General features: G+C 43.0%; 1 protein-coding gene across 3 annotated transcripts; it reads left to right on the top strand.

The window, feature by feature from the left end:
* Positions 1 to 27,663: 27,663 nt before the first annotated feature.
* Positions 27,664 to 92,414, top strand: GRAMD2B (GRAM domain containing 2B). 3 transcript variants are annotated; one of them, XM_033164132.1, is made up of 14 exons: positions 27,664 to 27,806; positions 66,806 to 66,928; positions 69,714 to 69,801; positions 70,596 to 70,662; positions 71,061 to 71,164; positions 71,717 to 71,812; positions 72,855 to 72,926; positions 73,015 to 73,095; positions 74,540 to 74,651; positions 75,923 to 76,045; positions 77,636 to 77,726; positions 78,590 to 78,694; positions 79,120 to 79,213; positions 91,774 to 92,414. In XM_033164132.1, exons 1-14 carry the CDS (start codon positions 27,679 to 27,681, stop codon positions 91,813 to 91,815), a joined length of 1,326 nt encoding a protein of 441 aa, XP_033020023.1. In that variant the 5' UTR covers positions 27,664 to 27,678; the 3' UTR covers positions 91,816 to 92,414. The 3 variants fall into 3 exon arrangements, with proteins under 3 accessions (XP_033020023.1, XP_033020025.1, XP_033020024.1); XM_033164133.1 differs by lacking the exon at positions 27,664 to 27,806 and adding an exon at positions 50,346 to 50,490; XM_033164134.1 differs by lacking the exon at positions 75,923 to 76,045.
* Positions 92,415 to 110,681: the final 18,267 nt, after the last annotated feature.

A 110,681-nucleotide genomic window follows, 5' to 3' on the forward strand; every position in this document is an offset into this window, starting at 1 on the left:
CAGCACCTGCGTAGAAGGGAAAGTAAAGGGGGGAGGGGGGAACCCAAAACTGTATACTTTACAAAATTGTTATTGTACTTCACCAGACCTTAACCTATTACAGTATTTGTAAGAATGGATTCCAAATATCATTGAATTTGTTCATGGCAAGTCTGCATTTATAAAAGAGGTTTAAAGACTCTCTCAAGGCAAATCTTTAAAAAATGTAGTATAAATACCGACAACTGGGAAACACTGGCCTGCGAGCGCTCCAGTTGGAGAACAGCCTTTACCAAAGGTGCCATGGGCTTTGAAGACACTCGAATTCAGGGCAAAAGGAAGAAATGTGCTAAGAGGAAGGCACACTTGGCAAACCCTCACCATGATCAGCTCCCACCCGGAAACCTGTGTCCCCACTGTGGAAAGGATGTGTGGATCCAGAACTGGCCTCCATAGTCACTTACGGACTCATTGTTAAGACCGTGTTCATGGAAGACAATCTTACTCGGCTACGAGTGATCGCCAAAGAAGAAGATATGCAATTTGTTCATTCACTATGTTGTGAGTTTGTATAAGTCTTCAATGTAATCATAAAAAATGTGGCTCCCCTTCTACGACTGGACTGCATACATCAAACATGGGAAGGTGGCTCTTGAGTTATCCCTGCCACTTTCTGTAATCACTGCATGAGCCAAGCATGAGATATTTCTAATTCAGTCAAGACCAAGCAGCATATGTTGCAGTGTTCCCATAATATGCAAGAAAGCAACCCTGCTTGGTCTAGGTGTGTATCTCTTCCCTGTGCATACCTATAAGGAAAGCAGTATACTTCAAATATTCAGCACACGTTATTGTTTTCCCTTTGGGGTCATCTGAAATGTCTGTGCAACTGTTGGCTAACTTAGGTCCAAGAAGAGAAATCCACCTCAATGGCCGAATACCCACCTAATCTTGTTCAGATGAGGCTAACACTGAAAATGCAGGCACTGTACAAGGGTTCCAAGCAAAACACACACACACACACACACACACACACACACACACACAGAACGCCAAAGATATGAGAACATAGCAAGAGTCTTGCTGGATCTGACTAACGCCCCATTTAATCCAACATCCTGTTCTCACTCTGGCCAACCAGATGCCTATGCAAAGCTTACCTCAAGGAAGACCTGAGTGCAACAGTACAACTCCCCACTTGTAATTCCCAGCAACTTGCATTCAGAGCAGGTGTGCCAACTCTAGGGGGCCGAGGGGTCTTTGGTCCCATTGATATTTGCTGAAAGGGACCAGCATGTATTGTGCACATTGTGACATCATGCGTGTCACATGTCACGGCTTCAATGGCTGGCTCCTTCAGGTGACACAACATTGTGCATGGCTTCACACACACACACACACACCGCAGGTCAGGCCCCCTCAATCGTGGGGGCAAGTTGGCGTCTCTACTCCAGAGGCACGCCGCCTCCAGCAGTGGAGGAGAAACAAAGCCATCAGGCTTTGGGGAATCAGATCCCTCCCCTGGTGGCAGTAATTAATCAATGAAAGGAGCATTCTTACCAGATAGTTTCTTTAATAATTCACAGCAAGAGACAAAGGGATGCATATCTCTCTAAAAATGGTGTTGCTCCCAGTAAAGGTTCACCCTCTCCATCCCTGTTAATCCACGTCACTCCTTTGTTGGGTAATCTGAGCTTGTTGCCTCTGCGCTTTCTGTTCTATCACTTTCCATGCCCATCTAGTCTTTGGTGAAGTAGGGTCAGGAATGCTGTCGAAGGACACTGAATCTGCCAGCTGTCTTCCTCACTCAGTATTTCCCAGCTTTTCCGCTCTGGACTATGCCCCTCTACAAACCACTGTTCTAAATCGCTCTTGCCCTTGGAAAAGTTCAGGAGAAGAGAGGGCAGCTCCCACCATTCCTCAGTCCAGCACCTGACACCTGACTAGTCGACATTGGTAGCATTGGCATCTATGAATTTATTTAAACAGAGATCGGGGATTTGGAAGGTTGCCAGGGTAACTGGGTGTGAGGCGACAGGAAAAGAGATTTTTTAGCAAGTTGCGCTGGGAAGGCGGAGGGCAGAGGAAAAAGACTGGGATCCATCTTGGGCAGGCCGGCTGAAGGCTGTCTGGGAGAGATGTCTTGGACTCCGTGGCTACACTGCTGTGGGGGTCAAGCACGTATTGAAAAGACCATGCTGTAAGATCTGGACTCCCTCCATGCAGACTGAAAGTGTAAAGAGGTGGATAAAGCATATTTCTTAAAGTTACGACAGTCTCCACCGTGTTTCAATTCCCCAAAGGAACACAGATGCTGGGCGAGTGCCTGGAACCCCCTGGAATCTTGCAGAGAATTGGGGTGGCACCCAACTTTTGTAACAATATATTCATGCTAAGTACTGGCAAGTAGAGTGCTGTATATTAATGGTTGGGGAGGGGGAAAAAACATTTCAGTACCAATTTGGAAACATTGTCCATTCAAGCATTGGGCTATCATAGGTGGCTCAGATTATTTTAGAGCTATCTTTGGCCCCCTGCTGAAATAAGCAGATGGAAGGGCAAAGGTAAGCAACTGCTGTTTCATTTGAGGACTATTGATCTTATTGACTGGGTCACCAAAGTCCTGCAGTGCATTAAGTAAGGAGGGAAAACTGAAAATTACATTAATTCAAATGGCTAAATCAATATTTAAACAGTGTAGTTAGTGGTAGTTTATTTCATGCACACCTTTAATGAAGCTGAAGTGAACTCAAACGGCTTGAAGGACATCTACTGTATATTAAAGCTGAGTAATTTCTGAAAACATCCATTTCAAGGCCTTCTTATAATAGGGGTTATATTCTGGTTTCTGGCTGACATTTTGAGGTTCCCCTAAATGGAATGTGTTTATTGGGGGGGGGGGGACTCATAATGTCATCATCTTTTTGTTCCAGAGGTTACAGAGATGGTCCAAGAAGGGGCTGCAGCTCAGTGGGAGAGAATCTTCTCTGCATGTAAGATAAAAGGTGAAGGCCCCCCAGACGGTTAAGTCCAGTCAAAGGCAACTATGGGCTTGCGGCGCTCATCTCACTTTCAGGTCTCAGGAAAGAAGGCATGGGCGAAGCAGCCCTGAATATCCATTATAGCTGGCAATAGTTGAAGGAAACTGGTGCAGAACTGATAAACATTTAAAAGGGGCAGGGAACAGTCTGTTATGTACCATTATGGTGCATAGTTTAGTTGTTTTGTTAACAGTGTTACAAAGGTGGTAATTGTTTGTGATTGTTTGTTAAGTATTCTATAAGATTTATGCTGTATTCGTGATGTTCCATTATGCCATTTTTGTCTTTTGTTTGCAAGCTGCTTTGGGATTTATTTGAACAAAAAGCAGCAAAGGAATAGAATCAATAAAACAATGTAACATTGCACACTAGAAGAAGAGTTTGGATTTGATATCCCGCTTTATCACTACCCGAAGGAGTCTCAAAGCGACTAACATTCTCCTTTTCCTTCTTCCCCCACAACAAACACTCTGTGAGGTGAGTGGGGCTGGGAGACTTCAAAGAAGTGTGACCAGCCCAAGGTCACCCAACAGCTGCAAGTGGAGGAGCGGAGATGTGTACCCAGTTCACCAGATTACAAGTCTACTGCTCTTAACCACTACACCACACTGGCTCTCCAGTAGAGACATCGTACTGCGGACAGATTGCTCCAGAATCACCAGGTCCACTTGCTTGTTCGTGTTTCAAAAATGGATCATATAAGGGGGAGAGGGCCCAATGCAATCTTTCTAGATCTAATATTTTGGTGCCGGAATGAATACAATGTTTCTGCCCGACTTCCATGGCTCCTTGGCACATTAGTTCCTGGTGGTGGTGAGGAGGGGGGTAGTTTCTTTCATACTCTTCCATCTTTGAAAGCATCCACTGTGGCCTAATTATTTTCACTTAAAATGCTCTTATCATCCTCTTTTTTAAAAAATTCATGATTCTTATCAGCATGCTTCAGAAAGGTTTTACAGCTCCTTTGAAGATTTGTTAGGAATCGCGCGAGTAAAGGAAGCGTCATGTTTTCATAACGCCTGGGTCCTGGAGGCTCTTGAAAGACACAGTAATTGTGAATCAAGGAATAATACGCTCCTATGAAATGAGTTTTTAATTACTGCAGTGCACTGAGATGGTTCACTGGGGCCATAAATGTCATAGCAGAATATATCGGCTAACGCTTCTCACATCTTCTCCCAAATGCAGACTGAATTCCTTTCTTTTGTAGATTTGAAAAGTGGCAATGGGTGAATTCATGGGAATTGCTCCTGATTTATCCTGGGAGAGCCGGAGCTTTCATTAGGTTCCACATGCTTTTGTTGTCATGTTAGAAATTGTCTTGTGCTGCCTTTTCATGGTTATCTTACAGGGTGTCATGCAAATGTTTTCTGACCATTAAGCATGACTTTCTATAACCTCTAATTGTGATGGGTGATAAGATCTCTCTTGTCAAGGAAAAAGGGCGTGGTGCTATCAATGTCCATGTGGATAACTGATCTATGCCTCTAAAACTGGAATAGGCCATGGTTCTAAAAAGCTTTGAAAGTGGTTTGATAAAACCTTGGTTTCTCATGTGGGACATGGGTGGCAGAGGGACGCAGGTGTGGTCTAAACCACTGAGCCTTGGGCTTGCCGATCAAAAGGTGAGCAGTTCGAATCCCCGCGATGGGGTGAGGTCCCGTTGCTCGGTCCCTGCTCCTGCCAACCTAGCAGTTCGAAAGCACCCCAAAAAGTGCAAGTAGATAAATAGGTACCACTCTGGCGGGAAGGTAAACAGCATTTCTGTGCACTGCTCTGGTGTCGGTGTTCCATTGCGCCAGAAGCGGCTTAGTCATGCTGGCCACATGACCTGGAAAAACTGTCTGCGGACAAACGCCAGCTCCCTCAGCCTGTAAAGCGAGATGAGCACTGCAACCCCAGAGTCGTTCGCGACTGAACTTTACTATCAGGGGTCCCTTTACATATATATATATATATATATATATATATATATATATATATATATATATATATATATATATATATATGGAGAGAGAGAGAGAGAGGAGAGTTTTTTCTTTAAAAATGTTTAGGGGTACTCTCATTTTGACTCATAAAATCACAATTTTATAGTTCAAATCAGGAAAAATAACTACAGTAAATGGAGAAAAGTACAAAGATTCACAAAACGTTTAGGGGTATGCATCCCTGGCACCCCCCAGAAAAAGCAGTGTGTGTGTGTGTGTGTGTAAAATTTTTTATATATTATTACATTGTAGCCTGATCTGGGATTGATTTTAATGCAAAATAAACTAAAACATAACTAAATTATCTGAATAGCCAGTGTGGTACAGGTGTTAAGAGAGTTAGCCTAAGACCTGGGAGACCATGACTCAACCATGAAAGTAGCTGGATGACCTTGGGCCAGTCACTATCTCTCAGGCTAGCCTACCTCACAGGGTTCTTATGAAGATAATAGGGGGAAGGAGAGGACTTTGTATGCCACTTTGAGCTCCTTAAAAGAAACCTTCTCAACACGCTGCAAGATTTGCCATGTTATGAAATGGTGTGAAGTGGCCATGGTTTCACCTAGTTACACTATTTAAAGGACATTATCTTAATATCTGTGGAATGTGGGATTATACATACCCTCTAAGTGTGGGTATGACTATATTTGCCGAGGTGGAATTTGGACCTCTGGAGAAGCTGCGAATGTGGCTGTGAAAATTTATGCAGTTTGATATTTGACAGCCTTAATACTGTTATAGCGGGGGTTGGGGGGTGGGGAGAGCAGTCTCGATGGTGATCTGTGTGACATTAGAATCTGTGAAATGAAACCTGCTGAACTACTCAGACTAGTCCCTTTGTCAGGTAATGGCCTTAGCTGGAGAGTTAAGTGCTCCCATCAGCATCTCAAAAACTCCGCTAGTTGCCATAGCGACGGCTAAGTGTTGGTGCTCTAGGAGCATTGTAGACATTTCCTCCATTCTCCTCACCAGGTTGGAGGCCACATCACCCTAGGATGGGAAACAACAGGCCAAGGGGGTGGGTGGGTGGGAGTGTGCGAGTTTGGGCTGATCCTGGAAAGTGGAGGCACAGAGACTTCTCTTGCTCTGTGCAGGACCCCAAAGCTGCGGCTTGGGGGTCTCCCTGGGAACTTAATTGGGGGTGGAATCTGCTGGAGTGTTGATGCTGTGAGACCCACCCCCAAATCCTATGCTCAGGTTGTATATGTGTGTAAATAAAACCAAAAATCCTAATGACACCACAGACCCCGTTGGCCTTCATTCCAAGGACCTGGAACCATAGCAAAGGCATTAGCTTTTCATTGCTTACGCCAGGGCTCAGTAAACTTTTTCAGCAGGGGGCTGGTCCACTGTCCCTCACACCTTGTGGGGAGGCGGACTATATTTTGAAGGGGCGGGGGGGAGAGAACGAAAAACAATAAAAACACATACAGTAGACCATTGCTTTACTAGCAAAATCTGATATTAATTGGTTGCAAGTATAGACTCTTTCACTGCAATAATGCACAGACTATGAAGAAGAAGAGTTTGGATTTGATATCCCGCTTTTCACTACCCGAAGGAATCTCAAAGCGGCTAACATTCTCCTTTCCCTTCCTCCCCCACAACAAACACTCTGTGAGGTGAGTGGGGCTGAGAGACTTCAGAGAAGTGTGACTGGCCCAAGGTCACCCAGCAGCTGCATGTGGAGGAGCGGAGACACGAACCCGGTTCCCCAGACTACGAGTCTACCACTCTTAACCACTACACCACACTGGCTCTCAAGTGTACAAGCTGTCTATAGTACTAGACCAGGGGTCAGCAAACCTTTTCAGCAGGGGGCCTGTCTACTGTCCCTCAGACCTTGTGGGGGGCCGGACTATATTTTGAAAAAAAATAATGAATGAATTCCTATGCCCCACAAATAACCCAGAGATGCATTTTAAATAAAAGGGCACATTCTACTCATGTAAGAACACGCTGATTCCAGGGCTGTCCGCGGGCTGGATTGAGAAGGCGATTGGGCCGGATCCGGCCCCCAGGCCTTAGTTTGCCTACCCATGGCTTACACCAATGACTTAAAAGATATGTATGTAGTTTGTTTGGGGGTTTTTGCCATCCTGCCCTGCAGTTGTTTGTGGGTTTGCCACCCACCACCCCAACAGCTTTCCTTTCGGCAGAAAATACTGTATTCATTAAAATGGAAAGTCACAGTGTCTGCCACTTAACTGAATGTAGTGGGAGAGAGAAGTGATGTCTTAGTAGGCAGCACGATTCAGTGATCTCCCTGACAGTTTCCCTTTTGTCTGGTGCAAAACCGAGGCTCTCTTGACGAGGGAGTGTTGCACATGGAAATGAGTGTTGCTTGAGGAGAGTGAGTTATTTTCAGTTATCATTAAAATGGTACACCGGGGGTTTGATTTACATAAAACCTGATTAAATTTAGTATCTGCTCATGTATCGCCGCTAAATCAATGTCACTTCATCAGCTCATAAAGATTACCTTTCTTGTTCCTCCCGTTAGAGCACTGAGTTCCTTGCCTTTTCTTTCTTTATTTTTTAAAAAAAGAGCAGTGCTGCGTGTGCAAAGCCACAAGTTACAATAGCAGGAATCGCTTTTTATTATTATTAACTCCTAGCATTTATTTATGATTACAGCCAAAAACTAGAAACGAAAAACATCACTCCCTTCAAAGGCTCAGATAATGGAGAGTAAAGGGGCCCTTAAATAAACGGAGCTATCATTTTTTAAACATGTGTTGGGATGGTTTTCCTGTTGAATCTTGGGGGGGGGGGCGTGGAATAGACATTTACTTTATCCGTGGCTGGTGTCAGGGAGCTGACAAGGAGAACAGGTTGTTCACAGATCAGAGAAAGACAGGGAAGCACCAGCTAACTTGCAGTTAGTTTCTTTATTAAGGAAGCAGAACAGAGAACATACGGAGACTTCTGAGTTGCTCACACTGGCTTGTAGCTTCCCCCCCCCCCAACTCTCTATCCCTCTGTGTCTGGCCCCTCCCTCTGTCTACAGCCAGCCGCAAAGGACCCTCTCTGTTTCTGCCTGGCTCTCTGCTTGGTGACATGCAATACAGTGGTAAAGGTAAAGGGGCCCCTGACCATCAGGTCCAGTCGTGTCCGACTCTGGGGTTGCGGCGCTCATCTCACTCTATAGGCGGAGGGAGCTAGTGTTTGTCCGCAGGCAGCCTCCGGGTCATGTGGCCAGCATGAGAAAGCCACTTCTGGTGAACCAGAGCAGCACACGGAAACGCCGTTTACCTTCCCGCTGGAGTGGTCCCTATTTATCTACTTGCACTTTGACGTGCTTTCAAACTGCTAGGTGGGCGGGAATACAGTGGTACGTTGGGTTAAGAACTTAATTCATTCTGGAGGTCCGTTCTTAACCTGAAACTGTTCTTAAGCTGAAGTACCACTTTAGCTAATGGGACCATTTCTGTTCTTATACTGAAGCAAAGTTCTTAACCTGAAGCGTTATTACTGGGTTTAGCGGAGTATGTAACCTGAAGCGTATGCAACCTGAGGCACCACTGTGGTTTGTTCTGGGAGTGTGGGGGGCTTGCGGGCTCTAAGCCAGTGATGGCCAAACTTGGCCTTCCAGCTCTTTTGGGACTACAACTCCCATGATCCCTAGCCAACAGGACCAGTGGTCAGGGATGATGGGAATTGCAGTCCCAAAACAGCTGGAGGGCCAAGTTTGGCCATCACTGCTCTAAGCAGAAAAGCTGTCAGCGTGGCTCTGTGGTGGAGTTGCCAAGCCTGATTCCTGTGCCACTGTTCATTTCCTCCTCTTCATCATCCTTCATGTTCCCAGCTTCCAGTACCTCCCAGTGCATCCCCTCCTCTGGGGTGTGGCTGGTTTCCCACCACCAGGAGCCAGGGTCCAGATCTTCTCCCTCTGTGCTATCCCTGGGGGCTCTTGGTCAGGTGGTTTCCACCACTCCTCCTCATCCAGCCATCTGACATCTGGTAAGTTCAGTGTTGTATGTTACTCCTGATCCAGAGGTCATGAGGTCCACAAACCTTTCCATAGAAGAAATTTGCTTTGACAGCAATAATTATCCCCAACACCCTGGCAAATAAAAATTATGGATATTGCTGCTGAGAAAACATATCCACTGGGTCATAGCTAAATGGTAGAGCCTTTGTTTTGTACACAGAAAGTCCATTCTATCCCATGCATCTCCAGATTCCTGAAGAAATAATAATAATAATAATAATAATAATAATAATAATAATAATAATAATAATAATTAATCAAACATTAAAAACTTCCTGAAACAGGGCTGCCTTCAGATGTCTTCTAAAAGTCAGGTAGCTGTTTATTTCCTTGACATCTGCTGGGAGGGCGTACCTCAGGGCGGGCGCCACTACTGAGAAGGCCCTCTGCCTGGTTCCCTGCATCCTCACTTCTCGCAGTGAGGGAACCGCCAGAAGGTCCTCGGAGCTGGACCTCAGTGTCCGGGATGAACAATGGGGGTGGAGATGCTCTTTCAGGTCTACTGGGCCGAGGCCGTTTAGTGTGAGAGCCAACCCCAGTCATTGTACAGTACGAAACTTGGCAGACCAAGGACTTGGCTGTGAGCAACCTTCCTCTCACAGACAAGCGCCATATGAGCTTGTTGACCCTAGCATAATAATTCACATCTAACAGAGGTGGTTTCTTGTGCAACCTTATATTTCATCTTACAAATTAATAACTTGTGGACTACGGACCGTAGGTATTCATCATCTTCCCCCAGCCCGCAACGAGTGAGTTTCTGATTTAATTTGCATATCTGCTATTCTTTCACAAGAAATAAGGCTGGGCTGGCTACCGGTACATTGTTCTCAAAAGATGTAATCAGCTAGAAGAGCAACAGCAAAATCGAAGGCAGGAGCTGCTCTTTCAATTTGCAACCAAGGTGCAGCGAGTGCACCTGAGAGGAAGCCGAGATCTTTTTACCAGTAACAACACAGGGAACCCAATGTAATGTCGTTGGCAAGACTCCCCTCATAACATGCTCTTCGTTTGCCATTAATCTGTGGCCTTGCCCCGAACGGCGCTAGGCATCCAGGAGAAAAAACTATAATGGAAACATGTTGGTTTAATGAACCGGAAGCATCGCCATGCATTGCAGAACAGCTACAAGCTAGAGCAGGGATGGGGAAACTTTATGAGGCCACGGGGCAGATTCCCATCTGGGAAAGCTTCTGAGGGCCACATAGCAGTGGTGGGCAAGGCTGGGGGCCAAAGCAGGAGAAGCAGCAAATGTAAATTTACCTTTGTTGCAGTACCTCAGTAGCTCTCCATACTGCATCCTAGCAAGTAGGAGATATCATCATATTATAGTTCAAGGGGAAGGTGGTGGGTTTACTTATTTATTTATTTATTTATTTATTTATTTATTTATTATTATTATTATTACTACTACTACTACTACTATTATTATTATTATTTTATGCATTTTGCGCTTCTATGTTGTAAATCACCCTGTGATTTTTGGATGAAGGGTGTAGAATGAGCAAACCTAACAAGTAAAATTAGATATCAAGAAAAGACAGTGTTTAAAGAGGGTTTGAAACTATTGTTACGTAGACTATTTGAAAAATCGTTGTAAAAATGTTTTTTTTAAAAATGAGTCGGTTTGGAGTAAGCTCAGCAGTTAATCATTGTATGGAGGAAAATATAGGTGTACGACTGAGTAGGGGAAAATGCAGAGCACAACTGTTAATTTAAGGAAACCATGGAAGGATGAAATGGAAGTCAACCGTAATCTTTCTCTCTCTTTTTCTTGTCTTTTTTCTTTTTTCTGTTTGTATTTTGGAAATTTTATTTGAAAATGAAAATAAAAAGGGTACTATATAAATGTAATAGATATATGAGGACACATTCCACCCAGGCAAAAATACTCCAGAAATTTAGGAAGTAGGGTTGGTGTGGCCTGCAAAGAGTGCAGGTAGTTAAGGAAAGGGTGGCCTGAGGAGAAGAAGAGGAGGAGGAGGAGGAGGAGGAGGAGGAGGAGGAGGAGGAGGAGGAGGAGGAGGAGCTTGGATTTGATATCCCGCTTTATCACCTCCCTAAGGAGTCTCAAAGCGGCTAACATTCTCCTTTCCCTTCCTCCCCCACAACAAACACCCTGTGAGGTGAGTGGGGCTGAGAGACTTCAATGAAGTGTGACTAGCCCAAGGTCACCCAGCAGCTGCATGTGGAGGAGCGGAGACGCGAACCCGGTTCACCAGATTACAAGTCTACCGCTCTTAACCACTACACCACACTGGAGTCCCAAGGGCCAGACAGAAATGGTTGAAAGGGTCCTGGGACAGCGGTTCCCAGTTTCTGCATCAGAGCAACCTTATTGTAAGGAGGGCTAACACTGGGTGCCACTGGGGACACCGCAACTACAGTACGATGCAGAATGCAGTGAGAGTGACGGAGGCGCAGAATTTTTTGGGGGGGTTGCACAGGGTGGCCCTGACATTTAAGACCCCAGGGTCCACCACTGCTCTGGTCTCATCTACGGTAATTCTCTCCAGTTCCATTTCACTCACATCCCTTCCTACAACTCCGCAGCCTGCAGCACAGATTCATGTCTGGCGTGTCACGTTTTAACCACAGCACCTCTTAAAAACATTTATTTTAGCGGAGAGTCAGCTTAAGCATTTCTTTGCCCGCAGCAGCAAATTACACGCTCCTGTTTGTTGACAGCTATGGCAACATGGTTAAGAAATGTAAAGAAGCACTTATCTTGCCACATTCTTACGTCCAACTGCTTAACATCAGGCATAACGATTTTCCGAGAATTTGATCAAAGGCGTGGAGTTTTTCACTCTCTGTGACATCCTTTCAGTCTTGGAGGTGGTGGGGGGGAAAGAGAGAGAGGGGAACCAGCCCAGAATGCATACCGTATAAAATTAAGCCTCGTTTTAATTATCTTGCTGCCTGTTTCCCGGGCCTAATTAACTTTTCTGAGTGCTTTTCTCCACCGTGTTGCAGGCTGGATCCATTTCGCCTTATTCAGCATTTCCTCCTTTCCTGCTTTCGTTCCTAGGACAACGGAAAGCTTTTTACGGCCCTAATTGCTATGCCAAAGACAGAGATATGAGATGTGAACGACAAGCTGCAACAAAAATTGGGGGAGCGCAGCCGTGCATACTAATGGAAGGACAGGAAATCTACGTGTGCTGAGGGGTAATCCCTTCCAGCCTGTAAATGAACTGACTTTAAATATTTAATTATCTTGTTAAGTAAATTCAGATTACGGGACTCAAATCCTAGTCATTACAGGTCATCAGGCTGTTTTAGGCGGAGTACAAATTGACTGGTAATAATCTGCGGTGATCAAATAAGTTTAGAATAAAATAACACCAGGTTTACATACTCAAGCTTTTTATTCCTAATATCCATGCAGATCCGCCTGCGATTTCCAAAGGCAGGAGTTGTTAACATCTAGGAATAAAGCTTTGCATATCGGGTTGGGGAATACAGGTCAGAAACTCGTAAGAACTGTTAGAAAACAGACGCGCAGTTCTGCCCCCTGAATTTCACCTTCTGCTTCGGGTACATAAGCGGTTCTTCCACTTTAGCTACCTGATAAGTACGTATATCAGCTAGTCAAGCTCAGGGCCGTCTTAAGCATATCCGGCGCCGTGGTGCAAAGCTCCCTCCGGTGCCCCCCTCTCCCGTTTTCCCAGAGTTTTTTAGGGAGGACGGGGTTGCCGGCGGTGCTGGAGGAGGTGGGCAGTGGCTGGAGGGCAGCTCCTCCAACGGGGAAGAGGCGGAGGCTGGACACTGCGCCTCCCAGCTCAGCTGGCTGCTTTGTGGTGCGGTGGCCATGGCAGACGGAGGCTCCAGGTGCAGTGCTGCTTTGGTGCGGCATGGTGGAGGCGGGCGAGGGCGGCGAGCTGATGCCAGGAGGTGTCACGTCCAGCCTCCGCCTCTTCCCTGGTGGTGCCCTCCAGAACTTGGTGCCCTGGCACCCTGCGCCACTAGCCTCTATGGGTCAAGCCATTTTTTTCCCATTTTAATATTGAACTGGTGCTGTATTATGGCCGGATCTCTTCCAATGAAGCAAAGCACTGTTCTGAAGTCCACTTCCAATGTCACACAGAGCCACTTTTTGCTCACACAGACGTTCCCAGCATCTCCATTTGCACCAGGAATGTGACATATGAAAAAAAAGCTTATGAATCTCAGTTCACGCCGTTTCAAGAGCCTGGTCTGAGGACTGCCAACGACACAGGGCCCATGAGCACATTTGCAAAGTGGAGAAATTATGGTGTGCACCGCACAGATTAACACGCAGCAGCCAAGCCAAGCACTGCATCCTAGCAACATTTAAACCAATGAACGCCACAGATGTTTACAGTTGGTGTTTTTTAATTGTGTTTTGTGGGTATTTAGGGGTTGATTTTATTAAACGTTGAATATTGTAAGCCGCCTTGACCTACCTTACGAAACTGCGAAGTATACATATTTAAATAAATCAAATAAATAAATGTACATGATAATAAATTGGATACAAGATAATACTTCCCCCGAGTCTAATTTCAGCAGAGTAATGGGTGGTGGAGAAGATTTCGTGGGCATCAGGGAAGGGTGAATGTACACCTGTGGGCATCACATCAGTGACCCACAACCTTGACCATGAAACAGCAAGAAAGATGTGTTTTTTTCCTGCTATGTACCATATTCCAACCAACCCGTTCTTTTTACATCCAATGTTACAGGCAAAGTGAGAGAGAGAAGGACATTCCACCCTTACTCCCAACCCTCCATCCAAACTTGATCCCAGGAAACTGAAAGCCTACTTTGTAAACACAAATTTCATGTACATTAAATTGTGAGCCAACCTGAACAGTGAAATCATCCTGGAAACAAAACGCCGCTTGGCTGAGATCCTATACACCCTTATTTAGGAATATGCCTCACTGAACTCAATGAGGCTTTCATTATTTTATTTTATTTTATTTTATTTTATTATTTTTTTATAAATTCATTCACACCAATAATATTCTTGCAAATATTAGAATTTTACACAAGACTTCCCTCCTCCCCTCCGTGGGTTCTTTAAGTAACTTTTTCCACTGCATATTTTAAGTCCATCCCATTTACAGTTCTCCATTACCTAAGGGACCGCCTCTCATGGTATGTCCCGGGTAGGACATTAAGGTCCTCAAATAATAACTTTCTGGAGGTCCCGAGCCACAAGGATGCTAGGTTGGCTTCAACTAGGGCAGTGTTTTTCAACCTTTTTCGGGCAAAGGCACACTTGTTTCATGAAAAAAATCACAAGGCACACCACCATTAGAAAATGTTAAAAAAATTAACTCTGTGCCTATATTGACTATATATAAAGTAATTCTCTTTAATTTTTTCAATTTTTCCCACGGCACACCAGGCAACATCTCGCGGCACACTAGTGTGCCGCGGAACAGTGGTTGAAAAACACTGAACTAGGGCCAGGGCCTTCTCAGTACTGGCCCCGACTTGGTGGAACAATCTGTCACAAGAGACCAGGGCCCTGCGGGATTTGGCATCTTTCCGCAGTGCCTGCAAGACGGAGCTGTTCCACCTAGCCTTTGGGTTGGTTTCAGTTTAACCTTGATGTTTCATTCTTTTGGTGTGATTGGTGGGCTACTTAAAAATGAGGCTGCAGTCTAGATTTAATTTTAAATTGTATTTTAATCTGTATCTTAATGAATTATTTTATGTTTTTGTTGTGATTTTATTGGTGTTAGCCGCCCTGAGCCCAGTTTGGCGGGGAAGGGCGGGGTATAAATAAAAAAATTATTATTATTATTATTATTATTATTATTATTATTATTATTATTATTATTATATCCAAAGTCTTTGTATCATTGCAAGAGTTACAATGGTACCTCTGGTTACGAACTTAATTTGTTCCGGAGGTCCGTTTGTAACCCGAAACCATTCTGAACATGAGGCGCACATTTGCTAATGCCGCCTCCCACTGCTGCCACGCTGCTGGCGCACAACTTCCGCTCACATTCTGGGGCAAAGTTCGCAACCGGGAGCAACTACTTCCGGGTTAGCAGAGCTCGTAACCTGAAGCGAGCATAACCAGAGGTACACTGTATTTAAAGCCTGACAAAGAGTATTTAAAGCCTGACAATCTATATTTGTCCTATTCTCTGCTGAAGTTTTGATCCTCCTGATTTCTGATTTCCCCGGTCAGTCTTGCCATCTCTGCATAATCCAGAAATTTCATCTGCCAGTCTGCCCTCGTAGGTCTCTTGTCATCCTTCCAGCTCTGGGCTGGCAGCATCCTTGCAGCCTTTGTAACATACATAAACAGTCTTTTCAGATCCTTCGGTTTCTCTGCACCTACAATTCCTAACAAAAACGCTTCTGGCTTTGTTTTTTTAAAAAAATAATAATATTTATTAAAATTTTCCAATCAAACCAAATTATATATTCCAAATTATACAAATTATCCAATAATCAAAGAAATCCCAATGTTATGCCTAATTATAAATTATTGTTGTTTTTTAGCTGACTTCCCATGCTTCGAGATCGGAGGGAATCCTAATCATCTCATATTTCTACTGCATTTCAAAATATTACAATAATTCCCTTAATACATTCTGATGTTAATCCTTCATTATTTTGAACAGCCTCTGCGTTCATTCTGAAAGTGAGTTTAAGTCCAAATAAAATGTTTCTGTGTGGATTTTACGTCTTTACTCTTCTTCTTTATAGTCCAAATCTGTAGTCCAAGATTCCCCTCTGTAAATTCACATCCTCTCTTCACAAACTGGTGTTTCTGCCAAATCGGTCCAGGAACCTTCCACTGCAGGTAGCTGCCATATCAACACACAGTCCAGATAAAATCAAATCATGGCGTCTGCCCAATGTTGTTCCTTAACCAGCTGCTACCCAAACATTAGCTCTTCCCAGGGAAGGGGGTTACCAAGTAAAGTATCGGCTTCTGGTTTTTTTATCAAAGGTTATTTTAAACATTTTTTTCAATTCATTATATATCATTTCCCAGAATTCCTTTATCACTTTACAATTCCACTACATATGGTAAAAGGTTCCCCTCCTTTTCCTTACATTTCCAACAGACATTTGAACTTGTCCTATACATTTTCGCTAATTTACTAGGGGTTAAATACCAGCAATACATTGTTTTCATATCATTTTCTTTCAATGTGTAACACGCTGTAAATTTCATATCCTCTCTCCATAGTTTTTCCCATGCTGCAAACTGTATATTGTACCCAAAATCTCTTGCCCATTGAATCATAGCCAATTTAACATCTTCATCTTTGGTAAACCGCTCCAACAATCATTTATACATTTTAGAAAGTCATTTCGCATTATTTTGTAACTGCCAGCAGGTTTTGCAAAAGAGCCCTTTCAGCTTGCCCACCTCTTCAGTGGGGAGGGGAGGCACCAAAACTACAACCCACAACATGCAGCTCAGGAGAAGGCGCATTTCCCAGCAGACTGTGTGGCCGAAAGTGAAGTAGGAACCCTCTTCGGCTACCTTCTACAGCCAGAATGTGTAGGGACGCTTCTTGACAAAAGCCTTCCAAATTTCAGCTTGAAAGTTCAGTCCATTTAACTGAAGGCAGCTCCAGCATTAGCCAAGGCTTGGAGATGGAGAGGCATCCCTCGTCCAACTTGCGCCCTTAAATTTGTTGCACCTGGGACAAGTATCCTGGTGGGCCCCTATATGCTACACCACTGGGAAAGTGATAAGGCCAAAAAAAAAAAAAAAAGTGTAGACCATGCCTGGAAATCACGGAGGAATTCTTTTGTATGGACAAGCCCTTGCAGTAACATCCACTTGTTGAATAATATTCATTGTTTGCCAGTAGTCTTCTAGGCACTGCATGCACAATAGTAGTTGAGCTATATTTTGCTCAAGGGGCCCACTGTCTGTGTTGGACGGGCAATGGAGGAATGGAAAAATGAGGTCAGGAACCCAATCTGAAACAATTAAAAGGGATCTCTTGAAGCCAGGTGACAAAGATTCAGCCAAGGAAACAGCCTCTGCAGTCCAAAAGCATTCAAATTTCATCACATTTTGAAGTTTCAACGTTGCGGCTGCTTTTGCTTTTCGGTGCCTGTTGGCTTTTGACAATGTCCAGATCAAATTTCATTTGAGCTCTAAATCACACCATCTAGCGCTACGTTTCCTTGTAAATTGTGGATAGCCTGCCTCTGTGATTCAGATATAAAGGAAAAGCTCCCACAGAGAGGGGATCCATTTGTCTCGCACAAATCCACAAAGCCCCCCTCCTCCCTTTGCTTGATTGCAAGACAACACTAAATTAGCGTCTTGGTCTTTGCACATCAATTAGACAAGGCATCGACATCACACAGCCAAGTGTGTTGCAGTGGAGTTAAAAGGCAGCGGCTTTTGTGTTTTCCTACAGTGACCTCTGTCTGAAATCCCACTAACATCTGGTTATTTACAATTCAATCTGCTTGGAATCGTCCTGTTGGCTGCCAAAGCACTCTCTCAGCATCACAGAACCAATTAAGGGCACCATAAATAAGAGCATCCCAGAGCAGAGGGGAGGGATGTTGCCTTATTCGTCGGACTTGTCCAGCAGTATTTGATTTGCTCAAAGTGAACATTAACAGCGCTAGTGTCTAATTGTGTTCAGCTGCCTGGAAACAATTCCCTCCCATTGCCAAATCTTTGAGCTGGTCTTTCAATTAAAAAAAAGAAGAAACATGGGGTAGAGAAATATGGCGGTTGGGTGGTTGGGTAGCATCCTGCGGGTTTGGGAAGGGTATTCCCTGAGTGAGGAAATATTACAACACGGTGCCCTCCTAATAACCAAGAAGAAGCAGGAGTCAGGTCAACTTCAGTGATTCTATGTATCTTAACAAACAAATGAGCAGCTCAGCAAAGCGTCTAGGACTTGCTAGACAGGCAAGGCTAAGTGTCCAACTCATTTCCACTCAACTACAGAGGGAATCGTACCCAACGAGATGTGGAGCTTTCCCAGACCCTCCGAGTGTCCCTGTTTTCCAGGGACAGTCTCGGATTCACAGAAGCCACCCAGGTTTCTGATTTGATCATGGAACGGTGTGCTTTTCCTCAGGACATCTCTATTTTCATCGGAGAAATTTTGGAGGGTATGGAGTTATCCGACCCATGAGCCATCTAAAGGCAGCCCTGTGTATGGAAGTTTTTTTTAATGTTTAATGTTTTATTGTGTTTTTATTTTTGTAGCTAGGGCAGCCCAGTAAGATGGGCAGGGAAGAAGAAGAAGAAGAAGAAGAAGAAGAAGAAGAAGAAGAAGAAGAAGAAGAAGAAGAAGAAGAAGAAGACATTTTCATTGGAGAAATGTTGGACGGTATGAGTTGCTCTCATAAACCAGACATGGGTTTGTTTGTTTTTTAAGCAACAGGCCATACACACTAAAGGTCACTTTCTATAGCTTCCCCCGTTCCCTCGGGTGGTATATGGCCACTAATGGGCAATCGTTGCTACGTCTTCCATCAACACAGGGCTGTGAAGAGTCACCATACACCACATCAACACATCTGAACCCCAATCCAACCCAAACCCAACAAGGCTACTGATTCATAGAGTCATTGTTTTGACTCCTAACATATCGGCAGCAAGTCTTGCCCAGATCAGAGTGTCCCTTGATTAAAACGATGGTGGAAATCACCTTGTTCAGGAATGAATGCTGTTAGATCTCATTTGGATTAAAAGAATAACAATAACCGTCTCCTGTAGCTCATGAATTTTGTGCGCCGGATGCTCAGAAGCTGCCCGGCATCTTTTTCAGGCTGCCTGTAGCTCTTAATAGAAAAAACCCATTGTGTTCCATTTGTCTAAATGCAAACGCATCATCTGCTGAAGCCAGTAAGAGCTTATTGGATATGTTCGGTTGAGTCGAGTCCGCTTCGTTTCGCTTCTGCCCTCATTAGCAGGTTTTCTGGCAGTCAATGGAAATACAATAAAACCTCTGAGTTTCAGTAGGCAAGAAAAGGCAGTGCAGAGCTAAAGAGAGCGAGAAAAGTAAATCAACCCGAAAAACATGCCCTTTACATGCTCAACAATTTGCCTCTTTTCTGTTGCTATTACATAGTTATATCCTATTCACTGGAAGTCTTTATTGCAGCCTATCATTTTACAGTCGCATGGAGGTGCCATCCGGTTCATAAAAGCTATCGGCAGTTGTAGCCGCTTTCTGTTTTCTGCATTCGTTTCCTGCCGTGTGAGGTATGAGGACATTTGAAGCTATAACCAAAGCTAAACGTAAACAGTGAGAATTGCATGCTATCCTGCCAGCACTTATTATAACTCCTCCAAAATACAATGGAAAGATCTCTGTGCTTTCCAAAGCTGGTTTTTATCAGCAAGAGCCCTATAGTATACGATTAGAATAAATCACATAGATTTACACCATCCTCCTTGTACAGTACTTTTTAAAAAAATGCATTGTTTGTTGCAGGTACACAATCGGAATCTTTTAAATATACTGGATTTTTAACAATTGTGCAGTGAATGTTACATAAAGTAGAAAAGGAGAGGGGACTATAACTCTGTTGAGACAAGGAGGCCTAGTAAGATTGTCTTCAATAAACACAATATAAAATTCTTTCCAGTAGCACCTTAGAGACCAACTGAGTTTGTTCTTGGTATGAGCTTTCGCGTGCATGCACACTTCTCCAGATACACTGAAACAGAAGTCACCAGATCCTTAAATATGGTGAGGGAGTGGGGAGGGGTATTACTCAGAGGGTGGTGGGAATGGGTGATCAGCTGATAGGTGTGGAAAACCTGTTGAGGACATTCTATAAAAGATCTCAAAGTAGCTGTCTTAATACAAAGAAATTTCAGAAATAGACTGGAAAGAGAAGTGGCTGAATTGCAACTAATCACCAAACTTAAAACCATGGAGAAACCTGGTCTGAACAAAGACATTGGATTCTTATCTCATTATACATGACAAAGCTATCTTTAGCCATCTCACCCCTTGCTTTTCCCTGCAAAACTAATTGCAGCCGTTAAGAGTCGTCAACAGGTTTTCCACACCTATCAGCTGATCACCCATTCCGACCACCCTCTGAGTAATACCCCTCCCCACTCCCTCACTATATTTAAGGATCTGGTGACTTCTGTTTCAGTGTATCTGAAGAAGTGTGCATGCACACGAAAGCTCATACCAAGAACAAACTTAGTTGGTCTCTAAGGTGCTACTGGAAAGAATTTTATATTTTGTTTTGACTATGGCAGACCAACACGGCTACCCACCTGTAACTTCATTAAACACAGTTTTAACTGTGGGTCTGTAAGTGACGGTGGAGGCCAATTCTGGATCCACACGTCCTTCCACAGTGGGGACATGAGTTTCTGGGTGGGAGTTGGTCACAGTGAGGGTTTGCCAAGCATGCCTTCCTCTTAGCACATTACTCCCTTTTGTCCTGAGTTCAAGCGTCCTCAAAGCCCATGACACCTTTGGTAAAGACTGTTCTCCAATTGTAGCACTCACAAGCCAGTGTTTCCCAGTTATTGGTGTTTATCCTACATTTTTTTTAGATTTGCCTTGAGAGAGTCTTTAAACCTCTTTAAACGCTTTCCGTTTTTAAGTTCGGAATAGAGTAGATGCTTTGGAAGACGATAATCAGGCATCCGCACAACATGACCAGTCCAACGAAGTTGATGTTGAAGAATCATTGCTTTGACACTGGTGATCTTTGCTTCTTCTAGTACACTGGCATTAGTTTGCCTGTCTTCCCAAGTGATGTGTAAAATTTCGGAGACTCCATTGAGGGAACCTCTCAAGGAGTTGGAGATAACTTTGTTGAGACAAGGAGGTAGACTGAGCATCACTCAGAGCACAGGCACCGGTTGGCCCCCAAGATTGGCGTCTTCCAGCCTCTATGGTGTTGGGAGATGGCACTCAGGCTGCTGCAGTCTTCTGCTAGACCGTGCCAATCGCGCTGAGCCCCCTGATAAGGAATATTGAGGGGGCTGGTGACACCTCTGCCTCCTAGAATTGGCGTGCCTGATTCAGAGGAAGGTCCACTGGATGATCAGCACTCCAACATGCCTTACAATAGTAACACATACAGTAGACCACTGTTTTACTAGCAAAATCTGAGATTGACTGGTTGCAAGTACAGACTATTTCACTGCAATAATGTACAGACTGAAGCGGTCTATAGTACTAGACCAGGGGTCAGCAAACATTTTCAGCAGGGGGCCTGTCCACTGTCCCTCAGACCTTGTGGGGGGCTGGACTATATTTTGAAAAAAATAATAATGAATGAATTCCTATGCCCCACAAATAACCCAGAGATGCATTTTAAATAAAAGGACACATTCTACTCATGTAAAAACACACTGATTCCCGGACTGTCCATGGATTTAGAAGGCGATTGGGCTGGATCCGGCCCCCAGGCCGTAGTTTGCCTACCCATGTACTAGACTCGATTTGACTTTAACAATTGAAGCATTGACGCTTCAGTTACAAATTGGCCTTTTGTTACCATCAATTGGTGCATTTCGATACAGATTTATGCTAATTTTCAACACATCAGCCAGAACTGTTTTTGTTTCTCCGGGTTGGACTTCTTTGGTATTACTGTGCCGTTGTCCCACCTTTCGCATCTTTGTTTCGGGATGTGAAATTTGCCTCTCAAATCCAAATTCGTCACCATTCAAATAAACGGGCTCACCACACAACTGTGCCAAGCCAAATTAAATGTGATACTTGAAGAGAACAGTAGATGGCATAACTACACTGTGATGTTGAGGGAAGCTTTTGCACTGCTTCTTGTTCTTAATAGGAAGAAGAAGAATCGAGTCACAGATAACCACTTTCAAGTCCGGTTGATTCTCATAGGAGAGAACTGAGCATGGACTCAACTCTCTCATTGAAATCAATAGGAGTTTAAACAGTTTTTCTTAACTGTTTGCAATACTATTTTCCTTTTCATTGAACCATACTGACCCTGGGCAAGTCACTGAGAAAAAAACCAGGCATAAAGGTAAAGGTAAAGGGACCCCTGACCATTAGGTCCAGTTGCGGACGACTCTGGGGTTGCGGCGCTCATCTCACATTACTGGCCGAGGGAGCTGGTGTACAGCTTCCGGATCATGTGGCCATCATGACTAAGCCGCTTCTGGCGAACCAGAGCAGCGCACGGAAACGCTGTTTACCTTCCCACCCGAGCGGTAGCTATTTATCTACTTACACTTTGACGTGCTTTCGAACTGCTAGGTGGGCAGGAGCTGGGACTCAGCCTATCCAAACCTGATGCTATCCCTAAAAAAATATGTGCTACATGTTTGGATTAATGGCCATTTAAATGCCTAATGGTTTATTACGATAAATTGCCTAAAGGTATTTGAAGAAGTGTGCATGCACACAAAAGCTCATAACAAGAACAAACTTAGTTGGTCTCTAAGATGCTACTGGAAGGAATTTTTTTATTTTTTATTTTGCCTAAAGACTGGTATTGTTTTAAACGGCTACAGTGGTACCTCGAGTTACAAACGCCTCAGGTTACAAACACTTCAGGTTACAAACTCCGCTATCCTGGAAGAGCTACCTCGAGTTGAGAACTTTGCCCCAGGATGAGAACGGAAATAGTGTGCCGGCGGCGCAGCGGCAGCAAGAGGCCCCATTAGCGAAAGCACACCTCTATTTAAGAACAGTTTCAGGTTAAGAAAGGACCTCCGGAACCAATTAAGTTCGTAACTAAAGGTACAACTGTATTGTTCTTTTCATAAGCACTGTATTCTACTCCCAACAAAACAGCATATGTACACAATATAGAGCACGAAACTATTTTCATTTTTTTAAAAAGAAAGAAAGAAAGATCTCAGGGTTTTACATAAACAAAAGCTGTCCATATATTTAAGGCAATTTGTCTTTGAAAGTTGAAACAAAATGTTAGCATTTGAGTGCTAAGTTATTATGAATCCATTATATCATCATTATATTGACAGCACATCCTTCTATCCTTAATTTAAAGCTTATCTTAATACATGTTAATGTGGATTCCAGCTATTTAAGCATCCTTTGTGCATGAGTACAGGTGAAACTCGAAAAATTAGAATATCGCGGAAAGGTTCATTTCTTTCAGTAATTCAACTTAAAAGGTGAAACTAATATATGAGATAGATTCATGACATACAAAGCGAGATATGTCAAGCCTTTGCTTGTTATAATTGTGATGATTATGGCGTACAGCTGATGAGAACCCCAAATTAACAATTTCAGCTTTGGGGTTTTCATCAGCTGTACGCCATAATCATCACAATTATAACAAGCAAACATATCTCGCTTTGCAGGTCATGAGTCTATCTCATAGATTAAACTCCAGTAGCTAATGAAAACAATTGCTTACATAAATGGACTTTTCCATGATATTCTAATTTTTCAAGTTTCACCTGTATGTATCTATTGCTTTCTTGGCATTATTGCTCATTTATTTACCCCAAATTTCAATAGTTCATCCTGTGCCAGCATCAGTGGAAACTCTGGAGCTCCAGGTGTAACTGTGCTCCCTGTGGCATAATGAAAGACTGACAATTCACATGGAAAGGAGATTGACATGGTGAGCCCAACGGCTTTGAGAAGTTTCTACTGCAGCTAGCTACTCGGCAGAAGAGACAAGCCACTTTAAAACCTGGCTTGCCTCTTCAGCCAAGTTCTCAAGTGCATAAAACACGTTGAAAGCACCTATTTGTTCCTCCTCTTCTTGTTCCTTGGTGGTCTAGGCTTGCATCTCTTTACAAAATTAGAATTATTTTTGAAAATGCACATTGTGGACAAAGTACAATCAAGTGTGTTAGATAACTCCATTATATTGTGCACAATTCTTAATGAATTGGATTCCTTCCTAACTAGAAGCAAATCCATCATTTGTACATTGTCACCTACAGGAAACTGTGATCGAGCATAAGCTTTCCATCAGCTAAGACTTGGAGATTGTTATCACAATTCATTATGAATAACTCCATTCACTATCATCAGATGTGTTGATGAATCAGTCATACTATGCAATGCTTTGAGTCTTCTGTATGAGTTGCTGCTTACAGAGGTAGTGAGCACACAAACACACCCCCAAAACATGAAAGATTTGTTTCAGAAGGCATATAACTCAGCTGACAACTAGGACTCACCTTTCCTACAGAAGAAACGGGATTATTATTATTTTTATTATTATTTTTTGAAAAAGAAATCTTCCCACCACTCTTCCAAATAAATAGAAGACTAAGTTTTGTGTAAGTCATTGGGTATTATTTTTGTCCAATCCTTTGAAAATCCCCTTTATTATTTTCCCTAGGACATATCCATCTCCAAACAGTGCTTGATAAACCACAGGATGTCATAACCATCAGATTTGATGGATAAATACTCCGCTATATGTCAGCTTCTTTTCAACAGTGTGCAGCTTGTCTAGATAGATTGATACCGGCAGGCTTTTCAAATCACTCCTTCACAGTTTTGACGCAAGACCTTGCCCTCTTGTTGGGTGTTTCTTTGATCCTGCAACTGTTTGGTACGTTTTCTCTTTAAGTATCTCAGTTCCAGTAGAGAAATGGATTCTACCATTTGGTGGAACTTGCGGTTTGCCCTCCAAAGCAAACATAAGTCTTTGTCTCTGTGCAACATATGATTGTCAAGCTATGCTTATGCATTGAAAGTATCTTTATTCCACCTTCCTATATATATAAAAAAAAAATCAAGGCAGCCAACAGCACCAGAACGATCAAAACAATGAATGAATGAATGAATGAATGAATGATTGAATGGACAACAGCAATACATGTAAAATATTTGTGCCACCTTTGTTGTGCAAATAACACAACCTTTGTTGTTTACCGCCTCATATGGGTAAGGTCTCAAGGCATATGAAACCAAGCCTTATGAAGAACGGTTGAGGGAGTTGGCCATGTTTTGCCTGGAAAAGAAGAGACTTAGAGGAGATAGGATAGGCATCTTCAAATATCCCAAGGGCTGTCACATGGAAGAGGAAGCAAGCTTGTTTTCTCCTGCTCTGGAGGGTAGGACTCAAATCAATGGCTTCATGTTACAAGAAAGCGTTAGGATTCTTTTCCTGTGTTGCAGTCATGGGATTGTTTTTAATCACATGACGGTGTATGTTTTCATTCCAATGCAACTAGCTGGACTTATTTTGTCAAAACATTGCGAATACTAATAAGCATTTTTAATGCCGTTTGGTTTATGATACTCTGTGTGCATGGTGTTTTGTTTCATTTAATCTTCATTTGAATCACGTTTGAGACAAAACTGATGAAGGGCTTTAAGTATTGGAACGAAACAAGCAAATAGCAAGGGATGTTTTGTGTGGAAAAGCATCGTGGAAACTTCCTAGCCAGCTGAAATGCTCAGAAATGCTACCGGCCTTACGGAATAAATGCAACCGAACCTCTGGCTCTTTCAAACTGTGTTGATATTGATCGCTAAAGATGATGCAGCTTTCCAATTCCTCAAGGCGTGTGTGTGTGTGAGAGGGAGGGAGGGAGGGAGGGAGGGAGGGAAAGAGAGAGAACAACCAAGAACACAGACACAGACACACACATGATTCATCTTAATGGATAGACATTGTTTTATTGCTACTGTCTTGTGCTTCTATATCGGCCCCAGCAAAAACCGTTTCTCTATACTCTGTACCTTCCTTAATGGAAGTTCTCTCTATCTCGACGGGCGAGAAGTCAGGACTTAAAATCATGTCTCTTTACTTCAGGTGTGAGGAACCTATGGTCCTCTGATGCTAGGCGATGGCTCCTCTCCTCCCAGACCATTTTTTTGGGGGGGGGGCACAGCAGGTTCCCCATGCCTGCTTTACTTGAAGATACCTTCATGCAAGCTTTGTTGTGAGATATACCAGCCAAGTCAAAACTCATCTCCGCGTCACATAAAGCTTTGTGCAATTTGACAAAAGGCAATGGCTTGAAGCATAGTTGCCTTGCGTTCTGACTCCAGGGCTAGGCCCCAAAACAGCTTTCTGCCAGAGGTAAAGGACAAGATGGCGTTCCCTCCCTGTTCCACATACGGAAGCCAGTCCTCAAGGTGGGATCCTGTCCGCCCCATCTAGTCTTGAGGCACTAACAGGTAGGTCTAAGAAAGCCCCTGCTCATCTTCTAGACACCTTCTTTGTGTGCCTCCTCCATGAGAGATCCAGAGATTGGCAACGTGAGAGCAGGGCCTTTTCTGCAGTGGCTCCCCATTTGTGAAATGCTCTCCCCAATGAGGTTTGGCTGGCGCCTTCATTAAACACCTTTAGGCACCAGGCGAAAAATTCCTCTTTAACCAGGCCTTGGCTGATCGACATTCAACGCCCTTTGAAAATGTGTTGTGGAGGGGGGAATTACTGGGTTGTTTTTGTTTTTAATTATGTATTTTCTGTTTGTTTGTTTTTAATATGTTGTGAACTGCCCTGAGATCTATGGTTATAGGGTGGTATACAAATTAAATAAATAAAGACTGACTGGCTGACTGACTGACCAGGGGCGGAGGGAGGGGGGTGCAGTGGGGGCGGGCCACCCTGGGTGTCACCACTGAGGGGGGTGACAAAATGCCAGGCAGCACTCACTGCGGGGCCTGCAGTGCACCCAAGCCACACTTCTCTCCTGGGAGTGACACGGTGACTTAGACACCCGCAGGCTGCTCGCTGCCCCAAACAGTTCGCCCGCTATCTCCCCCTCAGCTGTAGGGCGGCTGAGTGGGAGGAGGCAGGCAGACTCCTCGGAGGCCCCATGGAGCGTCCTGCCCCGTCTGGCCCTACCCCTGGGCGCAGGGCACACGTGCCTCCCCAGGCACCCGTTCGGCTTGCTGTGACTGACTGACTTTCTTAAACATGGGTCCCAGGTATTCTTCATTTCCCATCGCCCCTGACCACTGGCCATACTGGCTAGGAATGATGGGAGTTGTAGTCCAACAACATCTAGGGACCCAAGGTTGGGGAATGTTGGAATTTGGGAAATGGCAAGCAAGGAAGGGGTTTTTTAAAAAAAGAAAAAACTTCTCTCCCTGCAGCCCTGCTCCAACTCAGGGCTGCTCTTAAGAAAGAATAGAAAGCAATGAGGAATCCAATTGTGCATCTCCTGTATCTTATTTAGTCTGACCTTGAGTTCTGAAAGCTCCTCAAATTTTTGGGTAGGGGTTTTCCCCAGCCCTGTGCCAACCTTAGATACAACTTTGCTGCTTAGCCTTGATCTCACTGAAATCAGCGGATTTAGCAGGGTTCAATGGGAGGCAGGATTTACCAGTGCTTAGAAACTTAAACCATCTCCTATACCCAGACTCAGTTTATTGCACAGGTTTGGCAAACTGTGTTTAGCAATGCCGCTCGGTATGAAAGCGGGTTAATGAGCCATGTTGCGAGAGTACAGCTTTCAAATGCCGGTTCATTTACCAAAGGAATATATGTTTAAATAGCTCAATTTCTTTGCCGCCTTAGCGCTATATATTAGTATTACTAATACCCAGGTCTTAGTACTAAGTCAATAAGGCTGCCTTCAGACAGGTACACAAGGGGCATGTGACATTGTTCAAATAAGTAACTTATTAACTCATAAAGAAAACTCCTTCCTGAGCTAGGTTCAGCATAAAAATCGACGTCAAATATCAGCAGACACCTGTGCTGCGGAAGGATATGTTTGTGGACAGATGAGAAGCATTTGTTCTTCTTGCAACAGCCATTTAATCTTGTTAAAATGGTTAAGAAAATGCATTATCTCCAAGACTCGGATTTTCATTTTAAGCAACCGTCTCGCTCCCACAAGTCAAGTGATGAACCTCCTCCCCTCAGCCCTACCGAGAGTACTGGTTCGGTGTTCATCAGGTATGTTTAAAAAATTCTTTCCAATCGCTCCATGAGTATTTTGACCTAATGGCTTATAATTATGACCTTACCGATGACACAATGGATTATTATCTACTGCTTCTAAGTGGGTCACTCAGTGTAGCTGATACATTTCTCCTGGGACGTTAATGAAGTTTCAGTTTTGCATCAAGGATCAGGTTTGGCCAAACTCAGATTCTATTAAGGCAGACCCCATAATTAAAACGTTTAGGGTCACTTTTGGGATAACCAAATAGAGGAAAGCATTTTTGGCACACCCCATTTAATCTAATCTGCAGTTTTAGAGAGTTCGGTCTCAGTTATGAGACACAAAGTGGATTCACACAAGCTTCATTTTCACTCCCATAGTAGATATGACAGAAATAGGGGTGCATGGAGAATTTGATCTTTATTCATTCCTACATGAAATGAGCCGATCCACACCTCTCAGACTAATGTGCAGATGGGAATTGTGCTTTCAACTAGATTTTGTCATTTTCTGGATGTTCTAACACAGTTCTTGGCACTTTAAATATATAAATAGTATGCATTTATATGTGCATTCTGGTTTCTTTTTTTAAAAAAATGTAGAATGTACATTTGTGTTGCCATATATCAAAAAGTGAAAATCCGGACACAAAGGTTGTTGAACTTTTTGAGCTTTTTTATTATTAAATTCACCAGAATCGACATTCCCAACGTGGGTGGCCATATGTCTGGATTTCCCGGACATTTAACCATTTTTCTCCCAGACGCTGTTTGTGAATGCCGAATACCAGCTACTGTATGTCCGAGACGTATGGCAACCCTAAGTAATGCAACCATGGAACAGAACTGGGTAAAATACATGAAAATGACAGTAGTGGATTTGAAATAGGTAAATTATCCCATCTCTAGAGCTAATGTGGTCTAGCTCCCCAACCCACAGTACTGCCATAGGACCCAAAAGGTAAGATGTGGACTGAAATATTTTTTTATTTGGATATCCCAGGTTACGAGACACACTGGGGGTGCCTTGACCAAACCCCTCTCCTCACCCCCTAAAAATGCTGGAGCTGGCCCTTTCTAGTGCACTTTAAATCAACTTTGTGATGAGATCTAAGCCTACTTCACAGGTAGCAGGAATCAGTTTCACGTTTGCACTGTGAAGCTTCCATAAGCAAGAACTTTGGCACCCTTACATAATGCCATCAAACTGTTGATGAGACACTTTGATATTGCTGATGTAGCAAATGTGAGAAATTGTACAGAAGCAAATATTCCGTCTCCCCTCCCCAATTAGATGTCTCGTTTGAATCAGCTACTGAATATCAGCAACTGCCAATAACGCTGAGAAATGCAGTCATTTCTGTGTGCTTTGTGTTGAATCAGCAGCAGGCGATTAAGTTGAGCTAAATAAAATGGGCACCAGCTATCTTGATAGAGGCTGCAGCCACACAACATTTTATTCTAGAATCAATAGAAACTGAGTGCTTGTTTTATTTATCATAGTCCTCACAAAATCTAGATCTATTGCGTATTTTTTTTGCTCCTGAAAAGTGTTTCTTAAAAAACTAGTTTCGCTGTGAAAATAAAAGCTCATTGCTTTACCCCATGGTGTGTCCCTTTGAAATGGGCACACCTGCCCATTGATGCTGTAGGTGGGAATATACCAGGATCACATTCACCACTTCCTTTCCTCACTTGCGTCATGTGTAAGGAGGAAAAGGCATGGATGACCTAATCATGGGAAGGGTTTCCCAATCCATATCAAGTAACCACACTTTGTCGACAGCAGAATCTAGAACGTCCTGATTCCTACCCTCGAACAAAAGACTTGGACTCACTGTTCAGGAAATCCTGAAAGTTGCATCAAGGAAGTTAGCACATGACCTTTGCATCAGCTCAGGTTACAAGTTGAAGGCTCAAAAGATACCTTGGCAGAGACTAGGATACGTAGCTAAGCTTAAGCTTGAGCAAAAGAACCCCAATATATTACACACTCAGTGCTTTTTTCTGGGGGTACGCAGGGGTATGCATAGACCTAAACATTTTGTGAATCTTTGTGCTTTTGTCCATTTACTGTATTTATTTTTCCCAGTTTCAACTATATAATGGTGGTTTTCTTGAGTCAAAATCAGAGTACCCCTAAACATTTGGGGGGGGGGAAGTGTCGGAATACGCTGCGTGGATCCGTCAAAAGATCCGCGGTTGTTTCATTTGCTTTAATGGGTTTTTGAGAACTACTTTTAGTATCTTTACGCGTGAAAGCAAAAGTGAAAGTAAGAATGAATAGTTGGTTTACCAATAAGATTAATCCACCTTTTCTTTGTAGTTCCGGCAATATTTGAAGTTATCAATGAACGTTAAACCTGCTTCCCGCCTTTTTGGAGGGCAGCAACAGTGGTTTTATTGGTTGGAGTGTCAATCGTGATGTCACATTTGTTCCCAAATAAAAGGCTGAGGCTCCCTGCTTGGGCACGTTCTTCTTTAGTTCTTTCAGTTCAGGTCAAGTTTAGTTTAAGGGATTTTGGGAGCGGGCTGGTTGGGTTGGATGGGTTTTTGCTTTTAGTTAGGTTTAGTTCGCGGAAGATATTCGGTTTAGCTTTAGTTAGTCTTTTAGGTTTAGTCTAGGGTTAGGATTGCGGAAGATATTCGGTTTAGATTTAGATTAATTTAGTATCGCGGAAGAATTGGCGCGCAGGGACTTAGAGCTCAGGGAAACTTAGCTTAGGGCCAGAAGACGAGCCTACGTGGGTTTTGCCAAAGCCAAAAAAGAAAGATCCAGTGTCTGTCGTCATTTGGGGAAAAAGGGGGTAAAGGTTTTAAGAATTTTAATTTCAACGCAATGTCCTTGGTTTGCTTTACATGGTTCAGATTCAGGGCGTCCTTTGGTTTTCGAGGCATCCATTAGTTTTCGAGGCATTATTTTGGTTAGAAGGCATTCAAGAACTCATACACCTTCGGAGTCATTTTCCGTCTTACTCAGCTTCCTTCAGATTGTGAGACTTGGCCGGCGCCCGTGCTCGTAAGCACATGGAACGCTGGCCGCTTTTCCCCGCTACTGGTACCTCGTGCATGGGCAGCTTAAGTTTGTGCACGAGGAGCTCCAGCACCCGAACCCCGACAGGGAAGCACTGGACACACCCCTCCCACTTGTTTTAAAATGCTTCTCCCAGTCACCACTTGAGCTATCTCCACCCTCACCTAAGAATCCTCCTTGTCTTTGGGCGGATCCTGCCATTCCTGTCTCATTTCGCTTAGCATCACCTAGGGCAGGGGTGGCCAACTTCCAAGAGACTGCGATCTACTCACAGAGTTAAAAACTGGCAGTGATCTACCCCCTTTTGGGGAGGTTCAGGTCAAAGTTGTTGAGGAGGAAAGCGACATTGAGCATGTGTTAGGGAGGAAAGCCCTGTTTTTGGTGAGTCGGGTCATTTTAGGGGTGGAGGGCAAAGATGTTGAGTTTTTTTAGGGGAGCCAAAGTTTTTTAGCTTCTTTGGGGGGGAGCCACTGATCTACCAGTGATCTACCACAGACGTCCAGTGATCTACCAGTAGATCATGATCTACCTGTTGGACATGCCTGAGGATGAGCATGAATAATTCTGGATTGATTAAAAAAAAACCACATTTTGTGCTACAGATGGGTTAGTGTGTACACAGCCTTAGACCCTGATCTGCTTGTGGTTTATTTAAAGTATTGTATGGCGTATTCTCTGTACCTATGGACAGTCAGCGTTCTCGAGGCACTTATGGAAGTGGATTGTGTAAAGTTTGCAACGCAGTGTTGTTTGGGCCTTCTGTCAGTCTTAGAACTATCACATCTCCTCCTGAAAGAAATGAGATATATACCAGTGCACCTCCACCACTTAATGAATTTCCTTCTGTTACCCTTGTACCCTCAAGTATAAAAAGGTAACCTGGCTGTTGCCGTGAAAACTGTTAACCTTGAAAAGGGGAATTGAATTTGTCCAGACCACACTAGATAAGCACGTTCAACCATGTATTTCATTCTCTAGCAGTAACAACTTTAATTCTGCACACAGACAGCCAAGCCTAGGAGGTAATCAAAATAAAATAGAAAAACCCTGTCCTCTGATTCATGGTAGATATCTTTGTTAGGTTGCTTTCCCCCCTAAACTACAAGACACGGACCCTACATATTAGTTAAGGGTGAACTCTTCCATACGGTCACCCTTTCTCTTCCTCCCCCAACTTCCAGCTGCTCAAAGTACTCTCAGAACCCCATTTGCAATCCCACCTTGGGAAAGAAAACCAATCCTATTAGAGTTGCGTAATAGCCAATCAAAACAGTGTGTTTGGCTCCCCTTTCCCCCTGATAATCAATATATAGCATTTTTATCCTATACCTTTTCATCAAAAGACTTGGAATTCTCTGAATGCAGGCATACATGTACACAGAGAGAGAGAGAGAGACGCACACTAATTTGTTGATATTTGCTATATCCCAACAATCCTGTTTCGTTACAGCAAATGCCTGACCTGCTCTGGATCCTATAACCAGTGCTCTTTTTCTAGAAAAAGAGGTGTCGGAACTCACCATTAACACCTCCCTTGTTCTCTTGGAATGGCACCTACTTGAGAGGTGCCAGAATTTTGTTCCGGCAAGTTTTGGCTGGAAAAAAGCCCTCCTATAACAGATGGAGCACGGGTCAGCAACCTAAGGCCCATGGGCCACAAAGCAGCCCATGGGGGTTGTTTAACAGGCCCATGGACCCCCACTGCCCACACGGGGCCCCCCGCCACCTGCTCGGTTGGCTCCCGTGCGCCATGATAAACTGGCGCAGAGCAGAGCGGGGACCGCCTTCTGTGACACTGGCTGGCTTCCCAATGGCTGCAGGAAACTCCTGCAGCCAATGGGAAGCTGCACACGCCTCCTCTGTGCCAGAAGGAATGCCGAAAATAGCATTTGCGCATGCGTGCGTGCACATGCACTCTCCGGCCCATCGCGGCATCTGCAGGACCGTGAACCGGCCCAAGCCACAAAAACTTTGCCAACCCCTGGGATAGACAGATACAACTCTAGAAATTGTTTAACTATACAGATAATATTTGAAAGCTATCCACACGGTGCCACCAGACAGATCGCCTTGGGAATCATAATGATGGTGACCTGAGAAAGATAGAAAGAAAAAGAGGCCATCAGGTTTGGTTCCTGGATTGTATTTTTACCTTCAGCATCTAGCAGAGTTTACGTTGCTGTTTTGGCCAAAAGATGTTTCTAGCAAGGGCGCTATCATTTATACAAGTGCACATCTTGACATGTCTCCACGATGATGAAGTATCTGTGACTCGGGGATGGAGACGGAATCAATCTAAAATGACTGTGGTGTAGCAAGCAATATTTGTCTGGATCGTGCCCAGCTGACCTGTGTCCCAAATAATGAGACTTACTGTGCGGAAATCGATTCTGCTGCACTCTGATCTCATTTCAAGGGGCCTAATCGTGTTGGCTGGCGTTGCAGCAAACAGCCAACCATTCTGATCTATTTGCTTCATATGTTTATTTATATACTGCTCAATACTGAAACAGCCTCTAAGCGATTTGCAAAAATAATGAATTCCTTCTCTCTCTGTGAATATACATATATATATATATATTATACATGTGCATACACACAAACATCAATTAATTGGGGGAAACTACAAAGCAAAACTATAAAATTCCTCAAAAAGCAAAAAAAAAAAACCTGCAGCATATTTTTAAAACCTCTTAAGATTCTCCTGCTGTAAAAGGCATCTGATGTAGTGTCCTCATCGCTCTGTATCAAGTATGTTCTCCCACTTGGTTTTATTTGTTTTTTAACATAGGCAGATTCCTTTAAATTAAAAAAAAAAACTTCTAAAAATACTTTTGAAAAGATGGAGACATCCGCATCCAGTTCGTAATCCTAGTTTAGGTAAAGGTAAAGGGACCCCTGACCATTAGGTCCAGTCGTGTCCGAATCTGGGGTTGCAGCGCTCATCTCGCGTTACTGGCCGAGGGAGCCAGTGTACAGCTTCCAGGTCATGTGGCCAGCATGACTAAGCCGCTTCTGGCGAACCAGAGCAGCGCACGGAAACGCTGTTTACCTTCCCGCTGGAGCGGTACCTATTTATCTACTTGCACTTTGACGTGCTTTCGAACTGCTAGGTTGGCAGGAGCTGGGAATGAGCAACGGGAGCTCACCCCGTCGTGGGGATTCGAACCACCGACCAGCAAGCCCTAGACTCTGTGGTTTAACCCACAGTACCACCCGCGTCGCTATTTTAGAATACTGCAAAAGATGATTTTTGCAGATTTATATGTGCTTCCTGAAACGGTTGGTTTGTCTCCATGGCAGCATACGCTTTAGTTGCTGGAATTTATTCAGTGCATAGATTGGCTGCAGCAAGCAGGGCTTTTCAATGTGACCCCACGACCTCCTTGGGCATCCTTACAACATGTTTGGGGGGGGGGGCTTGATTCTCAGACCTAGGTTCCAACCCCCATTCAGTGACGAAAATCACGGGGTGACCTTGGGCCAGTCATTCTCTCTCAGCCACTCCTACGTCACGGGACTTATTGTGACCATAAAATGGGAGGATGCTGCCTTGAACTCCTTCGAGGAAAGGTGCGCTATAAATGGAGTAAGTGAATGAATAACACGATCTGCCAATAGATAGCATGTGATGCTGTTTCATAAATTCATCTTGCTACATGTATGACAATTACTCATGCTGCAGGAAACCAGAGCCAGCCATGGGTTTTCTCAGGATCTTACAGTACAGGGAAAACAATGCCTATATCCTTCTTTGGCATTAAGTGCTTGAACAGGCACGCCCTAAATGTTCGATGCATTCTGCTCAAACTACAGGGTTTTTTTTAGTTTTCGTTTTAGTTCAGGTGTGATGCTCTTTCCTCTTATTTTCATATCACCTGTGGGCAGTCACATCCATTCTTTGAAGTGTAGCTGATTAAGAGTTTGGGTTTTCTCAGTTACTCAGAAGCACTGCAAAAAAAAAAAAAGAATATTATATCCTTCTTGTTATGCAGGTGGTTACTCCTCACAACTGTATTCGCAGATCTTTGATCTTCTAAGTAATTTAATGAGAGGATTTCAGGCTGGCCAAAATCCATACCATTGTCAGCTATGCGACAGGCAAATGATCCGAGGCAGTAATTAGATAAACAGCTGAAAACTGACAATCAGGAGCCAACGTGGGAAGAGAAAGGTATTCATTTCTCTCATATATATTTGATTAGTGCTGCTGAAGAGATATGAGTGGTGATGGTGAATAAGGTTAAGACTCCTCCTGCTCTCCTCCTGTAGTATTCTTGGTATTCAAATACCGCATATATCTAACTAATATCTCCTCAGTCATACATATCAGTTCCTCTTCTCCAGAATCCATGAGTAATGCCTGTGCATTTTCTAGATCGAAAGCCTAGATGTTGACATCTCAAGCCCTGCTCCTACTTCCAAAGGGAACATTCTTCTCCCTTTGTGCATGCCTTTAAGTAGCTTCCCCCCCCCCAACCTGGTGCATTCATGAAGTTTTGGACTACAACACCCATCAACCTCTGCCAGCATGGCCAATAGTTAGGGTGATGAGCATTGTAGTCAACAACATCTGGAGGGCACCAGGTAGAGAAAGTCTGCTTGAAATAATAGGGTGAGCATTCTTCCACCCGGTTCCATTATCTTTTTTTTTTATAAGAATTTATTGACCTTTTTCTTATAACAACATATACCCACACCCACACCTACAATTAAACAAATACAAAACAAATACATTGATAAAACAAATACAAACAGTGTCAAGTTTTCTTGTTGCATCTTTTCTTTAAAAAGAAAATTTCTATTTCCATATCTTGACCATTGACTTCCCCTGCCCTTTCTCCTTCGAGTTCATATCCTTAATCTATTTTATAACCATTTCTCCTGAAATTCAAATTCAATTATATAGTTACACACAATTATATATTCAACATTTAACTAACAATGCATCATCGTAGTAATATCTCATCATAATTCTTCTTCCATTGAAATCTTCACCAATCATTTATATCATATCTATCTCTTCTATCCTTTAAACTGCTGCTAGTAACATAGTAACTCAAAATATCTCCTTTCATATTCAAACAAAAAATAAAACAGAAAGATTGTTGACAGTATTCACCCTCCGATTTCAAAATTCCATGACAGGCTACTTCAAATTTTACTTAGTGTTTCACCCCACACCCCCTCTGTCCATTATTCTTCTCCTGGTGGCCTCAACACTGAATTTCCCTGTGGCTTCCCTCTCCAAGCGTCCACAGATCCAGGCACAGTCCAGAACTCTCCTTGCCACGAGCTCCAGGATGTCCATCTCGTCGTCTCTCAGCTTCTCCGGTTCTTTGTAGCATTCCTTTTCTTCTTGTAAAAACCATAATTCTCTGTCCCTGGCCCCCGAGCTCACACCTCGGGGACTGGATATAACAAATCTTACCGTCGCCTTGGGACTGCCACCCCCAAAAGGCGAGTTTCTTCTCCGAAGTAGCTCACTCATTTCTCTCCATCTTCCCAGACACCCTCTCAGCTCTTTGGCAAGACTTTCTTCCAAAGTGTTAAAAGTTTTAAAAGCCTCCTCTGTGGGCAATTGGTTCTCTTTCAGACCCCCACACAAGACTTTGACTTTCCTGTACAGCAATTCCACCTTCAAAGCAATGAGCCTCTGTTCGTCCGTTAGTCCAGAGTTCAGTACCAGTTCAAGGACGAAGCCCAGTATACTGGTAGAGGGGGAGGAAGTGGGTATCAAATTTCTACTCCTGCCTCTCTGTTCATCGCCATTTTCCTAAACTGGAGCGCAGATACCGCAACTTTAAATGGAGATATTTTCCACTAATTTACTTCCCAAGAAAAAAATTTGCCAGTCTCATGTATCAATTTTAAGCACATTGTAGCAGTCCTGTAGCAGCAGTTGCTCAAATTGGTTAGCTTCTTTAACTCGAAGGGAAGAAGGCAGGCTGCCTTTCTCCTTCCCCCCGGATCGTTCCAAAAGCTCGATTTCTGGTCAAATTAGTTACTCACGACCACCGGGTTCCTTTGGCTCCATTCTTCAAAGGTAGAACTAAGACGCTCACCGCGGGCTTTGTCGCCGCATTTGCATCCCGGTTGGGGCATATCCCCGTAAGCCCGGCTCCGTTGTCCCTTCACCCCCACTCCCCCTTTACAGGGGGGGCAAGGGAAGGGTTCGGAGCCTCCGTGGGCGCAGCCGGGGAGCCCAGGGTGCGGGACGCTCTTCCCGCACCCCAACCGGAGCCCCGCTTTGCGGTTGCGGGGCTCCTAACCCCCGGGATGGATCGGGCGCCTCGCAGCCGAAGCAGCCCCGACCACCCGCTATGGCGTCGCCAGCCGGAAGTCACCCGGTTCCATTATCATGTGAGTATCCCACATAAGGAAAGGAAGACAGGAAAGGAGGGTGAGGGGACCGCACAGATGACAGCATAAAGAACATAAATTACATGTAAGCAAACTGTCCCCCCCCCCCTTGTTCATGTTTCTGGGCAGGCAAAACTGGGAGATCTGGCATACCTAAGGAGCAGAGCAGTTTATGGATGACAGCTCTATCAAGAAGAGCATTTGTCTATGCGTTTGAGTCCAATGCACGATGTTTTACAGATTTAGATAGATTTGATCAAGCAGCCTTCCTCCAGAGCTCCATGACTAGGACTGTTCTGGAGAAGGGAAAGTAAATGTTTCATGGTTGTTAATGGAATGTCCTCCAACGAGGCAGGGAGAGATTGTTCTGCCAACTCAACAGCATGTGATAGTGGAAACGATCCAGTGGGAGGGAAGTCGCCGAGGAGAAGTCATTCAGGAGAAGCGTGATGAACCTTTTATGGCTCACCATAACAAATCAATAAGGGTTTTCCCCCATCATTGGAACGGTTCCATCCTGCCATAAGGCCCAGAGAAGAAGAAAAAGAAGAAGAAGAAGAAGAAGAAGAAGAAGAAGAAGAAGAAGAAGAAGAAGAAGAAGAAGAAGAAGAGTTTGGATTTGATATCCCGCTTTATCACTACCCAAAGGAGTCTCAAAGCGGCTAACAATCTCCTTTTCCCTTCCTCCCCCACAACAAACACTCTGTGAGGTGAGTGGGGCTGAGAGACTTCAGAGAAGTGTGACTAGCCCAAGGTCACCCAGCAGCTGCATGTGGAGGAGCGGAGACGCGAACCCGGTTCCCCAGATTACGAGTCTACCACTCTTAACCACTACACCGCACTGGCTCCTAGGGTCTGGAGAGCATGTTGATTATGGAAGGAGAAAACTAAATGAAAAATAGAGATGATTTTAGGAACAGTGAACTAGATGTCAAAACGCTTTCCCCTGGTTGATGCAGTGCTATGGTGAGTAAGAGAGTCTGAAGCATAGGTCACATGCCCTCCTGGGAAAGAGGAGCAACACTAACTTGAAAGAAAGGAGACAAAGGTCGCAGGTAGAGGTTCAAAGTGTTTCCATATCAATTCGATAAGGACTAAGGACTAACTCCAAAGCACAAACACTCTGTGTCTTTCCCAAGGAGGCCAAAATGCCAAAAAAAAAAAAAAATCAACACTACTAAAGAGGTCAGGAGAGAAGAATACAAAGACTTCCAGTGTGTACAATGTGAACATACCCTCCAACATATCCAGGCCAAAAACTAGGACTCGCATCTTCTGGGTTGCACCCCCACTCATGTCCCGTGGTCCACACGAGAGTATAGAGCCCCAAAACACATATTTTGGGGGCACAGTGCTGTCACACATGAGCACGAAGCCCCAAAATGGGATGGCCCAATTTAATCAGGGCTCTTGAGGGGTATGATAGTCTAGGACAGAATTCAGTGAGCTCGCGATCAACGTGATGGGACCTGGCAAATAAATGTGAATGGGCTCCATCACAAGACATAGGATTTTCCTGCTGAAGGCTTCCAGGTATGAAGGCTGTCCTTCAGAAGGTTCCACTAGGGCTGGATCAGGGGTGGGTAACCTCAGGCCTGGGGGCCAAATGCAATCTTCCACGCTTCTGTAACTGGCCCTCAGAGCCACATCATCTCTACCCAGACTATTCCCCCCACTGGCCCTCTTTTGCGCCCTCCTTTTGCCTGGTTGGAATGCGCCCTTGAATTTTGATAATGGCTTTTATTTGCCTGGATGAAGGATGGAGTTTGTGTAGAAACTAGCTTGCTGAACAAAGGCAGTGTTTCCATTTGTTGCTCCGCCTGATTTTCCATTTGACCCTTTGAAGGTTGTTCCTCAGAAGCGCTTTGGCCCTATGGAGAGCTCTTCCTATGGAACCAGTTGGCATCCCCCTAAACAGACTTTTGGGTTGCGGTCGGGTATTATGGTTTGCTTCTTAGTTTCTAGAAACAGTTTGTAAAAAAAACTAATAACAACAGTGAAATGTTAAAGTCAGAATTTGTCACCAGCAGCTGTGTTATATCTCCCTCGGGCTCCAGGAATATAAACAGAACAGAAAGGTGATATTCAGAACCTAGTTCTGTGACCAAACATTGTGATGTCCTATTTGTGTGTATCTGTTTGAAAACATGTGCACTTGAAGTTAGAAATACATGGCATAATTTTTATTTAAGATCCATTTGAAAACCATGCCCGAGAACCAAAGTGTTCTGCCTGCCAGAGGTGGCGGCAGCTCGGCTTGTGTTTCTGGAACAGTCTATACCCTATGTGGCACAGAAAATCACTTTCGCAGCTGGAACTTTCAACGGTTGTCTGTGTGATGCAGCACAGGAATCTGGTGTTCAATGAAAAAAGGATGGAGAATCTCACCAGATGTGTCCCGAGCCCTTGATGTGCCTAAAGCAGCTCTTTTGGATCCTGGGGGAAAAAACAGGACCCCAATTAAACTTATCAAGACCTTTCAAGATGATGCCCTTTTTTGTTCATTTATTGTGCAGTGGTTTTTCAAATGCAGCATGGGATAAACGCCATTCCTGAGGGTAGCACTTGCAGTGCAGCAAAATCACATTTCTCCTGCACTGTATGCTGCGGTTTTGACTTCAGAAAGTTTGTTAGAACATATCCACAGCAGGAGAAAGAAGAAACGCACCACAAAATTAGCTACAAATTTACAGAAATGATACATGACATTTTATAGTCTAAACCACAGAGCCTAGGGCTTGCCGATCAGAAGGTCGGAGGTTCGAATCCCCGCGACGGGGTGAGCTCCCGTTGTTCGGTTCCAGCTCCTGCCAACCTAGCAGTTTGAAAGCACATCAAAGTGCAAGTAGATAAATAGGTACCGCTCTGGCGGGAACGTAAACAGCATTTCCGTGCACTGCTCTGGTTCGCCAGAAGCGGCTTTGTCATGCTGGCCACATGACCAGGAAGCTGTATGCCGGCTCCCTCGGCCAGTAAAGCGAGATGAGCGCCGCAACCCCAGAGTCGTCCGCGACTGGACCTAATGGTCAGGGGTCCCTTTACCTTTACCTTTAACTTGCCTTAAGTTATTCCTCATAGATGTCCACAGTGGAGATAGCCCCTCCCTTTATGAACCATAACCCCTAGATTTCACATTTTAAATACAATAGATTTCTAGCATCTGGAAAAACCTGAGATGAGACAAAACGTACTCATTTCTTCTACTCATACTTTTTGAGAAATTATCGTGTTTCCCCTTTTGTTTTGTTTTTAATGTCCCCCTCCCCAAAACATCCTTGCAGAAGCCCTTGTTATTCCTTAAGGCACAAAGACTGACTTGATAATTCTGCTTTGTCTGATTTGAATATAAAATGCCAATTTATCCATGTACATAACACCCTATAAATATTGGCTTTCCGCTGTGTGGCCTCACCACCAGCTCCCTCCCTCTGGTATGCACAAAGCACTTAGGGAAGAAGCAGATTTGAAGGCAGTTTCACGAAGATAAGAAAGAGAGGGAGCCTCTGCTGCTTAGCATTCTCCAAAGTGCTGTGCGAATGATAGAAATTCCTGTTGCTAACTCCCTGCATACGTTGGAAGGCTTCGGGGAGAAGCAGGAGTTTGTGCCAATCTAACATTCTCCGAAGTTCAGAGTAGATGGGTTAAGACCTCAAGATCTGAAATTATGCAGGATTTCAGAACAGCCATGAAAAATTTGAAGAACGGATCTCAGTACAACAAGTAAAAAAATAAAAATAAATGTAACAATGGTAGATTTGTTCAAGCGGGTACTGCACAGCCCTATATGTAGCATTGCTACATTCTAATCTAAATCATGGCTACAATGTCATACTAAGTGGGCGAGATGCAATTTTGTTAATCATCTAGATGGGCCGTTTAGGGCAGGGGTCCCCAAACTAAGGCCCGGGGGCCGGATGCGGCCCAATCGCCTTCTCAATCCGGCCCGTGGACAGTCTGGGAATCAGCGTGTTTTTACATGAGTAGAATGTGTCCTTTTATTTAAAATGCATCTCTGGGTTATTTGTGGAGCCTGTCTGGTGTTTTTACATGAGTAGAATGTGTCCTTTTATTTAAAATGCATCTCTGGGTTATTTGTGGAGCCTGTCTGGTGTTTTTACATGAGTAGAGTGTGTCCTTTTATTTAAATTGCATCTCTGGGTTATTTGTGGAGCATAGGAATTCGTTCATATTTTTTTTCAAAATATAGCCCGGCCCCCCCACAAGGTCTGAGGGACAGTGGACTGGCCCCCTGCTGAAAAAGTTTGCTGACCCCTGGTTTAGGGTGTGGATTGCTCGACTGAATAGTGGCTTCCAATTGTGCTGCATTTGCTTTTCACAGAGATGTTTTCTCCGCATCCATAATACATAGGCTATTAAGACCACATAATAATACAGCTACTATTGAGCTGCGTAGTTGCGTAACAAGATCTTGCCGCAGAATAAAAGCTTACAGTTTAAGAAGATTTTCCATCTGCATTGGGCAACTGCTCAGTTTCCTATTTATCTTTTATAAGACTCTGCGGGTTTGAAACTTAAGGCCCCTTTAAAACATTAATTTTTTAATGGCAGTTGAATGGGGAGTAGTTGATTGACTTGACTCCTCAAAAATCTGGAGCCCCATGTAAGAATCCATCTTGTCCAAATTTGCACAGGTTCCAATCCTTGGATTCTCCAAGTGGTGGCATTGCGTATAAAGTTGCCAGTTTCAGCCTCTAAGAGGACGTCTGTGTCTTTACGAGTTACGCGGAAGGGAGAATGTCACCAAGTCTGGCTTCTCTTTCTGTTGCCGCAGGAGCCAGGAAATCTGCACCTGGCTGAATTGTCTCTTCTGTACATCTCTTAAAGAGTCACCCTCAGGATCTGGGCCTGGGCAGTTTCCAATTCGATTGTGCTTGTCTTGTGCCTGTTTTGCAGTTCCTGCAGAGGAGCAGTACAAATGGAAATGCTTCACATCCAGAGCACGCCAGGCACTCCTGTCTTCCACTGCCTCCCACAGTTTGGTCAGACTCATGTTGGTAGCTTCGAGAACACTGTCCAACCCCTTCTCCTTGTGCCCTCCATCTTTCCCAACATCAGGGTCTTTTCCAGGGAGTCTTCTCTTCTCATGAGGTGGCCAAAATACTGGAGCCTCAGCTTTAGGATCTGTCCTTCCAGTGAGCCCTCAGGCCTGATTTCCATAAGAATGGATAGGTTTGATCTTCTTGCAGTCCATGGAACTCTCAAGAGTCTCCTCCAGTCTTCTTTATGGTCCAGCTCTCACTTCCATACATTACAACTGGGAAAACCATAGCTTTAACTATACAGACCTTTGTCGGCAAGGTGATGTCTCTGCTTTTTAAGATGCTGTCTAGCTTTGTCATTGCTTTTCTCCCAAGAAGCGGGCGTCTTCTAATTTTGTGACTGCTGTCACCATCTGCAGTGATCATGGAACCCAAGAAAGTAAAATCTCTCACTGCCTCCATTTCTTCCCTTTCTATTTGCCAGGAGGTGATGGGACCAGTGGCCATGATCTTAGTTTTTTTCAACTACTCAGTTAATTTAGAGACCTGATTAGCCCTAATCCATTATTAACACCAACAGAGACATCAATGTCCTATCCAGCATTCATAGTGTTACTGGCCACCCCAATTGCTGCTGGGCAGTAGCAGGATTCCAGGGGTCTTGGCACTTAACCAGGGTTCACAACATTTACATCTCCAGAGGAGCTTGTCCTTCCCAGCAGGTCAACATTGGATCGAGAGGCATCCTAAGCGCCATCGCCATATCGCTCTGTAACAGCCTGCTCCAACCAGCTAGCATTTCTGCCGCCCTTCGGTCTCTGCATGGAACTCTTCCTGCTCCTTCTTCCCAGAAAAACCCTGCTCCCCAAACCTCTGTTGCAAAAGGACACCCTCTTTTCCTGGGATGACACCATGCCCCTTTGTGACCCTGGCAACCTGCCCCTCTCAATTCTTCTGTTTCTGTCCACTTCTCAGCTGCGGGAAGAACAGCACCTGCATGATCAATCATTCTTAATGGCCCGGTACATAGGTTTTCCTTGTGTTTTTCATAAGGGCGTCACTATCAGCAATCTCCTGAACAGGAGAACTGGTTCAGCCTGTATTTTTCACTGGCCTGGCATCTTCCCTTTATACTCCAAAAAGCAGCTAAATTCAACCCCAGCTGGATTAGCTCAGTTGGTAGAGCACCAGGCTCTCAATCTCTGGGTTGTGGTTTTGACCCCCATGTTGGGCAAAATATTCCTGCGGTCCTCCCTAAATCAATAAAAAAATACGTAGACTAACTGAGGTTCTGAACCCCTCCAACAAAAGGCCTGCCCCCCCCCCACAAAAATCCTGGCTATGCCCATGCCCCTCCTGTCAAAAAAGGGGGGGCATCAGGCTTATGTTGGGAATGAGCAGGACACAAAGAGGAAGCGTCTCAACATGTTGGATGAATGGGCTCAGACTCTCCCTTCACACCTTTTGTCGTCTGTAGTGGAAGCACATACTTGACACATGCAGGAGTAAGCACATGTCCTAATGCCCTCCAGACATTGTGGGATACAAACCATATCAGCACCAGCAAGCATGCCCACTCCATAGCCCATTCCTGAGCAACGGCCTCTAGTTAATGAACGAGAAGCAGTCCAAAATTGATTGGGCCTGCAGTAATATCCAAATGAGCCAAGAATCCTCCATGCTACACAGAGTATGGATACCCAAAGAGCAATTGAGAAGGGGCTCTCTAAGATAGCCGCTTTTGCAATCTGCATGATCTTTCTGCTTTTGTCATTCATAGGGATTTAGTCTTTGCATATTCCCAACAGCCAAAAGACCAAATTAATTATGCATTTTCACAGATTGAATATTTTCACCAGCTTTCAGTTATTTCTATAGCAGGGGTAGCAAACATAGTGTACTCCAGATGCGGCCATCGTTCCTGACCCTTGGCCAGATGGTACTTGGAATCCAACAACATCTGCATAGCACCATGCCAGACCCTCCAAGTGTACCTGTTTTCCAGGGAGAGTCCCAGATTTACAGAAGCCGTCCCAGTTTCTGATTTGATCCTGGAATGTCCTGCTTTTCCTCAGACCGTTCCTATTTTCATTGGAGCAATGTTGGAGGGTATGGAGTTATGCAACCCCCGATCCTAGGAGATAAATAACTACACAACCTTTAGAAGGCATCTGAAGGCAGCCCTGTATACAAAAGTTTTTTTTTAATGTTTAATATTTTTATATAAGTTGGAGGCCACCCAGAGTGACTGGGACAACCCAGTCAGATGGGTGGGTATAAATAATAAAAGTATTGCCATTATTATTCTGGAATAGGATGTCCCTATATTTATCAGAGAAATGTTGCAGTATGCCATGCCAACTAGCCCTGCTGTATAATATACTACACAATAGCTGCCTGCAGCCTCTGTTTGCCAGAGAGCACTGCAGGGACTGTTAATATATTACTTGCAATGCTTAGCTTCCTAAGGGAAGAGAGGTATTTGGATGGACTTCATGTGAGTTCAGTGAATCCATATACATACACAATGGAGATAAAGCAGGGTTAGCTAATCTGTTTTATTGGACCAATAGTACAATTGTGCAGACTATTAAGTTTCAAAGTTCTTTGCAGGACCAAAGTGGACAAAGCAAATATGCTAAGAATTAAACTATTCTGATATGCCCAGAGCAAAGACTCTTGAATGCATCTGTTTTCTGGTTTATTGACTTGGAATCATAAAGCTCCAGGTCTGAGCCTACATGCAAAGTAAAGGTTATTTCCTGTAACAATGAGGACAATTTTGCTAATGCAATGTGCTGGGGGTAGGGGCATCTTGGCCAGGGCTCCTAGCAGTCAGATACCAGAACGTTGTCTTCTGTCTCACCAGCACTGTCTTCTGACTGCAAGCCTTGCAGGCTCAATGTTGGCTTCAAGAGGCCATCTAGGTTTCAGTAGCTGCCTTCCTGAATATCCAGTCAGCTGACCCCATGGGACAGGAGGAGCTCAGTTGGGTCTGTTTCGTAGATATGGAATGGACCAGCTTCCCAGCTCTCCTATGAAGCTCAGAGGGGTTTCCAAGCAAAACTCTCTAAAGGCAGTCTGAATGTGCCCTCAGTGATGCTATGCACCAGGCACACCCCTGACCAATGCATAATCAACTTTAGAATAAAGGGAGTTGCTTCACCTGCACATTAGGGCTGGCCAATATATCGATATATCATCCCAAACAGGTTCAAAGTCCATATCACGATATCGTTTTCATAATTTCCTCATTGTTGAAGGTTCCCATTTCCATGTTGGAAACTCTATGCATCAGCTGGGAAGAGCATTCAAGAGCAGCAATGAGGGTGAAGGGCTGATGGTTCCCACTTGCTGTTTCACACATGCAGCTGAATGCACAAGGAGTGCTTAAGAGCTAAGTGTAGTAATAATAATAATAATAATAATAATAATAATAATAATAATAATAATAATAATAAACCGCCCCTATACCCGGAGGTCTCAGGGCGGTTCACAGAACAAACTCAAAATATAAAACCACAAAATACATAATCAAAATAAAAACAATAACACCCCCAAGTGTATAGAATTGCAACTATACAGAGAAGCAGAATAAAGCAAAGCAGAATGAAACAGAGTTAAGTCCTTCAATGTAAACCCAGCTGAGAGCAGCAGGACTTGAAGACTCTATTATCACAGAACAAGGAGACCATGTCCTCACCAGAGATGCCTCTCATTTTACCATCATCAAAGAACAATTTTTAAAGGAGGACGGGGAGAATAACAATGTGACGTCACAATCCGAAAGGCTTGATGGTGGAGGAGAATGAACATTTTCCCTGCCCCTTGCAACCATAGTACAAAAGTATTTTAGAGACTTATGCATGCTATGTGAAATACAGTACTGTAGTTGCTGAATGTATATAGGGAAAATAATTTTATTGGAAGACAGGGCCTAAAGATGATAGATATAGATAGATAGATAGATAGATAGATAGATAGATAGATAGATAGATAGATATAGATAGATGTAACAGGGATATGTAAGAGTATGTTCTGACACGTTAAAAGAATAAACCACATACAAGGAGAACAAGAAAAACGAGCCACAGGAAATTGCACATTAGGATATGCGTGACTCTGCAATGGATTCAATGAAGTTACATAAGCGTTTTAAGGAACTTCAAGTGTTTAATAGAGTTATTCACAAGCAACAGTATATTTACCTGCCAGTTGGATTTGGGCGCTGGTTCCTTTAAATGACTGGATTATATTTTTATTTTTACATTGATTCAATACCATTTTAATACTGTATGTTAAGGCACCATGGGAACCTCTTGAGTCAGTCAGCAAGATGACAGTTTTAGAAATAAATAAATAAATAAATAAAATATTGTTGAAAAGTTGGCAATGCTCTTAACCCTTACTGTATTTTTGGATGTGAGAGCGTTCCTAAATTCTTTAATCTGGAATAAAACAGACTAGGGACACAGCTACATTAGTAAAAAAAACAAAAACAAACAGTGCTTTATAGTGCGTTATAAACATACAAAACCAGATGGCATCAGAGAGCAAAGAATATTTATTTGCAATTTTACATAGCGTGTTTTTTCTTTTCTTTTCTCATAACAATTTAATTTCTGATTTATTTATAGTGTCCCCCCCCTCCGTGTGTAGATCCACCCTAGTATGAGATGAGGAGAAATTGCTGAAAAATTCTTTTCAGCATGTCAATGCTTCATTAATTCAGTGAACAAAGTCAATTAACTTGATGCAATAATGCAGACTACTTGGGATTCTGCTTCCTGTTTGTCGCTGCTGGCACAATCTCAAGATTAAAATGATTTGTCAGGTTTTACCCAAGATTAATACAATCACAGTGTCTAAGGCTGCAGTCCTATAGTCACCTTCCTGGGAGCACGTCTCATTCAACAGAAATGTTGCGGAGCATAATTTTGTCATGGTTACTCACACTTTCACATGTGTTCAGCCATAAGTCCATTCCATTCTATGCCCACATTTGTCTGCAGATTTTTTAATTGCTTTAACTTTTAAACAACTGCTGAAAACTTTCCTATTCCACCAAGCTTATCCAGGCAATAAAGAACAAATCTCTCCACAATGGTTAATCAGTCTGTTTTTAACTTTTTAATATGGTTTTACAATGTGGTTTTAAGTATTCTTGTTGTAAGGCACTTTTAATGAAATAGTGGTATATAAATATTTTAATAAAACATTAACATTAATTTGTATTTACATATATATCAAATATGCCTTTCCAAACAAGTTTTTACATATTTCAGAATATATTTTATCCCAAAGTACACATTTTGAAAGTTGTTTTCATAATGTTTTGGGCAAAGAACTATTGCAGTAAAAGTAACCCGCAACTTAAGCGCATTTAACTTGTGCATATTCAGCTTTACAGGCTTGGCAAAAAAAAGGAAGAAAATCAAAAAGGAAAAAAGACTTTAGCAATCCCACCCGCCATTGAACCCAATGTGTTTTGACAATATCTGGTTTTGGCTTTAGACACTATCCCCAGAACATAACCCCAGCATAAGTCGAGAGTCACCTGTATTCAGGCAAAGTCTGATGGATAACTACATTAGCTGAGGAGCTTGGGGATTGGGTCAGTTCAATTTGCAATATATGAATTCCTCAAGCATCCTCAAACTGGTGTTGTGGAAGCTATGCAACCTGATGTAATTGAAGCAACTGAAGGTAATGTAATCCAGGAAACAGTAGCATGCTCAGATATTACATTCATCAAGGAGTGGAGTGGGGCTGGGGACCAGAAAATGCAACCTTGTGGATTCCTTATGAAAAGACACAAGGGCCCCTATTTTGATTTCTGGTAGGGCTCTTAACAGCCTCCTGGTGCACAAGCAGTTAGTGAGTCAAGCTTTTTCTGGCATGCAGATAGTTTTAAAAAGGAAAAATTCACCTGTTTAAAAAGCGTTTGGTTCTCCGGCAGCTGTTAAGAGTGGCAAAATGCACAGGCAGGGGAGAAATGGATTTATAATGAAACCAGGCTAATGACACTTAGCCTGAGAGCAACATCAATACACATGCTTCTGTTGACATTGTGTCATTCAAGTCAAGTTGGAAGTGAGCACTGTCTACCAGTTTAGCTAAGTTCAAGGTGCTGGTGGTGTACAAAGCCCTATACAGCTTTGGACAAGGATATCTAAAAGATCATCTTACGCCTTATATATCCAAGGGGTTACTCCACTCCGCAGGAGACGGTCTCCTGAAGATAGCATCTTATCAAAAGGTCCACTCTGTAGAATGGAGAAACTGAGTCTACATTTTGGAACACCTTCCCATGACATACCATGTTTTTAAATGCCTGTCTGTTTGTGGGTTTTGGTAAAGGGTTTTGTTTTTTGATAAAGGTTTTTTAAATCAACAGATAGAAATTATTATAACAACAAATGAAAATCCAAAGATGAAAAACTATTAAATAGGCATGAGTTGCATGTGAGTTAAAATAACAAACTCCAAGTGAAGACTATCGGTGTTATCAGATCATCAAGTATAGCTTCAGATTTCCCAGAATTGTCATGAGAGTTGGGTTGAAAATGGCGGCTCCTCTTTATATGTCACAAAAGAATGCCCAATTCTATAAAAAGTGTCTTATTGAAATCTCAAATAATGTGTGATTTTCTCTGTTATGGCTACATTCCAGAGTGAGTGCTATCGAGCATCCAGTGCAAGATTTTGGGCTGTTTTCCATTGAGTCGCAATTACTATTTGTGCTGCCAATATCATATATAAGACAAATTCTTTTGACAATGTATCTGCATTGGCATCATCCAAAATATTCAGTAACATTCATTTTGGACAACAAGCATCTTTAGTAATACTTCCCATCTTGTCCAAATTAAAATCCCAAATATCCCAATTTTCTTCTGAGAAATGTTGGAGGGTTTGGAGTTATCCCACCTCCATACCATCTGAAGGCAGCCCTGTACAAGGAGGTTTCTTTAAATGTTTTATTGTGTTACTAATTATGTTGGAAGCTGTCCAGAGCAGCTGGAGCAACTGGAGGGTATGTCCCCATGCTTTTATTGTGGAAGTGCTTCGAGGTGTTTCACCAGAAGCAATCCACAAATGGAACTAGGCTTGCCATGTTAGGTAATTCCTGGTTTTCGTGTGTAAACACTGCATTGGGGGGACGACGACCCAGAAGCTGAAAATCACCATTTTGGGGGGGAGGTTTGGGTTTGTACCCAATTTTGGTGGTGCTTTCCTTAAAAATAAATAAAAAGCTCATCAACTTTGTTGGCACCCTTAAAAAAGGAAACTTTGCAGGTGTCTGGAACTTTACTGTTTGAAATACGGCAACCCTAAACGGAACGAAATAAGCAGCTAGGGTTGCCGTATTTCAAAAAGTAAAAACCAGGACACCCCAAAAAGTTGTTGAGCTTTTTTCTTTTTCTTTTTGGGAAGACCCCCAGCATGGTTGAGGGCTTTTTTCTGGAAACCCCCAAAATGGTTGTGCTTTAGTTTCTTTCTAGGAAACCCCGAAATCTTGAGAGAGAGAGAGAGAGAGAGAGAGATATTTTAGAGCCACCCCCAAGAAGTTGTTGAGCATTTTTCTTTTGTTTTCCCCGCAAAAACGCCATCCACCCTCCTCAAAAAATGGCGGGAAAATCCGGACGAAGGCCCGTTCCCCTCACAAGGCCTTTCCCTAGCCAACGGGGAGGGCTCCCCCCCCCCCAACAACCCGCCGCCTTCTGGAATGTTCTCGCGCGGAGAATTCCCGACATGTCCCGCGCTACCGCGCTCTTCCCGGCCACGTTTTGGGCCACCGGCTCCCTCTCAGAGGAGCTCGTCGGGCCGGTTTCCTTTCCTCCTCCTCCTCCTCCTCCTCCTTCCCTCCAGCCTCGCCGGGACTCGCTCTGCGGGTTGAGAATGGGACGGGCCTTCGCCGGGGCTTTCCCTCCCTTTTTCCTCCTCGGTCGCGAACGGAGACCGGTCGAAACTCGCTCAGGTTAGCGAGACAGAGGCGCGCGCGCGGGGCGGTGGGGGGGCGTGGCGGCGAAACTTCTCCTCCTCCTCCTCCTCTTCCCTCTTTCTCTCATTCTTCCTTTTCTTCCTCGGAGGATGCGAAGCGTCGTGAGGTGACAGGAAGCAGGGAGGAGGGGAAGGGGGGCAAAAGTTTCTAGCCCCGCCAGGAGTGGGGTTGGCCGTGAGGGGAAAAGGGGGGGAAACGGGAGTCGGCTTCCCTTTTCCGAATGGTGCTCCTCCTCATGACTGACCTCCAGCACGACGGGGCCGCCGCTAAAAAGGAAAAAGCTGCCTTGACCCAGTAAGTAGCCTTTCCCCACCACCACCACCACGTAGATGCAGCCACCTGTTCCCGTCGCCAGGCTGGCCATATTTTTTTTCCCCCAGAGGACGCTTCGGACGGCCGCTCAAAATAAGTCTCTCCAAGTTGGACCCGGGGGGGGGGAGGGGGACATGGCAGGGTGGGGACACACATGGGTACCCTGTCATAAGGGAATGTGCGCTTTCTTTTGGGGGGAGAAAGAAACATTTTTGGGGGGGGGACTTTATAGGAAAGTTCTTCTAAAAAAAAACCCCCATATGCAAATACTTTAGCAATAGCATTGATGAATCATGGTCAACCATTAAACCACACACACACACACCAATTGTGGTGTATGTTACATAGCTCTCTTTTTTGCGATTTTGCAACAACTTTGCGCAAAACTTAAGTAAAAAGAGTTCAGCAACTCTGCCCCCCACCCCAAAAAGGAAAAAGGTCAATGACTGGGCAAAACTAAGAAAGCCCCCCCCCCCCAACAATTTGCCAACTTTTCTGTCTGGATTTTCGCTGTTTGAAATATGGCAACCTTGTGTATGTTTATCCTGTAATGCTGTGTATTTTAACATTCCATATATATGTGTGTGTATGTGCATGTGTGCGCGTGCACACTTCTGTGTGTGTATGTACACACACACGTATACATACATACATACACACACTCACACACATCCTGAGTTATTAGCCTTAATGCCTCTCTACTGTTGCTGATATTTCAAATGCTGCTTACGTTTCCGTGCAATTCTAATGGCTCTTCAGATGTTCTGCAAAAGGATTCCAATCCTCAGACAAGTTTTCTGCGGACTAATCTGCCACTTGTTTGACTTGATGTTTGTGTTCTTTGTACAGAAGTAACTTCTCAGAACTACGGTAAACCACAGGACTCTCATGCTGGTTTTGCCAGTGTCTGTGGGAATTGGTTGTCGTGGTAATTTTTGTTAATGTTTATATTTAACTCGTTTGGGGGGCACAGCCCTGTCTGGCTATTTGTGTAGTTCAAAAGGTTACCCAAAAAGGTTAATACGGAGTGGTTTTGATTTGTCAGAGCAATGAAATGGGATGTGGTGTTATCCCCCAAAGAGGCTGCAATAAGATGGTTTAGGTGGTTTGATGACTATAACAGTGGTGCTCCAGGTTTGTAATGGGATGGCGTGTAAAAGTCCATGATGCTAAGTTTGGTTCAGTCTGTTACCACATGTTATGTACATAAATCAGTAACTTTTCACTGGATAGTTCTTCATTGCAAATTGGCTCCATCATAAGCACTGTACATATTTACCAGGTGATAAGTTAAGCATGCTGACTGGGGCTTGATTTATGATCTGTCTCACACGTTTGCCAGTCGCCACTTAACACTTAGTAATAAATAGGCACAAACGTGCAGTTCCTTGGTCTGTCTCACATAGAGAACTGAGGCTTGGATTGGGTTGGGTAGCATTGTAGGGATTTGTTTTATATTCGGACATATACCGGTAGGTGAACACAATGTAAGAAAGCTAAACTATACAAAGCTTTGGGTAGGTAGGTAGTATCGCAGCTTGAATCGATGCAACAGGATGTCTCGTTTATTTGGACACTGATTTAAAACTGTGTGACAGCAAAGGAAATACATGTGTAGACATGTCCTAGACAGGTGACGTTAATGTCAATGGCTAATTCAGCTATACAGTAATTAAGTTATGAATTAAATCTTGCATTCTCTGTAGGATTTGTACCCAGTTGTAATATGTAATTTTCTAAATCATCGACAGAGCTTAATTTGAGATATGGCACTGGCTGGGATTCAGGATTGCCTGGAATCTGTGCCTTCTGCCTTGGTTGCTACTCCTCTACTTGGTATGTTAAGTAGAGGCATTTGATAAATTTGCCGTTTCCTGGCTAAGTTCTGCCATTAAAAGCAGCTTAACAGTTTCTTCATTTAAATTTTTTTTTTAAGACAAACACAGTTTCTATACAGTATGTGTGCTCTTGTTTGCAGGTCTATTTTATTTGCCTCTTCTAGATACAAGCCTCTGCTGCCAGACATGCCAGATAGCCCCAAACACATGTCTGGCAGCAGAGGCTTGTATCTAGAAGAGGCAAATAAAATAGACCTGCAAACAAGAGCACACATACTGTATAGAAACTGCGTGTGTCTTTAAAAAAAAATAAATCCATTCCATTTGCCAGGCAACCCAAGGAAAAGTCTCTTTGGTACAACTCATGGTTGGCACCTTAGTCTGCAATGCTTAGGTCAAATGCTTGGCTGGCAACGTTTAGGATAGGATTTGAGGGACGGTTGGAAACCTGCCTTGAGAGAGCCTTTGAGTATTGCTTGTGATATTGCAGTGGGCATCCTGCAAGAGTGCTGAAAAGTAATTCAAGGGGAGAGACCAGCTACTGATGCAGGGACAATGGGGCAAAACACCCCCACTGCATCCAGTGTTGTTTGCAGCAGGATCTTGGATTGTGTTTTCCATAGAACTAGCATGTGTTATTTCTACTAGAATGTTTTAATGGAGTTAGTTCAGATTAATAGGTCAGTTTTTTATCCTGTACACACACACACACACACACTGAAATGGTGAAATAATTAATGTATTTGATTATTTAGGGGGGTCTCCACCCCTATCATTCAGCCTGGACACTGAGGTCCACCTCCGAAGGTCTTCTGGCAGTTCCCTCACTGCAAGAAGTGAAGTTATAGGGAACCAGGCATAGGGCCTTCTCAGCAGTGGCACCCACCTTGTGGAATGCCCTCCCATCAGATGTCAAGGAGATAAAGAACTACACAACTTTTAGAAGACATCTGAAGGCAGCCCTGTAATGTTTAATGTTTTATTATGTTTTTATATTTTGCTGGAAGCTGCCCAGAGTGGCTGGGGAAACCAAACCAGATGGGTGGGGTATACATAATAAAATTCTGTTGTTGTTGTTTGCACCAGGGTCAGTTGATGGGCTTAGTACTGCCAGTGTATTAAGATTGTAATAAGCACACCACAAATATATCTCATCAAGCACTAGATGGGAGCCACTGAGATAGATTTCGGAGACACGAATTTTAAAGTGCTTGTGTGTAGAAGAAGGTGCACAACTGCATGCATAGATGAAAACAGTGGCTCGCATATGCATTAATGCCCTATGCGAACACAGGCCATAAGCAACATATAAAGGACCAACCACAAAATATAAGAGGGCCTATCCATCTCTAGCTCCCCTGTAATTCAAGCCCTGAACATTAGTGGATCTTGATAGGCAGCCAGAATAAGTGAAGCAGTGTAGATCTGGAGAGCAGATTGCCCTTCTTACAAAGGGAGATGTGGTAGAAAGATCCTCACAGGGCGGGGAAATATGGGGTCCTTGGATGTAGATGGGGCCAAACTGTGCATCCCTATACCTTTCTAGAATCTAGATATCAAGTAGGGCATCAGTACTTCCAGGTTTTCTAAGAAGATAACTTAAAAAGTGTTTGGTCGAGGATCACATCTGTCAATTTCTGTCCCCAGTTTACTCTGTTATTCAAGCATGCACAAGATTAGTGGAGATGGTGAAAGAGCCAGAAGGTTCATAGCTTACTGCTCTGCCTTTTATCTTCTTTTATCTAGCGCTTGTCATTTCTTCCTCTATCCGGATAAAACCTGTCATGTAGAAGACTTCCACTTGTCTGAAAAAAGCTCTTAAAGAGTATGAATGCCTAACATATTTGTCTCAGGAAACTTAACTGTGTAAAAAAACCTGTCACTTGAAGGTCAATTTCTCTCTGTGAATGTGAAGAACTTCAAAGCTTCTTGTAAATTTAGTGGCTTGCCCTGCTGTTGTTGTTGTAACGTATGGTCAATCATGTTAGGATTCCACCTCTGTGTCCAGTACAGATGAGATTACAGCCTCAGGTGAAGAGAGGTAGGTGTTTAAACTCTAAATACAGCAAATCATGCCTCGTGCTAGAGATCACCAGTTTAATTTCAGGTGTCATCTAAAGTGGCAGGTGTTTACTTGCAGGCTGTGTTCTTCCTATATTTTTCCTGGCAGGTTGTACAGACATAACTAAGCTTTTATGTCGCCTTGGAGCAAAATATCAATATTAATAATATTAATAATGATTTTTTTTTAAAAAAAAAAAAAACATGCTGTTGTCAATTTGTATTTGATCAGCACTTGGCAAATTCTGTAGTGATGGCCCACTTAGGCTGCAATCCTAGGCACAGTTAGCTGATAGTAGGAATGGAAGGATCTGTCAATTTCAGTTTATCATTTTTCCAACCTTAAATTCAGTTCTGTACATTTTCTGCAGCAATTTGCAAACTTTCTTCCTTTTAAAAATCCTCATGCAAATTCTTCAGGTTTTTTAGTGTGAATTTACCCTAATAAACACATTTTTGTATGCAGCTTTGACTAATGTACATATTTTTGCCATCAATCTCTCCAAATGTATGTTATTTTCACTAATATATTCATTTCTATGCGCACTTTCTCCTAATATTGGATTGGGGGTGTGGAGAATTGGATTGCAAAATTTAGATAAGTGCAAATTTTGAAAGATGGCTATGTTTTAGTTCTTGTATTGTTTTGGAAAGTGGGATTTTGATAAATTCAGCTTTAAACGTGAACTGATTTGAATTTCTCCCTGATCCCTAACTAGGAGGAAATCCTACTGAATTCGGTGAGGCTTAACTTCTAAGTAGGTGCATACAGGATTGCATTGTTAGACAATGTGTGCATGAGTAGCCAACTTGATGCCATCCATGTGCTATTGGACTCCAGCTCTCATCAGCCCCAGAAAACATGGTGACTGATCAGGGGTGGCAATCCAGCAGCAAATGGAGAGCACCACATTGGCTACACCTGCTCTAAGGCAGTGTTTTTCAACCACTGTTCCGCGGCACACTAGTGTGCCGCGAGATGTTGCCTGGTGTGCCGTGGGAAAAATTGAAAAATCCAAGAAAATTACTTTATATATAGTCAATATAGGCACAGAGTTAAATTTTTTAGCATTTTCTAATGGTGGTGTGCCTCGTGATTTTTTTCATGAAACAAGTGTGCCTTTGCCCAAAAAAGGTTGAAAAACACTGCTCTAAGGAACTGAAAAATACTTGATAAAAATTGAAAGTAAATTTTCCAAACTGAACAGAGGGCAAAATTAGCAGGCAAATTATATCTAATTTGAAATATCCAGTGTAAGTAGTCTACATTGTCTCTTAACACCTTTTAACTTGTCATACTTGCAGTCAGAAATTATTGTGCCCTAGATGTGAAAGTAACTGGATACATCCCCATAATCAGAGGTTTGTGCTCAGGCTGTTTACTTATTTTTATCCTTTAAATTTCTAGGATAACCTTGATCAGAGTTAGGAAACCTGTGGCTCACCAGACATAGTTGGATCACAACTCCCATCATCCCTGGCCATTAAACATGCTGTCTGTGATTGATGCAAACTGTAGTCCTGCAATATCTTAAGGATCACGGGGTTATAGGCGCAACAACAGAATGTTTGGGTGCGCTTTTTTAATAACAAGAATACAAAGCTGAAAATGAATGAACTGCAGCTAAAATGTTATGTTCATTTTTCAAATGGTCTGGTCCTTCCCCTGCCCACTCCCCTAATATTCTTAAGAGGGTCTCTTCTCCGGTCTTCGGAAAGTAGCTGGAAGTGGGGAAGCAGAAAAAGGTCCTCCTTTCCTTCCACTCTGCAGTTTTAATTTGAAATCTTAGGCGCATTACTGCGCCCAAAGCTCAGAAACTGCTCGCACTAATGAAATTCCCTGTTGCAAAACGTGCCTAGAACAATGGGAGTTTCGAATATTGATCTAAATTTAGGGGCACCACCTACAGGGCACATGAAAAAGCCACAGACAGTTCTTGCTGAATATTTGTCACTATAGAAGACACTCTTACTGAAATAAGTTAATAATATGTTTGGTATTTGAGCTAGTCCTCTTTCCAATATAGAAACCAAACCCCCACCACCCAAAAAGACCAGGACAGAAACATCACAATTAATTTGGCATATAAATCAAACAAAACTCCCCATATTCATGTTATTATGTATCAGGTGCCATTAATATACCAGTACATGGAAATTTAACAAGTAACATACGAAGTCACTGTGTCAAGGACTTTAAAAGTTGATAGTGAAAAAGACAGAAGTTGGGGGAAGGGAAAAGGGAAACAACAACAACAGGGAGAGGAAGACATGAGAGTAGCTAGGATACATATTTGCATCTCAAATATTTCCACAAACCTAGTAGCATGTAGATTGGTTTATGGAGTGCAAGTGCTTGCCAACCTCTTCCCCCCGCCCCGTATGTCCAGCAACATTTGAAGCAGGAAAATTCTGCTGTTTGTGCAGTCTGCTACCCTACTAACAGTGTTTTGAATCAGGCTCTGTTCTTGTCATATGAGCAAAAGTAAACAACTGAAAAAACAACCCCACCACAGATACACACAGAAATTCCATTTATAAAGTCAAACAACAGCAAGTGGAAACACAGCTCATGGGATTAATGGTTCCACACATAAGGGTCCTTGTTAGAATTTCTTCAAACCATTCACTCTAATTCTGTTAAATCACTTGACTGCACTGCTATATCAATGGTTACTGTAAATATTCTATAAATATCTATAGTGATACGTTGACTATATTAAATAATTGCTATGTTAAAAAATAATCAGGTCATATGAGCATTGTATTTTATTTGGAGCTCCAACATCTGCTTGAATTATTGGATCTGATGCCTGTGCTCATTTTGGTCTGCCATTCTTGCTAGAACAGTCAACAGGTATGGGGAACTTGGGGTCTTCCCAGTGGTTCTGGACTCCTACTTCCATCAGCCCTAGTCAGCATGGACAATGACCAGCAATTGTGAGAACATCTGAAGGGCCACAGATTCCACATCCCTGGAGTAGGACACCTTAGCATTCAGGTCACAGGAGCAGGTGTGAGAGCATTGCTGTGAATATCAGAGCTTTTTTCTGCTGCATTTGCTGCAGATCATGGGAACACATTAGTCAGCTGAGCAAATGGGATTCCATTGACCCATTACTCACAGACACACTTCTCAGCTTTTGCTAATTATGTGTTAAGAGGCGCACTTCATTATTTCAAGACAGAAAAGTTGTTGTTTTGGTGTATATCACTATCTGTCTAGTATGGTGATTTTACACAGAAACCAGTAGAGTAGTACCTCAGTTTACAAACTTAATCCGTTCCGGAAGTCCGTTCTTAAACCGAGATGCACTTTCCCTAATGAGGCCTCCCGCCGCCAGTGCCCTTCTACCGTTCAGATTCCATTCTTAGACTGAGGTAAAGTTCGCATACCAGGACACTACTTCCAGTTTTCTGGAGTTTGTAAACTGAATCATTCATAAACAGGACTGTTCTTAAACAGAGGTACCACTGTATCTTGTTTGTTGCATTTATATCCCACTTTTTTCTCCAAGGAGGTCAAGGTGGCATACAGAGTTCACCCCTCCTTATTTAATTCCCACAGCAACCCTGCAAGGTAGGTTACGCTGAGAGTTAGTGACTAGTCCAAAGTCACCCAAGTGAGCCTCACAGCCATTTGAACCCTGATCTCCAAGGCCCAGGCCTAGACAGACTGTATAACTGCTATGCCACATTGCCTTTGACATTTTTTGGTGAGTCTCTGGTTTCAAAAATTATGTTGGGGTGTTATTTTTGTTTGTATTTGCATATATCACTCAAGCAGATTGCCTACTGCCTTGATCCATTCAGTCTGGAAAATCCCAGCAAACATGAACTATTAGGTGGCAATCCTAAACACAATGGAACTTACTTCGGAATAAACACACAGGATTGCACTGTTAGTTTGATTTGTGTTCTTTTAAATGAGTGGTTTATATCTGCATTTGGATGCATGTGTAGCTCTAGTCATGCATTTACCTACATGTAGGACTTTTGTGTGCAGCAGAAGGTGATTATAGCCTTGAACAAGCATTGTAAGTCTGTTGCTTCTCCCAATTTTGCATGCCGAGTGCAAAGGTCTGAACAGAATCTTTCATGAAAGCGACTGTTTGCCTAGAGGGCATCCATGGAAGCAACTGGGTATGTCACTCACCTGGAGTCCCTATTCACAAGCAGATGCTTGTGCAAAGGGTTCCCTTTTCAGATCTCCATGTTCAACATGCAAAGGTTGCAAGTGGGGCCAGGAGTGCACATGAGTAAATGCATGAATAGTGCCTTCCCAGGTCAAGAATTAAGAGGTACTCCTGCTGCTTAATTACTATGTGTCTATAATGTAGTTAATGCGCTGAGCATCTAATGAGCAGCTGCCCACTTAATTCCTGAAACCACCTCCACAAAACCAATCTCTTAAATTGTTATGTGTTTCCTTCAGGTTGTTTCATCTTCTCCTTTCCTACAGAGAGAGGGCATGCAAAATTGTTGTGCATGTTTCAAAGGATCAGCTTGTATAATGGATACTGAATTTTGCTCTGACATTATAACACAAATAAAAGGGCCACTTCCTGTATTCCATCTTGCAAACAAAACAAATTCTTGTTAATCTACAGTACCGGATGAGTTACAAAGGAGAAACAAAAATAAATTTCAGTAGAAATTTGAACATGTATACTATCACTATGACAGTTGGGGTTGCAATCCTCATGTTGAAAGCCCTATATATGCAAGTAAGACAGCTCCCTGCAGGCTAACACTGATCATGTAATGGTTGGGGAATGAGCCCAGCTGATACAGCAACATCAAAGAGGTGGGACTCCCCGCATAAATTCCTACTGGCCCCTTTAATAATAATAATAATAATATTTATTATTTGTACCCCACCTATCTGGCTGGATTTCCCCAGCCACTCTGGGCGGCTTCCAACAAAAATCGGTCTGAATGCCTGAAAAGGGATATAGTCAGACCTATTCTGAGCCATGGTATAATACCAGAAATGTGGAAAATATAATTTAAGAATCACAAGAGAAACTTTTTTTCAAGATTTGTAATATTGAATGGGACTGGATCAGCATTAGAAATTAGCCAGGTGCCAGGCTTATTTTGTGACTGTCACAGGTCCAGTTGCACCATGTAGAGATTTCTGAGTGCCAGGTTGGAGACTGGGGAAAGCAAAACATCATTTAGAGAAGGATCTGAAATATTTTCCTTGAGGCTTGAATTTGTTTTATTCTGGATTGTTTTGTTTGATGTTTTAATGTGTTGTAAACCGCTTTGAGATTTGTTCTTTAAAATATAAAGTCATACAAATTATAACGACAACATCCAATAATTTCCAACGGGTGGGTGGAAACAGGCACCTAGACATTCTATTGTGACCGTAACCTAGGTTTAATGTGCCATTTTGGTGTTTAGCTTATATATCTGAGTTTCTAACACTGGATTGAATCATGATGCTTGTGTTGCAAGTCTATACTAGGAATCCAAAATGATACACTGACAGCAGCATGGATTTTACACTGGATCTTCCTTAAGAAAAAGGAGGGAAAGCAACAAGTTTGAGGAGGGCCAATGCAACACAGGCATCTCCTCCTTCCGCCCTGATCTGCTACTCACTAATGCTGGGGCCTCACTCTGAGGATAGGGTCCTTCCTCAGAGTGAGGTATTATTGGTGAAGTGGCCATGGAGATCACATCTGCCACCATTAGTTTCCCATTACAGTGGCAAATGCATCTTGAAATTTAAATATGAACCAAGATTTGCCGCCCTCACAATGTAGAAGTGAATCCAGGAATATTCACAGCCACTATCCCCACAATGCTTTGCTCTGAGAAAGGAAGCTTTCCTCAGAGTGAGGAGTGGTGGTTCAGGAGAGCCCTGTTAGAGTGCTGGTGATGGCACTTCCTTGTGGGTGACAGTGGCTATAGTAGCCAGTGGGGAGGCAGCCAGCTACGGTGATGGTGGTAGTGACAGGCAGCCCCATCTGTGTTGGATGGGGATGCAGCCTGCCTGTCTTCTCATTTGCTACCTGAACCATGAGGCTACTTCATTTTGGACAACTATTTTTAAAAATCCATAAATTTTGGATTGTGGGCAAATTTCACTGAAATCTTAACTTTGAAGAAAGCTTTGCACTTTGTAGTTGTGTCCTGTAAATGTATATGGATGTCCTTTTTTAATAGTCCTCCTTTTATTCATACATCAGATTATTAGTATGCTTTTCAGGTATCTTAATATAAAAGAGATTTTATAGTTTTTGATGCTTTTCTAAAATTAAAGAGTTAGTGAGTTGTTATTTTCATATCCTTAGTTAAAAAAACTGATAACTTTTAGTGAATGCATCTTCATTGTAGGCATGTTTCCACCAACTAGTACAGGGGTTGGCAACCTTAGGCCCACGAGGCTTGTCTAATCTGCCCATGACAACCCCTGCTGCCCCCCCCCCCGCTCTTACCAGTGTGATGCGGGGACCTGGATGTGCACCAGAAATAGCGTGTGCACATGTGTGTGGGACGGAGAAGCGCCCGTGCGCATGCAAACACACTATTTCCAGCACACTTCCGGGTTGGAGGAGCGCCGGAAATAGCCTGTGCACACAGGCGCTTCTCCAACCCGGCCGAGCGCACGTGCACACACGCTCCGGCCCATCCTCCGACAGATGGAGTGTCAACCGGCCCATCCTCCGATTAAGGTTGCCAACCTCTGAACTAGTATATCTGCAACGTACATATTGTATTAGGATGTGAAAGGCTCGTGTTTCATTACAGATTAGCTGTCGACAGTGGCATGTAAGTCTTTGGAAATAGTTGACAGTTATATCCTGGAGCAAGCTTTACCCATGATGAATCAATTTCCTCTTTTTACAAAATACTTCATTATTTTGTATGAGTATAAATTTCACTTCCTGTTTTGATAATTTTGTGGGGGTTTTTTAAAAAAATTGCTCACATAGATTGCTGTTGCAAAAGGTTTTGTAATCCTGGTATTAATGTTACTCTGTAAGTGAAGAAATGTCTTCCCATTCTTGGATGAGCTAATTATTCAGTCATCATTTTAAATTATGATAGCTATCTGTGAGTTAATACGTGCAGCTTCACGCATACAGCTGCTGGACAAATAGGTGCCTACCCTACAATATATGTAATGAAGGTTAAGAGCAAGTTATCTCAGAGCAATAAGATTAATTTATACAGGGGTTATATTTAAAAACAAAATATTAGTGTATTTTGTTTACCCCAATTCTGGATGAAGATTACATTTCATGAAGCAGGGGCATTCTTTGAGCTATCAGGGATTCAGGAATGGATTTCTGAAACACCTAATGTAAGAGCAGTCCAAAGTTTCAGTAGGCACAATTTCCAACTTATTTTTGTATTTTTAAGGACACCCCCTATTTTATTTACCAATTTAAATGCCATGTCAGGCATGGATTTCCAGTTTATAGTACAAAAGGCAGAAAAGAGATTCCAAAGAGCTAAAAAGCCTTCAGTGTACATGTGCATAAATCAGGGGGTGGAGGGGTATGTGTCCTCCTCCTCCTCTTCTGCATGATTAATCCAGCATGTTTTACAAATCCACACATCGGCTAGTTTCCACTGTGAAAAACAGCATGTCTCTTTGTGGAGAAGGTCAACCAGGTCTAAATCAAGCTGTTTTGACTTAATGGAATCAAGGACAGGATGCAAATGCAAATTTTCTTGTCTCTTTTCAATGAGAATTGTTGGGATTTGCACCACAGGTTTGAATAACAAATTAAGGGTTACATGTCTGTATCTTTTCCATTGGATCTTAATTCTTGCACAGGGGTACACCTGGCTGTCCCCATCTGTAAGTTACGATATTTTGCTTCCAGTCCAATTTTAGTAGAAAAAAGAGGTGCCAGGAGCACCATGAATCCCTCCCTTGTTCTCTTATAATGGCAGTGGCGCTCACCTGAGAGGTGTTGGAACTGAGTTCCGGCGAGTTCCTAATGAAAAAAAATCCTTGGCTACTTACAGTATTGTTGACTAGACCATACAAATATGTACTTTAAAAATTTTCTTAATCCTGATATTGACTGATTAGGTGTTAGCTAGCTGCTAGCAGAAGGCCAAGGAAATTTCATGGGGAGAATCCATGGGTGGGAGGAAGGGCCTTGCCCTTCAAGATTCTGCCCTCAACCTTGCTCATCCCTTTTCCTTCATTGCTTGCTCTTTACTGCTACAAAGGAGCAGGGATGGAGAACCTCTCACCCCAAGCCACAGGCCTCACTGGTCTTGCTTCACACCCTCCTGGGCTGGAATGCATCATTGAACTCTTGATAATGACTCTTGCTTCCCTGGACAGAGGATAGAGAGGTGTGTGTAGAAACTAGTCCACTGCACAGGGGTAAAATTTAAATCCATTGCTCCACCCACTTTTATTTCTTACACCACCCTCCATGTGAATGTGGCTCTGAGAAGGGAATAGAGCTCCTTTTAATATGCACTTTAAGCTGCTTGCATTCCCCTTTAAGTAGCGTCATCCACATGACATCACCCTCAAACATCCCCTATCCCATTGGTTTTCCCCTGTAAATTCAAATTTCCCCATTCCAGCGGTAATCCAATACATTTTGAAAAATATATCCAAACTGCTTCACTAACAGTGGATGCATTTGCCTTGATTTCCCCCCCCCCCGGGGGGGGGGTGGATCAAGCATCTGTTTTTGCTAGTTTCATTTCCATGCTCCCTACACACACACACCCTAATGCCAGTTGAGTTCTGGCAGTGGTACCTATTTCTTGCAAGGTCTGCCATGGGAGTACAGGGTTAAAGCAGTTAGATTTGTGCACTAGAGGAAAACTGGAAAACAGTGCTTTCTTGAGATCTCCCTGCTTCATTTTTTAAATTGATTTAATTGTATATTACTATATTGATTTCTCCCACAGACATCTTCCTGTTTTGGAATAGGAAATACCTGTCATTTCAGGATTTCACATAAAGTACTGTACATGTAGAAGCTAGTACATGTATTGGATTGGGAATTCCTGGGTGTGTGCTATTGTACCATTCCTGGGCAGACACAATTTTTCAGTTGATTCTTATATTCATGCCCTGGTTGTGCAAAATTAACACATTCAAAGCAACAGATTGTAAGGTGCAGACAAAGACAAAAGGGAATAGCTACTGGTCTAGACAGGATCAAGCAGGTTTGATCTTCAACTAATGAGGTCAAATTCAAAGGGAGAAAATGTGGATTCCAGCAAGTGTACACAAGCCCTTAAGCAGCAACATCTTAGGCTTTGCACTGACATCCATTAGATTCAATTCAGTGACTTAATTGCTTCTGCATCACTATGTATCAGCAGAAAAAGTAAGAGATAGGTCAAAGGTGGGCGATAGCCCGTAGCACTCTCAAGCCAGTTCAAAGATAGGTGTGGAAGGCAAAGCATTTTCAATGTAATTCTGGTTATTTTACCAGAAGCCATAACTTCCTTTGTCCCTTCTATCTTGTCATCTCTTCCAAATGTGAAGTGGATCAAGCAGATTCTTTATATATAGGAGCCAACACCCTTGCCTTGGTAACTACTTGTCTGCAGACTTTTTAGTTAATAATTCCAACAAGTGGTACATTTGCAGCCTTATATCACCTAATCATCCTGAAGCTGCAAAAATAATTCCTAAATATGAACTTCTATCATATGGGAAACAAACAAAAGCTTCTTAATACACAATTTTTATTTTTTATTTTAAAACCTGTCATTATTGAAGTTGAAGCATTCTCTTAAAGTTGAGGCATTCTTTTTCACGGTACATATCTTAAAATTACAGTACGTTTCCTATGATTTTTCTCGTTCCTTTCTGTTGCATTACAAGCATCAAGCAAAAATCAAAATCTCAGTTCTGCTTTCTCATAATGCTAATGAAAATAGTTGTCACAAAGTTCAGTTGAAGTCCCTGAAGAAAAAGCTACTCTGCAGCCCTTCAAAACAAAATAAACTTATTTTTTTATGACTGCAGTATAACTAAGTCTAGCAACAACCCATTCGGAAGGTCTCTAAAAAGCACAAACAAATTGGATGTGGTTGGGGCCATCATGTTTTTAAATATTTCATTTTGTACATTTATCTCCCATCTTTGGGGCCACATACATGGCATTCCTAGAGGTCTCCCATCAGGATTACTGTACTGTTGTATCATGTCCTCCATTACTGTATTTATTTTTTAAGACATTTATATCCTGTTTTCCAGTTATAAAATCAAATTGAAGGCAGCTTGCAATAAAAATATAAATCTCAAGATTTTTTTTAAAAAAAACCCAACCAAGCCTAACAATACAACAAACATGTCACTGCTATGATTTACTCTCGGTGCAATCCTTTGTGCAGTTACAGATTAACCCCATTAAATTCAATATGGGGCTTGCTTTTCAATGAGTAAGAAGACTAATTTTATTCACCTTAGAAAACATACTCACTGAAGCAATGGCAATCATATTGTCTAGTGAGAATGAAAATATTCAGCTTTGACGTCGTGCCATTTGCAACTTGGGTTACAAATCCCACAGCTGAAAGACGGTCTGCCAGTGGAACTGTTAAAGCTTTTCTATCTCAAGAGATCAGAAAGGGGAAAGAGAAAATGTAAAGAAGCGGCTTTTCAGTGACAGTTCTCATTCTGAACTGTTGGTTGTTTTGTTCCTAGAGAATGAGAAACACTGAATCAATTTCTATTGGTAAAAAAGGATGCGAGCGAGGACAGCACTCTATCATTTTTCATTGTCATTGAGTGCAAGTATGATGAATTCTTGAGCTTCGGCTCTTTTGTTGAAGGGAACTTGACTCAGTGTACCTAAATGAAAATGTTAGGGAGGAAGAGACGAATGGGTTGGTTGGTTTTTTGCCCCTGTTGGTTGAATTGACCACCCTGACTGTGAAAAGAGTGACCATTTGAAAGCTGTAAGTGAGCAGAACCTGCCAAAGTTCATTTAATCATAACTGAGAAAAAATTAACATCCGCCATTTTACCATGTCTCTACCAGTCACTAAAGCAGAATTATTTAAGTTTGGTCCCCAGATATTGTTGAACTACAGTCTCCATCAACCCCAGCCAGTTTAGCCAGTGATCAGAGATGATGGGTGTTATAGCCAGTGATCAGAGATGATGGGAGTTAAAGTTCTAACAACATTTGAGGACCCAAAGTTGAAGAAGGCTGTACTTAAGGATGCATTCCTAAGAATGCTTTTTGGAAGTAGGTTCCACTGAAAGCAGTGAGGCTTGCTTCCGTGTAAATAAATGCATTAGCACTGAGCATAGTGCATATCCCAAGCTTTTTGTTGCCTTAACTGCACTTCAGTCTGGATCTGCTCCTTCCCTCCTTCAAATTAGTAAAGTAATTATATGCTGCAGACAACCTTTATAGGCTGCAGATTTAGTGACGTGGGTATCTCTTCTCTGATCTTTGCTGGGAATTGCAACCGGCAGCTCATGTTGCTTGGGACAGATACAATATTTGTTCACTACACTAGCAAAACAAAGTCGTCTTATTTCAACACACCCAGTACCTTGCTTTATTTGTCTTTCTGCAAGTCATTTATACCTTCCATCCTGCTTGTACTGGCAATATTCACACACAACAAACTCCAGAATGTTTTCTTTGCAGATATACAGACAGTGGTCTTTCTGCTACGATAGCACACTGTGACTTCTAAGGCTATTGTTCTTGCACTTGCCCTGCCAAGGTGGCACCATGGGTGGTGATAGATGAAAGCAGGAATTGGTGTCTGAGTTCTGCAGGAGGAGGGGGCACTATTTAGTTTCTGCTTCAGGCAGCAAGATGTATTGGGCTGGCCTTGTTTATTCCTGTTTTTTGTTTTTTGTCTTACATCCAAGAACAACTGTTGTCTTCAGTGCAGCAGCAGACAAAAAATCCTACTTCATGTTTGCCATGAATAAGCATATTTATATTTCACAATGATTCCCCCATTCCACGTTTCTTTTTGAACATCCCATTGATTTCAACTGGATTATGCCCAACTAAAATATGATTAGGTCTGCAGTATTAGATAACATTGATATTTTAGATTATATAAATATTTAAAAGTGCTTCGGATCATAGAATCAGAGTAGATCAAAGGTGGCAGGAGCAAATCTCCAAAATGATAAGTAGCAGTGCAAAGTTCCAGCTAGCAACAAGAGAACTGAACTAACTGATGTGTACATACTGCAGTTGGTATAAAAATTTTACAGTTGTTATGAAAGCATGGTGCAAAATCCTAACTAGATAAACAGGCAGGCAGGTACACAATTTCAGTACGTATTAGAATTTAGGGTAATGGGTCGGGATTTGCTTTGTTTATTAAAGTTTGCTTTTAAAATGTAGAAGGCTTGGAATTTAAGGAATTATGCAGTGGCACTGATGATAAATGCCATTTTCTTGCAGTTCAGAAAGTGAAAATGGGACAGAAGAAAAAAAGAAGAGCGGGAAAGCATATCCTGGGCTCTCACAGACATCACCAAGCGATCTTGAATGTTTTGAAGACCAGAAGAAGGTCATAACTTCACGGTAATAAAGAATTAAATATACAAACTTTTCAGTAGTGTAACTCTTCCAAAGAAAGCTGTTAAACACACAGTTCCAGAGGATGTTGCTTTTGCAGTCCCATTTGGACCACTGCCAATGCAGTGGGGGGGCTCAGAAGAGGTTGAAAGGCTGGTCCAGATGGCCACCAGATCCAGACTCTGGCCACTGGTTACCTGTCCCTGCTACAAACTGTAGTAAATAGAGATGAGTGGAGGGTCCCTAACTAACCACAGACACCCCCTTCCTCTCAGTTACTAAACATCTGGTTTTAATTCTCTTGAACACATAAACAAACCTGAAATTGATATCATATGAGTAACCAGTGAGTCTCAATCTATAAATAATCTTCAGCTTCTCACTTAATTCTGCAAAGTCGTAGCTTAATACAGTAATTAGAAACAAGGGTAATAATGCCATACAAGTCTAAAAATAGGATTTGGCATTTTGCCAGTTAGTAAGATAGATATTCGTTTTCTGGGTTCTTAACATAAGATCTCAATGGATGATAGCTCTTCAGTTTGTCCTATCATAAGCTGGCCCAAAATTCCATACTGCACCTATGTAATAATATATGTGTTCCATTACCATAATTATCTTTCTGTACATCCATTTTGCAAATACATTTCACAACATCACCATCAGCCTATTTTTTGTAAATGCATTCCTCCCTGCCCAGTTTATATTTCCTTCCTTCTTCACTACATGCAGCTACACTCATCCTCAATCTGCTCCCTGATGGAAGAACCTCCATTATGGATGGAGCAACTAGTTTTCTTCTCTTCCAGATGAGATAAATACCAGAGCAGAACTAAACCTATTCCTATGCATCATTAATGGCAATAAGGGACCATTATCAGTTAATTAGGGCTCTGGGTTTGAATTCATTTGAGCTCATATGATGAATGTTGCCTGTGTAAAGGAGGAGTCTTCAAGTCATAGGCTTGGCATGACCTGGTGTCCAGTCTCCCCAGCACACCATAGGCCACATTGTACTTCAGTGATGGCTTCCTTAAAATGTGTAATTTACATGCATGGTTCTTGTGACTGAGCGGGTGTTTGCAAAGCTTCCAGTAGTAGTAGTACTTTCATCCAGTAGCACTCACACCTGTAATTATGAAGTGCTTTGAAAAGCTAGTACGGAATTATGTTGTTGCATGCCTACCAGAGGGACTGGCCACATTCCAATTCGCCTATAAAACAAAAAGATCGACAGAGGATGCCACAGTGATTTCCCTCCATGCTGTTCTTGCACATTTGGAGCAGCAGGGAGGCTATGCCAGATTGGTTCTCCTAGATTTTAGCTCGGCATTTAACACCATCTTACTGCTACGTCTGGGGTCTAAATTGGGAGGTTTGGGGCTCCCGCCATCACTGCAGGTGGATATTGGACTTTCTGTCAGATCGCCCCCAGAGGGTCCGGTTGGGCCCCTATACCTCCAACATGATCAGTATTAATACAGGAGCAGCACAGGGATGCATGCTTAGCCCACTCCTTTACACTCGTATACATGTGTGATTGTGTCTCTGCCTACCCTAGTAATAGGATTGTTAAATTTGCAGATGATACGACTGTGATTGGGCTCATCTCTGATAAAGAGGGTGAGATGGATTACAGAGATGGGGTGGAACAGTTGGTAAAGTGGTGTAGAACCAACAATTTGCTTAGAAATACAAAGAAAACAAGGAGCTTGTGGTGGTAGGAAGCAGAAAAGCGATGTCCAGCCGCTTTTGATTGATGGAAACTGTGTGGAGAGGGTGACAACATTCAGATTTCTGGGCATTGAGTTACAGGAGGATCTGTCCTGGAGTGTCAACATAGGGGGGATTGCGAAGAAGGGGCAGCACAGACTGTTTTTTGTTTTGTTTTTTGAGAATTCTAAGGAAAAATCATTTTCTGCAAAAGCTGCTGCTTGCCTTCTATCACTGTGCCATTGAGAGCATGCTCACTTATGGTTTGTGTGTGTGGTATGGAAGCTGCACTTCTTGGGACAGGATTGTGTTGCGAAGAATTATCAAAACAGCAGAGAGTATTATTGGCTGTTCACTCTCTACCTTAGAACGTATCTATACCATCAGGTGCCACAGAAAGGCATTAGACATATCAAGAGACCCATCACACCCTGGTCACCGTTTCTTTGAGCTTCTGCCATTGGGATGGAGATACAAAACAATGAAGGCAAGAACGAGCTGTCTCAAGAACAGTTTATTTCCTAGAGCAATTTTGGCCTTAAATGGAAACTCTGGACTCTGAAATAATCTTATTTTATTTGTTATACTGTCCTGTATTGTACTGTGTTTATTAGTATTTTTAAATTATGTGGAGTGCCTTATTTGAGTTGACATAGCAACCAAGGAATTTCGTTGTTTCCTGCAAGGGGACAATGACAGTAAAGATTTATTCTGTTCTATTCTATTCTAGTCATTTGAAAACTTCAAAATAAGCATATTGGCTCCAGATCTACCTACTATTTCTCTGGATTTATTTATTCTTAAAATGTGGTGAACACAGGTATCAAAAGTGAGCTGATTATGTAAAAGAACTCTCCCTGAGACCTTTAAGGCAAGGGTAAGGTGTTGTTGGACTCCAGTTCTCATCAGCTCCAGTCAGCATGGTCATTGGTCAAGAATGATAACTGTTGTCCAACAACATCTAGAGGGCCACAGGCTCCCCATCCTTGCAGCAGAAATGCTGCCTGTGAGCTTTAAAAAAAAGAAAAACCTCATTTCGAAAACAGTGTTAAATGCATGGGGTGTTGCCTTGCTTTAGGTCGAAGACAGTTGTGGATAATACCTTCTTGGCAACAGATGGCAAGAACATCTCAAAGCCCGAAAGGAAGAAGAGTGCCTCAAATCAGGTACTGGGGAGAATCTACTTGTTTGGGATCCAGACCCTGCGGTCATCATCTGAGGCCTTTCTTCATGTGCCTCCACAAGAGGTCCGGAGGGTGACAACACAAGAGTGGGCCTTTTCTGTGGTGGCTCCGTGTGTGGAATGCTCTCCTCAAAGAGGCTCGCCTGGCACCATCATTACATATCTTTAATTGCCAGGTGAAAGTGTTTCCCTATAACCAAACCTTGGGCTGATTAAACATTCTTGTATGGGCTTTTAAATGTGTTTCGGGGCTTGGTTTGTTTTTGTTTTACAATGTATTTTGTATTCCCATTTTATATTTTTATGTTGTGAACTGCCCTGTGATGAAGAGCAGTATTAATTTATTAATAATAATAATAATAATAATAATAATAATAATAATAATAATAAATACCCACTTTAGGTAAAGTGTATTGCATGTTTATGTTGGCTGTATTATTGTGCCAAACTACAAGGATGACCTCGAGTAATTCTGGACCTTGGGCAAAGTATCAAAATAATTCTCCCTCAGACATACCAGTGGCATTTTGGGCCTCTGACCCAAACGGTTTCCACTGCCACTGTTATCCATTGCCTGGGACTTCGTTCCCTTCCAATAATATTAGGCCCCCAGTCTGTACCTCTGTTCCTGAATAGCATAATATAACCCCAGTTCCTACATCTTCTGCAGAAAAGGGACTTACAGTTGCTTAATGCAAAGATAGACATCAGCTGGTGTATATATAGTAATGTTAATGTAGCAATAACCAAAATGTATCCATTTGTTTCCTCAACTAGTTTAAGGCAAATGCTCACTTTCACAAGCTGTTTCTGGATGTCCCAATTGACGAACCCTTGAGGAAAAGTAAGTTGAATGCTATATATTTTCCTGTTTTGTTTGAATTTATTTTCCTGTTTTGTTTGAATTTTTGTTTGTTTTGTTTGAATTTTCTGTAACACTAACCGTTTGGCATGCCTCAAAGTTTTTGAAAGGACTTCTATTACTAGCTAAAATATTAGTTAGAGATTTCTGGCCATTGACACGTGAATTTTGATATTTAGTTTTTGGTAGTCTCTTCTCTAGTTCATAGCCAAGATGTTTGTTTTTCCAAATATAATTCAATGAATTATGAATAACAATGAATGAATAACAATGAATCAATGAATAACAGCATTTACATTTCATAGACAGTATTTAATACGTTGCTTACAGCATTGCACAAGTGCAGCTGTTAGATAACATAGTACTTGTGACCCTTTCAGATTTTACCTGTGCATTACAAAAAGAAATCTTGTACCAAGGGAAGCTATTCATATCGGAGAACTGGATTTGTTTCCATTCTAAGGTCTTTGGCAAAGACACTAAGGTAAATGAAGTCAAGTGTTATGATGCATTGGACTCAATGATTCTTGCTTAATTCTTTTTTTTAATATAGTTGGGGGTGATGATATAAATGTTAATGGAAACATTGGGACACTTGTAGAATTAGAAAATTAAAAAGGATCCGGTGGTTTCAACCCCACAACCCTGGGTAAAATAATGTTGACTTTATTAATAGAAGTGACTATACCAATTGTTAATGTAGCATTAGGTCTACAAAAAACCTCTAATCAGTTGGTGGTAACGTAATTTGACTAGTCTTCCCAGTTCAAGATGTGTCTCTCTGGAGAAGCTGAGTTAATGAATCAGCAAACTGCTTCCCTTCTAAGCAAGGGTTTAATTGGAGATGGAGCAGGGTGTGACTTGCATGTTTAGCTGTATATCTCAAAGTATCTCAGGAAGCAGATGTCAGCTGCTTTGTGACAGCTCTATGCAACAACCAGCTTTCTCACAATGGGTTATTTCTCAGTAACCATGAAAACTACTGGAGCCAAGTTATCATCTTTATACTCTAATAACTGATACAATCTCATTTCAGATTAGTATACCTGTGTTGTCAGTGACACTGATAAAGAAAACTAAGACCGCCCTTCTAGTGCCAAATGCCCTGGTTATAACAACAGTCTCTGATAGGGTAAGTGCACATTTTGGGAGAAGCTTCTTAGCATCTTTTAATTCCCCATTTTGTTTTGTTTTCCCTCCCCTTTTCCTGTCCTTCTCCATTAGCTGTTGGTCTTGTTAATTGGCTGTCCAGGTTTTTATTGAAGGTTAGATTTTTACTTACTTTTTATTATTACTTTGCATTTATACAGAAAAGAAAAGCAAGATCTAAGTTGGACTAAAACGAAATAAAATAAACACACGGCTTGCTCTTCATCCCCCTGGTGTTTTTACCCATCCTTAGCCCCAGTTACTGGAAATGTCAGTGAGCAGTTGCCAAGAGAATATCTGGAACTCTTAACACAAAAGAAGTGCTTTCACCAAGCAAAAATGTTCCTCTTTAACTAGGCCTTCAGCTGATTGACATCTGTTACCCTTTTAAAGTGTGTTGTGGAAGGGGGGTTATTGGGTTGTTTTTATAATGTATTTTCTGTTTTTTATATTGTGACTATGTTGTGAACCGCCCAGAGATCTACAGGTATAGGGCAGTGTACAAATGTAATAAATAATAAAATTAAAAAGACCCTGAAGCAAAGTTGTGGGAAGAGTAACATTTCCCCTGTAATCCAAAGATTTACAACTGGTGGTCCCTCGGCAAAATCCAGCCACTCAAGAGCCGTTCTCTGCTGTTGTCTAACCAAGATACATAGTTTTCGGGCTATGTGGTATGATGGTGGCTGGGGCCATCAGGAATGCAAGCATGTCAACTGAATCAGTGGTAATAGAGATACAGGCCTATTTTGCCCCTCCAAGTATGTCTAGGAAAACTAGCTGTTGGGCAGGCTTATCTGAGTGTGACCATAGGATTGAGATATGCTAGTAGTGGTCAGCTTGTAGGGGGAACTCAATACGGACAGCATCAATCTTGGATACAAATGATCAAGGCAGATGATAAAAAGTAGTTTGCCATGTTGGATGACACACAATGTCTGTTATGTGCCTTTGTTCTTAGCTAAAGCAAGTTATGGCAGTCTCCCCAAATGCTGAATAAATAATTTTGGTGGTTTTCTTTTCAGTACATATTCGTGTCCTTTCTGTCCAGAGACACTGCTTACAAACTATTAAAATCAGTTTGTCAACATCTAGAGGTGAGTGAAAACCTTTTTCAGGTGTGTCTGTGTGTGTTCTTAGTATTAGTAGTTGATCAAATGGTATCATTTTAAAATGTGTTTTCAGGATGTTAGTGTTGGCAACAGTCCCAGTCTTCCTTCTCCAGAAAATAGCTTCCGGGCAAATCGCCCAACAACTTTACCACTGGTAAGTTTTGTTTTTTAATAAAATTAAAAGCAAAGAACTGATGAGGAACAATATGGACTATGAGCCAATATAATTTTCAGTAATAAGATTTTTGTTTTGAGATAGTATTGGAGGCTTTGTAAGAAATTCCTTGCTCCAATTCTGGCATGGACCAGCCTTTGCCAACCTGCTGTTCTTCAGACATTTCAAACTACAACAATCCCAGCCAGAACATGCTGGCTGGGGCTGATGGGAATTGTAGTCAGAAACATCTGGAGGGCAGTGAGTTGACAAAGGCATTAATAGACCATTTCATGCATGATGCACACCCGCATGTACATGCTGAACTTGATGTTATTAAGATTGTTGAAGACTTGATGTCATTATGATTACTGAAAGCTCACTGCAATCAAATGCTTTGCTAATTGCTTACTTGTAAAGCTCCCTGGTCAACCTCTGGCAAGTCACTAGAGCTCTATTCCAACATTCATCATGAGTAACTTGTACATAGATTTGAAAAGAGAAGCTTCCACATGAACAGCTGTTCATGCATAGGCTTCCACATGATTGATACCAGTCCACAGTCTTGATTGCACGGACAAGTAGATGCTCACACAGAGACTTCCCCTTTCAGATGTCCTTGTCAGCATGTGGACATCAAAGATACATCCTTTTTCATGAATTCAATGTGATGTATCAAACGTAGATGCATTTCCCCCTTAAATGAGCTAATCAATGTTTTATATATTTCAGTAAGGTGGATCACACTTTTTTTTTAGAACTAGTTCTGCCCTTTTCTCAGGCAAACCAGTTTTTAAGCTTGAGGTTTACATTAATATCTTCAGACGTAAAAGCAATAATTATTCAGAATATTCAGTCTCCATATAAACTGAGCAGAAAGCTATCATAGATCTCTCACTGTGACCTGGTTCTCAAGACATAGGTTTTCAGGGCCACACAAAAATGTGGGTTCCTGGAGAAAAGCTTGCAGCCTCTTTCCCCTTCCCCAGTCCTTGTTTTACTTCTGTGATGCCCTGAAATAAGCCCAGGTGTGGCTTAATGGGTCATCTGAACCCAGGCTTGTGGTTGGTGAAAAGAGAGCTTAACCAAAAGCCTTAGTTTGGGTAACAAGCTAAGCCAATTGTAAGAGAATTGTAACTTCTTGTACATTTGTACTAAGAGGTTAAATAACATACAGTGAAGCTCTGTAATCCTTTCCAATTGTATTCCAAGATACAATTAAGTTATTTGAAAACTAGATTAGATTGAGAGAGCTTGACTTGATGGATTATGGAACTGCAACCTAAATTTTCTATTTTCTACTGCGCCACATTGCTTTAGATAAGCTTAATATTTGTTACTATTGTGATATCATTGATCCATATTACTGAAAGTGACAGGGGGGGCAGAATATTGAACAGACTGTTAATTCTTAACTAACATTTCTGGTGTATCTTTTCTTCAGGATTTCAATGAAGATTTTTCTGAACTGGATGGCATCATCCAACAGCGCAGACAAGAGATGGAAGAATCCAGCAGCACTGGTTCTCAAACTCCAGAACTGGAACCCTTCCAAGGTTTGAATAATAAACCATTTCTGTACTATCCAGAAGCAGAAACTGCAGCCTTTTATCTAGGAATTTAGAGCACTTTCCCAGAGGCTACATACACTCTGTACATTTAAAGCTCATTACTTCCTCCAAAGAGTCCTGGGAACTGTGCTTTGTTAAGAGTGCTTGAAATTATAGCTCTGTGAGGGGGTAAATGCATTTCCCAGGTTCCTTTGGGAGATGCCATGTGCTTTAAATATGCTTTAAAAGTATGGTGTGCATGCAGCCAAAGAGTGGGAAATGTAGTTGTTGTTTACGTAGTACTTTTTAATGTGCAAAAAGCTTTAAATTCTTTGTAGTGGTTTCAACACATATGTAAGACCTGTCCATATAATGCCTGGTTTTTATTGTATGGAGGGGAGGGGTCAGGCACAGTTTGACACATGTTGGCACGTGTCCAAGAGAATTAATAGGTTAGTCCCAACATGCTCTGTGTAAAATCACACTGTGGATGAAGTATTAGCTATTCAGTAGCACCAAGGGAACATAATTGTGTGAAGCCTCATCTTGAGGTTGCAAATTCATTTTTTGAGCACTTAGGCCAAATCAATGTCTTCTCAACATATTCATGCTGATTGGGAACGCTGGAAGTTTCTTTATACCATGTCAAACCATTGGTCCTTCTGGCTCAGAGTCATCTGCATAATGACTAGCAGTAGATCCCCAGATTTCTGCCAGGTCCTTTACCAACCCTGCTTGGAGACACCAGGGATTGAATCTGGCACCATACAAAACATGTACACTACACTGAGCTACAGGCCACTTCTTGTCAGTGTTTTGATCAAACACCTTCATACTTTTTGAAGCCACCACCATCGGACATGTCCTCTCTTCCCACCTGCCACAAACGTGCAGAATCCAGGCAAGCCATTTTTGCTTCTTGGAATCCTGTGCTGAAGTATTATGCAAACTACACTAAAATATTAATCAATCTGGCTGTTAAGCATCTGCTCCATGGTTCTGACAACCACAAAAATCATGGGTGTAAGACACGTCCTACTGAAATGAGGCTAACTTCGCAATAATGTTTATGCACCTGCATTGCACTTTGTGGTGTTATGCAATGCCTTAAGTTGTTCACAGTGTTGTTGGACTACAACTCCCATTATGCCTGATAATTGGCCATGCTGGCCGGGAATGACGGGAATTGTCATTTGATAACATTTGGAGTACACCACATTGGTTATCCCAATACTGCATACATTTGTTTTTAGCTTGAAATGCTTGTTCTTCAACAGATTACCATGTTGTTGAGACCCAGACTCATCTGAAAACCTCCAGGGTGGAGTCAAAGGCTGTCCATACAGATGTTAAGGCTAAATATTTGTGTGATGATAAAATCAGGAATCTTCCAAGAAATGGTAAATAGAGCAAATCCTCATTTGAAGCTGGTGTTGCGGGCTAGGCTGATAGATCCAGCCAGATGGGCGGGGTATAAATTATTATTATTATTATTATTATTATTATTATTATTATTATTATTATATTTTATTATATTTATTATATTTATTATATTATATTATTAAATTATTATTCAGCAATTAAAAATGACCATAGGTTGAATCCAGAAATGGCCTTCTATATGTGGAAAGTATCTTCTGCTCACAGAGAGGCTCCCTATATTACACATTGTGCAGAACACTGGGAGTGAAAAGTGAAATTACTTCTGCAGGTGTTCTTCTACTTGAGCAAGAACTTTATGCAACCTCTTGCCCAAGCAGAAGCCAGAGAACTGCTCATTGATGTCAAGTATCCCGTTTCCCCCGGGAATCTCCCTTATTTCAAGCAGTTTCCCGCTGCTATCCCTTATTTTTTATATCCCTTTAATCTCCCGTTTTTTCTAAGGAAGCAGCTCCTCTCCCTCCCCCTGCTGGCCAGGGACTGGGAAGACCTTGCCTCCTTGCAGCCTCAAAGCAAGCGGGAGCCATTTCCCGTGCTTACAGGCGTAGCCCACGGGCAGCGTTTCCAAAATACAGTAATCCTACTGCGCGCGTTCACACCAGTGCCACCCACTTTTGCTTCTGGCTCTGCCCACCACTGCCATGTGACTGTCCCCGGGATAGGTGAGGCTGCTGATCCCTTATTTTCAAATCTGAAACTTGACAGCTATGGAACTGCTACAGAATCGACCTCTGATAGCACTAACTCATAGGAAAGTATTTGTCAAAGCAAGCTAGCAGCTGCTTCTCTTCTGCTCACATTTTTGTGGATCCAGCTCACAGTGGCAAAAAAATAAAAATGTATACAGACTTTCACAGTTTTATTTGATCTTAATTTTTGAGGCAAAATTCTGGAAAGATGCAGGAGATGATCACATGTGCAAACCTCCTGGTAGAATGTGACATACCAAGCAGAAAGGTGAAAATCAGCATTTCAGTAGGGAGAATGCCTGTTGTGGGTAGGAAGTGAGGAAGGAATGGGCCCAAGACTGCACCCATAATTGGAAACTTCTCCCAGCTATGTGTTCTTTTGGTTTACAGCTGGAGTCTACTTATGACACCGTATCTTGCTCTGTGCAGGTTCTGCTCCATGTAGCACAACCATAGCCTTGCATATTTCTAGAATTCCTCTCTTTGCCCCACTGTTCTGAATAATATCCCCTTCAGATCAACTTACAGTTTGGAATGCTATCTTACATATGGCTGAGAACATTAGCTCATCTATTAACCACATATTTAAGCTGTAGGTTTTAATCAAGGCTTTCTTAGATATAAAGGTGTGCTCAGTTGATTTAGAGCATAATCATATTGCATAATAGACCAAGCCAGTTACCCTTCATTAAGTGGCATTAGAGCATAACATGAATTAACATATTTTAATATTTTTAATTAGTGAGGAAGGGGGAACAACAACAACAGTCAACTTGCACCCTATAGCCATTTGGCAGTTGTTGTCTTATGGAGTGTGTCGGGTTGTATGGTTCTTCAATAAATATTTTATTCTTCTCATAGCTCCTCCTCCTAGAATCCTTGGAGTCCTTTACAGAGTGAATTACCAGAAGTTTTTGACTGTGAACCACATACTTATTCTCTATGCAATTCTGTAAGTATATATAACCCATTCCCCAAACTGCAAATTGCAAAAGCAAGACTGGGAAACTTTGCTGGCATAAATCTGGGATGCTTTCAGAATGCTGTGCTTCCTGTGGCTAAATAAACAGCTTGCACATTCTCTCCCCCCCCCCCATTAGCTGCACGCCAGTAAAGAATCTGAATATGTTCCACAGTACAAATTTCCAGTGGGGAAAATGGAAGCAAAAAAATGTGTGACCTTTATAAATAGCTCAGAGTTGTGTTATATGGATAACAGGCTTATGCGATTTTCTAAAAGCATTTTGCCGGACTCCTGGAGGCTAACTGAAAGGAGATTGAGAGATATTTTAAAAGACCATGGGTGAATTGAAACAGCCAACAACATTGCAAACCAGGTTGCAGATATGTAGGTTGGTGGAGTAGACAGCAGTAGAGCTTCAGTGTATACATTCTGCTGTATTCTGGGGTGACTGCAGCAAGCAGTGGAGAGTTAAGCACCATTGCATCTTGCTGCCCTCCTGATGTCATTGGACTACAACTCCCATCATTCTTGACCATTGGCTGTGCTCGCTAGAGCTGATGGGAGTTCTAGTCCAACATTATATTTTGAAAGACCCCACATTAGCCACCTCTGTTGTAAAGGGTGAAGATCTGGATGAGTTTATATTACCAAATTGAAAACACTTGAGGAAAAATACCTGCAATGTCACTCTGAAAGTCTTTTTGCATGATTGAGCTTTGCTTTCTGAAATTGAGGCACATCAGCTTAATGTGGTGGAAATTTAACTGTTAAATTCCTAATAATGTTACATGGCTAAATGAATGTAACAGTAATTCAGTGGTTTTTTTGTCCTCAATCCTCCTCTCCTACAGTGTTTGTGTACTCATTTTCTCGACTTTCTACATGAGATATAAAATCTACATTCTGGAAGAGCAGCTTGGCACCATGGCTTCCTTTGTGGATTCACATACCCATGTGTAAGAATGATTTTGTTGTTGGAATCTTCTTTATCTTTCCATTTTTTGCTATTATAGTCATCCTGCTAGACCTAGCTTCATCATCATCTATCCCGCAGTTTCTCCCCTGGAGTTAGGCTTTCATTCTGCTCTTCAAGCAGTCATTTTAAATCTGCAGTCTTACATGAGAGTAATTCCCATTGCATTTAATAGGACTTTTTCCTGAGTATACATGTATAGGATTGCATGTGCATAGCGCACACTATTTTCGGCGTTTTGTTCCTTAACTGACATGAGGTAAAAGTAAAATTTAATCCAGTGCTATATTTCTGTACATTCTTATTCTAGTTGCTTACCTCACCATCTCACAAAACTCCAGACATCTCCTTTGTGCATTTTTAACTTGTCTTCTGCTTCCCTTTCCCCACATTTACTCTCCATTTCAGATATCCAATAAAAGAAGGTCTGGGATCTCAACTGCCTCTTAACATTGTTGGTCTCTCTGAGGAGCTAACAGCTAATCTTATCAAACTGGAAAAGGTGACTAATAGAGAACTGTCTAACTAAGAATTGTTGCATTTTTAAAAAAGTTTCCCAAGGTAGCCAGACCTTCCAAGTCCTAGAAGAGGGATGGGGAACCTGTGGTGTTGGACTCCAGCTTCCATCAGCCCCAGGCAGCATGGCTAACAATCAGGGATGATGGGAGTTGTTGTCCAACAACATCTGGTGGGCAAAAGGTTCCCCATTCCTGTCCTGCCAGTGTGGTGTAGTGGTTAAGAGCGGTAGACTCGTAATCTGGGGGACCGGGTTCGTGTCTCCACTCCTCCACATGCAGCTGCTGGGTGACCTTGGGCTAGTCACACTTCTCTGAAGTCTCTCAGCCCCACTCACCTCACAGAGTGTTTGTTGTGGGGGAGGAAGGGAAAGGAGAATGTTAGCCGCTTTGAGACTCCTTTGGGTAGTGAAAAGCGGGATATCAAATCCAAAATCTTCTTCTTCTTCTTCTTCCTAAGAAAACAGCTGCTGGTATGTATGAGCATGGAAAGTGAAGTTAATGTATATAAGGGTGGCATGGTGCTTAACAACCATTCTGAAACTCATAGCACTGCTTTTGTGCCAGCCCATTTGGCAAAGGGGGGGGGGATTCCTACCTGAAGGTTACAGGAACTGGATCCAGCTGACAAGCTGGATTTTGATGTCCCCCGGCCTCCACAAGCTACTTTGACAGGTGGTGGGGCTGCCTACCTGTCAGTTGCCTGATCTCACCATGACAGGCAAAGCGTTTTCCTTTGCTTATATGTCTTGATTTCAAACCATGGTGGTCAAAGGGAATTTGAAACTGAATTGTGCAAAGTAATCAGGGGTTGCAAGTCTCACTTTTTCGAATTCGCTCCACATAGCAGCTCCAAGTGGCACTAATCCCAGTGGGGCTTGCGTTTGGTGCCAACTTTAAACGACAGCAGATACAAGCCTTGCTTGACAAGGAACAATCTCAGGTACACTTTAAGATGGCTAGATTCTTCCTTTGCAGCTCTCATGTGAGTTTTATTTACAAAAAAAAAAAATTATGGCTCACTATAAAAAGGGCTCTTTGTGGGAATGATTTTGCATTAGCAAAACGCAACATAAGACTTCTACAGAGCTTCTAATCGTTACCATGGCACTGAGGCATCTACGGAGGACAGAAAATTTGCCCTTGTGGACACGTGTCGGGGTATGGGTGCTGGAGCTCCTCGTGCACGGCCTTGGACTGGTTATGCACGAGGTACCAGTTGCGGGGAAAGCGGCCAGCGTTCCGCGTGCTTTTGGGCACGGTCGCCGGCCAAGCCTCACAGTCTGAAGGATGATGAGTAAGCCAATTGAAGACTCTGATGGTGTGTGAGTTCCTAGTTGCCTTCTTTAAAGAAAAGTTGCCTCGTGAAATAAAATATATACCCTGACTCTGAATAGACGGACCAGTTTAAAGAAATAAAAATTTTACTTTACTCCCCCCTTTAACCCCAAAGGAAGACAGACACCGGTTGTATCTTTAGTGGCTTCGGCAGAACCCGCGTAGGCTCGTCCCCTAAGCTAAGTTCTCCTAAGCTTAAAGACCCTGCGCGCCCAATCTTCCGCGAGGCTAACTAAATAAACTAAAACCGAAATATCTTCCGCGGGCCTATCCCTAGGCTAACCTAAAAGAACCTAACTAAAACTAAAACCGAATGATCTTCCGCGATCTAACTCTAACTAAAGAAAAACCCATCCAACCCGTCCAGCCCGCTCCTAGCCCCTTAAACTAAACTTGACTTCAACTAAAACCCAACTAAAAGAACATAAACGAACTTCTCCTAAAGAACGTGCGGTCTCGTGCTACTCCTCCTGCCTAAGCGGGGTGCCTCTGCCTTTTATTAGGGAACAAACGTGACATCATCATTAGTACTTTAACCAATAAAATCACTGTTGCTGCCCTCCAAAAGGGCGGGAAGCAAGTTTAACGCTCATTAACAACTTTGAACATGACCGGATCTACAAAATAAAGGCGGATTAATCTTGTAAGTGAATCACACTATTCATTCATGCTTTCACTTTCACTTTTGCGCGCAATTATACCAAAAGTAGACCTTAAAAAACTTATAAAATAACCAAATAAATATGAATCCATGGCGGATCCGTGAAACGTATTCCGACATATCATCTTTCTTTTTTTGTTTTAAATTAAATTATTTTTGATTTAGTTATATAAAAAAGAAGGTTAAAGATATCATAAGCATTTATCTGACACAAACATTACCATTTATTTAGATATAGAACTCGACATGAAAGGGCAGAGCATCAACAGTGCCAACAGTGTCCACATCAAAACTGTGATATAAACACTAGCAACACCATCAATATTCATCCCCTTCATCAGAGGAAATACTTGTACAATAATGTAGCAATAAAGTCATGAAAATAACAAACCACTAGCCGAACATAAAAAGTGATCGATCCGATACACTGTAAACCTTTTAGGCATAAATATATACTTCAATGTGTAGTGTAACACAACAAATCACCTCATAAGCATGTATACTTTCGCGTGCAGCGTAAAATAACAAATTACTCCTCAAACACAAGAGAGGACCTGATACAGGTCCAAAATTAAGAATAACGGATAACGACTGCTCAAACATAAGAGAGGTCCCGATCCGGGACCCAAAATTAAAGTATAACTAGAGCTGGGGCTACATGGCCTACCCAGACCCCTCCCCCATTTTTTTTTAATTTTTTATTTGTAAAACTAAGGAAAATGGATAAGGAAACATAAAAGGGTTGTGGCTCTGAGGCTACAGAATCGAGGGAACTTTAGATTCTGGACTTACCACAGCGACCACAGGTAACGGGGAACTAGGGTCCGATTCCAGAGAGGGGATTTAAGGCACCTAAGTACAAGTGGTTTTCGCCACAAGAGGAGATTTAAGCTACCTATATAAAGGTGTCCCAGCCAGGATGAGGATTTAAACCATCTACGCAAGGGTTTCCAGCGAAACGAGATGGGAATTAAACCAACTACATAAAGGTCTCCCATCAACAGCAGGAAACAGAGTGAAGGGAAAAGCTGGGAACCTGGTTTACTGCCAAAAGGTAGCATATAGAGGGGTATTCTTCAAAGAAAATAGGGGTACCAAAAGGGTAGGATGCCACCAGACTTGACACATATATCTTGAACAAATCCGAGAATGACCAATTCTTTGACCAAAGGAAATATTTCAAATAAGGCATATAAATGTTACCACATTTTTAAACTACAACTTTTGCAAGCACAACGTGGAGATTTAGGATTACTGAAATAAAACATATATGTATGAATATGTCTATGACTAGAACTGCACAAAGACAATGTTTTTAACCTTACATAAACATTTCCATATCATCAAAGTTGTGACGCTCTAAATGGAAACCATTGCAGAAAAGCTTTGCATATATAAACATCCATATCATTAATTATCAAGCTATATGGAAAACACATGTAATATGCGAGGCGGATATTTCAAGAAGCATACAAAGGCAAATATGCAATTTTTACAAATACAATATAAAGTACAAGACAGGTTTAGAACTGCAAAATGGTGTTGGAGAGGAGGATGAAGACGATGAATGAGTTGCCGGTCGCCTTCTTCTCCGACTACACACGACCATGTAGAAGAAATAGTCCTGGAACTCAGGAAAAGTTCATGGAGCTCAGGAAAGTACTGAAACATCGAGTTCTGAAGAACCAACGATACCTGTAGAAGAAAGAAGGTTAAGCAAGCAAATCAAGGTGATCTGCTAGTGAGTGCAGGTATGAGAGTAACTGGAACAAATCTAGGCAGCCAGGAACCAGAGGCCGCCCAGAGGCAAACAAAAGGCATAGGTTAAGGATAGTAAGGCAAACTGCCCAGAACTCAACTGGTGCTGTTAGTTGAGCACTTTTGAAGAATTGCTGCATTTGACACTGGAAACTAGTGCAGCCAAACAACGAGGTGGATATTCTCAACTTGGTTCCTTAGCTCTCCAAGGGCGCACACATCTGGCAGGCACCCAAACAGCCTTTTCTTCAAGGGCAACTGCAGCATATCCACGACCCCAAGTGATGAGTGGAACTGGTCCTCGCCATTCAATGTCAGGCAAGAGGCGATAAGAGACCAAAGGTCGAGGAAGCTGTTCTTCTTTCTTGAAGTGGAGATCCACTGGGGAATGAGGCTTGTTATGTGGAAAGAGAAGAAAATTTAAGGTGAACAGCACCTTTGCAACTGCCAAAGGGATCTCCGAGGCTGGAAGGTGACGTCCTGCGGTCTGTTTGTGGAGCAGAGTTTTGAAAGTGAGGTGTGTCCTTTCAATGAGAGCTTGGCCTGTCGAATTAAACGGAATCCCGTGGGATAGGGAAATATTCCATTGCACACAAAAGTCATTAAAGGCCTGAGAAGCATAGGCCGGGCCATTATCTGTTTTAATGGCTTGAGGTTTTCCCATAACTGAAAAGGTTCTCATGCAGTGCTGTATGACGTGCCTCGTAGTTTCTCCCTTCAGTGCTGTAGCCCAAATGAAACCTGAAAAGGTGTCCACTGTGACATGCAACTTAGACATTGGAGCAAGGGCTGGGACATGTGTCACATCCATCTGCCACAGCTGATTCGCCTCCGTGCCTCGAGGATTTACAGCGTCAAATGGCAAGCAGATAGGAGACTTGGAGCACGAAGGGCAGCATGAAATAATGTCCCTTGCTTGTGACATTGGAATGTTGAAGGTCTTGTGTAGAACCTTTGCTGATTGGTGGAAAGTTTCATGGCTTGTCACAGGATTGTCGAACAAGGAGAAAGCTAGAGTCCTGAGGGCAGCGTCTGCTACTGCATTTCCTTCCACCAGGAATCCTGGAAGGTTAGAATGAGAGCGCAAGTGTGCAGCAAAAAAGGGAAATGAACGTCTCTGTAGTAGTTCTTGAAGCTGTGCGAACAGATTAAAGAGATTTTCGTCCATGGACGGAGACAGATAAGCAACTGGAAGCGATGACAACAGTCTATATACATACTGAGAATCTACAACGAGGTTAAATGCTTCTGTAGCGAAAGTCTGAAAAGCAAGAATCACTGCTGCCAGTTCCGATCTTTGTGCTGAAAGTTGTTTCTCTGTAAACACAGTTTTCCATTGTCCATCCTCCTTCCATGCAAGGACACCATAGGAAGAGGAGCCATCTGTGAACAGAGTTTTTGCAGTGGGAATAGGCTGAAGCACCAACATGGATGAAAGGTGATAGTTTACTTGTTGCAACAAAGTGAATCTTTTGTCCTTAGGAGGATTATACAAGAATGAACCGACAAAATCTGCAATAGCAATTTGGAAACTATCTGAAAACTGAATCAAAGTTAGTACTTGTTCTTGAGAGAAAGGAAGGTAGATGGAAAGCAGATCATTTCCACTCAGGCGAATTGCACGGCCTCTGCACTTAACAAGGAGATCAGCAACAGCGTCCATACTGGGGTACACATTCCTTTGAGGCGTGTGCGAAAGATGAATCCACTCCACGATTGCCACCTTTGAGGAAGTATCCGGAACGTATAAGGCTGCTGTCGGCAATCTTGGTGTAGTGAAGATAGCACATGAAAGAGCGCAGTTGGCTGTTGGCACACGATCTACAGCTATTTGGTGCAGTTTTGTGTTTACCCCTTGTAAAGCAAGACGCATCTCAGAAGTGCATGGAATAACATCTGAAGGAGATGTATGTCCCTTAAGAGCAGAAAACAATGGCGAGAGTTCAGATGTTGGAACTGCTAGAGACTTTCGAGCCCAGTTTATCTGTCCCAAGAGATGCTGCAATTGTGTTAAAGTAAAGGATTCTGGAATGACTATGCTCGGCATCTCCGGCAGGGCTGTATCTTGAAGCAGTCTGTGACCCAAGTAATGAAATGGAGCAGTGCGCTGTACCTTTTCTGGGGCAATACAAAGCCCAAAAGAGTTCAGGATGCGCGTAAGATGCTCAATATGATGCTCTGAGACCTTTTCTCCATGGATCAAGATGTCATCCATGTAATGACAAACTTCTAAGGCTGGATATTGTGCTCTGAAAGGCTGTAATGCTTTATCTACAAAGTTCTGGCAGAGAGTCGGCGAATTCACCATTCCTTGAGGGAGTACCTTCCAAGAGTATCTGGAAGCTGGTCTGGTGTTATTGAACACAGGTAGAGTGAAAGCGAACTTTTCTTGATCTGCAGGTGCCAGTGGAATGGTAAAGAAACAATCTTTAAGATCGATGATTGCAAGCTGATGGTTTCTAGGAATGAGGTTAGGGTTAGGAAGTCCACATTGAAGGGGACCCATTGGAACAATTCTTTCGTTGATTTTTCTCAGGTCTTGAAGCAAACGCCATTTTCCACTTCTTGATGACGAAAATTGGAGTGTTCCAAGGGCTATTAGAGGGTTGCACACGATCCTGGTGTAGCAGCTCTTTGATTAGGGCCTCTGCTGCAGCGAGCTTTTCTGACGTCAGCGCCCATTGGTCGACCCATACAGGGGGTCCTTCCTTCCATGTGAGTGGAAGAGCATGTACTGGCGCTGATGCAAAGGCCCACATCAAAAATGCGTATGGACAACAGTTCTTGCTTTAGACAATAAGTCTCTACCCCAAAGGGTGATAGGCACATCCATAACAAGTGGACGGAGCTGCACCATGGAGCCTGAGTCTGACTGGAAGGTAATCGGATGCACGCTCTGGTGGGCGGGTTCGAAACCTCCGACTCCGAAGACTTCCTGGGTGACAGTCGTTGCCCACTGGTCAGGCCAATCTTTTCTGGCGATCACTGTAACATCTGCGCCTGTATCAAGAAGACCCTTGATCTTTCGTCCACCCATTTCTAAGACGAGATGAGGGCGTTCTTCTGTAATCTTGATTAGCGCCATTGCTGTCTGAGGAGGCAAAGAGTCTACAGGAGCTGTAGGCGTAGAAGTAAGCAAATAGAGTCTGGCAATTTCCAAACCTTTTGTTAGGACACAAGGAACAGTTGAAAATCCTGGAATCAGCAACTGCGATGAATCTGTGATTCGAACTAGGCCTGCAGTCAGTGTGACTGTGGCAGGGAGGCGATCCATCCTAGGCAGGATAAGGCAAATTGAGGTGTCTGGGAATGGACCACGAATGGATGTTGGCAATTGCTGAGCAAACCATGGATTTGAAAAGTAACAGTCCTCTGTTAAGAAGAGTGGTATACCTGGGACAGAAGATTCTTCTTGTTCTTCGTTGGCAGTGTTTGAAGATATCTTTTTGGCTTCGGGTTTTTTGCACTGCTGAAGTTGGCAACTCTGAAGCTGCTTGGCGTTGAGTTGGCAAACTTGAGGTTCCTCTGTTGGTAAAAGTTGCTGATGCTGTTGAACCCGTTGGCATTCAGTCAGTTGTGCATCAAACTGGCAGGATGGAACTTCTTCTTTGACACGAGGCAGTAGAAGTTGTTGTTCCTGATAGTTGTTTGGTTGTGGCGGGCTGAGCTTAAAAGCTGGAGGTGACACAAAGGTGTGGACATTGTTAACTGGAGTGATGTTTAAACTTCCACAAGAGGGAGCTGTCTCACTCACTTGCATTCTTTGGCCACATGGAAAGTGATCATCAGCTGGGCTGCTACCTGGATATTGCTGTTTCATCAAGGGCAAATGTCCTTCAATGACAGATTGACCTTGACTCGAAGGTGAGTAAAGCTCAGGTGCTGCGAGGTTGACTTCAGTAGGATGTCTTCTCAACGTTGAAGGCAATTCTGCGATCAGAGACTTGACTGTGATTGCTTGCTGTGAAGCGGGGGTAACATCAGTAGGAACTGAAAGGCGGTTGGCAGGAGGTGAACTGAATGCTGTGTTCTCTACTGGAACCCTTTGAATAGGTAAGGCAGATGATGAAACCTCTGGAACCTGAATGCTTGATGAGGTCACATCTTTTCTCTGGACATCTGAAGAGTAGATATCTCTCTGGATCACTCTTTTTTCCTGATGACCTGGATAAGGAGTAGCGTTGTTCACCTTTCTGGGATGGTTGACCTTCATGATGTTCTTGAACTTGCACCCTATTGTTTTACCGGGGCCGGGGCGCGGCCCGCAGAACCGTTTCCCTGAACTGGAGATGAGGTAGGTGATGTGTTTTGTGGATTCAAGCGACAATCATTCGCCCAATGAAATCCTTTCTGACAGATGGGACATCTCTCTGGCGGCTTGGCAGAAGGCCTTGGCGTTGTTGTGCACTGCGACCGGAAATGCCCATCGCCTCCACACCCATAGCACTTCTTGACTGGCGTAGAGCTGTCTTGACGTGGCATCTGTACCGCAGCTGCCAAGAGCTGTGCTTTGTAGGAGTGGGTACCGACATTCTGGCAGACGCGTAGCATCTCAGTCAATGTGGCATCTGGACGAGCTGCAACTGCTGTTAGGGCATTCTTGCAGTCATCATTGGCATTTTCAAAGGCAAGTTGTTTTGTCAGCATGTTTCTGGCATGACGATCTTCTATCTGGCGTTCCACTGCAACAATCAGGCGATCCACAAAGTCCCCATAAGGTTCTTTTGGACCTTGCCTAACTGCAGCGAATCCTGATACTGAGCTAGCATCTGTGCGATTGGGTAGTCTGCGCCAAGCTTTGACTACAATGTCTGCTATGGTGACAAGTGCAGCATCAGGTATGGCTAGCTGTTGATTGAGATTGGAGTAATGTCCTGATCCTGTGAGCATATCTTCTGTGGCAAGTGGCGTTGCACGTCTGGCTGCTACTTCTTTCCACTCTTGCAGGCACAGAAGAGCATCTGTAGGCGACAGGAAGGTGCGAAGAATCAACTTCCAATCAGATGGCAGAAGTCTACTAGTGGACAGTCCTTCAAGTAAACTTCTAGTATAAGGAGCTTGAAGTCCATTTTCGCGTATGGCTTTTCGCAGTTCACGTAGTGTTTCAAAAGGAATGGCTTGATATCTTGCAGGTTGTCCTCCATTAGCACGAATCACTGGAAAGATGTGCATTGGATCAGCACTAAAGTCTATTTGTCCCAAAGCTGCTTCCAAAGCTTGGGTTCTGCAGATGGGCTGCATTGCTGTTGGATCTGTAGGTGGCATCAGTGAGTTTAAATCTTCTTGATGCTTTCCAAATGATGAGCCACTAGATGGTGCTAAAGAGTCTTTGACATCTGGATGCCTTGAAGATGGCTGACTATGAAGACAAGATGGCTGACTTGAAGTTGGATGAAGACAAGATGGCTGACTTGAAGTTGGATGAAGACAAGATGGCTGACTTGAAGTTGGAGCATAAGGTTGTTGGCTCTGTACTGCAAGTCCTGGCATCTGGATCATCATTGTTTGGCTTTGCTCTTGTCTTGGAATCTGCATTGGCATTGGAGGTGCTGAAGGGTTGGTAAATTGCTGTTGTGCTGCTTGCATTGAAGCTTGGATTGCTGTTGATTGGAAATCAGCTTGCTGCAAAACTGGAGCTGCTGGCTTGAGCGCGGCCTGCAGGGCAGCAGGGTTTGCTGGCAAAAAGGCTGCTTGCTGCTGCTGCTGCTGGATCGCTGGCAAAAGCGCGGCTTGCGATGAAGGAAGCGGGACCGTTGCTTGGAGCGAGGTCCGCGGCTGCTGCTGACTTGAAATCGCTGGCTGGTAAAAGGCCTGCGATGACTGCTGAGCGACTGGCGGTGGGGCAGTCCGCGGCGGGGCTTGAAAGGCCGACGGCGTCTGCTGCACCGGCACAGGCGGCAATGAATCTGGCAATGACAAATTGGACAAGGGCGAGTGCGTGTACGACAACGGGGCCTGAACTGGCTGCTGCGAGGGGGCCGAAAATGGCACAACCGCAAGCGGCAGCACAGGGGCACTATTAAAAGCAGTATTTCCTAAATTCACTGTTCCATTAAGCAAAACATTTCTTGGAGCGATTTGTTGAAAGCAGTTTCTTACTTTGCTCCATACTAATTGTACAGGAATTCCGATTTTCGGGTTGGCCATAAATTCTAACCCGATCCTTTCCCATGAGGCTAAATCTTTCGTTCCCTCCTTAGGGACCCAGGGACAAATTTCCCCAATGGTTTTAACTAAAAGCTCTACTTCTGATTCAGAGACAGGGTGACCATTTCTTTTCAAAAGGTACAATAAATCTTCACAAAATTTTACTTGAGCAGTTGAGAGTGAGGAGCCCATTTTTTAAACACTTTTCCAAAACTTTTCCTCCCCCACCCGTAGGCTTCTACTAGGGGACACCGGTTCTACCCGTAGGCTTTAACCGAAAAACCTGGCACCCGTAGGCTTTAGCCAGAAAACCTCCGCCCCCACCCGTGGGCTTCTACTAGGGGCTACCGGCCCTACCCGTAGGCTTTGACCGAAAAACCTGGCACCCGTAGGCTTTAGCCAGAAAACCTTTCCCTCCCACCCGTAGGCTTTTTCGGGAGACACCGGCCCTACCCGTAGGCTTTGACCGAAAACCCTGGCACCCGTAGGCTTTTGCCAGACCCTGGCACCCGTAGGCTTTTGCCAGAACCCTTCCCACCCGTAGGCTTTAGGGAAGACCTTACTCTGCCCGTAGGCTTACACTAAACTCCTTGCCGCTCTACCCGGGGACCCCTTGGGGCAAAATATACACGCGCGCAATTTCTATTTACAGTACTTTGGGCAAGCGGTGGATTCGTGCTACTGCAACGAAATCCTGGATAAACCGGGCCGTTATACCTCACCTCTCAACGTCTGTTTCCGAGCCACTTCCGATATGTTGCCTTTAACCGGAGTCTTCGTGGAAGCGATTTTCGACTACGCTTTGCCTCACACGGGGCACCACTTGTCGGGGTATGGGTGCTGGAGCTCCTCGTGCACGGCCTTGGACTGGTTATGCACGAGGTACCAGTTGCGGGGAAAGCGGCCAGCGTTCCGCGTGCTTTTGGGCACGGTCGCCGGCCAAGCCTCACAGTCTGAAGGATGATGAGTAAGCCAATTGAAGACTCTGATGGTGTGTGAGTTCCTAGTTGCCTTCTTTAAAGAAAAGTTGCCTCGTGAAATAAAATATATACCCTGACTCTGAATAGACGGACCAGTTTAAAGAAATAAAAATTTTACTTTACTCCCCCCTTTAACCCCAAAGGAAGACAGACACCGGCTGTATCTTTAGTGGCTTCGGCAGAACCCGCGTAGGCTCGTCCCCTAAGCTAAGTTCTCCTAAGCTTAAAGACCCTGCGCGCCCAATCTTCCGCGAGGCTAACTAAATAAACTAAAACCGAAATATCTTCCGCGGGCCTATCCCTAGGCTAACCTAAAAGAACCTAACTAAAACTAAAACCGAATGATCTTCCGCGATCTAACTCTAACTAAAGAAAAACCCATCCAACCCGTCCAGCCCGCTCCTAGCCCCTTAAACTAAACTTGACTTCAACTAAAACCCAACTAAAAGAACATAAACGAACTTCTCCTAAAGAACGTGCGGTCTCGTGCTACTCCTCCTGCCTAAGCGGGGTGCCTCTGCCTTTTATTAGGGAACAAACGTGACATCATCATTAGTACTTTAACCAATAAAATCACTGTTGCTGCCCTCCAAAAGGGCGGGAAGCAAGTTTAACGCTCATTAACAACTTTGAACATGACCGGATCTACAAAATAAAGGCGGATTAATCTTGTAAGTGAATCACACTATTCATTCATGCTTTCACTTTCACTTTTGCGCGCAATTATACCAAAAGTAGACCTTAAAAAACTTATAAAATAACCAAATAAATATGAATCCATGGCGGATCCGTGAAACGTATTCCGACAGACACGTTAAGCCCTTTTGCAATGTGCAAATGAGTGCTTCATATTTATATGACAAACGGCAAAGCCTGCCTTTCTACTTAAAAGAAAAGCCTTAATTAGTCACTCTGTTTCCCAAACAATGTTGTACTTCCAATGGACAGGGGCTTGATTTCTGCCATTTATTAGGAGATTTGCTTATCTAGTTTCCTGCTGCCTGCAGATGGTACCCGTTTAGGGTCATTTGCTAACAGTCGAAACAAATGAACTGGCTAACCTCTACCAGGGAGATTGAATGGAGCCTAAAACTAGGTGCAGAGGCCCCTTCACACTATTTGCTCCTGCTTTTCTGCAATGTGTTCACTAATATAGGAGCAATAGACCAGACATGGGGAGGCTGTGGCCCTGGAGATGTTGCTGACTCCGCTTCCATCAGCCCAAGCCAGCAGGACTAGTGGTGAGTTGCAGCATCTCAAAGGCCACAGGTTCCTCACCCCTGAAACAGACAATGGAAACCTCCTAAGGTATTTCTCTTCCCCATCAACAAATACTCATCACACAAAGACGAGCAGAATCTTCATAGACCTTGGGGAAGAGGCACTTGATGCATGCTAGTTGACCTCAGGATACTTTTTCCAGTGATTCTCTTTTTAAAAGCATCCCTGAGGATGGATGAGAACTGTTTGTGCAAACCATTGCTACAGAGTTTATAAAATTTAATCTACAGGCTGCTTGGATTTAACTGGATTGAGTGCCTTGACTTCAGAGAAAATATTCCAGTTAAGCAAAGCATATGACACTGGACTGTTCATCTGTTTTACAAGAGGCTGCAAGTTTTATCCAAACCCTTTCTTTTGTATTTTTCTTTCCTTATTAAAGATCCAAAGCAATTTACAAAAGCTACTTGAAGATGGCGAATGAATTGCCAGCTACCTTCATTCGTACTTCGTTTTCTTCCTGACAAGCAACTCTAAATGTGACATCAGACTCTGCAGGCCAGGGTGTTATGTCCTTCAACTGACTCCAAAACGTCACTCTCCACTTGACTGTGGAAGTTTGAATCTGTGCAATAAAGTGTCTCTATTCAGAGGATGATACCTTTCTATTACCTATAACTGGGAAGACTGATCTTGGTGCTTTGTTATATTACTTAAATCCACAGTAATTCTACTTTCTTTGTGTGACTTTCAGACTTAATATTGTGTGACTAAGAGTAATGCTTGGTTCGGATGTATCATTTGCTGTACAATTATGTCTGGAAAGTTCTGTGTCTTTCACATGCATGTATTTCCCAGATTGTTTCGCAGAAACTTTTCTTTTTTGCCGAAACAGAAATTGGGCACGTGACCGACATGTTAAGCAGCAGGACCCAATGGGCTTCATTCTGCGAGGTGCTGAGCAAAACACCGTTCTTACTTTGCTCATGTTCTTCACTGGTAGGAGGTGACACATTCTGTGCAGACTTGCCAAATGGCCCTATTCTGCATGCCATTCTGTTGTCAAAGAAATGTAGCAATGAGGAAAGTTTTTCTGGAAGAGCATCCATTGCTAATGGGCCACCCCCCCAAGTCAGAATGTTCTTGAAGACTCATTAGCAAGGCTAATTGAAAAGCTGACAACCCTAGTTGCATAGGGTTGGTCCAGATGATGGATGGGTGAATTAAACTTGGTCTGGGCCTAGCCCATAAATTTTACTGGAGCAGAAATATACCAGCAGAGTTTAGCCTATTTAACTGGTCTGCAGATACCTAAATAATTGCTTTCATGTACTTAATTTCTGTATCAGGATATCTGACACCTAATTACCGTATTTATTTTTGAAAATGCACTTGAAGTACTCCAAAAACTGACACAGTTCAGTTAATAGCGCGCATATATATATATATAAAGAAATATCACCATCGTACAATTTTGTTCATAAAGTTGATTTCTACGGAAGCTAAAGTAGGATGTCAGACCCTTTGCCCTTGTAGACTCAATGAAGTGAGGGTGTCTGGATTGCCCCCAGGTGGAATAATTTATAAACTGGCTAAAGCTGCAGTCCTAACCTTTTGAGTAAGCACCACTAATTTAAAAGGACTCCTGAGTAGGCATGGTTAAGATTGCACTGTAGATTGGCTAACTTGGATTTCAGTTTATTCCCAAATGAAGGGTTTTTTTAAAAAAAATAAAAATAAAAAATAATATTGACTAATACATGTGTTACTAGGTTTGGGGATTTCAATCTGTCATTTAATTGTGTTGCTTTCATTCACTCTGTTGGAAGAATGGCTAGCTAGTGATTACAAATTCTCAAAGATTATGTGGTGGTATATAAATTCAATTAATAATAATAATAATAATGGTAACTGCATGGTATTTTGATCTATGATGGAACCATTACCTTACTTTTGAGGTGTTTGCGAGTGTCTTTCAGTCCGCAAACCATCTCAACACAAGTTTGCACTTCTGCAGCCTTCCTGGGTGCCTGCACTTCAATTAAAGCCCAGGGTAAGACACGAGGTAAGTCCTCGCATGGGACTTTTTCAGATCAATAAGTGCTGGCAGCCAGGGAGACTGCAGAATGCTGAAGAAATATTCCCTGGGAATGAAAAAAAATTCCACATGCACTACCCTTAAAATTACAGTGGTGCCCCGCTAGACGAATGCCTCGCTAGACGAAAAACTCACTAGACGAAGGCATTCGTCTAGCGGAAGGCTGCCCCGCAAGACGAAATTGTCTATGGGGCTGCCTCGCAAGACGAATTTTTTTTTTGTCTAGCGAAAACCGCGGTTTGCATTGCCGCTTCGCTAGACGAAAAAACCGCTAGACGAAAAAATTCCACTGTAGCTTAAAACCCTGTATTGACTGAAATTCTAAGGAAATTTTCAAGTACCCTAGGAACAGGACAGAAAAATGGAAGTTTCTTTTACAGAGGAAAGAATTTTTTGAGAAACTGAAGGACATATAGCAACACAGCACCACTTTTTGCCCCTAGAATATCCATAGCCCATATTCCGCCGCATACTACAGTCTTCACGGTGCCTTACCAGTGAAAAACCTGGTAATTCATTAGTTTTGGCCAGATGAGCTGGTTCATATTAATATTATTTAAAATAACTCGGATCTATAAAATGCAGTGTTTTGTTTACATAGAAGAGAGACTACCTTATCATTTCTGTGAAATGTAACTTATTCATTTTTAAAATAAACTTTCTAAAACTGCAGTGTGTGTGCGAGTATGTATTCAAGTGTGTCTGACCTGGAAGCTAATTCTGCACGTGGTTAGCTGATCGCAAACTGAACATGAGACAGAGGGATGATAATGGCTGCAAAAACAAAACAAAAAAAGGCCAACAGGATCATAACCTGCTTTAAGAGAACCATAGTTTCCAGGGAAGGGGTGTAACAGTTCCACTTAATTCTGCTTACGCCATCTAAAGTACTGTGTCCGGTTCTGGCTGCCGTACTTTAAGAAGGATATCGACAAATAGGAATGGGTTCAGAGGAGGGCTCCAAGGGTGGTTAGCACTATGGAAAATGTTGAAGGCACAGAGAAGGCTTAGCTTGGAGAAGAGAGTGGGAATATGTTAGCAGCACTCTCCAAATACATAAAGGGCTGTCACATAGAAGAGGGCAAAGACTTGCCGTCTGCTGCCCCCAAGGACAGGACTAGATCTAAGAGGCTTAAGTTACAGAAGGATGGATTTCTGCTGAAGCTTAGGAGAAACTTCTTCACGATAACAGCAGTTCATCAATGGGTCCAGTTACCTAGGGAGGTGATGAGATCTCCCTCACTGCAAAGTGTTGAGCAGATGATGAAGAGACATCCTCTGGGGATGCTTGAGTTCTGAATTTACTGTATTGAGCAGGGAGTGGGACACCCCACCCCCCATTCTTTGATTGTAGCATTGGGTCATACGGAGATACGAAGTGTAATAGAGGCCTTTGGTGATATTCTACATGCAAATAAAGTCATCTGTGGATGCCAGGCAATTTTATGTAACCAGAGTTTTAGAGAAATTGTTTCCGAAGACAAATATTGCAAATACTGTTATTGGACTGCTGGGATAGCTCCGTCAGTAGAGCATGAGACTTTTAATCTCGGGATTGTGGGTTTGAGGCCCACTTTGGGCAAAAGATTACCACATTGCAGGGGGTTGGACTAGATGACCCTCGTGGTTCCTTTCAACTCTGCAATTCTATGATTTCTGCTCACAAGCAGCTGTGAGCACACCGGGATTTTGTGTAATTGCAGCAATGGTGTGGAATGTGGCAATGGGAGAAAAATTCAGCCGTCTAAAGATCCCTGCTCTCTCTTAAAAACCTTGCCAGGACAGGCTTGAGAGTGTGCTGGCATCACCTGGTAAAATAACAAGAGTTTTGGACTGTGAAGTTTAAATGGGATTTCTGATAGTCTCTCTTGTTCATTTCCCCTCCCATGGGAATCAAAGACAGAATGAGTAATGCAAAAGATATGTAAATCACCTTAATGGGGGGGGGACAACTATGCAGAGCTGTAGAATTTGGCTCTTCTTGGCACATAATTTTTAAGTCTTAATTTTTTAAAAAATAGGTTGAGTCATACAGAGAGGCTGCAGGTGGAACAGAGTTCACCTGGGAGCCATGGTTCTTTTCATGCTATTGCCTTCCCATCCTTGAAACTCAAGATGCCTTGCACCTGTCTGGGTTTTACCATACTGATGCAAGTCACATGCAAGTTACATCATGGATTTCCAAGGTGTCATTTTGCTGCTATTGAGCAAACCAGGACTGGGTGTAGAAAGTGGCCTTTGTCCTACATGGCAACATTCCAGCAAAGGTAAGTCCAGATGGGAGCAAACACGTTAGGTAACAATATTGTGCAATGGCAAGATCTGGACACTGACTTAATCGTTACGTATTTAAGCTTGCAGGTGTGTTGCACTTTAAACAAACTGCATGAGCCCCAGCAGAAGCAGACAAAAGACGCTTCAAGGAAATAGCGTGTAGACTTCTTTGGTTTAAAAAAGCTACCACCCTATTTAAACACAACTCTATATCTCTCAATTTCCTTGTATAAAGGGCATTGACACATCCACTCATAGAATCCCACACCTGGAATACTGTGTCCAGTTCTGGGCACCACAATTTAAGAAGGATGTTGACAAGCTGGAATGTGTGCAGAGGAGGGCAACCAAGGTGATCAAGGGTCTGGAAACTTAACCTTATGAGGAACGGTTGAAGGAGCTGGGTATGTTGAGCCTGGAAAAGGGGGGACTGAGAAGATATGATAGCCATCTTCAAATATCTCAAGGGCTGTCACGTGGAGGAGGGAGCAAGCTTGTTTTCTCCTGCTCTGGAGGGTACGACTCCAACCAATGGCTTCAAGTTGCAAGAAAGGAGATTCAGACTAAACATCAGTAAGAACTTTCCAACAGGAAGAGCTGTTCAACAGTGGAACGGTCTTCCTTGGGAGGTGGTGGTTTTTAAGCAGAGGTTGGATGGCCATCTGTCATAGATGCTTTAGCGGAGATTCCTGTGTTGCAGGGGATTGGACTAAATGATAATTCTTTTATTTGTACTCTGCCCATCTGACTGGGTTGCCCCAGCGACTGTGGGTGGCTTCTATCAACAAAAACATAAGACATTAAACATTAAAAAGAAAAACTTCCCTATACAGGGCTGCCTTCAGATGTCTTCTAAAAGTTGTCGATATTTATCTGCTTGACATCTGACGGAAGGGCGTTCCACGGGGTGGGTGCCACTACTGAGATGACCCTGGGGTCCTTTCCAACTCTCTACAATTCTAGAACCCTAGGTAGTTTGGCCTTTAGACCAAAGTAGTGTCCAGTGAGGCAGTGCAGATGGCGCTCCTCTGCTTCCAAAGATAGCAGGTCCCTGCTGCTTACTAGAGAGGATAAGCAGGGCACAGGGAGGGAGCTGTGGTGTATGGCAGTGATGCCAACCTGATGCTCCTGCCATGAGCTCCCAATGCCAGGCCCTTCTCTGTCTTGGTAAGCAGCAGCAACCCACTGCGTTGGAAACCTGTGAAGACAATAGAACCCTACCCATGTTCTCTTCTGCAAACAGAGCAGGCCTTCTGAAGCCCACCTCACAATACATTTCATAAACCAGGATTTTTTCCCCCTGGCCCATATCTTGGAGGGCGTTCTCATCAGAATGAAGTTTTTTTTTGATAAACTTTACTGTGGACCACCTTTATAGCTGGAAGTGGATGCATCTGGTAGCAGCTGCACTAAATACATGTGGTAGTTGTGCTGGGTTTGTTACTCCTTGAAACCTTCCAAAATGAAAATATTGCTTCATCTGCGCCGCCATATTCTCTATCAACTACCTACGACTGCATTCTGCTCTGGTTTTTCTTACCGTTCGCGACCAGTAAGATCTGCCTTTTCTGGCATTTGCTGTTGCTTTTATGTAGATCTCTATTTAATTATCGTCATTATTTGCTTCAAAATGTCAAAGCAGTTCACAGTGTGCACAAAACCATTAAAATCAATAAGTAACGAGTTAAAACATCAAAATAGTCACTTCGTCCCAACAACAGCAGCAGACAGAACAACAAAAATAATTCAGTATCAACAGTCTGAAAATGCTGGGGTAAACTGAAATATCTATGGCTCTTTGCAAAAGTACCCCATTGTTGATGCTCTCCTGATCTCCATATGGCACTCAGTTCCACAAACTGGGCAGCACAACTTGGAAACTGAGGTGTTCCCAAACTTGGTTGCGATCCAGCATTTTGACCCTGGTCTCTTCTGAAATTTGTAACATGACAACGCTCCTAACGAAACTCAGATTCCAATATTGGGTTTGGCTGCCAAGCTTAAAAATTATACCCTGCTGCCGCACCCACAGAAATAATTAATTGGTATCACTTATTTTTACTGCTTACGTACTGGCACAAGGAGGTAACAGGTGTCGGCATCAGTTGCTCAGGTAAATATGGACCGATTAGGTAGGACCTAGATGGAAGTGAGTTACATCAGCCATGACTGGGAGCAATATTACAGGTCACAAGATGCTTTGGAAATGGCTCTGCTGCTGAGCTTCGATACCTCTGCAGCATCTAAAAGCAATTCCAATAGAGATGCAGACTGGGAAAGAGTTCTACTGAAAGGCTTGTTGGAAAGGGAAGGTCTTCAATACGTGCTACAAAGGGCAGGTACTGCAACACTAAAGTCCCGATTCCTATATAGTGCACAGAATAGACCTGATAAGATGGTACCTGAAGAGCACAATGATTGATTGGTGCGAGGTGATATTTCAGGTACATCACAACAGGCAGGCAATTGAGGGGGAAGTGGTCAAAAATGTAATCTCACATTTTCGATTTGATCTGATCCTTGTATTTGTGTCTTTTAAAAAAATATATTGAGTTTTATAAATACAAACAGCGAAAAAAAGTAAAATAGAAACCAGAAGCACATAGACCTATAAAAAATAAACTGCTTATTTACACAAACAAGAATCGTACCCACCCCTGTGGCTGCCATCACCACTGCTTCCCTCCACCACACCTTGACTTCCGTATGTTTTAAATTTAATACCAAACATTGCAGTCTTGTGGTTTGTTGCATTTTGTTCTCTTTATAATGTGATTTATCAATAGGTTCTATTACACTTTATTTGTGTCTTTTGGGGACGGGGCAGGAAAGATCTATCTAGTTATCTATGTTTAGGGAAGTTTTTAGATGTTTGGTGTTTTATTGTGTTTTTAGTATTCTGTTGGGAGCCGCATAGAGTGGCTGGGGGTATAAATATTATTATTATTATTATTATTATTATTATTATTATTATTATTATTATTATTATTATTATTATATTGTGTGTGTTTTTAAAAAAATAACTTTAATTTTCATTTCTTTGAAGAAAAAGCTTTGTAATAAAACTGGTCTGTTTCTCAGTTTAAAAAAGGTGTTTCTGGAAGGGGCCCGAGGGTCATCTAGTCCAACCCCCTGCAATGCAGGAATCTCTGCTAAAGCATCCATGACAGATGGCCATCCAAACTCTGCTTAAAAACCTCTGAGGAAGGAGAGTTCACCACCTCTCATGGGAATCCGTTCCACTGCTAAACGGCTCTTACTTTCAGAAAGTTTTTGGTGATGTTTAATCTGAAGGTTATTGTTTTGCTGTTTCTGTTTTAACTCCTTGTGCTTTTTATTGTATTTTTTATCTTGTGGACTACCCTGAGATCTTTTGCTGTATATACATGCATTCTTTATTTCGGTCCAAAGGCCCACAAAAGCATTTTCAAAAGCAAAAAGAAAAGAGAAATACAGGGAAAGATTTCGAAGGTGGTCACTATGTTTTATCCAGAGCATGCGGGCTTCTATTTCTTATTACTTCTGAGAGGAACTAGATATAAATCTAATAAATAAAATAAAAATAAAATGGACACCCCTGACAGCGGACAGCTCTCTTTCCATTTAGGGAAGTTTTTAATGACTGATGTTTTAATGTATTTTTAACCTATTGTTGGAAGCCGCCCAGAGTGGCTGGGGAAACCCAGCCAGATGGGTGGGGTATAAATAAATTATTGTTATTATTATTATTATTATTATTATTATTATTATTATTATTATTAAGCAGCTCTGCTGTTGCATCCTTGGCCCCTTCAGCCATCCTTCCAGAGACCACAGAATACGTCCCTAACCATTTAGCATGATGCTTTCCCCAGAAATGTCCACCCCACACTTCATTCTCTGTTTGCTTTTTCGTGGGCACCAACAATTTTTATTTTCCAATCGGTATTTTTAGGGTACTACTGCTATCATTATAAAACATTTGTCTGCTAGGCTGTTCTGTTTATAACTGCTTGCCCCCCCCCCTTAAGCTAGTTTCATGGGTTTATTATTTATATATTACCAGGCTTGATTGTTTTTTAATAGAAAAGTAGGATAAGCAAGGAGCAAAATGTTACCTCGCTTAAGCAAGTTTATTTCAGCAGGGGACTAAATCCACTCTCCCTAAACAACTGTGTTGAGCTTTGACAAGATAGATAGGACAGATGCAGGTCAAGAATGTTAAGGCAATTGCCAGTTCCTGTACTCTTAAATAATAGGATTTGATGAGGTAATTTTCCATTGAGAAGGCATCTTGCCAACGCTTAGCAGGAGATTGGAAGGCAATAATTTGAATGTGCTGCCAAGTGAAAAATTAAAAATTAACTCTCTCCTTTGTGGTAGTCACAGATATGTAGAAAATGGGTCTCTCCAATATAAAAGCAAAAGAACTGGAGGCTGCAACCTATGCTGAATGTTAGCCTGAAATAAATGTGTAGAATTAGACATAACCCTTGCCTCGCCAGCATAATGTCTCAGGCCACAATGTTATAATAGTATGAAAGACAGATTGGTGTGCTATAAGGGAGGTGAATTATTTGACAACTTAATTTTTTCCAAGATTCATCTGTGCGTCACAATAAAGAAACTGAATACCAATGTGGCACGATGGATAGAAAATATAGAGAAGGGAATAGTTTGCACTCTGGTCGATTGTTCGTGTTTATTGCTCGTTGATACTAGAATGCATAGTAACACAATAAAACCCTTGGCAACTTGACCCTTCTACTCAAAAGTCAGCAAAAAAGACAGGGAGACAAACACACTTTTGGTGTCCATCCCTTTGATGCTTCTGAATGGCAGTTGCTGGAAGCCACAGGAAAAGAAAGTGTGAGTGAGATCGGATCCTGCTTATGGGTTTATCAAAAGAGGCATCTGCTTGGCCACTGAGAACAGGATACTGGACAAGATGGGCCATTCGCCTGATTCAGCATGCCACTTACCTAGCCACATATTGCATAAGGCATAAAAACAGATGTACCGCTTCAGACCGGCTGAAATCAGTCTACTTGGAAACTTTGAACGTTGCCTTCAAACACTGCTGTCTTGAGATAACATGCCATAAAAATATATTATACAATCACCGAGGCAAAAGTGTCATAAAATGAGCAGATATTTAAATATGTCTTGACACAGAAATAACATCGTCCTGGGAAGGCTCTATTTGAGGGGGTTTTACCCAGTACAGTCATACCTCAGAACAGAAGTTGAACAGAATCCATCCCAGAAGTCCATTCGACTTCCAAAATGTTCAGAAACCAAGGCGTGGCTTCCGATTGGCTGCAGGAAGATCCTGCAGCCAATCAGAAGCCACAGAAGCTGCGTAGGATGTTCGGGTTCTAAAGAACGTTTGCAAACCGGAACACTCACTTCCAGGTTTGCGGCGTTTGGGAGCCAAAACGTTTGAGTCGCAAGGCGTTCGTCAACCAAGGTATGACTGTAATTTAGGGAAATTAAGGTAACGCCTTAGTCCTTCGATAATGTTCCACATTTCCTCTTTCTGGCTACTTATGTTTCCCTACATTTATCAGCTGAGTGCCATAAACATGGTTGATATATTTATTATTTATTAAAATCTAGGACTTTGAATCGGTGCAACCGAGGTGCAGGCAGCAATTCTGTGGGATTTCTGCTATCAGGCATAGTATTGTGCTGACAACGGATAAACCACTGAATATTTATACCTTATACTTTATCTATATTTCATGCCATTTCTTGCCATAAAGATGCGAGCTTTTAATCAAGAGTTACCTTTAGGTTTGCAAAGCAGTCTGAAAGCTTCGATTTGCCTCAGCAACGCTAAGGCGGGCATCTGGCTCTCTCATATACAGAATTCTCACTAGCTGCCACTCCTGTACAAATACAGTCAGTAAATCCTTGAGTAATCCTTCAATTTGCTTTCGGTCCACCATTTCAGGAAGTTTGAATGCGGAATGCACACTGCAAGCCAAAAACTAGGGTGCAGAGAGCTCTGTCCTTGCTGCTTTTTCCATATTGCAGAGCTTTACCATGTCATGGGTTTTGGAGCTAGTTACAGTGGTAAAGGAGACGTCTCTTGCCTCTCTGCCTCGGAGAGCCGATTAATAAGGAGTGGCAGTCTTTGGTTTATGCCGCAGTGTTTTAAGATTCATCTGCAACCAGAACAGGTAATAAAAAAAGGCAGGGCACAATACATGGATGGACCAGAGTGACATTTAAATTACAGATCTCGGCAGAGAAGGAAACCTGACCGAATTGATTTGGGGTGAGTCTTCTTGCCCAAGAGAAGAGGGAAAACAAAAACATGACCCCTGCTCCCCTTATATAATCCACTAGCTCCACCTCGCGCTTGGACCTAACCTGCAGACACACATTGATCAACAGAACTTTTCCCCTGCTCCCCAACCATGAGATGTTCCCCGCCGGGGATGTAAGAAGGCACCAATTTCCATTCTCACAAATGTTCACTGCATGCAGCGCTATCTCTCCTGTGCTGCAATTCGGCTTCTAACAAAAACTATGCCGTTTGTCTCGCTGCCCACGGTGGGGGAATTTTACATAGTTGTTACATTATTCCACAACATTCATTCTGATGCAAAGGTAGGTAAAGGCGAAGGACCCCTGGACGGTTATGTCCAGCCAAAGGTGACTATGGGGTGGCAGCGCTCATCTCGCTTTCAGGCCGAGGGAGCCAGCTTTTGTTCATAGACAGCTTTCCGGGTCATGTGGCCAGCGTGACTAAACCGCTTCTGGAACACCGTGATGGAAACCAGAGCGCATGGAAATGTCGTTCACCTTCCCGACGCAGCGGTACCTATTTATCAACTCATGCTGATATGCTTTCGAACTGCTAGGTTGGCAGGAGATGGGACAGAGCAACGGGGCCTCACCCCGTTGCGTGGATTCAAACCACCAACCTTCCAGTCAGCAAGCCCAAGAGGCTCAGTGGTTTAAACCATGTCATGCAAATGGGGTAGTGGGGAATCATCAATTTCACACTGTTTGCAGACTGAAAACAGCAAATACCAACTGTATTCACTGGGTTGCTTTCCGTTCTGGACTTAGTAGACAAAGTCCGCTCCCATTTCCATCGGAATTCTCCGATATTCCTACTCACTGCCAGTAGCTCCACAGAGACTGTCGGAGTGGTTTGATCATTTGTCACAGCAGTACGGAAAAGCACCGTGTTGCAGAAACATATCCATTCTTCAATATCAAAGGCAGGCACAATACATGCTTGCCCAGTTCACCAACCCAGTCATTAGTTTCTAAGCAGAAACTAGGCAAAGGATTGCAAAGAAGCAAAGCTCTTGTGGCACAGCTTGCATTCTCAGCTACCTCAATGTATTTGTTCGTTTTTCTAACCTCAGTCAAGCAAACGTGTATCGCTTTTAAAAAGAAGAAAAAAGAAAGGTGTCGGATTAATTAGTGTTCTAAAAGAACTCAGAAATAGAACGGAGACAGGCCTGGTGACTTTTGCTGAACAAGCAGCAGTAGCAAGAGCACCAGCACAATCTGACAGATTGCCTGTTACATGGGAGTAAGCAAACACGCCTGTGTATATTTGCCAAAACAATATGGTGCACGGTTCACAGCGGAAAATGGCTGCTAGATTGCAGTTAAACCTAAAAAAAAGCTATTTTCATCTTACTTGTTGGAGCTGCGGGTATGTGCAGAAGAATGATATTAATCAACTGAGACTTAAGCTGACTGAAGTAGATGTAATTATCAACTAAAAAAAACCCCACAAACCAACGTCCCCAGCTGTGCTGGAACGTAGAAGAGCTCATAAAAGTAGAGGCTTGCTTTTCACACATCTGCCTTAATGAATGCAGAGGCTGATCCATTGTGACCTCATGAGAAGAAAAAGAGAGAACTGAGAAAACTAACATTCCTCCTCCTATGGATCAAGTATATTTTTCCCACTGACCAACAGTGACACCTAAAGGCTACAAAATAATAACAGAAGAAACTCCTAGCACGTCGCAGGTCTGGCGTTTCCTCTTCCTCTAAGCTTGAGTTTTCATCTAATCTATGGATATAACTATCCCCACCCACCACCCATTTCTATCCTCATTCAAACGTTAGTGGAATGACCTGGGAGTTGTCCGCTAACACCTTGTGCAAAGGAACGAATGGGAAACAGCACAAGATTGTTGCAGCTACTGCCTATTTTATTCTAGAGTGATAGTTGTGTTAGCCTATTTTGGAGGCGGAGGAGGGAGATTCTCGTAGCACCTTAAGGAGTAACAATTTTTATTGTAGACCCTCCAAGTGTCCCTATTTTCCAGAGACGGTCCTAGATTTACAGAAGCTGTCCCAGTTTCTGATTTGATCCTGGAATGTCCCACTTTTCCTTGGGACATCCCTATTTTCATGGGAAACATGCCGGAGACGACATCTCTCTTTTCTTTGGAGAAATGTTAAAGGGTATAGAATAAAACGTAAAGGTAAAGGACCCCTGACAGTTAAATCCAGTCGCAAAAGATTCTGGGGTCGCGGCGCTCATCTCGCTCTACAGGCTGAGGGAGCCGGCGTTTGTCTGTAGTTTTTCCGGGTCATGTGGCCAGCATGACTAAGCCGCTTCTGGCGCAACGGAACACCAAAACCAGAGCAGCACACAGAAACACTGTTTACCTTCCCACCGCAGCGGTATCTATTTATCTACTTGCACTGGTGTGCTTTCGAACTGCTAGGTTGGCAGGAGCTGGGACTGAGCAACGGGAGCTCACCCCATCACAGGGATTCGAACTGTCGACCTTCCGATCGGCGAGCCCAAGAGGCTCAGTGGTTTAGACCACAGCGCCACCCGCATCCCAGGATAAGGAATAGGGTGTCCCTATTTTAGTTGGAGGGTATGTCGTTGTAGCATGTATTTTCATGGAGTAAAGACAGTTATTTAGCAAGTTGTATTCTCCCTCTCTTTCAAATGCACATGCTCACTCTGGAAATGTAAGCCGTGACACCCGCCAAAGCCACAAATACAAGATACAACAACGTACAGGCTCAGATAAGTGGCCAATTCATAACCTCAGCAACCAGTCTTGGCTATAATGCTACCTTTCTAGCAATGCTAACCCAACATCCACGGTATGAAAGATACCCATGGCACCAACTAAGCCCAAATTAAATAGAATTAAATTTGCCGGTGCATTCTAGATCAGCAATTTCACACCAGCTGCAGCATCGAGACAGTGTAAATTGACTTCCAAGCCACAAATGTATTCAGCCCAATAATTTGGCTAGAACTGAAGCACATGGCTGCTGCCTGCAGAAAGGATTGTAAAAAAAATAATAATAATTAGTCCTGGGCTCTCCGCATCAGAGGGAAATGAAAACAATAGCTTCGTTCAGTGTTCACAAATAAGGATATGGCAGCAATATATATATTCTGGAAAAATGAGAGGAACTATCCTTAGCACAATTATAATTTAATGGAGGAAGAAAGCAGGACTTGTTGGTCTGTAAAAATGTTGGAGGACCAGCCTCCTACTGAGTACACTAGGGATGGGGGAGAAAGTCAGTGTGGTTTGCATTTTAATGGGAATTAAATTCACACTTTCTGAAACGTGCAAAGCAAAATGGAGCTTTCCTCCAAAATGTGCGCTTCTCTGAATTTTGCAAAGCAGTTCTCCAACCAAAAATGGGAACTAAGGAGGTTTCTGTGTTGGGGGAAAGTGTGTGTGTGTAAATGTGTATCTTAATGGAAATAATAGAGGGGGGGACATTATTAGGGATAAATGCTTGCAAAATGTGTATATTAGGAGAAATGCACACTACTGAATTGTTTTTTAAAAACTCAGAAACGGGTGTGAAAATGTGGCAAACTAAATGTTAAAGTTGGAAAAAATTAGAAGGAGAGAAGACAGATTTGTCCCATCCCTAGACCACATTGATAACATGACATGGCGCATGAACACCATTCGGATAGCAATGGCCATCAACTTGGGGGGGGGCTAGCCCCTCAAATATTTTATTGGGGGGCAAAGGGACCTTGGCATCTAGGAGTTGGCGCCTATGACAGCTGGGGGCTCAAGTTTGAGAAACACTAGAGGGATGTCTGTAAAGGTCAAAGTTGGGGGAAGTTTTTCCAGTTTGGAACTCTAAAGATGCTGGGTTTGAAATTATGTGGAGTTAACAGCATTAACTTTACGTGCAGTTTATGATTTCTCAATACGAGCCATTGCCCGATGTGAGAGGGGCTGGGGAAGAGATGCAAAGCATTTAGTCATCTTATCATTTCAAATAAATAATAATAATTAACAATAATTAGCCCCAAAAAAATTATGCTTACAACAGCAATAAAGTTTTATCACAAAGTAAAATAAAAACGGCTCAAACTTTGGAAACTGCAACAGCAAATCTTTGCCCCTGCTAAAGGTGTTTTGCTGATACAAGAAGCCAGAAGAGAGTTAACTACAGAGGAACCTCGGTTGTCGAACGTAATCCGTTCCGGAAGACCGTTCGACTTCCGAAACGTTCGACAACCAAGGCGCAATGGGCTGTCAGCAAAATCAATTGAGAAAACTGAGAAACGCACCTTGGAAGCCGTTCGACGTCCGAGGCGCGTTCGAAAATGGAAGTAATTTCTTCCGGGTTTTCGGTGTTCGAAAACCGAAATGTTCAGCTTCCGGGACGCTCGGAAACCGAAGTTCCACTGTGTTTGCAAGAAGGCAGGTGAAGCCTCATGCTCTCCCTCTGTGCAATTATGATGGCATGAAGGGTAATGTCTGCCTGTGGCTTTTGTGGGACGCAAACAGATATAAAGCAAAATATGGGGACAAAACACACTGGAACAAATTGATGCAAAAAAAACACAACACGCAACAACTCCCTAACTCACCCAGCATACTTAAACACTCTATCTGGATAGCGCAATTGGTTAGGGCATGGTGCTGATAACACCAAGTTTGCAGGTTCGATCCCCATATGGGACAACTGCATATTCCTGCATTGCAGGGGGTTGGACTAGATGATCCTCAGGGCCCCTTCCAACTCTACGATTCAGTGGACCATGTCATTCTTTAAAAAGCCTATGCTGGACTGGTGAGCCCATAAAGGACAGTCACAAACAATGGTCACATGGTTGATGTCCCTCCAGCTTTCCTACACGGAAACTCGAGCCACGTTCAAAACAATTCACATAAGGGTCAAAGGAATAAACCGGGATCCTGAGAATTCAGAGTATATCCAGGTCACGTTGACATTTCTTCAGCTGATCCCGTGTCCAAGGAGGGATCGTGGTGCTTGGTTCTTTTGGACTTGCGGCTTACAGCATCCTATCAATCATGGCAGTAGCATGTACAAAATGTTAGCAGGTAACCAAGCCGGTAAACAGTCTCTTGCAAGGGTTTTCCCTGGTGCAAAACCACCTCTTGCACAGTGTTGCACACGGTGGAGTGTCTGTTTCGTTGACCAAGCTTTAAAAGATGCCAGGGAAAGAGAAAATTTCTTTCAAGGTCATCCTGTCGGAAAGCAAATACAGCGCTGGCCGGTGAATTATTGATCGTCCGTGTAATTCAACACTCTGGCTTCACTGATGTTATGTGCTCAATGGCAATTGAGCAGCAGCAGAAGAAGAAGCAAACAGCAGCTGCACGAAACGGTAAGCAGCTCCTTGCAACGCATAATACGGTCGCAGCTCTAGGACATATTTTACAACTACTCAAACAATGTTCCTCGGGGAACAATGATCAACTAGCAGCAACTGCAGTTTATAATCTACTCAATAGCCTCTGATAATTAAACCAGAAATTAAGGATCATCAACTTGTTTACAGTATCTCTAAACTTGTCTTGGGTTTCATTAGCGCCTCATAAATACTGCTCTTCTAAAAAAGCTTATCTGTAACGTTGGAATCCATGCCAAGAATATTTGCTGAAGGCCTCTTTTGAAAGGGCTCTCCCCACTGGAATGGTTGCAAAAAGCTATCTAGCAAACCAAAGTGCTGTTATTCCCTTGGGACATTGTAAAGTCAAGAGGTAGAATTGGCTTTCCCTATCCTGGTACCATCCAGATTTTTCAGATGACGACTCCCATTGGTCCCAGCCAGGATGGCAAATGGTCAAATGAATGATGGGAGTTGTAGTGCTAAAAAGCCATCCCAATGAATTTTGAGAATAAAAAATTTAAAAAAACAACCCAACATCTGCCTAATTTGCTTACATGTAGCTGCAAAAATACGGTCCTTGGGTCAGAAGGATCGGATATCCCTAAACAGAATTACAGATACTGTAGAATCATAGAATCATAGAGTTGGAAGAGACCACAAGGGCCATCCAGTCCAACCCCCTGCCAAGCAGGAAACACCATCAAAGCATTCCTGACAGATGGCTGTCAAGCCTCTGCTTAAAGACCTCCAAAGAAGGAGACTCCACCACACTCCTTGGTAGCAAATTCCATTGCCGAACAGCTCTCACTGTCAGGAAGTTCTTCCTAATGTTTAGGTGGAATCTTCTTTCTTGTAGTTTGAATCCACTGCCCCGTGTCCGCTTCTCTGGAGCAGCAGAAAACAACCTTTCACCCTCCTCTATATGACATCCTTTTATATATTTGAACATGGCTATCATATCACCCCTTAACCTTCTCTTCTCCAGGCTAAACATACCCAGCTCCCTAAGCCGTTCCTCATAAGGCATCGTTTCCAGGCCTTTGACCATTTTGGTTGCCCTCTTCTGGACACGTTCCAGCTTGTCAGTATCATTCTTGAACTGTGGTGCCCAGAACTGGACACAGTATTCCAGGTGAGGTCTGACCAGAGCAGAATACAGTGGTACTATTACCTCCCTTGATCTAGACGCTATACTCCTATTGATGCAGCCCAGAACTGCATTGGCTTTTTTAGCTGCTGCATCACACTGTTGACTCATGTCAAGTTTGTGGTCTACCAAGACTCCTAGATCCTTTTCACGTGTAAGACGTTCAGAATTGCCTGCAGGAACTGTAAAAACTGATGGTGACAAAGGGGTCCTGGGGCTTCACCTAGTTGCTAGGCAGTCATTCAAGCATAGATAAAGCTACAATAGTGAGAACCAGAAGGCCAAAGACAAGCAAACTGCAGTTTTGGGAACACGTGGAGCTTGGAGCATTTCTTCAGCATGCTTTTTAGATGCAATACACCTCCTTCCTCTGCATGCAGAAACAACCTCCCATCCCAAAGGCCTGGTAACCAAACTTTCTGCATACAAACATTTCTCTGATGAAAATAGGGATATTCTATTCCACCATCATCATTTTATTGCTTTTAACCCGTCCATCCGACTGGGTTGCCCCAGTCACTCTGGGCGGCTTCCAACCTATTTATATAAATGCAAGTAAGCATTTAAAAACGTCTGTATGGTTGCATAGCTCCACACCCCCCAACATTTCTCCAATGAAAATAGGAACACCCTACCGTACAGCGGGTGGTGCTGTGGTCTAAACCACTGAGCCTAGGGCTTGCCGATCAGAAGGTCGGCGGTTCGAATCCCCGCAACGGGGTGAGCTCCCGTTCTTCAGTTCCAGCTCCTGCCAACCTAGCAGTTCAAAAGCACGTCAAAGTGCAAGTAGATAAATTTGTAACGCTCCGGCGGGAAGGTAAACGCCGTTTCCGTGTGCTGCTCTGGTTCGCTGGAAGCGGCTTAGTCATGCTGGCCACATGACCTGGAAGCTGTATGCCGGCTCCCTCCGCCATTAATGCGAGATGAGCGCCACAACCCGAGTCGTCCGCGACTAGACCTAATGGTCAGGGGTACCTTTACCTTTAACCATACCCTCCAACCATTCTCCAATGAAAATAGGGGCATCCTAAGGAGAAGCGAGACATTCCAGGGTCAAATAAGGAACTGGAACAGCTTCTGTGAATCCAGGACCGTCCCTGAAGAAGAGGGACACTCGGAGGGTATGCAAGACTGCCCCTTCCTAGAGATGTGCATCCAATTTGATTGAAGCCCACGTTCCCAACCAAATTGGGTTTAGCTCCAGGCTTGGGGCGGAGTAGGTTTGAGGAATCCCACTTGGAGAGAACCAGAGTGGTCAGGGAGCAAGGAGAGGAAAGAAGCAGGCAGCTTCTGAAAGGTCTGTGCTGGGAATGTGTTGAGGAAGCAGCAGGACTGGACCCAACAGATCCTTGCCCCTCTCACCACCTGTAACGGATCAGCCCTTAGGCTGGGTATGGTCAGGAGCCCAGCATATTAGGAGTTAACACCCACTCTATGTGACTGGCGGCTCACTCGCAGGAGGCGGGGTTTTTCGCCCTTTAAAAGGGGGGAAATGGCAGTTGGTCAAGAGGGTTAGAGGGTGAGAGGGTTGGAGAGAGATCGTGAGAGGTTAGGCTTTGGGGAATGGGAGGAAAGGTCTTTACCAATGCTATGTTGTAACAAAGCTGAATTACATGACAAGATTTGTACCTGTAATAACCCGAGACATCCATGTTTTCAAGTTACCTCAATAAAGTTAAATGTGTTTCAACGTTCGTTGACTCTGGCAGTGTATCAGTGCCTTAAGAGGTGTGACTAAGAGGAGAGAACAAAGTTTTCCTGTGGAAGAGCAATCGGTTTGCTTATTCTCCTGTCATACAGAGGGCTGGGCAGTGAAGCCAAAGGTGCCACGCATTTGCCAAAAGGGAAGGCAAACTGCAGTAGTTGGGAACCCGGGGAGGGAGATCCCCATAGGTGGCAAGAGGTTTTCGAACGTGAAGCACTGAGGTACCCCAGAGACATCTCCCATATGAACACTTTAGGATTCATTCTAGTCGTCAGTGAAACCTAGGGAGAGACACAGTTGGGGAAGCATTGAAAGGGAGGGATCGGGAATAAGGGTCCCTCACACCACCCAATCTGACGTTTTGTTTTTTGGAACCACAATCAATCATGTAGTTGGGAGGGCGCAAAGGATCTCCTTCCTCTGCCCTGCTCCCAACGGCATGTTCAATAATTATCTCCACCTCCGAACATATCTTTAGCTGCACGTTAACCAAGGATTCATTTTCCTCTGGGGTATTA

Source organism: Lacerta agilis, chromosome 11 (assembly GCF_009819535.1).
Source record: "Lacerta agilis isolate rLacAgi1 chromosome 11, rLacAgi1.pri, whole genome shotgun sequence".
NCBI classification, from domain to species: domain Eukaryota; kingdom Metazoa; phylum Chordata; class Lepidosauria; order Squamata; family Lacertidae; genus Lacerta; species Lacerta agilis.

Excerpts from the sequence above, each read along its gene's own strand:
- GRAMD2B (XM_033164132.1), top strand. The coding sequence starts at position 27,679 with ATGGTTAAGAAAATGCATTATCTCCAAGACTCGGATTTTCATTTTAAG. Across the intron at positions 69,802-70,595 it reads AGAAGAGTGCCTCAAATCAG|TTTAAGGCAAATGCTCACTT; the intron begins GTACTGGGGAGA and ends TTCCTCAACTAG. Across the intron at positions 70,663-71,060 it reads TGACGAACCCTTGAGGAAAA|ATTTTACCTGTGCATTACAA; the intron begins GTAAGTTGAATG and ends TGACCCTTTCAG.